General features: G+C 36.9%; 1 protein-coding gene across 3 annotated transcripts; it reads left to right on the plus strand.

Moving 5' to 3' along the window:
- The first annotated feature begins 22,266 nt into the window (after positions 1–22,266).
- Positions 22,267–114,485, plus strand: LOC106084608 (uncharacterized). 3 transcript variants are annotated; one of them, XR_001220840.2, is made up of 5 exons: positions 22,267–23,094; positions 58,643–58,690; positions 111,644–111,916; positions 113,073–113,935; positions 114,011–114,485. XR_001220840.2 is itself a non-coding variant. In XM_013248429.2 (4 exons), the coding sequence occupies exons 1-4, from the start codon at positions 22,822–22,824 to the stop codon at positions 113,721–113,723; spliced, it is 1,245 nt and encodes a 414-aa protein (XP_013103883.2). In that variant the 5' UTR covers positions 22,267–22,821; the 3' UTR covers positions 113,724–114,485. The 3 variants fall into 3 exon arrangements, 1 of the variants encoding a protein (XP_013103883.2); XR_001220841.2 differs by having other exon boundaries at positions 114,018–114,485; XM_013248429.2 differs by having other exon boundaries at positions 113,073–114,485.
- Positions 114,486–144,179: the final 29,694 nt, after the last annotated feature.

The raw sequence follows: 144,179 nt of genomic DNA on the forward strand, positions 1-144,179 counted from the left end.
CTCCCAATTTCTGAAGCCAAAAACTGTTGTTTTAGCAAATATTTTGGCTATTTTGAATACCCAATTTCGTTGAGTGTACATTAATTTGTTGTGGTACAGTTATAAAACCCCTTGTAACAGAAAATGTTTATAACACTTTACAGTTGCTATCACAAATGTTAAATAAGTTTCGCATATGGAAATGCTTTCAACATACGTGCAAATATGATAGCACTTATTTTATAAATTTAGTGAAATTTTTTTATACATTCGCCCCAGTTAGCAGGAGAAAAGAAAAACAAAAACTTCACATAGTTTTTGGGTTTTAGTCACAATTTTAGTAATAACTGCAGATGTCATCTGGAATACTGTATAATTTAATCGTAGATTATTATGCATAAATATATCTTTATAGCCAACTCCAGTCGCTTTAACTTATGAACATCCGGCGCTATTTATTGAAATAATTTGTTCGTTAGTTAATCGTTATCAAACGTCTTGTTTAACTTTAAATATATTTCTATTTATGTTTCTCAATTTCAGTTTCCAGATGATGTATTTTTTGTGAATGACAAAATATCGAATGAAGAATTGTGTTTATGCTATGTGGAGAAGCTTGTATACAGCAATATAAACGTGCGGCATTTGCATGGATGTTAGTAATAAATAATTGTTTTTTTTTTTTTTTTTTTCATTTTGCTTTGAGAAAAACAAGCTCTGACGGAAAAATTTCCTATCACCCTTCTGAATTAAGAATCTGTATAAAGAAGTTTAATTTAAGAAGAAAAAGCAAAAAAAAAGAATGCGTAATGAAGTTGAACTTTCCAATTGACTTTTCAGATCCACACTATTGATGACCACTTAAGATCGACAACACTGCCTTAAGCACTTCAATCGTTTTCATTAACAATTGATACCAATTTGTCTACCACACGGATTTTGCTTTCTTTAACACAAAATCGAAGCACAACACTCTTAAGGCGCATTAAATGACGGCCACTAATGATCGTTATGACCATTTGACTGGCTAATCGCGATTTCTGGTTCGCCAATAACCTTCAACAACGTACTTTATCAAAAGGATCATGATCCTTTACATACCCACCAACTGGAGTAAGCTGAAGCAAAATTTGAACGCATTTGCTCTCTTATGACAGAAATTTCATGAAAGAAATGTAAAGTGAGGAAAATTCCTCAAAAGTTGAAAATGCTTTATCTTAACACTTGTCCACTTCCCAATTACAACAAATACTAGTAAGACCAGGCTAAATTCGGACAAAGCCGACCTACCCTACACCACATTGGATGAATTTGAAATGCAGAATTCCGATCAAAACCCCTACATATTGTGGGAGACTACACTCAGAGAAATTTGGTAGTAAAAATAGCAAAAAAGTTTGCTGTTATCACAAAAAGTCTGCTGAAAATGGGGTAGCTGTAATTTTAACTTCAACATGTCAAAAACACTTGAAAAATTTGAATATTACATCTTTGAATATTACATCTTTACATCTTTTCTTTTAGTACTAAAGGTTTTCAGAATAAAATTTTTCCAAACATTCTACAATTTCATAAGTTTTTAATGATTTTAAGTCACAACCCAAAAAATATCTACAAAAATTTTATGACTTTAAACAAAAAATTAACTTATAAAATAGCCAAAAACCTACATAAATATATAACAAGTAAAAACGTGCTAAGTTCGGCCGGGCCGAATCTTGGGAACCCACCAACATGGATTCTGCTACCCACCCCAAACTTTTTCAAAACCGATAATTACAAAAATACATCTACTTCTGTGAAAATGGTAAAGATACCTTTTTTTTAAATTGTGGTCCCTATTGGGTGCAGGAACTGACCCATCGGCGGCAATATGTGGTCATAAATTCAGAGCTGAATTTTGCACTGATTGCCAACTCATTATTTATAGGCCCAAGCTTTCAAAGTGTGGTTGTTTTGGCTAATATCTTAGTTTTCTAGTGAAAGTGTCGCCGAATCAGCCGAAATTAAACAATTATAATTGTTAAACATTTCGAGAAATACATTTTGACAAATTTTTGCGATGTATTATCTACATTCTGCTTGAGTGATATCGCTAATTTCTGCATAGAACTTTTGATTTTGTTCTATCTATCGAAAGTAAGTTTTTGATGGAAAAGATGTCCGGCAAAAATTACGTCCAAATATTGTCGTATATGCCTATAATTTCCCTCATGTGTTTATAAATTTTCCTAATTTATTAGAGACAAAATAAGAAAAGATGGTTGAGCGTCAAATTTGTACGTTATTGCCATTGCAAACTTTTCTTTTTTTGCCCACTTGTTGATGTCAAATGACATAGCTGCAAACGTAGATGTAATATAAAACTTGCTTTAAAAGACAAAAGTCTGCCGACTAATATTATTTTAACACATTTCCTTACTTAAGGTGGGTATTACGTTCGTGTTTTACAGTGAAAATTAATATTTTTACGATTACTTTTTGCAGATAATAGATTTTGAAGCAAAAGGACTTCTGATTTGAATCATTATGGCAATAAAAGTGTTGTGTTATAAGTGATATTTTTGTAGTTTTTCAAAAAAAATTTTCGTAAAAAACCTGGGTATTTAACTGTGAATCACGAACTTAATACCCACCTTTTTTGTGAATATGCAATTTGACTCGTCGAATTACATTAAAGATTTTCGTACATAACACATATGGAAATCATTATTCACAAAATCTTTTCATTGTAAAAAGATTTTCTTGGTAGAAAATCAAAAATTCAAAAAGCAAATTGTAAAATATTTTAAATAATATTTCACTGTGCTCGAAGCAACGGTCAAAGCCAACGGCAATAACAAATTTCTACTAAACTTTTCGTCCCTTAATCACTAACCAAATCAATTGCCTTTAATGCTGTATCGGGCTCGAGGGACCTATATCTTTATCTGAACCGATATGGCCCATTTGCAATCCCCAATGACCTACGTCAATCAATCCCATGGCAGCCGGTTGTACGTACCGGATTGACCCAATGGAGTTCTTCATCGGTAAGGGCTGTCGCCTTAGTGTACAACACACTGCTACAACAATAACAACAACAACCTACATATTACTAAGTATCTGTGCAAAATTTCAAGCGGCTAGCTTTATGCGTTCGACCACTATCGTGCTTTCCACAAACGGACGGACGGATGGACGGACATCGCTAGATCGACGCAGAACGTCGAGACGATCAAGAACCGATTTCATCCAATATCGATACACTTAATAAAAGTCAAAGAGAAATGCATTGTACAACCTTTTGAGAAAGTCAATTAAGAAAAACGCTAACAAAAGCTAATATTGGGTATACCGATTCTTATAAAAATGTTACTGTAAGACAGAAGTGATAATCGGGAAATTCATATATATGGGAGCTATCCATAGGAAATGATCTGATGGAAAAACCCGTAGTCAAATCGACCACGTACTTATCAGCACACTCTTCATAGATGGATGTTAAAACTAGACGTGGAGCCGACTTCAATAGTGACCACATGCTCTCAGTGGCCACTCTACGTCTATGCTCAGCTGTCGTGAAAAGGACTCAAACAAAAAGCACAAAGTTCAACCTATTTCACCTAAACAAACCCTGAAACCTCCCGCGAATACAAGACAGCACTAACCGAGCAGCTACAAAATATCACCCAAACATGGGCCGACATAACAGTATCATAGCGTTTGGATGTTAAACAAAGCTTAAAGACACGAATTGCGTCATTTGTCTGATTTTTTGACAAATCGACATATAAATAGGAGAATTATTTGAAGGATAAGATCTCAAAATATATCCCAAACCACTTAATTCCGATTAATCGGCAACCTAATTAAGTCTTGTTCGAAAAATCGTTGAACCTGGACTTTCAAATAAACAATAAATCGAATAATCCATATAAATATACTAGCTGGACCGGACCCGCTCCGCTGCGCCTTCTTTTTTCTTTATGTGGAACAAAATTTTTGATTGGAATATTTATTTTCGACAGTTAAAGAGCTTTTACTGAAATATCATGCCACGAAAATAGTATATCGCTTGACAAACAGTTTACCAATATAAGTGCCTTTATCTGAATGCCATCTTTATTGGTCTACGAATTTAAGTTAGGATGTAAGGCGTACTCCATTCTCAAAATACTTTATTTCAGTCCAATATTCTCATGATGTCTGATTTTGAGTTTGGTTTTGAGGGGAGTTTACATGATGAGGCGCCCCCCAAAAACTTGGTCCCAATTTGAGCCACATATTGGCATGATCGAAAAATTGCCTAAAATACATGGTCCTACATTTGGATATCAAATTCGTATTCTACTCCCATCTACCTCTACCTTTATTTGAGCCCCATATTGCGATGGTCGGTAAAAAATTGCTTTTTGTGGGGTATTTTGGGAAAGGGGTAGACCCCCAGAAATTGGTCCCGAAAGTGGGTACCAATCCTTGCTCCAACCCCAATACCTTTCATTTAAGCGCCACATTAAGCCCCTTATTGAAAGGCCCTAAAAACTATGAATGACGAGCTCCACTGTCTTGAAGACGCTAATTGTCTTGGTGAGGAAATATGTCCTACTTAGGGGTTGTTATGGTGGTGGTACGTCCCCTAGACAGTTGGTCATGAATGTTGATGTCAGATTCATGATCTACTCCCAAATACCCTTCATTTGAGCTCCATTTTTCCATAGTCGACAAACATGACCGGTTTGGGGAGAGTTTTTCGTTGAACCTGGACTTTCAAATAAACAATAAATCGAATAATCCATATAAATATACTAGCTGGACCGGACCCGCTCCGCTGCGCCTTCTTTTTTCTTTATGTGGAACAAAATTTTTGATTGGAATATTTATTTTCGACAGTTAAAGAGCTTTTACTGAAATATCATGCCACGAAAATAGTATATCGCTTGACAAACAGTTTACCAATATAAGTGCCTTTATCTGAATGCCATCTTTATTGGTCTACGAATTTAAGTTAGGATGTAAGGCGTACTCCATTCTCAAAATACTTTATTTCAGTCCAATATTCTCATGATGTCTGATTTTGAGTTTGGTTTTGAGGGGAGTTTACATGATGAGGCGTCCCCCAAAAACTTGGTCCCAATTTGAGCCACATATTGGCATGATCGAAAAATTGCCTTAAATACATGGTCCTACATTTGGATATCAAATTCGTATTCTACTCCCATCTACCTCTACCTTTATTTGAGCCCCATATTGCGATGGTCGGTAAAAAATTGCTTTTTGTGGGGTATTTTGGGAAAGGGGTAGACCCCCAGAAATTGGTCCCGAAAGTGGGTACCAATCCTTGCTCCAACCCCAATACCTTTCATTTAAGCGCCACATTAAGCCCCTTATTGAAAGGCCCTAAAAACTATGAATGACGAGCTCCACTGTCTTGAAGGCGCTAATTGTCTTGGTGAGGAAATATGTCCTACTTAGGGGTTGTTATGGTGGTGGTACGTCCCCTAGACAGTTGGTCCCGAATGTTGATGTCAGATTCATGATCTACTCCCAAATACCCTTCATTTGAGCTCCATTTTTCCATAGTCGACAAACATGACCGGTTTGGGGAGAGTTTTGGGGGATGGGGCGGCCACTCTGTGACCTGGCTTTGGAAATATATATCAGATTCGTGTTCTACTCCCAAATACCTCTTATTTGAGCCTCATATTGGAATGGTCAGCAAATACTTCCTATTTAGGTGGTGTTATGGGGGTGGGGTGACCCCATATACACTTTTCCCAAACATTGATATCTGATTCGTGCTTCACTTCCAAAGACCTTTCATTTGAGTCCCATATTGCTATGGTCGTATATTTGTCTTCTTTAGGGTATGTTCTCGGGGATGGGCGGCTCTCCAAACACTTGGCCCCACAACTGGATATCAGATTCGTATTCTACACTCAAATACCTTTTATTTAAGCCCCATATTGCCATGGTCTGTAAATAAGTCCTGTTTGGGGGTGTTTTGGGAAAGGGGTGGACCCCCAGAAACTTTGTCCCACATTTGGATATCAGATTATTATTCTACTCGCAAATACCTTTCATTTGAGTCCCATATATCCATGGTCGGTAAATGTGTCCGATTTAGGGGTGTTTGGGGGGTTGGGGTGGTCCGCCAAAACTAAGTCCGATAATTGGATATCAGACACGTTTTTTAATCTTAATTACCTTTCATTTGTAAAGAGTGATTTGTTAAGAGCTTGATAACTTTTTTTTTTAAAAAACGCATAAAATTTGCAAAATCTCATCGGTTCTTTATTTGAAACGTTAGATTGGTCCATGACATTTACTTTTTGAAGATAATTTTATTTAAATGTTGACCGCGGCTGCGTCTTAGGTGGTCCATTCGGAAAGTCCAATTTTGGGCAACTTTTTCGAGCATTTCGGCCGGAATAGCCCGAATTTCTTCGGAAATGTTGTCTTCCAAAGCTGGAATAGTTGCTGGCTTATTTCTGTAGACTTTAGACTTGACGTAGCCCCACAAAAAATAGTCTAAAGGCGTCAAATCGCATGATCTTGGTGGCCAACTTACCGGTCCATTTCTTGAGATGAATTGTTCTCCGAAGTTTTCCCTCAAAATGGCCATAGAATCGCGAGCTGTGTGGCATCTAGCGCCATCTTGTTGAAACCACATGTCATCCAAGTTCAGTTCTTCCATTTTTGGCAACAAAAAGTTTGTTAGCATCGAACGATAGCGATCGCCATTCACCGTAAGGTTGCGTCCAACAGCATCTTTGAAAAAATACGGTCCAATGATTCCACCAGCGTACAAACCACACCAAACAGTGCATTTTTCGGGATGCATGGGCAGTTCTTGAACGGCTTCTGGTTGCTCTTCACTCCAAATGCGGCAATTTTGCTTATTTACGTAGCCATTCAACCAGAAATGAGCCTCATCGCTGAACAAAATTTGTCGATAAAAAAGCGGATTTTCTGCCAACTTTTCTAGGGCCCATTCACTGAAAATTCGACGTTGTGGCAGATCGTTCGGCTTCAGTTCTTGCACGAGCTGTATTTTATACGGTTTTACACCAAGATCTTTGCGTAAAATCTTCCATGTGGTCGAATAACACAAACCCAATTGCTGCGAACGGCGACGAATCGACATTTCACGGTCTTCAGCAACACTCTCAGAAACAGACGCAATATTCTCTTCTGTACGCACTGTACGCATTCGTGTGGTTGGTTTAATGTCCAATAAAGTAAACTGAGTGCGAAACTTGGTCACAATCGCATTAATTGTTTGCTCACTTGGTCGATTATGTAGACCATAAATCGGACGTAAAGCGCGAAACACATTTCGAACCGAACACTGATTTTGGTAATAAAATTCAATGATTTGCAAGCGTTGCTCGTTAGTAAGTCTATTCATGATGAAATGTCAAAGCATACTGAGCATCTTTCTCTTTGACACCATGTCTGAAATCCCACGTGATCTGTCAAATACTAATGCATGAAAATCCTAACCTCAAAAAAATCACCCTTTATATGAATTTCCACATGTTTTATATGATGGCTGTATTTTTTTGTGAGCTGTCTAAGAGATTGTCATTTTAAAATAGGGACCAAGTAACAATACTTTTAAGTATTTTATGTGTATATTATTTGTACGATTTTAAAAATCTTTCTTAGAAGCGACGATTTCTACCAGGATTTTTCTTTGCCAACAAGACTTTTTGTTTTTTTTTAACAATTGTTTGGCTAATATTTTTATATGAAAATTTATCACCAAAGTGGAGTATAAATACCGTGACCATCCCAATTTGGCAATAAGGGCGAATTCCACCCAGAAAACGGGATTTGGCGAGAAAACTACTCTATGTGGGACCCCTAAAAGCTTCCATATACTAAGTTTTAACTAATTTTAATTCAGCCCAAAAACTAATCATTTAATTTATAAATACTTAAAAAATTTATGAAATGAGATCAATTATTTTTATACCCTCCACCATAAGATGGGGGTATACTAATTTCGTCATTCTATTTGTAACTAATCGTAATATCCATCTGAGACCCCATAAAGTATATATATATTCTTGATCGTCGTGACATTTTATGTCGATCTAGCCATGTCCGTCCGTCCGTCCGTCTGTCTGTCGAAACCACGCTAACTTCCGAAGGAGCAAAGCTAGCCGCTTGAAATTTTGCACAAATACTTCTTATTAGTGTAGGTCGGTTGGTATTGTAAATGTCTTATATCGGTCCATGTTTTGATATAGCTGCCATATAAACCGATCTTAAGTCTTGACTTCTTGAGCTTCTAGAGGTCACAATTCCTATCCGATTTGGCTGAAATTTGCAAAACGTATTTTAGCAAAACGTACTTTCAACAACTGTGTCAAATAAGGTTCAAATCGGTTCATTACCTGATATAGCTGTCATATAAACCGATCTTGGATCTTGACTTCTTGAGCCTCTAGAGGTCGCAATTATTATTCGATTTGCCTGAAATTTTGTGTTTATTATGGTCTGAATCGGTCTATAGCCCGATACAGCTCCCATATAAATCGATCTCTCTATTTTACTTCTTGGTCCCCAAAGGGCGCGTATATATAATTTAATTGTGGTTCAAACCGGACCATATCTTGATATCGCTCTAATAGCAGAGCAAATCTTTTCTTATATCCTTTTTTTTGCCTAAGAAGAGATCTCGGGAAAAGAACTCGACAAATGCGATCCATGGTGGAGGGTATATAAGATTCGGCCCGGCCGAACTTAGCACGCTTTTAATTGTTATGTTTGCTTTTGATTTAAAAATTTGGAAAAATTGTGACATGAAAAGTTTGTGTTATATTATGTTCATATTTTAGTGAATGCGAAAAAGTCAAGTCATCATCAAGCACGCACGTCGCAGCTCACGCTCCAAAGTTCAACGAAATCGGATAATTAATAAGCCCTTCATGGATGAAAGAAAACTTCCGCCAGGTTCGGACTCCCATGAAATTATATTGTTAAAGACAACATTTTATAGGGTGATTTTTTTGAGGTTAGGATTTTCATGCATTAGTATTTGACAGATCACGTGGGATTTCAGACATGGTGTCAAAGAGAAAGATGCTCATCATGAATAGACTTACTAACGAGCAACGCTTGCAAATCATTGAATTTTATTACCAAAATCAGTGTTCGGTTCGAAATGTGTTCATTCACCGTAACGTTGCGTCCAACAGCATCTTTGAAAAAATACGGTCCAATGATTCCACCAGCGTACAAACCACACCAAACAGTGCATTTTTCGGGATGCATGGGCAGTTCTTGAACGGCTTCTGGTTGCTCTTCACTCCAAATGCGGCAATTTTGCTTATTTACGTAGCCATTCAACCAGAAATGAGCCTCATCGCTGAACGGTGAATGAACACATTTCGAACCGAACACTGATTTTGGTAATAAAATTCAATGATTTGCAAGCGTTGCTCGTTAGTAAGTCTATTCATGATGAAATGTCAAAGCATACTGAGCATCTTTCTCTTTGACACCATGTCTGAAATCCCACGTGATCTGTCAAATACTAATGCATGAAAATCCTAACCTCAAAAAAATCACCCTTTACTAATGCATGAAAATCCTAACCTCAAAAAAATTACCCTTTATATACATTTTCAGGTGTATATATTAAGTGCTAGGTTTTGGTGGTGGGGCGCAAATCGCACCACCCATCTCCGAGATCTAGCGTTTCTGAATATTAGGGTAAGAGGAAGGTCCGCCTCCACTTCAGATATCAAAAAATTTAGTACCCTATTTTCACCGTGGAATCATTATGCACCACCTGTGAAAATATCATTAAAATCGTTTCAGCCGTTTCTGAGTCTATAAGGACCTCACAAACAAACAAACCTACAAACAAACATAAATTGATTTTTATATCCTCCACCATAGGATGGGGGTATACAAATTTCATCATTTTGTTTGTAACACCTCGAAATATGCGTCTAAGATCCCAAGATGTATATTTATTCTTGATCGTCATGAAATTTTAAGTCAATTTAGCCATGTCCGTCCATCTGTCTGTCGAAAGCACGCTAACTTTCGAAGGAGTAAAGCTAGGCGCTTCAAAATTTTGCACAAATACCCTTTATTATGGTAGGTCGGTTGGGATTGTAAATGGGCCAGATCGGTTCATGTTTTAAAATTGCTCCCATATAAACCGATCTTGACTTCGTGAGCCTCTAGAGAGCTCAATTCTGGTCCGACTGAAATTTTGCACGTGGTCTTTTGGTATCACTTACAACAACTGTGCTAAGTATGGTTTAAATCGGTTCATAACATGATATAGCTGCCATATAAACCGGTCTTAGTCTTGACTTCTTGAACCTCTAGAGGGCACAATTTTTATCCGATTCGGCTGTAATTTTGCACGTGGTGTTTTGGCGTTACTTCCAACAACTGCGAAGTACGATTCAAATCGGTTCATAACCCGGTATAGCTGCCATTTAAACCGGTCTTGGTCTTGACTTGTTGAGCCGCTGGAGGGCGCAATTCTTATACGCTTTGTCTGAAACTTTGCATAAGGTGTTTTGTTATGACTTCCAATAACTGTATTAAGTAAGGCACATATCGGTACTTTACCTGATATAGCTGCATGGTTTATATGCAGCTATATCAGTTAATGTCTGGGATCTTGACTTCTTGAGCCTCTAGAGAGCGCAATTTTAATCCGATTTGGCAGAAATTTTGTACATCGGCTTCTCCCATGACCGATCAACATGCAGGTTTAATATGGTCTGAATCTATCTATAGCTTGATACAGCTCCCATATAAACCGATCACCCGATTTTGTTTCATGAGCCCCTACAAGGCGCAATTCTTATCCGAATGGACTGAAATATTACACAATAACTTCTGCAGTGATTAGCATTTAATTTATTTATGGTCTGAATCGGACTATAACTTAATACAGCTCCAATAGCAAAACAGTTCTTATTCCATATTCTTTGTTTGCCTAAAAAGAGATACCGAGCAAAGAACTCGACAGATGCGATCCATGGTGGAGGGCATAGAAGATTCGGCCCGGCCGAGCTTAGCTTAGTTAGCGTGCTTTTATCAGACAGACGGACGGACATGGCTAGATCGGCTTAAAATGACGCGACGATCGAGAATATATATACTTTATGGGGTCTTAGACGCATATTTCGAGGCGTTTCAAACAGAATGACGAAATTAGTATCCCCTATCCTATGGTGGAGGGTATAAAAATGCAATTAAAGTCAACCTTTCAATTGAAATGTTGTGGACTGTTGTTACTTTCCTTTGAACGGTGTAAAATAAAATTTCATACAAAAATAAATGGGATACACATTTTGTCTTTACGGTAAGAATTTGCTGTATACTTTGAAGCATTAATACTGAAAATTTGTCCCAAAGTAGCAAAACTCAAAGAATTTTTTAAGGGCAAATTTACATGTTTAAGATTTTTTTTCTTTTTATACTTTGGTGCAAGAGATGTGTATTAAAATAATTTGGATATGGGACACATATACGTTCAACGAAATTCACGATCACACAAAAGTGCCACAATTCAGATTAAACATTAAATATGCAAAACTATTGATCATAAATCTTTACAAGGAAAAAAATGGTTTATTTATGCGAAGCAAAACAAAGGCAAATCCAGGTTATGGATGGAGTTGCCATCACCACATTCGATAAATACAGCTTGAAATGGCATATAACTGTAGTTGATAACTGCTAAAATGGGAAACATAGTGGCAAAATCGTATTTAATGACTTCCTAATAAAATATAATAGCTTTCATTCTGAGAGGCACCTCATGTCTTAAGTTCTCTATGATCATATTTAACCCCCCTGGGGACCCTAACGCATTGAGGTCTCTAGGGACCTTGGAGCTTTTCCGTTTTAACCTGCGTTAAAATAAGATGAGGTCCCGTCAAAAAGATTTAGTGTTGTATTGCGATTTGATAGATACTCCAATGAGGCAAATGATAAGAGACCACCTATTTTTTTATAGCCATGTCCTGTTTAGGGAGAAGCTTTGCAATGGCTTAGTACGTCACAAATGTCGCAGTCAGGGAGCTTAAACTTGAGTCGGACAGCACTCCAATGTGCTGTCATATGTTTGCCCCTTTTGATTAATGGAATGGTATTGGACAAATTTGCGTATAATATAAATAAAAGTAGTCTTAATTGTGCTTTTTTGAAAGTAAAAACGGCATAAGCACTTAACATGGCTCAGATTGTCCCATATTTGGACGTGGCTGCCATACAGATGGATCTTCTGATTTTTCGTCTTCAGCCCATAAAGGACGCAATTATATATAGACCGATCTCTTGGTTAATGGTCTTGAGCCCATAAAGGACACATACATTACCCGGTTTCGATGAAATTTGAAACAGGTAGTTATGTTTGACTACTCGACATCCGTGCAGAATATATTTCAGATAAGGCCATATTTGTATATACATAGGTTCCATATTCAACCTTCTTGACCAATTTTCATTCAAATTCGACGATATCTGAATAATTTTATTTATCCATGATGGTGAGTGTCAAAAGATCGTCCCGGACGACGGTAATTCGTGTTTACTTGTTTGACGAACATTTTTAACTTTTTCAGGATATTTTGGGTTGCCCAAAAAGTAATTGCGGATTTTTTAAAAGAAAGTAAATGCATTTTTAATAAAACTTAGAATGAACTTTAATCAAATATACTTTTTTTGCACTTTTTTTCTAAAGCAAGCTAAAAGTAACAGCTGATAACTGACAGAAGAAAGAATGCAATTACAGAGTCATAAGCTGTGAAAAAATTTGTCAATGCCGACTATAGGAAAAATCCGCAATCACTTTTTGGGCCAATAGATTATGATATAATAATAGTTCATTTATTTTTCCTAATAATCACTTACTAACTGAAATAATATAATCATTTTTTGCCTATATTTCAAAAACGGTACATGATGGCTAGGTAAAAATGAGGATCTTCCTTACGATCACGTATATCAGTCTATTAGGTTGTATGTTTCATCCTTTATTAGTGAAAGAGGCCGCCAACACACAGTAATACGTGAAACAAGTAACAGCGTGCTAAGTTCGGCCGGGCCGAATCTTATATACCCTCCACCATTGATCGCATTTGTCGAGTTCTTTTCCCGGCATCTCTTCTTAGGCAAAAAAGGATATAACAAAAGATTTCCTCTGCTATCAGAGCAATATCAAGATATGGTCCGGTTTGGACCACAATTAAATTGTATGCTGGAGACCTGTGTAAAATGTCAGCCAATTCAAATAAGAAAAAAATAAAAATAAGAAGTAAAATAGAGAGATCGATTTATATGGGAGCTGTATCGGGCTAGAGACCGATTCAGACCATAATAAACACGTATGTTGATGGTAATGAGAGGATCCGTCGTACATAATTTCAGCCAAATCGGATAGGAATTGCGCCCTCTAGAAGCTCAAGAAGTCAAGTCCCCAGATCTGTTTATATAACAGCTATATCAGGTTATGAACCGATTTGAACCATACTGAGCACAGTTGTTGGATATCATAACAAAATACTCCGTGCAAAAAGTCATTCAAATCGGATAAGATTGCGCCCTCTAGAGGCTCAAGAAGTCAAAACCAAAGATCGGTTTATATGGCAGCTATATCAGGTTATGAACCGATTTGAACCATACTTGGTAGAGTTGTTGCATATCATAACAAAACACGTCGTGCAAAATTTCATTCCAATCGGATAAGAATTGCGCACTCTAGAGGCTCAAGAAGTCAAGACCCAAGATCGGTTTATATGGCAGCTATATCAGGTTATGAACCGATTTGAACCATACTTGGCACAGTTGTTGGATATCATAACGATATTTGTATGTTTAGCCGCTGTCCTTTTTATACCCTCCACCATAGGATGGGGGGTATACTAATTTCGTCATTCTGTTTGTAACTACTCGAAATATTCGTCTGAGACCCCATAAAGTATATATATTCTTGATCGTCGCGACATTTTATGTCGATCTAGCCATGTCCGTCCGTCTGTCTGTCGAAAGCACGTTAGCTTCCGAAGGAGTAGAGCTAGTCGCTTGAAATTTTGCACAAATACTTCTTATTAGTGTAGGTTGGTTGGTATTGTAAATGGGCCATAACGGTCCATGTTTTAATTTAGCTGCTATATAAACCGATCTTCGGTCTTGATTTCTTGGATCTCTAGAGTGCGCAATTCGTATCCGATTGGGATGAAATTTTGCACGACTTGTTTTGTTATGATATCCAATAACTGTGCTAAGTATGGTTCAAATCGATCCATAACCTGATATAGCTGTCACATACCCCGATCTTGGGTCTTGACTTCTTGAACCTCTAGAGTGCGCAATTCTTATCCGATTGGAATGAAATTTTGCACGTGGTATTTTGTTATGATGTCCAACAACTGTGCCAAGTATAGTTCAAATCGGTTCATAAACTGATACTGTTTCCATATAAATCGATCTCTCTATTTTACTTCTTGAGCCCCCAAAGGGTGCAATTCTTATTCGAATTGGCTGACATTTTACACAGGTCTCCAACATATAATTGTGGTCCAAACCGGACCATATCTTGATATCGCTCTAACAGCAGAGCAAATCTTTTCTTATATCCTTTTTTGCCTAAGAAGAGATGGCGGGAAAAGAACTTGACAAATGCGGTCCATGGTGGAGGGTATATAAGATTCGGCCCGGCCGAAATTAGCACGCTTTTACTTGTTTCTCTTTAAATTATAACAAAATTTGTGCTTTTTTAACCAAAAACTGCAAAATTGGAAAAAGTAAGGCAAGTTTCGAGATACGAATGTAGTCATATTGGGTTCGTACAGCTTATTAGTTACTTAACGATATCTTGGATCACCCTAGTAAAAGAGTCGGTTAAGTACTGGCGAACCGAAAGTGATACCACTTTCGGGAGTTGGACGGACGGACGTAATACACTTATTGGAATTTTGACGAAATATCATAGAATTTCAATGTGATCAAAATTCGGAGACTTTTGAGGCCACTCCAGGGCACACAATTTATTGCTTCTTTACCAAGATTGTATATATTAAGAAATATGTTTAAATGTCACATCCAGTTGGAAAGTATATCTGACTTGCCTGTAGTCAGAAGACTACATAAGGATACAATTCTGTATACGATTCAAGAGGCCCACTCCTTTGTACAGACATATTCCCCCGAAATGTTTGACAGTTTATATGGTGTACTTAGCGTTTGATGTGGCTTTTGCCGGTCTCATTACATGATATTATCCCCTATTTGGGCAATTAAAAAAATGATTAGTCATTAGACTAAAGAATATTTCGCGATTTCTCTTTTAGCCTGTTGAATATATCAACCTTTTCTGAAAAATTTATTTGGACAACATAGGCAGGCATTCTTATTATTCGTATACTTTTAAGAAATAAGATATGACAATCGAAATGCTCATTTTCCAAATTTCATCGAGATCTATTTTTTATATGCTTTTCATGGAACAAAAACGTATAATGGGTCTAATAACAGCTACTTTCACAAAAAAAAGGTTTCAATCACGAAATTAATTGATCCAAATACTTTTTTAATTGGAATTACTTCTATCATGAAAATGATAATTCCAAACAAAGTTTTTGAAAAAGGTGATATTAAAAAAATTTCAATTAAAAATATTGCAAAAAGAAATTATAAATTATTTTAATTGATCCAATTAAAAACATTATTGAATTTTTTTATTAATTTTTAATTAATTTTTTAATTGATCCAATTACATGATTGAAATTTCCCAAATATCCAGTTAATTTTTTAATTGAAAATATGCAAATATTGTATAAATTTTTTTGCGAAAAGCGCATGGCATAGGTAGATCCAACATGATGTTTGGGTTCATGATCACTCTTTGAAATGCAACGGAAAATATTGCTTCTCTAATTATAAAAGAAAGAGAAGCGAGGCGGGTTTATGTGCAGATACCGACATAGACTAACAGTAATTTATATATTTTTATTACAGTAACTTTGTGAATTACATGCACTGGGGAAGTAAACCCAAAAGAATGTTATAATTACATCGATGCTAAAGAAGCTGTTTTGCCATTAATATGCATATTTTGATCATCAATAAGATTCGAATTGCGTCTAGAAATTTGAAAAGGTAGTCGAAAGATTATTTGTGTATAGAAAGTATTTATCAACATTTAGAGCGGCTAGACTTTTTCCAAAACGAACAGAATAAGAACATATTGTAATTTCCTTCATATTTAGAACTAGCTCCCGTATATTTTCGTCCGATTTGAACACATATTAAATATATTAAGCACATTTCTCGATCGACCTCCAAAAACGTTAGTGCAGTGTTTTTCTTTTTGACTACAAACAGTCCAGTGCAGAGTTTAGTCCAACATTCGATATAGACCAAATCCATTTTCATTCATCCGAGTCAACCGTGTCTAGAAATTTATAAATCGGACCATATAATTTCTTTGCTAATTTCATCTCATACACTCAATCGTATGTCACAGCTTCAAGTTCTGATAATACAACAACATAAATTACATACGATGTGGTAACCCCACTGCCTAGTTAGGCGAGAAACAACAGCAGCACAAGCATTGTATTTGTAGATAAAACTGGAAAATATTAAATTGTTTTTCCTTTTATTGTTCTTCTCTAGATAATATGCAAATTTTGAAGATTGGAAACATTAAAATTCCTGCACACGTGTAAACTCGGTTACGACCATTTACATCTCAACCGGTTGGAGCCGCAGCATAGGTCATAAATTTATTTCTTCTCTTACTCTGCCAGATAAAGAAAGTCAAGTGGTAGATAATGAGCAAGTACTACATACAATAACAACATGTCATCCGTCCGTCCCATCCACAACAAGACCGCGACATTAGCGAATAAAGCACAAACACCACCAGCCAAATAGATCCGAACCACCAAAGCACCGGCTGCCCTTATGCCTAGTTTCGAACCTTGCAAGCAATGAATCCTCCTAAGCAAACGAAGAAGTCTTACAAGACCAACGACATGATTCCAGTCCCACAGCAGCTCAGAGACTCAGAGTTTTAGCTAACACGACACACCAGCTAGCATCGCATCCCACCAAAGGCACTGGCAAAAGCACACTCTCAACGAATTCAAAACGACTGAACAACGACAATATCCAACTAACTAAATGCCCTCTAGTCACGAATGGGTAAAAATTGAAAATACAAAAATAAATTTTAAATTAAATATTGGACCTTCAAAATTATTTCTTGTTATCATTACTAGAGATAGCTTATTCTTAAGGCTAATGTGTCGCTCTACCGATCCATCTATGAAACACACACAAAATCAACGAAAACCAAACAAAAATTCGTTCAAACCTTTAATAAGATGTAGTCATGCCACGATACTATGATGATACTATGCTATTGTATTTAGATCGGGTTTCATTCAACTATTATACACTTCATAGTTGTCAAAGTACTGATAGCAGTTTACATCAAATCATCCGGAATGTTTGAAAACTTCTGGTTTGTCATAGACGATTGTATAAATCGATATTTATTGAGATATTTCCTCAATTAAATTGACCACTTTAAAGGATGTAAGTGGCAACATCTTCGATTTTTAGTGTTCGATCATTAGTGTCTATTGGTAAACCACATTTCAATCAAATTAGGGAAAATTCGAAGATCCATTTATGTTGAGACTATATCCAGAGATGGCCTGTCGGAAACTCTGACGTATAAGACATACATACAGGGTGGCTGATGAATATTGCTACAATGATGAATATTGCTACATTTTTTTTTCGGTGTATGGAATACATTTTTCTTTTATTCATGTTAAATTAAATTATTAAATTAATTATTAAATTATTATTAATTAAATTAATTAATTAATTAATTAAATTAATTATTAAATTATTATTATTAAATAGAAAAAAAGTTATTACATTTTTTTTTGGTAGCGGCTTTCATCAGCCACCCTGTACTACATACATCGGAAACGTCGTAAGCCTAGGAAAAAATAGTTAGTAATAGTAGTAAAACCGCACAAAAATTTTAAACTTCCGTGAACTTATTGTTATAGAGACCCTGGTGCATAGGTTGGAAGATGCGTCTGTAACAAAGAAACGAGTGAGGTTGAGGTTCTGGCGAGATCATCAAAAGCATTTACAGCTGTCGTTCTCCCTTACTAATGGTGGTGGCATTTCTGAATATCTTAACGAGATTAAACTGCTACACAAGGGGGAGCGCTGGCTATAAAAAGATTTAAAGCGAAAACTTTTCATCAAGCAACAACAAATTCGCACAGACTTCTTTTGAACTTGAGACGAAGAAATCGATTCAGATATAGGGTTCATATAGTGATATTACCCAATATTCACTTTCAGGGCAGGTGTGGGGTAGTATATAGTCCGCACCGTCCGACTTTTGACATTTATTTATTTGTTTTGAAATGGGTTTTGTTGGTTATAAGTGTACTTCGCCTACCAAAGTTCATCCAAATCGAGCAAAACTTGAGACGAGTGTACAACTCAAACCTCTTTTAATTGGTAAATTTCATAGAATTTTATTCAGGTCTACATACATACACAGAAAAAATATAGACAAAAATTTGACTTTTAAAAATTTTTTTCAAACAAGGTGTTGATTGCTTTCATTATTTTAGACATAGAAATTCAATAGCAGCGTGGCTATACAAAAAAAAAAAAAAAGAAAATTAGAAGTGTGGTTTTTATCATGATACCCACCGCCGTAGGATAGTGGATATATTCATTTAGTCATTCCGTTCGCAACACATCAAAATATCAATTTCCGACCTTACAAATTATATATATTTCGGATCGTCGTAAAATTCTAAGACGATTTAACGATGTCCGTGTCCGTCCTTCTGTTGTAATCACTCTAGGGCCTTCAAAAATTGAGATATTGAGCTGAAATTTGGCACCGATACGTCTTTTTGATGGACGCTGGTTAAGTCCTTGAACGGGTCAAATCGGACCATATTTGGATAGAGCTGCTATATAGACCTATTTTCCGATAAAGGGTCTAATGCCCATAACAACTTTGCATCCGATTTTGCCTGAAATTTGAAACAGTGAATAGTTTAAGGCTTCCCGATAACTGACCCAAATATGGTTCAGATCGGACTATATTTATTGGGTTGCCCAAATAGATATAGCTACCATATGGACCGGACCATAAAAGCTTTATTTGTAACCCGATTTCGCTGAAATTTGCAACAGTGGGTTATTTTAAGCCTCCCGATATCTGACCTAAATATGTATTAGATCGGTCCATATTTAGATATAGCTGCCATATAGACCGATCTCCCGATAAAGGGTCTGAAGCCCATAAAAGCTTTATTTATTACCCGATTTCGCTGAAATTTGGTTAAAACCTCCCAACATCCGACCTAAATATGGCTCTAATCAGACTATATTTAGATATAGTTGCCATATAGACGGATCTGCCGATAAAGGGTCTAAAGTTCGGCCGGCCGAACTTAATGCCTTTTTACTTGTTTTTATTATATTTTTAAAGTAAAACTAATTTCGGGTGTTTACAAAAAGAATGAGTAAATTAAAAACGCAACAAATTTGCAAATGCATATTATTAATATCATATTATTTTAATATTTTATTATTCATATATAGATTATATTGACTTGGGCGCTGAGGATGGAAGATAACACATGTGGATGCAGATTTCGTGTTATTGCACGCAAAATGACAATCTTCTCATTTATTACGATTCATTTTAAATATGTACGTAAATAAATTATATTGTTTATAATACACTTTTCAGACGGTATCGCCGACAACGAAGAGAGGCTCAAAATGGAATCGAAAATTTTTCGAAATAAAAAGTTGTTATTAATGTGAAAAATATTAATTATTTATTTTTATTGAATCAGTACAAACGGAATTTAAAACAAATGGCAAATATGAATTAAATGGTTTATTGAAAGACCACTTTAAATGGATTTTTGAGCTTGTCATAAATCCAAATTGCAAAATTGTTAATCAATAATACATTTTTTTCTATAGGTCCATTTCAGCAAACTTTTAATTGAATGCACAAATTTCTTTATTGTACATAGTTTTTCATTTTTTTTCCAGTGTATGTATATATTGTTCGTCCATTTCAGCAAACTTTTAATTGAATGCACAAATTTCTTTATTGAACATAGTTTTTCATTTTTTTTTTTCCATTGTATGTATATATTGTCCGGTTTATGCCAGCGCGCAGCAAAATCTTTTATCTCGTTCAGACTGCCGTATATGTGACTGAAGGGTTTTCAATGCAGAAACAAAATCCTAGTTATTTAGAGTATACCGGACGCCCCCTAAAGAAGCGTCATTAACGGGTTCACCGAAGGGACCATTACCATAATATTGGTTATAAAAGATTTGGTCTATCGAAACCTTGTGCCTTATTAACTTGTTGTACCCATACATTTTCCGCACTCGTCTCAGATCTTTTTGTCCACATACAATCTAGGATAGGTACATTCTAACATCGTCATAATCTATATTACATTATCGAAATATTTATTTGAGACTTTAGCTAAATCGAATTTGGCTAAATCAACTTAGAAGGTCAAGACCATTAAGAATGTGTATACATTGTTAATCTTCTAAGTCGATTTAGCCATGTCAGTCTGTCTCGGCCTGCTTGTCGACATCACATTACTTTTCAATCAAGAACAGCTAGAAGCGAAAAATTTTGCTCAAATATTTGTTTCTAGATTAGATGGGTCACCATTGGAAAAGGACCAAATGGGTCCGAGGTCTGAGCATCTCGAGAGCAGAATTTTGGCTAAAACTTTGCATGTTGGGTTGTATAATGACTTCCAGCAACTGTGCCAACAATGTTAGAAATGAACTCCCTATTTGACTTCTGGAGCATTTAAAGTAATTTATAACCGACAACTTTGCCGAGAATAGTCTGAGTCGGTCAATGGCCTGCTAATCTTCCCATAATCACAGATCTTCCGATTAGACTCACTAGGCGCAATTCTTATCATTGTTTAAAAAGTAAATGCGCGCTAATTTCGGCCGCTCCGAAACTCGTACACCCTCCACAATGGATCGCACTAGTTTTTGAACGATTTTATCATAAACGGCTTTTGACATAGAAGTTGAAAGTCACATCAAAGGACTAGAGGATCAACAAATCTTATCTTTAGATGGGTACTTACATGCTAATCTCCGAGAAAGGTATTTTTTAGTCGCCGGTTCATCTAGTGTTAAGCAAGAGTCTTAACAAGATATTCCATAGAAAGTCTTGTTTGTTAGGTTGTAGTTGTAATGGCAAGCTCTGGAAATAGTTCGAGCAGTGCTCCATGATAAAATCTATTTGCTTGATATAAATAAGAATGCAATTGTCCCTCAGGCCATTCAACATTTACATATGACATATTAAGATTAGTCGATGTAGTGCAAAACACTTGGTTGGGCTCCATCAAACCATTGAAGGTTGCAGGGGTAGGTCGCAGTTGTTGCTTCGAAAGTTCGAACAAATAATTTCCCCTGCAACTTGAAGTGGTGCGCTGGGATTGTGCGCTTCTTGGTCGTTCCCTTTGCAGAGTGCTGCAAAATGTTTTGATTTGTGCAGATAGGCATCGAGGCAGCAGGCTGTCGGTCGGTCGGTATCTGCATCTGTATCTGCTTTGTTTTGCCCATCCTGCAAGTGGCCTATTTCGCAAAAGAGTCCAATAAACAACTTCACTTCACTTAACCTCAACGAAGGTTATTCTGCTCAACTGTTTACTTTTCAAATTCTCTCTGCTCATTGGCAATGGCGTGGAACATGGAGCTCGCACTCTCTCGGTTTCGTAATGTGAGAAAAGTCTCCACTTGGGTTGCTCATAATTCTCTTCCACCCAAATCCAATTAGAGCTGGTGCCGTGCTTTGCACAAACATCAGCCTTGGTAGTGTGATGGGCTGGGGGTTTGGGAGGTGGAGGAGTTGCTATTTCTTTGGTTCGTTATGTATTCCCCGCACAACACAGAAAAAGCCTGTCGTCCACGGAACCCGGAATAGTGTGCTGATGGGCAATTCTGTGTGGATGGGTGTAAGTGGGTGTGTGAGTGTGTATCTGTCTATACTCGTGTAGATGTGCAACTCATGGCTTGTGCAAGCTGACTGACTTTACGCGCTGTAAGAACGGATGGATGAATGGGTGTGTGGCGGTTAGCAAGAGAGAGAGATTTTCCTTTGGCCGCACTATGTCTTTATGTGCTCCATACGGCCGCTCATTTTGGTTGGTGTAGAAAATTTCTGCAAAACACAGTTTAGTGTAGACTCCCTGAGGTTTCGGTTGCTTTCAGCTGGTGCGGTGCGTGTGCGAACGTTTTCGAAAGCCCGTCGGTACTCACACATCAGTAGAGAATTGTAAAAATAAAGAAAAACAATATTAAAGTAAAGGCAATGCATACTAAATTGATCTAGAATTCAATTGAGCTGCAGTGGCATCCCAAAGTGGAACCAAAGGGCAAGAGCACGATCCCTACCTTTTACCCTCCATCACAATATGAACCGAAGTTGCAAAGCGAAAAGACCGCGCGTGAAGTTTTCCTAAGCAGTGCTCTGGTAAAGGTCATATGTGTGTACACAGCACATCGTATAAGTGAAGAAGAGATATGACATTGCCCTCCGCCTTTCTTCCTTCTGTGTTATATGATGTCTAAAATTCAAAGTCCTTTAAAGTCCCTCACGGAGTTGTAGTGCTGCACTTTAATATAACCAACTTTGATCACCGTCACTAGACCAATACCAAATCCATTACCCCACATCGGAACACAACAAATATTTTGGACTCCGAACTGTGTGTTCGGCTGACCCCATCTAAATTTGAAAGGATAATGAAGCAGTCCTCCAAACGCTTGACTATGACAACAATGGGTTCATCGTCCAGCATGTGTGCACAATTGCAACAAATGTTAACCCTTCTTCTAATGGTCATTGCATTGTGTGCATCCCGAATAGCCAGTAGTCCCACACAGCCACAGCAGCAGCAGCAGCAAAAACAGCTGCATCCCCAGCAACAGCAGCAACTACAAATGCAAGAAGAGCAGCAGAAGCATCAAACCACAACGATACGTGTCCAGCAATGCCGCGAGGGATGCTTAGAGAAGGTATTTATCCAAATTGAAATTGAAATGTTTCAGCCATTCCCATACGTTTTGCATACTTATGTGCTGGAAAAACTTGCATGTAACCCCCCCAACCTCCACCCATACACACACACACACACCCATGTGTATGGGAGTCAATTGGTGTGTATGTGTGTGCGTGCGTTAGTACACTTGGGTCCATATGGAATACTTACACTCGCATTTCCTTGCAGTAACATTCGAGTCATGTCCATAGGGTGGCTGCTGCTGCAGCATGCAAGGAAATAGATTAATTTTCTGAATATACAACCACCAAAGCTCACACTCGTACAAGCATATGTGTCCGTACACATACACACACTAACACACACATCCGCAATTACCAAAACAATGTATTAACATATGGAAGGATACCAGGCCACACTCATATTGAAATGAATCACAGCGTATTGAAACCTGCTGATTCGGGTCTAGCTGCCACAACAAAAACTTCTTTGGGTACTCTAGAGTGGCCCTAATGCTAAAAACTTGTGGCTCAGCACACAGTGTCTAACATCCTAACATCTTTAGGCCATAGGGCTTTTTGATTGCACCCACATATCGGCTTTGAAACGACATTTAGAATTTTTTTAAATTTCACAGCTTGCAAGAGATACTTTCAAACTGTCCAATTTGTGGTCGCTTGTTATCGTAAAGTTTGCTATTCTGTCCGTGGATGGGCATCAAGACGGCACCCCACTTCTTCACACAATGTGTGGTTTATGTTGGGGGATGTTTCCTCTCGTTCCTGTTTTGCCTCCCAACTTCGCTGTCTAATGAATTATTCAAAGTGGCAAATACTACAATGGTAAATAATCAACAACCCTTTTGCAACCCTATCGTCATCTGAACAAAAACCAACAACAACAACATACAAAGTCGCAAACTTTCAACTTTTGCCAAAGCTGATGTCGATGTAAATGCGGCAGATTTACACCGAACATTCAACATTTCATCATTTCGGCCAATCTAGACGTATTTGGCAACCCTCTCGAAAAAAGAGGAAGAACAACTACAAAGCGCCCAACATCATCTAAATAAAACTGCTGTCAATTTGCATCTTTAATTTTCTCAAAAGTTTCAAAACTTTTTCCGTTTTTCCAGGAAGTGACTGAACAGCTGTAATAAAACACTGTTGACAGCCTTCCAGAAATCGTCGTCAACAATGGCATTGCTCTTTTCGCCACTCTGAGCTAAGGATCAAGCAGCTCGCAAACAGCCCGAAGTGCAGTGCGGGCATCAAAAAAACTTTCAAGCAGGTCCTCATAAACAATGGCTAACGAACGGGTAAGAGTTGTGCCCAAACAGGGTGTCGCCTGCTAAACATCCACAGAATAGCTGGCAATTAAGAGCCTGTTTCAAATCTTAAATTAGAAGTAACCAATCAAACTATGCTATGAACATCTGACACTGCCAATCAATCAAGGTCGGTTACACCCAACAATAGTACTACTCTTGGAATCAAGTCGCAGTCCCTTTGTGCATAGAAATGCTTATATAGTAATGACCGGATCCCTTTTTTACACTCACTGCCATAGGATGGGGATATACTCATCTAGTTATTTGTAACACCTCGAAATATTGCTCTAGGACCCCATAAAGTGTATATATTCTTGATCGTCTCGAGATTCTAAAGGGTATAAAGCCTATAAAAGCTTTATTTATTAACCGATTGCGCTGAAAAAGTCGATTATTCGATGGACGTACATGCTCGTTTTGGGGGTGAAGTTTTTTGGGGTTAGGCGGGCCCCCTTACGTTTATACTCTACTCTAATATACCTTTCATTTGATACCTAATTGTTCTAAGCGGTAAACATGTTCGTTTGTGTGGATTTTGGGGTGGTTCTTCCCCCAGCCCATTTGACCCCAACGTTTATACCAATTTTGTGTTTCTGGGTTACCATAAGAGTGCATACAAAAATTCGCTTAAATCGATGCACTCATCTCCGAGATCTGAATCTAATTGAACCTTAATTTTGATACCATACGTAATCTACTCCAGAATATCTTTGTTTGTTTCTAATTTTGTTCTATATATTGTAAAAGAAGGCGCAGCGGAGCGGACCCGGTTCAGCTAGTTGTGTATAAAATGAAAATCAACCCATAGATGCCTTCGCAATTTTCAAAATACGAAGCCAATCTCGCCCGAAATTGCAACAAATAAAGATCTGACAGCCCGAACATTTTTCGAAATGCCGAGGTGACTAAATTTAAGAGCCTGCCAAGAGACGCCGGGACCACCAAGGGTCTTGAAATTTTGCACACTAGTTTTTGTCGATTTTCTCCCACTGTGCAACGTCTCATCATCTTCCCCACTTGCCCTATACATGCCATCACTTTCCGCACCTATTTTGCATAAGTTAGCTCGTAGTCCTGTGTATCCCGTTATGATACTGAAAGCTATACTATACCTGCGAATCGTGCCATTTTCAGAGAAGGCGTTGTTAATCTCCTTCTTACACTCCAAGACTATTCGTGACCTTACTGTGCTGGTTGCAATTGCCCTGATGGACAGTTTACTGTGCGTAATGATGTTAACGCTCGGCGTCCTGGCGTTAACACCACACAACCTCACGTATTCCGCGATATCCGCCTGCAGGACCGTATCGTCTCAGGTATCCCATCGAAAACCGCTTCCATTTCTTCCAGGTTTCCTATCATCGCTTCGATTACACCGCGATGGTATGACCTTCTCCTATTTTCTATCCATTTTCTAACCCCTTACGTCTCATAGCCGCAGTGGCTGTTCACTATTAATCTGTATCTCTTTGTGTCGGATATCTAGAATAGTCTCCTGTGCCCCAGTGGGCGTGGTCCTCATCGGCCCACCTGTGCCAAGACACCATGTCCTCTGAAACTGTTGTATTATCCTAACGTAAAACCTCTTGTGTTATCCTTGCGATATAAAATGCATCCCCACAAACAAAATTACATACCCACTCGGCCCGATACGCTGAGCTTGCATTAACACCACGCGAAAAATGTATTTCTAACTTACTACAATATGCAGTAAGTAAGTAACAATTTGTTTCCCTACTCCCAAATACCTTTAGCCGTGACTGGAAATGTTCCTATTTGGGGAGGTATTTTGGAGGTGGAAGCGGCCGCCTATCATACGCGCAAAAAATAATTCATTAAGCATAAACGAACATTTCGACGAGAAACCTTCTTTTTTATAAAATGTTGGAGCTTTGTTTACAGCTATAGTGCAAGATCTTCATGCAAGATTTTTGTGGCGAATACAAAACCTTTTTTCTCAAGTGTTTAAATAACAGGCAACATTTTCCCAAATTTCGAGAAGATCGTTCAAACCACATTATATATATATATATATATATATATATATATATATATATATATATATATATATATATATATATATATATATATATATATATATATATATATATATATATATATATATATATATATATATATATATATATATATTGCAGTTTCGATAGGCTTCCTCCACATTATATATATATATATATATAGTGCAAGATATTCATGCAAGATTTTTGTGGCGAATACAAAACCTTTTTTCTCAAGTGTTTAAATAACAGGCAACATTTTCCCAAATTTCGAGAAGATCCTTCAAAAATCGACCACATTATATATACATATATATATATATATATATATATAAAGGGTGATCACGTGACAGATCACGTGGGATTTCAGACATGGTGTCAAAGAGAAAGATGCTCAGTATGCTTTGACATTTCATCATGAATAGACTTACTAACGAGCAACGCTTGCAAATCATTGAATTTTATTACCAAAATCAGTGTTCGGTTCGAAATGTGTTCATTCACCGTAACGTTGTGTCCAACAGCATCTTTGAAAAAATACGGTCCAAAGATTCCACCAGCGTACAAACCACACCAAACAGTGCATTTTTCGGGATGCATGGATGCATATATATATATATATATATATATATATATATATATATATATATATATATATATATATATATATATATATATATATATATATATATATATATATATATATATGCATATATATATATATATATATATATATATATATATATATATATATATATATATATATATAGTGCAAGATATTCATGCAAGATTTTTGTGGCGAATACAAAACCTTTTTTCTCAAGTGTTTAAATAACAGGCAACATTTTCCCAAATTTCGAGAAGATCCTTCAAAAATCGACCACATTATATATATATATATATATATATATATATATATATATATATATATAGGGTGATCACGTGACAGATCACGTGGGATTTCAGACATGGTGTCAAAGAGAAAGATGCTCAGTATGCTTTGACATTTCATCATGAGTAGACTTACTAACGAGCAGCGCTTGCAAATCATTGAATTTTATTACCAAAATCAGTGTTCGGTTCGAAATGTGTTCATTCACCGTAACGTTGTGTCCAACAGCATCTTTGAAAAAATACGGTCCAATGATTCCACCAGCGTACAAACCACACCAAACAGTGCATTTTTCGGGATGCATGGGCAGTTCTTGAACGGCTTCTGGTTGCTCTTCACTCCAAATGCGGCAATTTTGCTTATTTACGTAGCCATTCAACCAGAAATGAGCCTCATCGCTGAACAAAATTTGTCAAAATTTGAACACATTTCGAACCGAACACTGATTTTGGTAATAAAATTCAATGATTTGCAAGCGTTGCTCGTTAGTAAGTCTATTCATGATGAAATGTCAAAGCATACTGAGCATCTTTCTCTTTGACACCATGTCTGAAATCCCACGTGATCTGTCAAATACTAATGCATGAAAATCCTAACCTCAAAAAAATCACCCTTTATATATATATATATATATATTGCAGTTTTGATAGGCTTCGTCTCTAGGTCAAAAAAGGTCTGTGACAAATTTATAAATATTGCCATCTGCACTTCGTACAAAAAATAACATGGAAAAACATATAGGCATAATTAAAATTAATCACAAAGTGTTTCAGAGTGGATCCGATTACTTATCAATGGGTCTATCTCCCTTCAAACAAATGCGCTAAGTTATTAAACCTTGTAACACAGTAGAGGTACCAATACAGAATGCAATCCAAAAATGAGACATTTGGGCGTACACCTCTGCATTCTTACTCCCTCTTACTCTTAGAGACATTAGAGGTAAAAAAAGTAAACAGTTCATCTTTTCGTATGAGAAAGCGTATTTTGCTGTAAACAAAACATTTCTAACCTTAAAGAATTTTTAGAGGTTTCCGGTAAAAATGCAATCCTTTACAACAGAAGAAGTACCTAAGAGTACTTCATACCTAACGTTCAACTGTGGAGCGAAAGGTTACACAGTTATTATAAAAATAACACTTCCCTAATAAAACGAGTTTGCTTGCCGGAAAAATATACCAAACGTTTTAATTTGTTGCGTGAATGAATCAGGGATCCGGAGCGGGTAGCTTTTTTCAGCTCCCGCTCCTTTAATTTTAAATTGATTATTTATTTTTAAATGTTCTTCTAATACACACCGTGCACTATAAAGTGATACTAGCATATTATTTTTATTTTTTTTTTCATTACGTTTACATGATCAAGCAATTTATATCGGCCTATATCCTTAGAAAGCCCCCATATAAACCGTTCTCCTGGAATGATTTCTTGAGCCTCTAAAGGGCGCAATTCTCATCCGATTTGGCTAAAATTTTACAAACGGGTTTCTTTTATGATCTCCAACATTTTTGTAATATACAGTCTCAATCATAACATAACCGATTTTAGCTCCATATATAAACCGATCTCCTGATTGTACTTCTTGAGCCCCTAGAGGGCGCTAATCTTATGCGATTTTAATCCGACGTGAAATTTTGGCTGAAATTTTGCATAATGATTTCTCCTATAACCTCCAACATCCATGCCAAGTATGGTCTATTGCTCCTATATAAATAGATCATCCGACTTTACTTCTTAAGCACATACAGGAAGCAATTCCTAAGCAAATGTTTAAAAACATTTAATTACGCATTATTGGGTACCTACCACCATGGATATATTTATTATAATATTTTTTATAAGCCTACTGAATATATATAAATGTCTGAAATTATCGGCCGATTTGGATCATATTCAGTTCAGGTACCGAGAAGTTTATATAAGACGCAGTTTAATGGATCAGGGAAATCAGGTACTAATGGGGATTTTATGGCGTTAGATCCCAGATCTCCGGTCTTTATTTATGTATCCTTGGTATTACTAGTTGTTTAAAATTTCAACGAAATCGCATGAAAAATGAGTTTTTTATGGGCTTAAGACCCTAAACCGGTAGATTGGTCTATATGTCAGCTATATCTAAATATGATCAGATTTTCCTCGTTCAAGAGCTTAACCTGCGTATAGACAAAATACGAATCTGTGCCAAACTTTAGCTCAATATTTCAATTTTTAAAGGCTGTAGCGCGTGATTATAATAGCCGGACACACAGACATCGATAAATCATCATAGAATTTCGTAATAGTAATTCGATTTGCTACAAACACAATCACTAAATGAATATACTTCCTTTCCTATGGTGGTGGGTATAAAAAACCATTTAGTTTGTTGCGTGATCCATCTTAGTTTCTGCCTCTAAAGAGAACTTGACAAATGCCATCAATGGTGGGTGATATACAAGATTCGGTTCTACGCCCTCAGCTCGTTCTTACTTGTTTTGCCTGTAAGACGAAACTTTTTAAAAGTGATATAAATCTATTCTCTTATATGTTTTCGATAACAATTTAACGAAAGTTAACTCTAAAGTTGTCTCATATTAATGTAATAATTTTATATGTTTGTTTTAATTCGCCAAAATAATAAGTTCCTAAACCAAAAAAAATGATTACATTACAGATTTTTATTTTGTTGGAGCGGAGTGGATTTTGAGAGTGGAAACTGCTCCGCTCCGGGTTTAATAAATTTCGCTCCCGCTCCGGCAAAAATTCGCCTGCTCCGCTCCGAATTCCTGATATGAATCTATTTTAATTACTTTATTCGTAATCTACTTCCGTATACCTTTTATTTTAAGGTGGCGCTCTTTCCAGACCATATAGAAAATATACTCCCGAATACCTTTCATTTAAAACCCATATTGTCCGGATCGGTCCACTTTTATTTTTGGGCACTGCTTTTGGGGAAGGGGAAGAACCGCCCCTTGCGAAATCAACAAATTATATAGCCTGTTTGCCCAGTGTTGTTCCAGTCCAACCTTTACAATCTGTGGTAAATTCAAGAAAACGGTTGATCCATTTTTAAGTCTATACGGAACACACAAATTTGCAAACCCACAAACAAACAAATTCTTTTTTATATAGGGTTTTTGAATAAGGACTTGACAATTTTTTTAAATAAAACGCAAACCATTTGAGATATACAAGCGAGGCGGCCAATACGAACGAGGCGGCCAATCGACTGGGCCATTTCTTGAGATAACACGCTCACCAAACTTAGTCGATAAATCGATTGTAACATGTGCTGTGTAGCTTGTAACACCGTCCTGTTGAAACCACATGTGGTCCAGTCCCATATCTTCCAATTCAGGCCAAAAATAATCAGTGAGCCTGATGCGGTAGCGTTGTATTCATTGGCATCGTCTATGAAGACAAATGGCACGCTATCGGCATGCAAACCGGGAAACACTTGCGGATTTTCACCTGATCTATAACGTATACTTTGCTTTACGAATCCATTAAGCCAAAAATGAGCTTTGTCACCGAAAACAATGTTGTTCTTAAAGTAGCGGTCACCGACTACGAATTCCGGAGTAAGTTTTTATGATTTGTAGACGGCGTTAATTCAGCAGAAAAAGTATTTTTACATTCAATGTACAGCCGGACTTCGATTATCAGGGACGCTCGGATAATCGATTTTCCCGTCTAATGAAGTAATATGTTTTTACGAGTTTTACACTCATTTTTAATAACATTTGTCTAGGTCTGAAATGCCAGAGCAGCCAGGGCTCTCCAAGAAGTCCAAACAATTTTGTGTAGCCATGTATGTCCGATTTAGCGTTTTTTCGGAGGTGAAGTTGTCCCCCAGACACTTAGCCCTGAAAAAATATCAGCATGGTGCTCTACTCTAACATACCATACCATTTCTTTAAACCCCATATTGCCATTTAAGGGGAGTTTGTGGGATGAGGCGTTACCCCATCACTTGATCCCAAAATTGGTTATCAAATTCGTTTTCCAATCTCAAAGTCCTTTCACTGAGCCACATATTGCCATGTTTGGTAAATTAAATTAAAATACATGGACCCACATTTAGATACCAGATTCGTATTCTACTCCCAAATACCATTATTTAAGCCCCATATTGCGATGGTCAGTAAATAATTGCTGTTTGTTTTGAGGAAGGGCCCTGAAAATTGGCCGCTGAAGTGAGTGTCAATTTCATATTCTACTCCCCAATACCTTCCATTTGAGCCCCACACTGAACTGGTCAATAAATATGTGTTCTGGAGAGGTCCCTCAAACACTTGCAAATGCAAATTTTGCCCGAGAACATTCCACTAAGGATCAGGGTCTAGCACTTAGCCCTGAAAATAAATCAAGTAAGTTTTTATGATTTGTAGACGGCGTTAATTCAGCAGAAAAAGTATTTTTACATTCAATGTACAGCCGGACTTCGATTATCAGGGACGCTCGGATAATCGATTTTCCCGTCTAATGAAGTAATATGTTTTTAAGAGTTTTACACTCATTTTTAATAACATTTGTCTAGGTCTGAAATGCCAGAGCAGCCAGGGCTCTCCAAGAAGTCCAAACAATTTTGTGTAGCCATGTATGTCCGATTTAGCGTTTTTTCGGAGGTGAAGTTGTCCCCCAGACACTTAGCCCTGAAAAAATATCAGCATGGTGCTCTACTCTAACATACCATACCATTTCTTTAAACCCCATATTGCCATTTAAGGGGAGTTTGTGGGATGAGGCGTTACCCCATCACTTGATCCCAAAATTGGTTATCAAATTCGTTTTCCAATCTCAAAGTCCTTTCATTGAGCCACATATTGCCATGTTTGGTAAATTAAATTAAAATACATGGACCCACATTTAGATACCAGATTCGTATTCTACTCCCAAATACCATTATTTAAGCCCCATATTGCGATGGTCAGTAAATAATTGCTGTTTGTTTTGAGGAAGGGCCCTGAAAATTGGCCGCTGAAGTGAGTGTCAATTTCATATTCTACTCCCCAATACCTTCCATTTGAGCCCCACACTGAACTGGTCAATAAATATGTGTTCTGGAGAGGTCCCTCAAACACTTGCAAATGCAAATTTTGCCCGAGAACATTCCACTAAGGATCAGGGTCTAGCACTTAGCCCTGAAAATAAATCAGCATCGTGCTCTACTCTCAAGTATCATTTTTTATTGGAACCCCATTTTGCCATTGGCCTCGAAATTGGATATCTAATTTCTTTTCTAATCTCGAATACCTTTCATTTAAACCTCTTTTTGCAAAAGTTAGCAAATATGTCCAGTTTTGGGTGTGTTTTCTATTAACTATCAATATCAAGCTCCACTCTCTTTAAGCCCCAAATTGTCATGGCGAGCAAATACGTCCTGTTTGGGGATTGTTATGGGGGTGGGATGTCCTCTAGACAGTTGATCCTGAATGTTGATTTGAGATTCGTGGTCTACTCCCAATTATCATTCATTTGAGCCCATATTTCCATTGACGGCAAACATGTTCGATTTGGGGGTGTTTTGAAGAATGGGGCGGCCACTCAGTGAATTGGCCCTAAAAATATCTATCAGATTCGTGTTTTACTCTACAATACGTCTTAATTGAGCCCCATATTGCAATTATCAGCAGATACGTCCTAGTTGGGTGTTGTTATGGGGGTGGGGTGGCCCCATAGACACATTTCCCGAATATTGATATCACATTCGTGCTTTACTCCCAAAGACCTTTTATTTGAGCCCCATATTGCTATGGTCGTAAATTTGTCCTCTTTGGGGGTATTTTTGGAAAGGGACGGCCCCCCAAACACTTGGTCGCACATTTGAATACCAAATTCGTATTCTACATTCAAATGCCTTTTATTTGAGACCCATATTGCCATAGTCCTATTTGGGGAAGGGATGGATCCCCGGAGACTTGGTCTCCCATTTAAATATCAGATTCGTATTCTACTCGCTCATTTGAGTCCCATATTACCAGGGTCGGTAAATATTGCGGATTTAGGGGTTTTTTGGGGGTTGGGGTGGTCTCCCAAATACTTGGTCCGACAATTGGATATCAGATCAGAAAAATAGGGTAAGGAAACTGTAATGAAACTGTAATAACTGCACCTCTGTAAGTCGCCAAATTACTATTATTACGAAGTTTTTCTTTTATTGTAACTATGTAACGATTCGCGTCAACATATCATTATATAACGTAACTACCTATGTACATTGTTAATCCCTTAGCAACTTCGCCTACAGCAAAAAGTACCTTCTTTTGATGTAAAACCCAAAACTCTTTATTCGTTTACCAGACCAATAATTATTCTCTTGTGTCTCTCCTACAAGAGAGAGCGAGAGGATGAGTATTTAAACGTATTGACCAGTGATGGATAACAAGTGATGAGCGGATGATGAAATCGAAAATTAACAATTTTTAAAGTTTCGCCAAAGGTACGTCCATTGAAATAAATACAAATGTGTTCTGGAAGAGTTTGAATTACCATCATAGATCTGCTCATAATTGGTACAAATTTGATTTAGAATTGTGTAACAACATTAAATTCAACTTGATAGCCTTTTCAATATGCACAATCTATTTGAAAATTAGAAAGAATATACATACTACTACTAAATTTCCCATCAACATTCCACTAAGGTACAGGGGATACTTCTCTCATAGCAATGAGTGCAGTCCGATTAAAGCATAAGCTCAATGATAAGGGCCCATCTTTTTTATGCCGAGTCCGAACGGCGAGCCGCATAGCGACACCATTTGGTAGAGGAGTTATAACATGAGAGGATACTTTAAAAATGTAGCCAGCATTAGCCACCGCTGAAAATTTCTCTGATATTGAACCCAGGCGGTCGGCGTCATAGGCTGACATGCTAACCTCAACGCCACGGTGGCCTACACATATACATATAGATAAGCACGACGTTAAATTAATTTATAAGTAAAGAAAAAATAGTTGAAACCCCGAATAATATTTTATATATCAATAATGAAAGGTTTTGTCATACCACATTATTGCAATATTACCCAACATCGGGCGAACAATATACTGGGTGCGCCAGAGACTTATTTGAAAAGTTAATAAAAAGTAAGTGCTTCAGTTATATATACATATATATATATATATTCTTGATCGTCATGTCATTTTAAGGCGATCTAGCCATGTCCGTCCGTCTCTCTGACGAAAGCGCGCTAACTTTCGAAGGACTAAAGCTAGCCGATTGAAATTTTGCACAAATACTTTTTATTAGTGTAGGTCGGTTGGTATTGTAAATGGGCCAAATCGGTCCATGTTTTGATATAGCTGCCATATAAACCGATCTTGGGTCTTGACTTCTTGAGCCTCTAGAAGGCGCAATTCTTATCCGATCTTATTGAAATTTTGCACGTAGTTTTTTGATATCACTTCCAACAACTGCTCAAAGTATGGTTTACATCGGTTCATGTTTTGATATAGCTGCCATATAAACCGATCTTGGGTCTTGACTTCTTCAGCCTCTAGAGTGCGCAATTCTCGTCCGATTTAACTGAAATTTTGCACGTAGTGTTTTGGTATCAATTTCAGCAAACGTGATAAGTATGATTCAAATGGGTTCATAATCTGGTATAGCTGTCATATAAACCGCTCTTGGATCTTGACTTCTTGAGCCAATAGAGCGCGCAATTCTCACCCGATTTGGCTGAAGTTCTAAATGAGGTGTTTTGTTATGACTTTCAATAACTGTGCTAAGTATGGCGTAAGTCGGTATAGAACCTGATATAGCTGCCATATAAACCGATCTGGGATCTTGACTTATTGAACCTCTAGAGGGCGCAATTCTCATCCGATTTGGCCGAAATTTTGTACAACGGCTTCTCTCATGACCTTCATCATACGTGTCTAATTTTGATCAATAATTTTGAATCGATCAATAGCTTGATGCAGCTCCCATATAAACCTATCTCCCGATTTTGCTTCTTGAGCCCCTACAAGGCGCAATTCTTATCCGCATGACCTGAAATATTACACAATGACTTCTACAATGTTCACCATCTTTTTATGGTCCGAATCGGAATATAACTTGATATAGCTCCAATAGCATAACGGTTCTTATTCAATATTCTATGTTTGTCTAAAAAGAGATACCGCATAGAACTCGACAAATGCGATCAATGGTGGTAGCACGCTCTTACTTGTTTTATTTGAGAATACAATATCTCAATTTTGTTTAAGCAGTCTTGGAATTGACTTCAATTCATTGTATTACCAATGATTTGTTGATTTTTGAAATTCGTGTCCACTCTTTGCAACATATCAATCGGTATGTTGGTAATGGCGTCGCGGATATTGATCTTGAGGTGTGCTATTGTCCATGTTTTGCTTGTTGACGCAGCCGGAAATGTGAAAGTGAGCCTCGCCAATGGAAAAACTACCGCATCCTTAGGCAGGTTGTCAATCAGCATTTCACATGCATTTTGACGGAGAACGGTTGATTCCCTTTTAGTTAATTCTTGCACAACAGCCAATTTATGAAGATGAAGTTTAAGTTCTTGATGGGAAATTCGTCGAACAGTGGTGTCAGAAATTCCCATAGCAGCTGCGTGTTTCCAAGCCGAACGCCGATACTAACTCACAACTGATTGCCTCACTCTTTGGATATTTTCCGGAGGTCTGATTGTCCTTAAAAGTCCATTTCTTGGTTTAGCGACACTTCCACACTCCCGAAATGAGTTAACCCACGACAGAATCAAATTACGGCCAGTATCGAGTCTGTGAGGTGGAATTTCAAAGCGAGCGTGGAGGGCCAGTTGCGTACCAATCAATTGTATCATTTTTATTTACGGCATTTTTTAAATTTCAAAGACTTCGATCTTCGCGGTGGCGATGGTATTGTCGAAAGGGAAAGTGTAGGCCTCATTCCAACAAAATAGAAAATTGATTATTGACGACAATTACTTATTGTGCTGGCTATAAAATATGGCCTCTCAGTGCAGCTCGTTTGGCAAGTTGAGGTATATTTTTCATTTCGGTCTTTTTCTCGCCATTGCATTGGCAAAAACAAAAATCGAAGTTTGCCTTGACAGATTTTGTTGTTTGTACTGCCACAGTTGAAATTGTTTGCGGCAATGCAGGTGTTTTTTAAAAGAAAAAATGGTCGCCCAATCGATATTAAGAAACAGACTTTGTTCACAATGGCTGAATCGTAGAATGCCGATTCTACTTTTTCTAAGAGCTTCTGTGCCTGAAAAATATTAATGACAGTATAATGTTTGCCTATATTGGAATGTGGCAAATAATTTAACCAACAATTAGGAGGCAAGCTATTTGAATCATCTTGCAAGGATTTTCATAAAGTTGAAGCTTTTGTCTATTTGTATGGCCTTTGATCTTCAACATTGAAATATGCGGCAGAACGAGAAACGTATTCCTATGTGATATATACAAGACCGAATAGCAGTCATGGATAATTTATGATCCTTCATCAAATATCTTCAATGAAGGCCTAGCGGATGCGATTTACTTTTCATAACTGTTAAACCGTCTTCAGCGTTGGCGTCTTCAGCTTTTCTCTCAACTACAGCCAATATCATCTTTCCAATGACAAGAAATACTTTGTTTTGTTCGTTTTTCGGCAGGCATGTTCATCTAAACTTTAATCCAGTCTGAGTTTCTTGGAAAGCCAACACAAATCCCTTCTATCAGCGTTTTATGAGTGCAAAATGTGTGTGTATGTGTTGCAACACTCGCCCCTACCCACAAAAGGAGACGAACAAAAAAGAGACTACAATAAAAAAGTATTCAAATTGGACACTAAATGTGTCCGAGGAACTCTCTTAATTGCGAGATTGATTGATTTACGATGAACAGGTCCTTCTTTTGATATGCGTATAAATTGCAGCCACTGTCAGTTTGTGTGAGGAGTGACTCAACACATAGTATCAAGTAGAAGATACACATCGAGAAATTTTTTTTAAATATTTCCTTAAAAATTAAACCTATACTGTAGTTTGATTGGAGACAATAAACTGGCAGGCAAGTTGGCCAATATCCTATAGAGATGCCTTGTACCTTGTAACCCTATAGGATTGATGATATTATGTATCACCTGGTTGGGCCAAAACAACATACGAAACAACAACTATATACCTTCAGAACAATCCTCTTCTTTTTATGTTATATAAAAGCGTTGCGCCTTGAAGCGCTATATCTTGGACATTTTTGCACCGATTAAGTCGACATTTTTTAGGTTGCTCAAAAGCTCGAAATACTGGCACAAAACTTTGTGATTGAATAATATATTACACAAATGAAATTTTCGGAAAGAAAACTTCTTTTGTGAACAACGTTGGACTTTATTTACAAGGAAATTCTCGCTAGAATTTGTGACAAATGTAAAGTATTTTTCTCTGACAATTCCTTTCATTCTTTATATATAAAACATGTTATTCGGGATTTCAACTAGCTTTTCATTCTTTGTAAAATAGTTTAACGTCACGACGAATGTATGTGAATATTCTTTAATTTGCATATTTAAAATGATGGCAAGTTCAATTTGTGCTATGTTTTGTTGTACCTAGCAGCCATTTGTCTGTTACTTCAATGATTTTTGTCATTGGACATAGAGAAAATGGTACACGAATATTAAACTTATACGAAACACGATTTGCAGTTAGGATGGCCTTACTATTTCAAAATGTTGTACTTTTTACATTTTCAATGGAATATATCCATAAGCTGAATTTAAAAGAAAAAAAATTTATTAGTAGCGTATGTTTCAAATTCCAATTAGCTTTTTATTTCCTTTATAGAAATTCAAATAAACCTATTTTAATGCTGAATTAAGTTTTGAATATGAAAATGCAATTTGCCTCCGAACATTCCATTAAAGAACTAAGGCAAACTTTTTTATGTGTATACCGGTTTTAATTTTTTATATATAAAACCGGGGACGCGGACAAATAAATATATTGAAACATTCAAACAAATTTTGCTATTTAATGCGATAAGTTTACCTTAATGTTTACCTAAAAATTCAGTGCACGTCGCTATTTTGGTGTAGTTGCTGTAGGTGAATACTTTAAAATTTTTGTACTTGAAAACCATCATTACTTTTTCTTTGAATTTTAAGTAGTCAGAAAAAAAAATCTCTTTGAAACTGCTCTTTTTTTTAATTTTTGAATTTTCTTCGAGAAAATTATACGTTTTATTATTTTAATATTTCGCACATTGATTGCGTTTTAGTTTGGAGCTAATATAGGACTTTAAAAATTAAAATAACGTAAAAATGAAAATAACGTTAGAAAAACATTCCCATACCATGACAATTCTTCCTCCATGTTTAACCGTTTGTTTTTTTGGTATATCTGATATGGAATTATTTCCCTGTTGGACGACGAACTTTCCTTTTTGCATCATTACCAAACAAATTGACTTCTACTTCGTCGACCCAAAGGATTTTCGCCACTTTTTTTCTTGGTCCGCACTATGTTTTATAAGCCAAAACAATGTTTATATATATATATATATATATATATATATATATATATATATATATATATATATATATATATATATATATATATATATATATATATATATATATATATATATATATATATATATATATATATATATTATTATTTTTTTTTTTTTTTGTCTTAAGGCATTTGTTACAAAGTTTTCGGACCGACCAAACGATTTGGCTATACATTCATAGGTTTTTCCTTCCTTTCGAAGCTGGTGAACTAAGCGCCTTTCTTCTTCACTGCTATTATGTCCACGTCCCATCTAACATTGTAATAAATTAAATTTAAATTTATTCCAAATTATGTGGATTTCACCTAAATGCTTACTTTTGAATAAAAATATTACAAAAAACTTGTGAATTGACTACTCTATTCAAGATGCCCCGATTTCGCTGACCACGTCAAAAGCAAATAAATAAAAAAAAATGCATTTGTTACTTCAGTAGTTTTGATTTACCTGTCAATCGTTTAAAACCTTAACCTAAATTATTTTTTTAACAAACAATCGTTTAAGTGCGAATTTCACTTAATGACCATCAATATTTGGAGAGACATCACTATTTTCACTAAGATATTTTTTGTCTACCAGCCACAAAAATAAAAGACCAAAAATAAGTTTTGCGACTGCTGTCAAACACACACATACATTCACAATATATATACTTATAAATCTGATAGCTTGGATTTTTGCCCGTTAACGATTAGTGCGAACTTCGTTTTGCTGCCAAAAAATTAGTGCCAAAATTGTTTAGGCAGCTAAGTCAAAACTACTGTATAACCGTTGTCACTAGTGGGATTCCTCTTTTTATACTGACCACCATAGGATGGAGGTATACTTGTATAATCTAATCATTTCGTTTGTGACGACTCGAAATATTCGTCCGAGACGCCATAAAGTATATATATTCTTGATCGTCCAGACGTTCTGAGTCGATCTAGCAATGTCCGTCCATCCGTCTGTCGAAATCACGATAGCGATCGAAAGCGAAAAGATTGACATTTTGCACAGATATTTAACATTCATTTAGGTTCAGTTTTAGATGTAGCTCTCATATGAACCGATCTCCGTATTTGACTCCGTGAGCCCCCGGAGGCCGCAATTTTTGTCCGCTGAAATTTTACATGAAGTGTTATATTACGACTTCCAAAAACTATTCTAAGTACGGTTCTAATCGGTGAATAACTTGACATAGCTCCCATATAAACGAATCTCCCGATTTGACTTTTTAAGCGCCTGGAAGCCATAATTTTTGGTCCGATTAGGCTGAAATTGAGCATGTTGTGTTCTGTGGCGACTTCCAACAACTGTGCCAAGTACGGTCCAATACATCGGTCTATAACCTGATGTAGCTCCCAATATAAACCCTTCCTCCGATTTGACTGCTTGAGTCCTTACAAGCCGCAATTTTTGTGCAATTTGGCTGAAATTTTGCATGCGGTGTTCTGTTCAAATACCAAATACGGGCCAAATCAGTCTATAACTTAATATAGCTCTCATATAAACCGTTAGAAGTTTGGTATGTGACAGAAGTTTGGTATGTAGCATAAAAATATGCCCTTCAACTAAATTTATTTTGTATAAATTTCTAGCAGAATCCACTTTTACTTCTTCATTTTAGAACAGCATTGCCAAATGTTAATGTTTATTTGTTGTTTGATGAGAGTTATTTTTTAAATTTCTGTTATATTACAAAAATATACTTACAGCTATTTCTTTGTTCATAAGTGTAGACCGAGACAATTTGGAAAACAAGTGTATGAGGAACCAACCCCGTTTTCCAAACAAAAAAAAAATAGACCCCCTCTCACACATCTCTTTTTAGGATTTCCTTTTTAAACGATTGTGTGAGGAGGTTAACTCGGAAAGTGACAATTCTTCAATTGTAGTTTGTACAAAAACAAACAAAAACACCGCACCAAAATCCGCCTTCATGAAGCAAATAAGAATTCTACTTCCCAAAAATTTTTTGATAATACAAAATACATTGCAAAAGTAATTTTTAGTTTGTTTACAGCACAACGAATTGAACAGAACATCAAACAATAAAGGCCTGGTTATCTTCTGGCCTGGTAATGCTTTCGTAAATGTAGTGTAAATGTAGAAAAAAGGTATCGAAAATGTAAAGAGACAATTATGCTTATTACAAAACGTAGCATCTGACATATCAAACATAACGATTTGTTTTAACAAATCAGGCATAACTCGAAGGCAGGTCAGAGAAGACGGCCCTCCACGCAGTGATGCGAGAAGTTGAGACGCCTCCCCATCTGAAGGAGTACGCGATGACTGCCTTCTCGAATATTGAGAAACGAGGAGATGGGTCGACACTCACCGCCCTAAGCCGCACGGGGAGACAATAGGAATACGACGAAGGTTCCCTTCTGGACACTATGGATGCGGTCGACAGACTGAGGAAGGTTTCAGGAGACAGGGACTGGATTAGGACTATACTACGACACACACATTTCAGGGAAAGCTATGTGCCACAACGATAGACGCAAAAGAAATTCTGGGAAGGGATTTATACTTTTCGAAATCAGTTGCTATTGCTGATGTTGTAGCCTTATTTGTATGCGGAGGTAGTGATTCTCGTCAAGCTCGTTACGGACCACAGGAACAATCGCTCCGGGATCGTTTCGTTCATTGGTTATTAGAAGATGCCAATAGATCGTTTTGTCGCATCGAGTATCACAGGCATTCAGTACTTAAGCAATAACCGCGACTGCAATTGCAGCTACTCCGTATACGAAGCATTTCATGAGGTCAAAGTGATTGGCGGAGTGTGTGGAATCCCTGAATAGACCCCAACTTCATGAAATAGGATGCATCTCTAAAAACAAACCGATTTGAAATCTATATGAAGTTATTTTCCATTTTTCCACACCCATGAACCATTTGGCCGATTTGATTTGGTAACGTGTTGACTTGATTGTTGTTTAATGATTGTTGATTGTTTTAAATTTTATTGCTTTTTCTCAGTGTATACAATTGTATATTTGTTCATATATGTTTCGTTCTTTGAATCTTCCACTTAGCCGGTAACCGAAATAGACGTTTCGTTGTTAAAACAATTCGACTGCCGCCATTCATTGGCATCTGGTAAAACCTGAGATAGCGCACCAGTGTGCGTGTGATCACACACACACACACATGGATACTTGTATACTTATTTGAAAATGAAAAATGAAATTGATGAACTGGATTGAGTTTTCTGTTTGTGGCGACACTCGAACATTTGCCAGGGAAAATAATTGATTTTGAGTGCAGTGACTAGGAAACTTTCATTTCCAATCAATACTAATGTCAGCATTCCTTTAAATTGTGTTGTCGAAAGTTCCTTTTTGTTGGCACTTTTGGTCGAGGCCACTGGGGTAATAACGCTGCCGTTACAAACCACCACCAATGGAACGATGCTCTGCTTTTTAACACCGTGTCGCCATTGGCTACGATCTAAAGTATTTTCTTTCTGAATCTGTTGCTGTCCTTAAATCAATACCCAGCGAATGCTGTTGATTGATTCCAGCGTTCAAGTTTCGTCTGGGACTCCTGCCAACTTCGATGAGGGTTGTCCTAGTCCCCGGAGAAAAGCTATCACCATTCCCCACCATGGTTTGTCTTTGAGAAATATGTAATACAATCTACCACAACACAAACAGCGATTCATTCGAATTAAGTTATGATTTCAAAGTTTTCCTTCCATTCAAGTCCTCGCACATGCATTTGTTGAAGAAATAAAATCCTACGACTATGATGGCTTTTGCCATCTTTACTTATCAGCATCAGAATGTCCTCTGGTTTATTATTGCAAATTTGAGCTTTCAACCCAGCGAACGAAAAAAATGAAATCTGAAAATAATACATGGAGGTGTTTTTATCCCATAAGGATATTGGATTTGAATATGAGCGCAAGTTCGTTAACTGAAACTTACCAAGACGACGCTAGAAAAGTTAATCGCCAAACTGAATGGGGAATAAGTCAATTAACTAGCTTCAAGTACAAAACGACACCCAGAAACAATTTGTTATGAAAAGCGCACAAGTATAAACAAGTAACAGAGGGCTAAGTTCGGCCAGACCGAATCTTACATGGATCGAATTTGTTTAGTTTTTTGCCCGATATCTCTTTATAGCCAATCAATGGATAATGGATAAAAATTGTTATGCTATTGGAGCTATATCACTTGATAGACCAATTTGAGCAATTTTGAGTTTGGGTGATGGAGACCATGGTGAAAGTCAATTACACCAAATACAATAGAATAAAAATTACGCCCTCTAGAGGCTCAAGAAGTATAATCGAGAATTGGTTTATATGTGAACTATATCAAAACATGGACCGATGTGGCCAATTAACAATGCCAATTGACCCACAGTAATAGGTATTACTTTGTGCCTCAAGCGCCTAGCTTTACTGCCTGTGGAGTTTGTTTTCTTTCTTGCTGCGCTACAAAAGGAAAATACTCTTCAGAGCATAGTTTCAGCCTGGAAGATATGCCTTTTCGACAGATTCTACCGATGCGTTTGGTGTTGTGCCAAGCGAAATCGCGATCTAGTAAACTAATGCCATTACAGCAGAAAACACATTATTTGCCTAACTTTAAAAAGAGGGTTTTTTGTTTTTCTAATTTTAATAGAAATAGAGAACCCTGTGGTCTGCAGCCGAATCGAATAAATTTTTACTGTAGAAATTGTGCACTCATAGAAATTTGTTTAGAAAAACAGTAGACATTGTTACTGCTACAGCAGAAAGTCTGCTGAAAATGGGACAGCACTAATTTGCAGCTAAAACAGCAAACATTTTCTGCTGTTTTCAAACGGTAACAAATTAAAAAAGTTCCAAAATATCATAACTAATTAAAAAATGTTTATATCCTATCATATGTCAGGAACCAAGGAATACCCCTCAGACACCAAGGAATAAATGTTTATATCAGCTTTTTACTTTACTTCTAAATACCTTTAATTTGATACCCATATTGCCCAAAGTGGTAAAATAGTCCTGTTAGATGGTGTTTTTGGCCTTGGGGGACCCCCCCAATATGGAAATTATGATAGTAGAGTTTGAATCTAGTGTTGATATAAGGGTTTAAGTATCTGGGTCACGCCCTGCCGTTCAGCCGTACATGAAGATCTCGACATTAAAGGACTCAAATAAATTATGTTTTGAGTCTTAGCGTCGGGGTGACCGACCCTCTCCTCCCAATAAAAACAACACCAAACCGTCATGTAGAACGACCGAGAATATATTAAATTTAAATAAAAGGACGTGTCAGAGAGCAATTGCCTATCCAAAAAAAGGAATTAAAAATAATAAATAAGGCCGATCAGAATAGAATAGGACAGCAATTAAAGGCCTTTGGTAGGAGAGTATACTTTTTACCCCCAAATTGGGATAGCCACAGGAGGACCTGCGGATCTTTAAAAATGTGGTTGGGGTAAGTAGGTTGGGCGGCTGCCTTACCACACACCATACACTGGACATGTTTGTGTATTATGGCAAAAAGAGGTTCAAATCTAATACCCGTTTTATGGCCAAGTGTTTCGAAGACGACTCATCTCATAAACTCCCCCTGAACCACACATATACGGACTATAGCAATATGTAGCTCAAATGTGGTTCTTGGGAGAAGAGTATGAATCTGATATCCACCAGGATTTGCCAACTCCAATCCACCACCAAAACCAAGAGAATGAATAGGTCGGACCCTCTCCTTACCCTATTTTCAAAAGCGAGAGATCTCGAAAACGGATGGGTGATTTACGCGAAATTTAGTACGTTTATAATAACTCAAAAACAGAGCCGGCCGCCCCATCACCAAAGCCCGCCAAATTTAAACCAATAATGGCAATATTAGGATCAAATAAAAGATATTTAACTAGAGCACACATTTGATACATGGGTCCCCCCTCATCCCCAAAAACACCCTCATACAGGACATATTTACCGTCTATAGCAATATAAAGCTCAAATGACAGAAGCAATATAAACAATATAAAGCTCAAATGACAGGGAGTAGAACACCAATATGATATTCACACTTTGGGGCGAAATATCTGAAATATCTTGCATCCCCAATCAGGAATTTTTCCTGACCGTGCCAGTATAGGGCTCAGATTAAATTAGAGAGTATGGATTAAATTAGAGAGTATGGACATTAGTTTTATTTGTTATGGAACCCTTTTGCTCCTTACATGTAAAGTTTTAAAGCTATTTGATAGGATGTAAAACATACATCAGAGTTAGCAACAGAGCCCTCTATGTTTACACTCTCACCAGCCCTATGAGAGACACGAAAAACTTACTTCCCTTGTTCTAACTCTACTTATCCAGTAATGCTTATAATTACAAACACTTTGCCAAAACTTGCCGTTTTACAGTGCGATCAGCCGTTGGCTGATGCAGTCAGTGCCTTTTTGTATAAGGCGGATCAGAAATCACCAGAAAACAACAGGGTTGAGGCCATGATGCCATGTTCTACTGACCTGTATATTATAGGATTAGAAATATGTCAGTTTCTTTCCCTATGAACTGACAAAAATATGTTGGTAATGGTCAAAAACATTTTTATACCCTCCACCATAGGATGGGGGCATGCTAATTCCGTCATTCTGTTTGTAACACCACGAAATATGCGTCTGAGACCCCATAAATTATATATTCATGATTGTTATGTCATTTCAAGTCGATCTAGCCATGTCCGTCCGTCTTTCTGACGAAAGCCCGCTAACTTTCGAAAGAGTAAAGCTAGCCGCTTGAAATTTTGCACAAATATTTTTCATTAGTGTAGGTCGGTTGGGATTGTAAATGGGCCACATCGGTCGATGTTTTGATATAGCTGCCATATAATCAGATCTGGGGTCTTGACTTCTTGAGCCTCTAGAGGGCGCAATACCCATCCGATTTCAATGAAATTTCGCACATGGTATTTTGGTACCACTTCCAACAACTGCGTTAAGTATGGTTTAAATCGGTCCATGTTTTGATATAGATGCCATATAAACCGATCTTGGGTGTTGACTTCTTGAGCGCATAGAGCGCGCAATTCTCATCCGATTTGGCTGAAATTTTGCATGTAGTGTTTTGGTGTCACTTCCAACAACTGTGTTAAGTATGATACAAATCGCTTAATAAAACCAGTAGCTGTCATATAAACCGATCTTCGATCTTGACTTCTTGAGCGCATAGAGCGCGCAATTCCCATCCGATTTGGCACAAATTTTGTACAACGGCTTCTCCCATGGCCTTCAACATACGTGTGCAATATGGTCTAAATCGAAAACTAATTGTGGTGATTTTCATTCGACAGTGCCAGTTATGAATAAGCCTAAAATTATCTTTTTGCAAACCCTTTTCGCTTTTCCCATTTTTCCGACCGAAAAGTAAATGTAAGCGCTTTTCTTGACGCTGGACGCACAAACCACTGTGACTCTCTGTTCTTGTACTACTGACTGTACACGCTCTAGCAAAGCAAAAAGAAAATCGACCACATTTCAAGATTATTTACGTTTCCTTTTTGCGTTTGGACATTGAGTGACTGAACAATGTCGAAATGGGTTTGGAGTCGGACATTTGTTTTTGTTTTTCTTTATGTGTTTTGTTCTATAGGAGATTTGCTATACATTGTTTTTGGGCCAGTTTAAGCCATCTTTTTCGTTTTCAGCCGTCAACGTCTCCAAAGCCGTGCCTCAATAACTGGGTGAGTTTCTTGTCTGCGGCTGACTAGGCCTCTCCACCGTAACGAGCCTTAAATTTGCTGCAGCACAACAAGATGACTATACCCGTAGTTCAAATCGTCAGGTGCTGTTTTGCTTTAGTCTGGATACAAATTTTAATGGCAAAATGAAACAATCGATTATAACCAATATGACTGTAAGACAATAAACAGTATGACTGATAGTCGTTTTGGCGACAATTGCAGGTATTTGGAGGTCACCGTGGCACATAGGCTAGCATATCCGCCTATTACGCCAATCGCGTGGGTTCAAATTCGTCATAAAGTTACTAAGCCACACGAATAAAAAAAATCGATATGGCCAGATATAATTGGATCCGAAATTTCGTTATATATAACTGGATCCAATTGTATAAAATTAGATCTAATTGGATACAATTACATTCAATTGCATCTCGATTTTGTCTCAGATCCAATTATATACAGTAATATAAAATTGGATTTTAAATTAAAAAAAATATTTTTTTGTCTTTTGCTGACGCTAATACTCATTATTTTTTGCCTACTCATGGAAAGTAGTTATGAATTAGAATTTGCTCTTACTAACCCAGGATCATTACCCCGTAAAGAGATGAAAGTAATGTATTGAGACTCCATGCATCATAGATGTGCAGAAGTCATATAAAATTGTTATTTAGATAGGCATAGAAATAATTTAAGTTTTTATACCCTCCACCATAGGATGGGGGTATACTAATTTCGAAATTTTGTTTGTAACTCCTCGAAATATTTGTCCAAGCCCCCATAAAGTATATATATTCTTGATCGTCATGACATTTAAAGTCGATCTAAACATGTCCGTCCGTCCGTCTGTCTGTCAAAAGCACGCTAACTTTGGAAGGAGTTAATCCAGCCGCTTGAAATTTTGGACAATTACTTCTTATTAGTGTAGGTCGGCTGGAATTCAAATGAGCAATATAGGTTTATGTTTTGATATAGCTAGCATATTTAGCTGAAATTTTGCACGAGGTGTTTTGTTATGATTGCCAACAACTGCGCTAGGTTTGGTTGAAATCGGTCCATAACACGATATAGCTGCCATACAATCCGATATGGGGTCTTAAAGTCTTTAGCCTCTAGAGGGCGCAATTCCTATCCGATTAAGCTGAAATTTTGCCTGAAGTGTTTCGTAACGACTTCCAATAACTGTATGGTTTAAATCAGTCCACAAGCTGACATAACAGCAATATAAACCGATCTTGAATCTTGACTTGCACTGCCACTACAGGGCTAGAGGGCGCAATTATTATACTTTTTTTTATGACTTCTAGCGACTATGCCACATATGGTTCAAATCGGTCCATAACCTGATAAAGCTGCCATATAAACCGATCTGGGATTTTGACTTCTTGAACCTCTAGACTGCGCAATTATTATCCGACTTGGTTTTCAATTTTTATCGGATTTTGGCCTTCAACATAGTGTCAAATATGGTCTGAATCGGTCTATAGCCTGATAAAGCTCCCCTATAAACCGATCTCCCTAATTTATTGCTTGAGCTCCTAAAGTGAGAAATTCTTATCCGAATTGGCTGAAATTTTACACAATGACTTCTACTAGGGTCTCCAACATTCAGTTGAATTATGCTGTAACAATTGCGCACCTTTTCGTGCTTTTTTACTATAAAAGTCATAAAACGATTTCCGATGAGTAATGTCTCTGGCGGCCACGAAAAAGCCTAGTGTGTTTTAGCGGTTTGAACGGCCCATATAGCGGGTGTGCACTTTTTTTTTTTTTTGATTGGAAACAATGATGGTCTATAAGGCCAAAATATTTTGTTCTCACCATGATTCAAGCTTACGTACAAAATATGGTATAAATGATCTGGCACGAACTCGCTGTCGAAATTTTTTTCATCTGACATAGGCGAATAATCTATTAATTGTCTTTTTTCATATTTGAATTATACTATATTTGAAAATTATGCCTGTTGCAAGGCGTACTTAAGAAGGTGGCCGAATCAGCACAAATGATGGAACTGCAAATTTAACAAAAAATTTTGAACTCGCCTTACAAACCCTTACTTTAATGTAAACTTAAAAATACAAATTTTATAAATTTGGTTTTTGTGATTGCTAATTTGGTTGTATAAGGTTGAATGGCACGCGTCTAGCAACTTCAATCGCTATACAATGCCTATAACCATAATGGCAGCCAATCGGACTGACGAAGTTTTATCTTATCTGCCATATCAAACCTCCACAGTAGTGAAGAACGACTAGTGGACTATGTTGCTGTAGAGAATCCAGACAGAAAAAAGGTCTTCACATTAATCCTGTGCCTTCTCCCCGCAATTGCAGGGCAGTGCCACAATTATTACTCTCATCTCCACAAATTCTGAGAAGTCTGAGAAGTCTGCCTCTTTATGTGGCCAATGCAATGCGAAAGTCCAGCCATTGCATAGGCAAGTTAAGACCGCTATTTTTAGTGAGAACGGCATTTCCGCCCTATCCAGGACAGTTCCCCTGAAAACACAGAGTTTCGTCCTTCTGATGAACAGTACCAGCTCAGTCTTTCTGGCGTTTATATGCACCCTGAAACATGTCTGTAATAGTATAAGGATAACGCCATCCTTGTAGGCTCTAACTTTCGTCGTAAATAACCTATCCTTCAACATCATATAAACTCAGTTCATTTGGAGAGGAGGAATTCTCTTGTCCACCCTAGATTCATGTATGATTCATTTATTCATGCAACTACTCTTGTCTGCCGTGGAAGGTATTGGCTTTGCCTCTACCCCATACCCATGATATAAAGCCGCCAGCACTGCTTATTCCTGATTCCTAACCCTTTGATTTTCTAATACTTTAGTGGACATTTTTTGACTTGCCTTTGGGGTGGGTCTGCATTTTACATATGTTATTGTATCTTGGGGAGCCCTTGGTAGATGATGGCAATTGCTTACATATTTAAATTTTTGTTCTTTTTTTATTAATTGACTGACACTCAAAATTAATTAAATATTTTGTTTAGATTGGTTGAAAGAAATTTGCCATAATATTGAAATGTTACGGCGAATCGAATTTTATTTGCCTTGTTTCCAAATGTTGACTTATCGAGTTTCCAAAAAAGATGCGTTATTGTAGCAATTCGCCGATACGGCCACCTTATAAATACGCCCTGGCTTGTTGTTTTTGACATGTGACATAACGAATCAGCTGGTAGAATTGTTGCAACAATCCAATGCCTCCAAGACACCAATGCTATTTCGACTCTTAAAGAATCTATACTACGAAGGGAAATTTTTAAAGTAGTAGTCAGTAAATAAAACCGCTTAATGAACTCACCGATTGAATGGATGACAGACAGCAGAACTCTCCAAACACCAAATAAAAAGCCGTAAGGAGCAGGAAGAACAACACCAACAATAACAGATGATGGTCAGTAAATATGAACAACTCAATAAAATTTGTGTATTTGTATTTGCCACTGCTCGTGGTGGGGATGACTGACCGTCGATGCAAGCAAATTTGCCTATCAAGGCTGATTGCCAGCCACCATTTCCTCCGGTTATATGTGGCACACAGGGCATTGAGCCACATAGTCCGTTTGCTTCGTGCACTTGGAAGTGTGCTTGTGCGCATATGTATCTCATCTCCTCACATGGCATGCTTTAATGGTATGTGGAAGCACTCGATGTCCCTAGCACGCAAAAAATGCATGTAATTGCAGTTCTGGCCACTTTTAATGGCACTTCGTGCAAAAACCTTTAAAGAAGAAGGTAAACAGTTCAACCGCTCTCCTACCATAGTGAGGCGTACCGCCCCACGCAGAACAAACGTTGAGCGGCGTAGAGGCTGCAAAAGCATTCGGTGTAACTCAAACTTCTTATGTCTAGGACGACCTGTCTGGACAGACTACAGCAGCACTCCGAAGATGAGGTTAAAAAAGGAGGTGTAGACACATGCCACCACCCAAATTATGTGGATGTCTTTCTTATGACACTGATGGGACTTGCGTTGATCATAAGACTGCCTCAGTTCAGTTATTGTTGGAACGATATTTGCAGTTAAGTTTTTCAACTGAATGGCTATGAACATCTATCAAATTATGTCCGAGTTTAACGTATTAAATAAGAAACGAATGACAATCAAACTAACAACCATGACAAGAGCCTTTGGGGTGTTTGCCCCAATTCGGTAGTGTACTAAAGTATTCCTTAAATTATTATAAAAATTGACGAATGTACATTTTGTTTAACCCGAATCTATGGTATTCTATTCTAAGTTGGAAACTTTGTTGTTCTATTGGTTTGACTGCATTTTCAGGAATAAAAAAACAACAACAATAAGGAACACGCCAAAAATAGTTCATTAACAATAAACAAACTTTTCGGCATGTAAACTTATGATAAAAAATTTTGATACTTTGTTGACAATAGAATTGCAAGAAATTGTATACAAAGCATGGATATTTCTTTATGGCGCAGAATATTGTTTGTGGTATTGTTAATACCACACTTGTTAATATGCCACTTTCCGAGTCTACATTCGCCCACGATCACGAACCTCGTAATACTGACTGGTACCAGAGTGAGTCGTTTTATGCAACACTCCCATAAAAAATCATCTTTTCGTGTAGCAAATCGTCTTTCCTGTTTTTTTTGGTTTAAAAGAAATTTTGAATTTTTGTGTAGAAGAGTCAAACGAAGAGCAATACTAGCAGATCCCAAAGGTTTTAAGGTATCAGCTGGACAACGCAGTTATAGTTGTTTTTGAATCGTATCGGCCAGGCCTAGGTGAATGATCAACAGATGTTTAGATATTAAAAATACTTCTAAATATCGGAGCACTATCACGGACTTTGACAGAGATTTTAAAGGGAACTCCTTGCTAAACGGGCAGACAAATAACTACGTCCACACATATGAGGACGTTAAAGAATTAAAGAATTTTGGACGATATTAAACCATATGATAAATAACTCTTTTTTTTTCCCAAGAAATGGAAAAATGCAAAGGTGGTTATTATACCGAAGAAGGACAAGGAATATTGTTGCCCTACAAATTTGGGACCTACGAAATGTGTATAAAAAACAACATGGAAAAAGTTTGTAGGGGAAAAAATATATTTTGCGTTACAAAGTTTGGATTTCGATCTAAACACTCAACAGTTAATGCGATGCATTTACTTGTATCGGATATAAATTGGAGTTGGAATAGGTTATCTTATACAAATGCTTGCTTTATTGAAATGGAGAAAGATTTTGATAGTGTCTGGATACCTGGTCTAATTTTTAAACGAAAGATTTAAAGATTTCCTTTACATCTATTAATACTAATTTACAATAAGATTAGTGAGAAAACACAATCAAAACCTATGGGGAAAAGGACTTTCAAAATGATTAATTGGCTCCTGCAAGGAACGGTGAATTCTCCTAATATATTTTTTTTTACGACATCATCAATTTTATGACAAGCTGAATAATTCAATTAGAGCAGTTATTAACTTTACAGATATATTTGTTTGGACATGGAGAGATGTAGTTTGCATGTTATGCTTCTGTCAGTCACTATTAAGACGCTTAAATTTAGATGGATAATTAAATATTCCAATACAATAGGGTAACATTAATATACATAAATACTTTATTTAATTTCGGAGCATTGTAGCTTTCCATGTTCGGCTGCGTTTTACAATGCAATTCTTCTTTTTATATTTTCACATCCTAAACCCATTCGCACTAAAAATTCAGCTTATTTCAAAATAAATGAATTTCTTGCGATCGTAAGCCACGTGAATAATATCACCGAAATACAAAATTAGTGGGAGTGAGTGTCAGTGAAACATTAAGCTTTTTGTAGAAACAGATACATACTATTTCTGCCATTAAATAACAATATTTATTTGTGTAATTAACAATTTGTCTTTTTGCCAACCACATGTCACGATTCAATGGAAAATAGAATTTCAATGTCAAAAATTAACAAGGCAATTAATCGCTTTGTTAAAAATACTTTTAATAATCAATAGCAAGTTTAAATTTAAGTTAATATTTTTTCGGTGTTACTATGCTAATAACACCGTTGAGAAAATTAATGACGGACTATAGAAGTTGTTCGACCTGGTCGAATAATATACCATAAATTGTAACATGAAAATAAAAACGAATATTGTGGGACGATATTATTTAGACCAATGGTAAATAAATGTAATCAAAATAAAGATAATTCTTCTACACCGAATAAGGCAATCTGTGTAGTATCTACAATATTTCAATATTTCTCTTCTCAAAGCATTTTCCTAATATAAATTTCTATTCCATTCTAGTGTTGCTAGAAGAGTACACGTTATTATGCATCAATCACTAATTAGACCGCTTATAAACTACGGTTGTGCAATTTGGTTTAATATCTCTCCGTCGTAGATGGAAAAAAAATTCGCATCTTCGATCGAAAATGTCTAAGGGCCTGCACATTGCTTTACAGATCTCATCAATGGAATTATGTTAAGTGTGCATATAACCAAGAACTTTTATATAAGGCCAATATTATAAGAAAAGACTGTTTTGTTATTCATCTAAATAGGAATAACATTGCAATATAGAACGCACAACAAGCCGATTACAGGCTTAGGCGTAGGTCTATAGTGGCATGGGGCGGATTAATATCCGTACTCTCTTTTCAACCTAAGCAAATATTGCTGCTATTAAAGTAAAGTGAGATTTTCAAGAGCTATAGGAAAGTTTTTCAAAATAAAAAAACATACAATTCAGAAAAAAGCACGAAGACTTTACTTGAATCGATAGTACGGTCCGTATAATTTAATGTTTGAAGATTGTTTCATGCCAATGTTGACCGTGACTGCGCTTCAAATTGTTCAATTGTTCGATTATTTGAAAATGTTCGATTATTTCATCGTTGAAAATCCGTGTTTTTTGCGATCACATTTTTTAAACATTTCAAAAATTTCGATGATAAAAAAACAAATTTTATTAAAATTTTACCGCAAATAATGAGGGAATGGCCTACTGAAAAAAAATCAGCTAGTTCTCTTTATACCCACCACCAGGATGGGGTTATACTGATCTAGTCATTCCGTTTGTAACACCTTGAAATATTCGTATACGGCCACATAAAGTATATATTCTTGATCGCCTTTACGTTCTAGCCATGTCCGCCCGTCCGTCTGTCAAAACCACGATAGCGGTCGAAAGCGTAAAGATAGCTGCTTGAAATTAGACAAGGGAATCGAGGGTCAAGCGTTATGGATTAAATTTTTACTTAAAAATAAATTTACCGAAATCTTTCTTTTAGAAAAATAATTTCAAGGGTGCCCGGGCCTGAGCAACATTTTGGCTTAAGAAAGTTCATTTCATATTTCATTGAAAGTTTGACGTTAGAAAAAGACTTTAAAATTTTATCCTTACATAGAAAAAATTTCATTTTTTGATTCTTCATTCGGTTTTTGTTTCTATTTGGGACAGAAAAGAATAAAAAAAAACTTTATGTCAGGCACAAAAAAAATATTTAGTGAAATAAAATAATTTCAAGGCAGGCAGGGCAAACTTTGTCTTTAGAAAATTCACTAAATGTATTCTTTAGAAAAATTTTTATTGAAGTATTGTGTTTAGGAAAAATAGTAATGAAATTTTTTCTTTAAGGAAATAATTTTGATGGTGGCCCGGCCTGGACGAAGAGTATGTTAGGCTGAAGTATTAAAGTTAGGAAAAATTGTGATGAAGTTTTGTTTTTAAAAATATGACGCTGAAATTTTATCTTTAGAAAAATTTTTATTAAAATTTGTTAAGAAAAAATTGTATTAAAATTTGTCACTTAAGTAAATAATTTTAAGTTGGTCCTACTCTGATCAAAATTCTGTCTGTAGAATATTATAAACAAAAAATTTTGTCATTTTAAAAGGTTTTATTAAAATTTTGTGCTTAGTATTAATTTAATTTAATTTTTTTTCTGAAGGCACAATCATTTTGGGCGCTACGTCCCTAGCTCCCATATAAACCGATCTCCCAATTTGACTCCTTGAGCCCTTACAAGCCGCAATTTTTGTCCGATTTGTCTGAAATTGTGCATGTAGTGTTCCGTTTTGACTTCCAATAACTGTGCCTAGTATAGTCTAAATCGGTGTATAACCTGATGTAGCTCCCATAAAAACCAATCTTCTTGAGCCCTTACAAGCCGCAATTTTTGTCCGATTTGGCTGAAATTTTGCATGCGGTGTTCTGTTACAACTTTCAACAACTGTGCTAAATTCGGTCCATATCAGTCTATAACCTGATCCTTGTTCGGTTCCTAGTGGCTTTAATTTTTGCTGGTTTGATAGAAGTTTGGTTGTAGAATAAAATTATGCCCTTCAACTAAATTTATTTTGCATAAATTAGCAGAATCCTTGATAGTGGGTTCCCAAGACTCGGCCCTGCCGAACTTAGCACCCTTTTACTTGTTTCGCTTTAAAATCTACTATCTATCAAAATTAATCGCCGAGAAATATCGAGAAAAACGAAAATAGTACCAGCCTTTACACGAAAATATTTGCTAAAACAGCAGCCCTTTTATTGCTGATACAGCAGTCAAGTCTGTTTTCCCATTTTCAGCAGACAAAACTGTTGTTTTAGCAAGCATTTTTTGATAGTTTGCTATTTATTGTGCAACGTAAAAAGTGCATAATAGGTTAGGTTAGGTTGAAAATAGGGTGAGGATATTAATCCGCCCCATGCCACTATGGACACAAACCTAAGCCAGGAGTGTGAATGATTTGTGTACTAAATACAAAATTTTCCTTAAACATTAAGGAACAGGGAATACTTCTCTATATCAATGGGTACAATGCGATTAAAGTTTGTAAGGTCAATGATATGCATGGTCAATGTGAACATGGTGTGGCTGAGTTTTAAAAATAAATTTGAACGCTAATGTAGATGGTGGAAAAATATAAATTCGGCATTTGCAATTACAAAATGATTTTGACATCATTATCAGAATTGGCATAAACCATTAAAATATGCTTGGCATTTGGGACCGCCTCCATTTCATCCAGAAGCAATGTGCCTATGTCAATTGCACTCACGCAAATACCGTCTTCCACAATAGCTCAGTTGATAGTTAATGGGCAACATGCATTGAAACTTGGAATTTAAATGAAGCAAATAACAATTTTGGTCAATAAAAGTGTACCACCAACCGGAAAAGAGTGCAGCAATAATCATCTCACGAGAAAGCACTTGCCGCCACCAACAACACTATGGCGGAGAGGAGGTCTAATGCGCTTCGATTCAGCAGTTGATGATGATGAGTGGACGTGATGAGTTGGACTATTGTCCGGCTGGACTATTGTTTAAATAATAAGCACTCCACGCCAATCGAGCCGGTCAGTCAAAGAACTTTGTCGTATTGTTTGTTTTTCTCCAGTCCCTGCAACGGCCCAGTGCCATTGTTGACCGTTTGAAGCGATCCACGGCCAAAAGATGATTTAATAATGATCTCGTTGTGGCACTACTCGGTTCGGCAGTGGTCATCATCATTATCCTCATTGTAGCGATCTGGACTATGGGGATTGAAAACGCTTTTGTTTTCGGTCTTCTAACAGAGAACGATGCGTTCTACACACTGTTCTCTGCCAATGGTTTCGACAGTGTTGCCCACCATTAAGGCGAGCAGAACATCAAATCGAGTTTGTAGAATGCGAATAACAACAAAAACCCGCAGATCTTTCGAAACGCTTTTATGTGGACAGTGGTTGCGGTTGCAGTTCGAGTGCAACAGTGTTTCCTTTTATTGGTTTTTGATTTGGATTTATTGCCCCAATGAAAGTAACCGTGGAAAATTATAATGATTACACGTAGCTGATGATGATGACGTTGATGTTCAAAGTGGGTCTTCGTCATTGGCAAAGTCATCTTGTGGTACAGATTGCAGCGTAGCTGCTCGTCGTCCGTCATACCTGCATATTTGTGTGCTGGCACAAAACAATAACTAACCGAACCCGAAAAGCCATTCTGGCCATTCTTCTCCTCCTTTAGACATGCATGGGAGCATACACCATGGAGCGAACGAACCACATACATACGTATATACATATTTACGTTCGTCCAACTCGAGTCAATTAAATAACTGACTGTCATATTCTAGAAGTGCCATAAATAAAGGCGGCCCGTTTGTTCTCCTCCAAAAATGCATTGAAGTTAATTACGGTTGATGGACTTTGGTTAAGTCATTATTTGCTAAGGCCCATTCGTATCTATTCAATAAGTAAATCTCAACGATCGTAATGAGAGCAAATGGCCTCGTCAACTGCTATGGACGTAACATAGAACAATTGAAAATATTAATTCATTGAAACTATGAACTTATGTACATAGTTCGAGTGAGCTTTAAATGTTTGTTAAGATTAACTTTCAAGACAGAGATGAGTCGAATTTCTCCTTCCAAGAAATTTTGTTCAAACTTTTTGCAGTTAGATAGTCTTATTCTAAACAAGAAATTCTAAACAAGAAATTTCGTTCACCGATAGTTACAGATGTCCACCGTAGCGCAGAGTTTAGCATGTCCGCCTATGACCCTGAACCATTGGGTTGGAATCCTGGCGAGAACATCACAAACAATTTTTAGTGGTGGTTATCCCCTTTAGTGTCGCACAGCGGCACGCCGTTCGGACTCGGCTATAAAAATTAGGCTCCTTATTATTGAGCTTAAAAACTGGAATCGATCAGCACTCATTGATACGTGTGAAGTAAAACTCAAAATCTTAAAGTCTGTACAATCAACAACATTAACAATATTCAAATTGCTGAATAACTTTGACTACATTTTTAAATGATTGAAAGCTTTTTTTATCAATGGAAATTAAATCTTTCAAGTTGATCAACGTTTACATTCCATAGGTCAGCATGCAGAAAATAACTAAACAATCATCCAGAAAAGGCATTTTGAAGATATTTTCTTTCGGGGTACGGAGGTTGCCATGTCCACCTGTGACGATGAACGTTTGAATCCTGGCGAGAACATTAGAAAAAAATTTGAGTGGTACGCGCAAAAAAAAAAAACGTTTGGAGGCGTTTGCGACAAACAAATCTGTTTTATTCCCTTTCTTATTTTGATGTTAAAGTCACTTCTGTTATGTTAAAACTGAAAATGAACTGACGATATATGTGAGATATTAACCCTAAAACTTGCGTTTACAGTAATAATCGGTTACAATCGCCAAATTATTGATCCCATTAATTTTTTGATTGAAACTGTTTCAATCACGAAAATGATAATATCATCACAGTTTTGGAAAAGGTGGCTGAAAATTTTCTCAATTAAAATAATTGCATATTCAATTAAAAAATTGATTGAAAATTATGAAATTTGAAATAAATTTTTTAATTAATCTATTTAAAAAATGTTTTAAATATGCAAATGTTACATTATAATTTTTGTGAAAAGCACACTGTATGAGGCGCACCCTTAATTTTGATGCAACATGGTTCACATATGTAAAACTCCTGAATCACGAATTTGACGTTCATGTTTGGCTCCATGATCACTCTTTAGAAACAAAACACATCTGGGGTTTTCTTTAAAAATGAAACGGAAAATATTGTTTTCCGAATTATAAAAGAAAGGATAGCGAGTCAGTTACTTTATGATTACATGGATTGGGTAAGTAAGCCCAACAGAAAAACATTTATCTATTGGGTTGCCCAAAAAGTAATTGCGGATTTTTCATATAGTCGGCGTTGACAAATTTTTTCACAGCTTATGACTCTGTAATTGCATTCTTTCTTCTGTCAGTTATCAGCTGTTACTTTTAGCTTGCTTTAGAAAAAAAGTGTAAAAAAAGTATATTTCATTAAATTTCATTCTAAGTTTTATTAAAAATGCATTTACTTTCTTTTAAAAAATCCGCAATTACTTTTTGGGCAACCCCAAAATATAATTAGATCGATGCTACAGTCGAAAGACTGTTTGTGGAGGAGTTTTATCTTTTATATATATATATTTTATATATAAAATTTTTTAAGATTCAATAAAAAAATGATTGAATCGTTTTTTTTTATTGAAAATGAAAATCAATTAAATAAATGATTAAATCAAATAATTTTTTAATTGTAAAACTTCCCAATTTCAATTAATTTTTAATGTTTATAATTTGTTTCAGTTTGCGGCGAAAAATCCTTTGTGCCAACAAACCTCGGAATGTTCCACGGTAAGTCGAACACTTTTGACCATTACTTCCCAAAAAAAATTTTAAAGAGATTGAAAAAAAAAACTTTTCAAAGACATTCAAGAAATAACAAGAAAGTGTAAAAACATGCAAAAGATAAGCAAATACAAATGTACACGCATAAAAATAATTCTTTTCACATAAAGGACAAGTTCGACAAGTAGACTTATTTTGTGAAAACATTGACTTCTACTTACGATGAAAATAGATACCTTTTTTGCGATAAAATCTTGCAAGAAGTTTTGATAAGTAAAACGTTTTTCAAACCTGATAATACCTTACATTCTTCATGCATAGAGCAGATTATTCGGGGGTTTCGACCAGTTTTTCTTTACTTTTAAATTACAATAACTTAACATCATGCTTATGTATATGTATTTTCTTTTTAATTTACACATAGATTGTGCATGTTGAAAAGTATGCCAAATACAACTTTATGTTGCAATATAATTCAAATTCCATTTTTCATCAATTATCAGCAGATCTAATGTGTGTGCGTTACATAAGTGTTTGCCATATTCTGTATTCATAAGACTCCTTATGTACGATAAATACGAATAGAGCGCGGTGTACTCAGCAAGTATTCTCATATGTATTGCCTTTTTTTGTAGACATATGCCTGCATGTATGTTCGATCAAATAAGAGCACGCTTTAATCGAAAGAGTGGCATATTTATTCCAAAATCCATTTTTCATATTAGGGGGCGATTATGGATGGCAAATCAACTATAGTCACACCAAACCGACCCATTAATTTTTCGTATGTATCACACGATGAGTACAACCGTTGCTGTCTTTGAAAATACATATAATAATATATTACGATCTGCTGTATTCAATATACTATAAAAAAAAAACTTATATTCCCTCCACCATGGATCGAGTTTGTCAAGTTTTTTGCACGGTATCTCGTTAAAGGCAAACAAATGTACAACAATTGCTATACTATTGAAGCTTTTCCAAGTTATTTATCTATTCGGGCCATGCTTGGCTTGGATGTTGGAGACCACAGTAAAAGTCAAAGTTTCAGCCAAATCGGGCCATGGAGTAAAATCGGGAGATCGGTTTATTTGGGAGCTATATCCGGTTATAACCCGATTCAGACCATATATTGAAAGTCACAGGAGAAGTTACTACGAAAAATTTCAGCCAAATCGGTAAAGAATTGTGCGCTCTAGAGACTCAAGAAGTATAATTTGGCGAACAATATATACGAGAGCTATACAATACATAGATGTGGCCTATTTAAAAATACAACACTAATAGGTAGAATTTGTGCAAAATTTCAAGCGCCTAGCTTTACTCGTTTGGAAGTTAGCTTGCTTTTGACAGGCAGACGGACGGACATCGATGCAGAATGTCAAGCCAATCAAGGATATATACGCTCCTATTCACGAAATTTTTTGAACCGTTAAAAAAGGTTTACTTGACCGTTCTATAAAAGAAGTATGTCAAACAAACCTATTTCAAATCCACATTAAGTCATATTAAGTGTCATATTTTATTTAAAGGTGATGAACGCTACAAGAAAAGAAGGAATATCGGCTAGGACACTATGAAATATTTTAAAAAACAAAACGCCATCCGCAATTTTCAGAACATTTGGGGTAAATAATTTTTATTGCGTAAACATTACCAAACAATGTATGTGCTTTAGCTATGTGTGTTGTTTCCTTGTACCTGGCAACTATTTGTCCGTTGCTCTAATAATTTTTGTCATTGGGCATATCAGAATTTTGTACTTAAAGTCTCGTACTGACTTCATTCGTGGCGAAAATGCCTATTACATTATTGCGAAATCCGACGGACTCTCTTCTTTGCCAGAACACGAACAAAAGTCAAACAACAACACACAACAACGACAACATCATTGAAACAGAGTTGTTCGGTACTCATTTCGCGAAATTTCAATTGACGCAGCGACATGTCGCTACTATTTTGCTTATAGAACTCAGTACCACTTCTACGGAATGTGTTCGCATTTTCTTCGTCACCATTTTTTCATAATACTTTTTGAAAGTTGTTCGGGCGAAAAGTCAAAGTCAGTACTAGGCTTAAGGTATAACTTTAAAATGTGTCACCTTTTAAGTTTACCATCCGCACTCACCTCAAAACAATGACTGCTCTTTACAGAGTCAAAAAAAGAAAAATGTTGTGAGCGAGACGAGCACAAAATTTGCCATGAGCCTGCTTGGGATTATTTTTTTGTGTACGTACACAGTAATGAGCAATAGTGTGATTATTTTTGCCCATCACTGGTATATATGCTTCATTACTCACACTAGAGAATAATAATTGTAAATTAATAATCGTTTTGAGATGAACCTTGAAGTCGAGTGCGACGCACTGCTGCCATCGGCACAGTCTTGGATTGACGGAACCCTAGTATTGCCATCTGGAAGATCATGTTACACGGATGGATCAAAGCTAGAAGACAGAGTGGGCCTGGGGGTTTACATTGAAAACCCACGGACTTGGATCTGTTTTAGACTGCCTGACTACAATACGGTCCTGCAGGCGGAGATCCGGGCGATCACGGAATGCGTGAAGTGGTGTGGTGCTAACGCGAGGACGTCGAGTGTGAACACCTTTACCGACAGTAAAATTGCCATAAGGGCAATAACAGCCAAGACGGTAAGGTCACGACCAGTCTTGCAGTGATTAACGGAGATTATCGAAGGAGATTAACGCCTTCTCTGAGGATAGGAAAAACCGCATCGTTTTGGTGCCGGGCCATAACGGAGTAGGGGAAATTAAAGGGCAGACGATTTGATGGTGAAGGCCAGAGGACTGCCGTCAATAAATTTGGTTAACCCGAACCCTAGTATTGCCACCTGGAAGATCATGTTACACGGATGGATCAAAGCTAGAAGACAGAGTGGGCCTGGGGGTTTACATTGAAAACCCACGGACTGGGATCTGCTTTAGACTGCCTGACTACAATACGGTCCTGCAGGCGGAGATCCGGGCGATCACGGAATGCGTGAAGTGGTGTGGTGCTAACGCGAGGACGTCGAGTGTGGACATCTTTACCGACAGTAAAATTGCCATAAGGTCAATAACAGCCAAGACGGTAAGGTCACGACCAGTCTTGCAGTGATTAACGGAGATTATCGAAGGAGATTAACGCCTTCTCTGAGGATAGGAAAAACCGCATCGTTTTGGTGCCGGGCCATAACGGAGTAGGGGAAATTAAAGGGCAGACGATTTGATGGTGAAGGCCAGAGGACTGCCGTCAATAAATTTGGTTAACCCGAACCCTAGTATTGCCATCTGGAAGATCATGTTACACGGATGGATCAAAGCTAGAAAACAGAGTGAGCCTGGGGGTTTACATTGAAAACCCACGGACTGGGATCTGCTTTAGACTGCCTGACTACAATACGGTCCTGCAGGCGGAGATCCGGGCGATCACGGAATGCGTGAAGTGGTGTGGTGCTAACGCGAGGACGTCGAGTGTGAACATCTTTACCGACAGTAAAATTGCCATAAGGGCAATAACAGCCAAGACCGTAAGGTCACGAACGGTCTTGCAGTGATTAACGGAGATTATCGAAGGAGATTAACGCCTTCTCTGAGGATGGGAAAAACCGCATCGTTTGGGTGCCGGGCCATAACGGAGTAGGGGAAATTAAAGGACAGACGATTTGATGATGAAGGCCAGAGGACTGCCGTCAATAAATTTGGTTAACCCGAATCCTGTCGGGTCGACGCAGTTCGAGGTAAGGGAGTGGGCAGGTAAGGGATTAATGCGCATGCAACATTGTGGAACAGCGAAACGGTCGGTAGGGCGGCGAAATTCCTATGGAGTGATCCACATCGTGACAAGACGAGGCTATTACTGAAAGGAAGCAAGAAGGAGGTCAGTATAGCTATTGGTATCATAACGGGACACATAGGACTACGAGCTCACTTATGTAAAATGGGTGCGGCTAGTGGTAGCACGTGTAGGGCATGCGGGAAAGATGATGACACGTTGAAGCATTACCTTTGTCATTTCCCGGTTTTCGCGTCCAACAGATAGCGGTACTAAGGTGGAGACACAATATCAGACATGAACCAACTTAGGGGAGTGGCATTGAAAACAATTAAGGATTTTGTAAGTAGCACGGAATTCCTAATTTAAAATTTTCTTTTTAGAGGTTATTTTATAGTTTTTAGAGCGCATAACAAGCCGATTACAGGCTTAGGTGTATGTTCATAGTGGAATAGGGCGGATTAATATCTACACCCTCTTTTCAACCTAACCTAATAATCGTTTGCGGCTATTGAAACATTTTTCCAATCGAGAGTTTTTGGGTTTACAAACGAAAGAAAGTTCCTTTTACCGTAGGCGAAGCTGCTAAGGAATTTATAATAAACAAAGCTAGATACGTTCAATATTGCTACTTTTATGGCTAACAGTTACAATAAAAGAAAATTTTCGTAATAAAGGTTCATATATTGTTTGTGTTAAAAATGTCCCATACGTTTTATTATACCCTCCACCATAGGATGCAAATGTGCGTCTAAGACCCTATAAAGGATATATATTCTTGATTGTCATGACGTTTTAAGTCGATCTTACCATGTCCGTCCGTCTGTCGGAAGCACGCAAACTTTCGAAGGAGTAAAGCTAGACGCTTTACATTTTGCACAACTATATGTTATACATGTAGGTCGGTTGGGCTTGTAAACGGTCCAAATTGGTTCATTTTTTGATATAGCTGTCATATAAACCGATATCGGCTCTCGACTTCTTGAGCATCTAGATTTGGCTGAACTTTTGCATATTTTCAACGACTGTGCTAAGTATGGTTCATAGCTGTCATATAAACCTGATATAGATGCCATTTAAAACGATCTGGGATCTTGACTTCTTAAGCCTCTAGAGAGCGCAATTCTGATCCGATGTTGCTGAATTTTTGTACTACGCCTGGCCTGCAACTTGACTACACATTTAAAATATATAGAAATGGTTAGTTTGGGTTTTAGAAAATTCGGCGGATTCTAATCCGCTCCATGACAATATTGACATTCGCCGTAATTAGCCGAAGAGATCTACATCAGCAATTCCGTACTGTTCACAAAATCCTTAATCGTTTCCATTCTTTGCCACAATACGAAAAGAAAATCTCTTTTCGCATTGTGCATATTTTATGCAAAATGTATTTTTGCATATACAAGCAAAAAACCAAGTAAGAGTGTCCTAAGTTCGGCGCGGCCGAATCTTATTTACCCTCCACATGGCGCGCATTTGACGAGTTCTTTGTCCGGTATCTCTTTTTAGGCTATGCTTTTAGAGCTATATCAAGTTTTGGACCGTTTCGAACCATAATTTAACTGTATGTTGGAGAACGTAGTAGAAGGCATTGTGTAAAATTTCAGCCACTTCGGATAAGAATTGCGACCTTTAGGGACCCAAGAAGTAAAATAGAGGGACCGGTTTAGATTATATTTGACACGTATATTGAAGGTCATGGGAGAAGCCGTTGTACAAAATCCAGCCAAATCCGATAAGAGGCTCGCAAAGTATAATCAATAAATCGGAGCTATATCGGGTTATGAACAGATTTAGACCATACCTGGCATAGTTGTTGGGAAACAAAACAAAACATTTTATACAATCGGATAATAATTGCGCCCTCTAGAGGCTCAAAAAGACAAGATTCCAGGACGGATTAAACGGGAGTTATATCAAGCCACCGGCTTCGAATCTTGGCGAGACCAACCAATTTTCAGCTGTGGGTTTCCCCTCCTAATGCTGACAACATTTCTGAGGTACTGTGCCCTGTAAAAAAATCTCTATGAACAGATGTCGCACTGCGGCACTCCGTTCGGACTCGGCTATAAAAATGTGGTCCCTTATCATTGAGCTTGAACTTGCATTGCTGCATATTGCATGCATTATAATCTGTTTTTATTGACCAATTTTGCTAATTATACCCTCCGCCATAGGATGACGGTATACTTACGTCGCCATTCCGTTTATAACACATCGAAATACTAGCCGAAGACCCAATAAAGTATGCATATATATTCTTGATCGCCAAGAAATGTAATGCCGATCTAGCCAGGTCCGTCCGTCTGTCTGTGGAAAGCATGCTAAATTTCGAAGACGTAAAGCTAGACGCTTAAAATTTGCACAAACAAATCCTCTTAGGGTAGGCCGGGATTGTAGATTGGCCCTATCGGTTCTTATTTCCATATAGCTGTCATATACACCCAGAAAACAGATTTGTTGCCTCAACCAATTTGTTTGTCAACCGCAACTTTGCTGTTGTGACAAATAACGTTGGTGTTGAATTTATTGTCTAGTTTATGTAATGCTACCAAAAACAAAAAATGGCTTTTTATAAAACATGAATTCGGACACTTTTATCTGCAAAATACAGAAAACATCATTGAGATATCTCTATACGTTTTTTTTTTTTAATTATTCACTTTGAGTGTTTATTAAAAAAAACTGTAAGTACATCTCCATTTCTCCACAATTTTTTTTTTTTTTTGTTTTCTCGTCTATGAACATTGGAGTTTCAGAATCTCAAACATTTTTCCAGGTGTAAGACCTTTTTATTTAAAGTTAGTTCAGGCGCACCGTGTGAACTTTTTATACTTTGGTTACCTGACGACAATGCTGCAAGTGTTGGTATATGGGTAGGATGAGCAGTGAACGAAGCAACATTGGCGATTAAGTTGAAAAGTTTATTTAAAATAGCAAGGCACTAAAAGAGCAAAGTGTTAGAAGTCATTGCTCATTTCGCTTTCAGTCTGTCTAAGTTGATGAAACACGCCCAACAGTTACATGCAAAAAGGAACCACACGTGTTTTGTTCGTTCTAAAACTGGGCCCATTGGCGCCATTTTAGAATTGAGCATGTTTTTTTTTAGTCTGTTGAAACTTTCAGGGGGACTCGCTATGATTAGGCAACATGTTGCGTTTGTGTTGTTACGATTTAATTATGAAAATAGGATTTGCATTTAAGCACAAAATTATAATTTGAAACTCTCCCTATTAGACGTTTATTGAGATATGCTCCCCTTGACACGATCCGATTGATACGATTCGATTGGCTTGCAACACTCATTAACTCCTTGTAGACTATCATACGAGTATTTGCTCCACACGCTCACACAAACATATTACTTTTGCCAAGAGCGTTTGCGTTTAATAACATGAGGAGTTATTTGTCTTGCCACATTGTCCTCCCCCACAATTGCAAACACCTGATGAATTCGTTTAGCCCCAAGAGTGTCGAGGACTCATGTGTGGAACATAAACAAGTGCGACATATGCGGAGATGCATACAAATGTGGGAGTGTGCACGAATACACGCACATTCATGCACGAGTATGTGCAAATACATTGCGCCCGAGTACAAAAGAGTGCAACATTGAAACATTCTCGCATTCGCACTGGAGTTACCATTGCACTTGGCACTGCACTTAAGAACAGCACATTTGTGCGGCGGGCTTTGTGAAGCCAACACCCCCTGGTAATGAGTCCGTCGCAACAAGTTACGCATAATGCAATGTTTGCCAGGTTAACGTTTAAACAAATTAAGGCTAACAATGGCTCAAGTGCGAAAAGAGGAAGAAAGAAGAAGAAAATTATGAAGGCACAGCGTCGTTGCCAGGATTCCCCCCTCCTCATCGTCACCTCGGGTGAAATTCTGTAAGATGTGCCCCATGAATGAAGCAATTAAACACCACATCTTTGAAATGGCTCTCCAGTGCATTGTTGAGGGCAATTTCTTACATTTGCCGGGCTGTCTTGCTTTGGGTTTTTGTCGACAAAAGGCGGTAGGACGGTGCAGCCGTGTGTTGTGATTGTCGTTTTTGCGTCAAATATGTGAAATATGTTTGCACAAAAAGTCATCGGCAATATTTTCATAATTTTCATAATATAAACATCAACCTGGCATTCGAGACGACAATGTCGCTGCTACTGATACTCCTCTGAACCCTTCACAGGACAGACGGACGGACGGACACTTTCTTGTCGTATTATTTTTCTTTGGAAGTGGAGTCCATATCAGAGCAACATTTGAACATAGCATCACACATATCAATGACCGGCTCGGCCCGGCTCAGCACCATTCGTGTCATCGATGCAAACGTACTATTTGTGTGCGTACCCTCCGTCTGGTTGTCAGTTCTCAAAGGACTGAGTCGAGGCGGAAGTCAAAAATCATTCACATCATTTTTGTTGTCATCGCAACATTTCGGAATGCATGCTGTACAATGTGAAACGAATACTTGAGCCAAAGGCACGCTGAGCTTCATTTCGCCCAAGAAGTCCGTTTAGATTTATAAGCCACAAAAACTTGCCCTCAAACACACATACGCTGACATCCCTTTTGGAGCCAGTGCACAGTGGACACTTTTGCTCAAGATGAGGTGGAGTAAAACCGAATTATTTCGCACGGAATTACCTAAATGGATTTTTTTTCTATGAAGTGCCATGTTTTGTTCTCCCATAGGTCTAAATATGTTATGAACGTTGACGTTGGGCAACTTTGTATAATCAAAGAGGATTGAAATAAAGGAGAAATTTTTTTGCTCCCAAAATTTTACAGCAAATGTCAAGCAATTATTTTATTTTTCCTCAAAGCAAGCTGCTCTCCCTGAAAAATTAAAAAAATCAAATTTATTGCAAAAAAAAAAATAAATAAAAGCAAGAAAGATACACATATTAAAAGCTACGAATGCCGAAACTTTATATAATTGCATTACGCTATAGTTTCCTTCTAGGGCAAGGAAATAATGCATATTTAGAAAATGCAAATGACGCAAACCGCATACCATTGATAGCAGAATTCTAATTCTCATTTTCTACCCAGCGGGAAAAGTTAAACAAAGGGATGTGAAAAGGTATTCGATGGACTCGATCGATAGCTTAGTGATTCCAGAATACGTTATTCTTAACACGAGAGATGTCCTGGGAAAAGAATAAATTCTTTTTGCATGTTCGAAGGAAGCATTATAGACTTCGTTTAATAGAATACATTATTTAACAATGTATTTTGAATGAATTTTATAACTAAATAGCTGGACAGGTCCCGCTCCGCTGCGCCTTCTTTCACTCCCTTATTTTACCTGAGCCCTATACTGGCACGGTCAGGAAAAAAGTCATGTTTAGGGGTATTGGTACTGCCTTTCAGATATTTCGCTCTAATGTAGATTTCATTTGAGCCTTATATTGCCATGGTCGGGGTGTTTTTGGGGGAGAGGTGGATTTCTATGTATCAGATTCGTGCTCTAGCCTCAAATACCTTTCATTTGAGCCAAATATTGTCATTATTGGTTTAAATTTCCATTTAGCGGGCTTTGAGAATGGGGCGGCCCTCTAGACATCCCACCCTAAATACAGTGGCACAGATATATCTACATAACTTTCCAAAAATTGCAGTTATGTAAACTGACTGAACCGTAGTAAGAATAAGACTTTACCCACACATTTTTAACTAATTGTAATACGAGGAACCATGGTAAAATGGATATATCAGATTCGTGGTCAACTCTCAAAGACCTTTCATTAATATCCATTTTGTGACGTAGGACGGACACTCATGCCCGATTTGGGGTTTCGAAACAGCTTTCATTTAATAGCCATATTGTCCCAATCGGTAAATATGTCCTGTTGAGAGGTTTTTGGGGGGTGGGTGGCGCCTCAGATACCAAGGAATGAAGTTTTATATCAGAGTTTTACTCTAATTTTAAATACCTTTCCTTTGATATACATATTGTCCCAATCGGTAAAAATGACCTGCTGGGGGATTTTGAGGGGTGGAACAGACACCATGGAATACATTTTATGTCTAATTTGTACTCTACTTTAAAATACCTTTTATTTGAGACCCATATTGCCCAAAGCGATAAAAGTGTCCTTTTGGATGGTGTTTTTTTGGGGGGGACTCCCCGACACTAACATTGAAATTTGTATGCTAAGCGCGTACTCTACTCTTAAATACCTTTCATTTGATACCCATATTATCCCAGTCGGTAAACATGTCTGTTCGGGCGGGTTTTGAGATGGGGCGTCACCCAGGTTAGTTGCCCCAAAATTTTATACTAGTTTCGTGTTTTTGGGGTACCATGAGGTGGCGTACAATTATCCATAGATCGGGGCACGCATCTCCGAGATCTGTGGTTTTTGAAAAGGGTTGTAAGGGGGAGGGTACACCCATATTTTCAAAACAAAAAAAAAAAAGAGAACAACAGATATGTTTGGATTACCTTTTCTAGTTTTCGTACCGGGAAAGTCTAAGTTAATTGAAGTATGTATACTGTGCATCATTTAACTTCCGAGGAACTAATGTAACACAGTATTTTACTTTCCGCAATCGATTGTCTGAATATGAAGCAATTCAGTCTATTGGATACTCCATGTTTAAAATAATAATATATAATAAAAAAATCGTCTTACGTGCGGCGTTGCTAGCCTTTGGGAGGCGTTAAAGATTATGCTACAAATATGCGAATCATTACTTCAGTTTATACAAGGCTCGTTTAGTAAGATTTTTAACCCTTTTCATCCTCAACCCTACCGAATTAATATAGCAAGAATAAAATTATTTTCTCTTCGCAACTAGTTAACAAGAGTGCTAAGAAGTACAAAATTGAATATTTCGAGAAGGTATGTTAGTTGGCTTGTCTGTGGCAAAATTTCCTCCTGAGAGGATATTGGTAGTCAATGGAGTCATTGCAACGAAAAATTACTACGAATGATTTGTAAGAAAAAAAAAATAATTGGCTTGAAATTTTATTTGTGTAAAATTCTTTTGGTGTAGATCGTTAGCGAGTGAAAATCCCAATATCGGCTCATATTGGGATATAGCTCCTGTATATACCGATCAGCCCATATGACTTCTTGAGCCCAAAGATCACTACAACTAATCATATTAATTTCAAGAAAAATCGGACGAAAGCGTTACACAAAATCAAAATTAATCTGAAAAAAACACGTGTTGTGCTCTCCACCATTGATATCTAAAAATTAAAAACAGTACCGTTAATACATTCAAACAAAACATTTTAACAAACGTCAAAAGCGTATAAGCAGTGAACTGTTAAAGTCACGTGCTCTGTAGAGGACCTCGGTAGTGAAAGGGTTAAGAGAGTGCTTAATTGTTCATGACTATTAATTTTGTCCATTTCAAAGTAATCACCCCAGATATAACGTTTTATTTATGTTACCGTTTTTTCCAATCTTGCAATTAATTTTTTGTGGTCTTGTTCAACCATACAAAAATCAAAGTGCCCACATTCCTTCATAAAAGCATTCGCACACACAGATGTTATCAGATCAAACATAAATGTTCAACAAACAACAACAGTTTTTTGAATAAAACGTCCACACCCGTTCACATTCTGACAACGTCTAGTGCACAGTTTTTTGAAAGTTGCAAAAAGTGTTTGTGTGCTGCTGAGTATCGAGCCTGTGTCCCATCTACCTATGTACAAACATTTTAACTTAAAGTTGATATTCATACACATTTTGTAGGGATAATGTTCTCAACGGTCGGTGTATGAAACAACAACGCGTGTTCAAAAATTCAACCAATCTTGTTAACAATTTTTCCAACAACGTCTGTGTATGATAATGACAGCATTGGTGCATGATTTTGGAACGTTTTTTCTATCAGCGTTCATCTTCTTGTTCGATGCAGCTTTTATTTCCTCAATCTTAACACAGCATCGTCCATTCATAGTTCTCAAAAAGCCACTGAGGGTCAAGTCTGGGAAATACTGCGATACCATAAATGTATTGTTTTTGGCCAATAATTCGCGCCCAAGTAACGATGCTTGAACAGGAACACTATCTTGGTGCAAAAGACAATTTTGGTTCTTCCAAAAATGTGGGCAAAAAAGGGCATACTAATAAATTTTGGAGCGAAAAACACATTGCTTTCATTTAGAGGGATAATACCTCAGGAACTTGTATGCCAAATTTCTCCAGTTTTCAATCCGCTTTCGTGTAACATCAGCAAATGGATTAATGCCTATATCCACTTTTTTATATAAGTTACTGCAGCCGGTGCTGAACTGCCCTTCTTCTTCTGCTGGTTCCGATCATCTGCTAGCAGCCGATCTGCAATCCGAATAAACTGGTGTGAGCGTTAAACTAACTTTTCACTCGATATTTGCACTGCTCTTATACTTTGAATAGCAAAGCATGGCCAGACCAAATATAGAGTAGGAACAATGATACAATTGGGTGGCTGTGCGGTTTGCCATTAAATTATGTGAAGTATAGGTCTCGATTTCATAGGAAGCACAAATTTCAATAGAAACTCAGTTTTATCGCAAGCTGTTATCATATTGAGATACATATTTAGATATTTTTTGTGTTTACTTAAATTTTTACTGCGAAACAGGAGTTTAGTGCCCACCTCTACAGGAACTTGTATGCCATATATACTGAGGAATATTAATGCAAATAGGGCAATCTTTGCTTAGTTGTGCCAAAAAGGTTGGTTGTTTCACATCTCCAGATTTCTCCAGTATTCATTCTGTTTTCTAACAATATTAGCAACTCGAATAATCCATATGTCCGCCTTCATTGAGTTCATAGGAAGCACTGGTTTCGCCCGTTTTCAAGAGCAACTCTATCGTGTACCGGTAACTTATGAATGTTTGGCGTATTGATATCTACAAGGCATCCTATTAAATCGGTGTTAAAGTCAGCTACATTGAAAGAGATATGGTTCGCAGTTGATCCTTTGCAATTGATTTCGATCAGTCTTAGCCACATTTACCTGTCACTTTTATTTGTTTGCAAATTTTTAAAAATTTTACATTGCTGCAGGGTATTTTTATATAAAATTTTTCCCAGATGTTACACGGTGCACTCAATCAACCATAAAAACTGTCATCATGTAGTAAATAAAAACATGGATATTCGGGTCGAAACTGCAAAAAATGTCTGTCAAATATTTAAAATTTCCAACAAGTATACAAGAGTCTACAAGTTTCGATATTGCAGGCAAGTTGAAGATCAGCAAATGAAGGACCGTGGCCAAGCACTTTTTTAGGATTGCAACTTTTAGCAATTAAATTTTTTGTTAATGAATACCAACTGCAATAACAGTTTCATACTTACCAAACATTAAGACAAGTGAAAGCAATTACACGACTGCCATGCCGAATTTGTTGACTTTAACAGCTTTCTTAGTGGTTGTGGCGGCATATTTTCATTTAGGATGAACTTTGAGCGAACTTTCGCCACTACACAATATACCAAGCATTTTTTCTTAACGGAAGGGTTTCAATAGCTGTAATCGGCCCTGTGCCCAATTCAAACAATTTCTTCCCGTATTACAATTTGCTAAAATATTGTATGTCTCTCTAATATAGCGGAAAACAAAATAAAATTCAGTTCAACAAGTTTGACTTGCTATAAATAAAAGCCGGAGAGTTGTTTACAAAAATGCAAAGCCACCATCTTAATCAGATCTGCACCTCATATAGACTCGAAAGTGTTAAACAGGAGAGCGATGATATGGTATAACTAGTAAAGGGTGATTTTTTTGAGGTTAGGATTTTCATGCATTAGTATTTGACAGATCACGTGGGATTTCAGACATGGTGTCAAAGAGAAAGATGCTCAGTATGCTTTGACATTTCATCATGAATAGACTTACTAACGAGCAACGCTTGCAAATCATTGAATTTTATTACCAAAATCAGTGTTCGGTTCGAAATGTGTTCATTCACCGTTCAGCGATGAGGCTCATTTCTGGTTGAATGGCTACGTAAATAAGCAAAATTGCCGCATTTGGAGTGAAGAGCAACCAGAAGCCGTTCAAGAACTGCCCATGCATCCCGAAAAATGCACTGTTTGGTGTGGTTTGTACGCTGGTGGAATCATTGGACCGTATTTTTTCAAAGATGCTGTTGGACGCAACGTTACGGTGAATGAACACATTTCGAACCGAACACTGATTTTGGTAATAAAATTCAATGATTTGCAAGCGTTGCTCGTTAGTAAGTCTATTCATGATGAAATGTCAAAGCATACTGAGCATCTTTCTCTTTGACACCATGTCTGAAATCCCACGTGATCTGTCAAATACTAATGCATGAAAATCCTAACCTCAAAAAAATCACCCTTTATATTGCTTACTAGTTCTAAAATAATAGCCGTTAATTTCAAATTTCGTCAAAACGTTTGTTAGATTTTCGAATTTTTATGGCCATCACCGAAGGTTGGGGGTATATTCTTTTATTTATTCCGTTTACAGTCGCATATATTATCCGATTTTGCTGAAATTTGAGCCAGCGAGTTGTGTTAGACCACTCGACATCATTCTCTAATTTGATCGGTCCAGATTTGTATTTAGCTGCTATATAGACCAATCTCTCAATTTGGGGTCTTGGGCCCATATAAAATGCATTTTTTGCCCGATTTCGCTGAAATGTAGGACAGTGAGTTGTATTAGGCCCCCCGATATCTTCTTTGAAGACAATCCAGATCGATCTAGATTAAGATATAGCTGCCATCTCTCGATTGGACCCATAAAAGGCGCATGTATTATCCGATTTCGCTCAAATGTGACTTTGCTGTTAGGCTTTTCGACATCCGTGTCCTTTATTGTTCGGATCGGTCTATATTTAGATATAGCTGCCAAAAAGACTAATAATGAACCAAAATTGAAGTGACTCCTATTTATTAAACCACCAATCGCCCATGCAAAATTTGGTACAAATCGGACCATATTTCGAATTATAACGGAAGGTGGTTTATATATATACCCGAGGTGGTAAGTATCGAAAGTTCGGCCCAGCCGAACTTAATGCCTTTTTACTTGTTTTCTATATACATATGCTGGTAATATCAGCCATTTCGGAAGTGTTTCAAGGATTAGAAAAAACGGAAAAAAATTGGAAAAATATCGGAGGTGGATTACTTTGCAGGGGACAATGCAGTTATTGATGAATAAATAAATATTTTTTGAAAAAATTTAAAATAAAGGTTATTTCTAAACAAAATAAAAAAAAAATGGTTTTCAAAAAAGGAATGACTTGATGCTAACGTTGGAGGAGTGAAATCAGCATTTTATGATTTTGCAAAAGCATTTAACTTTGCGGATCATAGCATTCGGCTTGCAAAACTGCCACATTATGGTGTGCGGAGAAAGGAATTAAAACTGCTGCAGGCCTATGTTGTTAATAGGGAACAATTCGTAAAGACTAATAAAGACACTTGGGGCTCTTATTATTTGGAATAAACCTTAATGATTTTTCTGATGTAAATCTTCATATATCTTTCTATACCATATAATTTATGGAATATAATCCATGCAATAAACTTTCACTTAACTCCACAAGAACAAAAAGCATTCGATCCCGACCTCGCAGTGCACTAAGTTAAACATCTTTTAATGTTACAATAAACATATTTTTAAGAGTTAATCGTTTAAGAATTTGGGAATGCATTTGCAGAATAATAGTCATATAGATGAGTTGAGAAAGAAAGTTGCACCGGCCATTATATTGTTTGACATCACGCTTCGAGTGCTCTTTCAAGTAAACCAAATATGAAAATTTTACAAACACTAAAAAAAAAGTTATACCACATTATTTTCTATAGCGTGCGTCGCGGATTGACCTATCACCAAAAATTTTTTATTCTAATTTCTTTTCAATAACTGCAACTTTAAAAACAAATTTAAAATCATTTACGTAACTATTGGGGGATTAGGTGGGGCTGAAGGGCTTCATTAAAGCTCCAAATTGCCATTTGACTTGTTGAGAGGTCGTAATACTTGTTCGATTTGGTAAACGAGTTACATTTATTTTTTATAAATATAGATGCCATAATAGCATATTTTCTAATTTTTCTTTTGAGCCAATAAATTATTAATTTTTTATAAATTTTTGTGGTATTCACATCTTAACATCATTTCATAAAATTTTTTAGTTTTACTAAGCAAAATTCGCTTAAAATTAAGAAAACTAACTTCTTGAGCTTCTAGAGGGCGCAATTCAATCCAATTTGGTTGAAATTTTGTATAGCCCCTTTTGGTATGACTTCCATAAGTATGGTCTTAATAGGTTGATAACCTGATATAGCTGCCATATACACCGATCTCCCAATGTGACACTGTGTGCCATAGAAGGGTGCAATATTTTTTAGATTTGACTGAAATTTTCTCTGTGTTCAAACAGTCATGACAAGTACGGTCCATATCGGTCAAAAGCTTGACGTTGCTCATATATATATTGTCAAAGAACTTGACAAATGCGATCCACGGTGAAGGGTTTATAAGATTTGGCCCGGCCGGACTTAGCACGCTTTTACTTTCTTTTAATTTGCAATGGTTATACTCTACTTAAGACCTTTATGACAATGTCGCAAAGAATATTCTAGCCTTATATGGAGGCCACCGTAGCGCATTGGTTAGCATGTCCGCCTGGCTTCGAATCCTGGCGAGACTATCAGAAAATCATTTCATCGGTGGTTTTCCCTCCTAATGCTGGCAACATTTGTGAGGTACTATGACCTGTAAAACTTCTCTCCAAAGAGGTGTCGCGCTGAGGCACGCCGTTCGGACTCGACTATAAAAAGGAGGCCCCTTGTCATTGGGCTTAAACTTGAATCGGACTGCACTCAATGGTATGTGAGAAGCTTACCCCTGTTTCATAGGCAAAATAAGCATTTAGCAATATGGAATACATATATAAACTTCAACTTCTGACCAAACAGCAATATATACGAGATATAATTCCCATTTGAAAGTAAAGATACACTGATTGGAAATATCAAAGCAAGGCTTTGAGCACAATGAATGCTTTGAATTTAACCATATCCCCAACCATATAAAGAATCATAGGGAGTTTCTGATATAAAGAGAAATTAAAGTAATGTAAATCTAATAGAAATTAATGAAAATGCCATAAATTTAATTATTACTAAATTTTTAATTGGAAAACTATAAAATCACTCCACCTTATAAATTATATAATAATTAGCCTCAATAAAGCTTCTAAGGGCAACTATTACCATCTCTTCGTTGACTAAAAAGCCGCTTTCGACAGCCCTCTACGTTGCAAGGTATTGCAAGCCATGTCTGAGTTTGGTATGGTGTTATTTACTATTCTATGCAAAACGAGGTCTTAGACAGGGAGATAGCTTAAAGTGTGAATAGATACGTCACACTAACCACAAAAAAACTCATACCGACGGCATCGATATCATGGGTCGGTAACCAGAAGTAGTAACTGCAGCCTTTGGAAGAATCAAAAGAGGATCAGTGAAAGCGGGCCTGATAGTAAATGGATATAAGACAAAATGGATGGTATCAACTCCCATAACGCCTTATACACCCGAGTAAAAAAAGAGAATGGATAAAATTGGGACCCAGACTTTGAGCTGGAACAGGGGCAAACTTCTCAAATGTCAATGGGTGATGTGCGATTCAATTTTAAGCCCAACGATAAGAGGCCTCCTTTTTATAGCCAAATCCGAATGGTGTGTCGCTGTGCGCTTCTTTGGGGAATGTCAATGGGCAAATTTGCGACTTTGAATAACTGAAACAAATAACACCAGTTTTGAAATAAAGCGAAAAATAATACTGGCAAATAGATGCTACATTAGATTAAGTAAGCAGTTTAGACACAAGGCCACCTCCTCGACAGACGAAAATTAAACTATACAAGGAACTGATACTACCCGTGTTGTTATATGGTTCCTAGGCACTTGTGAAAGTAGCCAAAGCAGGGCTTCGATAGTGTGAGAAAAAATTCCAAGCAAGCCCATGAGGTTTCGCATAATTGCAGTTGTGTGCTCCTCATTGGTAGAGACATACTCACACACATATTTTTATATCCTCCACCATAGGATGGGGGTATACTAATTTCGTCATTCTGTTTGTAACTACTCGAAATATTCGTCTGAGACCCCATAAAGTATATATATTCTTGATTGACGTGACATTTTATTTCGGTCTAGCCATGTCCGTCCGTCCGTCTGTCTGTCTGTCAAAAGCACGCTAACTTCCGTAGGAGTAAAGCTAGCTGCTTGAAATTTTGCACAAATACTTTTTATTAGTGTAGGTCGGTTGGTATTGTAAATGGTCCATATCGGTCCATGTTTTGATATAGCTGCCATATAAACCGATCTTGGGTCTTGACTTCTTGAGCCTCTAGAGTGCGCAATTCTTATCCGATTGGAATGAATTTTGCACAACGTGTTTTGTTATGATATCCAACAACAGTGCCAAGTATGGTTCAAATCGTTTCATAACCTGATATAGCTGCCATATAAACCGATCTGGGATCTTGACTTCTTGAGCCTGTAGAGGTCGCAATTATTATCCGATTTGCCTGAAATTTTGTAGGACGGATTATTTTATGACCATCAACATACGTGTTTGTTATGGTCTGAAAAGGTCTATAGCCCGATACAGCTCCCATATAAATCGATATCTCAATTTTACTTCGTGGGTCCCCAAAGGGCGCAATTCTTAATCGAATTGGCTGACATTTTACACAGGTCTACAACATATAATTTAATTGTGGTCCCAACCGGACCATATCTTGATATCGCTCTAATAGCAGAGCAAATCTTTTCTTATATCCTGTTTTGCCGGGAAAAGAACTCGACAAATGCGACCCATGGCGGAGGGTATATAAGATTCGGCCCGGCCGAACTTAGCACGCTTTTACTTGTTTCTTTTTAGACTGAAAAAAGATCAATCGGAACTTTGAGCAGTTTGGTCGAGTCTGGATAGTTCTTGTTTTAGTCCAACTAAAAGTGTAGATAATAAACTCGGAAAGCGAAACTTATTTCGCATTAAATACAAAAATAGCTGGTATGTATTATCCAATGACAAAAATCATTAGAGCAATACACAAATGGCTGCCAGGTATAAATAATATAACAAAAATTTCTAGGGCACATGTGTACACTCTTCGGTTATATTTACTAGATAAAGAAATATATATCCCAAAGACGGTATTTAAATGTGGAAAACAAGAACTCCCATAAGAATTTTTTGTTTTATTTAAAGTATAACGAATACAAAAGATCATAATACAAAATCATAATGGAGTGATGCGAAAATGGAAGGCTTTTAATATAATTGTGTATCATTACATGGAAATAAATCCAAATTCTGACATAATTTGAATAACAAAACTGAAATCTGCTTTTAATTGGTGAAATATTGAGTTTGAATAATGTGACAACAATTAATTGAACTTGGCATCACTTTCAATAATCACAAACTTTAAACTGAACTCGGCATCATTTTCAACAATCACAATCTTTGTTAAAATTAATAAGAGTGTGCAAATACATAAGCATCACGTTAAATTAATTAATAAATAAAGAAAAACTAGTTGAAACCCCAAATAATATTTTAGATATCAAGAATGAAGATTCTGTCAGTGTACACAAAATATATTTCTCACAAATTCTTGCAAGAATTTATAGCAAAAAAAAGTAAAGTGTGACTTTTTTAAGAGCTACAGGAAAGTTAAAAAAAAAAAACATAAAATTCAGAAAAATTCGTGAAATCGTTATTTGAATCGATAGTACGGTCCAAATAATTTAATGTTTGAAGATTATTTCATGCAAGTGTTGACCGTCACTGTGCCTCAAATTGTCCATCCGCTTTGTCCAATTTTGGCATACTCTTTCCAGAATATCGGCCGGTATCTCATGAATAAATGCGTCAATGCGTCAATTGAAGCGGGCTTGTCTGTATAGACATGAGGTTTAACACAGCCTCACAAAACTTTGTCAAAAAGCTTTAAGTCGCACGATCTAAGCGGCCAATTGATCGGTCTCGAACGTGAAATAAAGTGTTCACCGAACTCGCCTCTCCATAACTCCATTGTTCCGCGTGCTGTGTGGCTTGTGGCACCGTCCTGTTGAAACCACATGCCATACAAGTCAAGCTCTTGCATTTTGGGCAAAAAAAAAGTTTAATATAATCTCACGGTAGCGCTCACTATTCACAGTTACATTACGATTGGCATCATCTTCGAAGAAGTACGTTCCAATAATGCCACCAGCCCACACTCATAAAACAAAGTTTGCTGAAATTAAAAATACACTGTCTGCTGAATATATGTAGTTCATTTTGCTGCAATTGTAGCAGTAGTTCTACTATTACAGCATCAGTACTGCAATTTTAGTGTAGCAGGCTTACTGCTTACTGCCACACGAGCAGTAGGCTGCTCAGTTGAAATAGCAGTATGAAATATTTCCTTTGGTTACTGAAACAGCTGTAATGTCTGCTTTCCCACTTTTTAGCACACAAAAACTGGAATTTTAGCGAACATGTTTGCTTTTTTGAATAAAAAGTTTGGTTGAGTGCATAAACCGCACCAAACTGAGACTTTTTCTGGATGCATTGGTAGCTCTTGCAATGCTTCTGGCTGATCTTCATTCCAATATCGACAATTCTGCTTGTTTACGTACCCATTGAGCCAAAAATGATCTTTGTAGCTCATTAAAAAAAGCGCGCGATGAAATGTCTTAACGGAGCACGCATTTTGATAACAAAATTCAATAATCTGCAAGCGTTGTTCATTGCGATGTTTGACAGAAAAACAAAACACGAAACGTGCGTGAGCTGTTTAAACTAGTGCTGCCAAAAAGATAATAGCTAAAAAATCACTTTTTACTTTTGTCGTGAACAAAATTCAACGTTTTTTACAAAAGAAGTTTACTTAGCGAATATTTCTTTTATGTGAAAGGAATTATTTTTTTGCGCGCTCAGTTCTACTGCTACTACTGCTGTAATAGCAGAACTACTGCTACAATAGCAGCAAAATTAGTACTAATATTCAGCAGACAGTAATTGAAAGTTCATCAAACTTTTTTCTATGGGTGTGTGGCTATGTGGCACGTTCAGACCACGTTCAGGCAACTAAAAGGAGGTCCCTTACCATTGAGGTAAAACTTTAATCGGACTACACTATTTGATATGAGAGGAGTATCCCCTGTTCCTTAATGGAAAATTCATGAAAAATTTAGTAATATAATAGAGACTCAAGAAGTCTAGTTTCAAGATCGGTTTATATGTACCAAAATATGGACCGATTTTGCCAATAGATTGTCCAAATCGACCTGCCCTACTAAGAAGTATTTATTCAAAATTTCTAGCACATGGCTTGACACCTTCGAAAGTTAGCGTGATTTCGACAGACGGACGGACGAAGCTAAATCGACTTAGAATGTCTCAGGTCTCAAATCAATATTTCGTTGTGTTACAAACGAAATGACGAAATGAGTATACCGCCATCCTGAGGTGCGTGAAATAATAAGAATATTAATTAAGATATGGTGCTTAACCACCCCCAGAGGCCTTTCTATGCTTATGGTCTGCCATTAATTTTACTAAGACGATTTCATCCATTATAATACCGCCGCAATCACAGTCGTTATAAAGCGTGGTTAAATTTAAAGGACCGATGTTGATTTTAAATAACTTTTACGCGCTGCTCAATTGTTTGTCTTTCCATTGATTAAATTGAATAAGTCTGGAATTGAGAAATGTCAAATCAAATGCAGAATTATGCTTGACAACTAATATGAATATGACAAGTAAAGTTGGGATGGAGTTCTTGAGGAAACCAGACCAGCCTCTTTGCTTAGAAGTTCTTCATGCGACAGATCGATATAACAGATTTTTCTAAATATTAATCGATTAGGATCACTCCATTAACTATCAGCCTAATATCGTTATTTTTAAAGGCTGAGGCACAATTTCAAGTACAGGTCCACATAATGGACCAAGAAATTTTATAAAATTATGTGTGAAAGCAAGTAAGTACGCGGCCCGTTGCGAATGTTGGCGGTGGAATATGGTGAAGCCATTTTCAAAAAAACAAAACAAAGTTTATCGGTAGTTAAATTGCAAATTTTAAGAAACAGGGGAAAACTTCACACCCATCAATGAGTGCTTTGCGACTCAAGTTTTAAGCTCAATGATAAGGGACCTCCTTTTTATAGCCGAGTCCGAACGCCGTGCCCTAGTGCGATACTTCTATGGGGAGAAGTTTTTATATGGCTCCATACCAAATGGTACAGTACCTCAAAAACGTCGCCAGAATTAGGAGGGGAAAACCACCGCTGATAATTTTCTTCTGATGTTCCCGCCAGGATTCGAACCCCGGTTTTCAGCGTGGTGGACATGGTGGACAAGAGGTTAGCAGTGTCCTCAGTTTATCGGTAGTGTAAATAAGATATTCATAAGTGAATAAATGATTAATCCTTCAGAAGGCAGCGTGGCTTTAACATTCATGTTGATTGAAAATATAAATATTTTTCAGAGGTCATAGACCAATATTTTGAGGTGTTATCAATGGTATTAAGAAGTTGGTATGCTTGGAGGCCACCGTAGCGCAGGGGTTAGCATGTCCGCCTATGACGCTAGGTTCGAATCCTGGAGAGAGCTTCAAACCAAATTTTCAGCGGTGGTTATCCCCTCCTAATATTGGCGACATTTGTGAGGTACTGTACCATTTGGAATGGCAGCCATGAACATGTTTGGATGTAAAGGAGTTAGAATATGTTTTGCTTTTGTGTTATTGGAAAATATTGGAAGGGGAAAATAGTGTCAGATTCTATGAACAGTGATGGAGCGGAATGCGTAAAGCGTCTACTTTATAAACAGAGGGACCTGGGTCCAACTCTCTACTGCGGCAAAAGGTAAAGTTTTAATTAATATATAATTGCAATGTTCATATAAAATTTGTCTACTTCTCAATGTGCTGCGTAAAAAATATGTTTCAGCCAATCTCCAATTGGAGTGCGGGAACAGCGATTTTTTCAGCACCTTTCATTTCAGTTTTAATGCTTGTAAGTTCACATTTTACTTGTGTGAAGTTTAAAGTGAACTAGTACTGTGTATTAACCATTTTGCACCTGTTGAGAAATTGTTGAACTCATAACGGCCAAAGGTAACGACCATGTAATTCTTTTGCGTTATATGAAGTTTAATTCTGGTCAAATTTAGTTCATTGCACTGTTCATTGTCAGCGAAATAATTTTAGACATCATATGCTGTAAAATCCTTCAACTTATGAGAAATTTCGCTGGTTTACACAGAGAACGACTACGTTGCTACAAGAAAATTCCATTTGCAGAGCGTATCTTTCTATGCCTATGGTATGAAAGATATGCTAGGGTAAGGGTATTTTCAAATTAAAACTCCTACTCATTGGAAGATGTGTACATTATTTCCACTTTGTTTTCTGGGACACATTGTTCCTTTGCAATATCATTTCCAATGCCTGTAATGTTTATTTAATGGCCAATGCACACGGCTAGGCTGGGGTGCAAATTTACGTCCGCAAGTCGTAAGAATAAAGAAATGGACTAATTACAATATTCAAGCGTCAGAACAACCATACGAATTCGAATGCCTATCTCTGCATAAGCAGCGGTGAATAGCAGTCAGATGAACAACGACTGCCACGTGTGTGTAGCTGGACAGCTGCTCTGCCGAAGAGAAAAAGCGTGGGGCACACAACTCGGTTTACATGAAATTAATGAACGTCTCAGGATTTTCATTCTCCTTGCAGCAGTGGTGTGATGGTGTGAAATTTGAACGCTTTGAAGGAGAAATCAAGGAGAACTGAACTCCTTCAGAGGTTTCTGAGGAAGCTACGTGAGCCATGTCTAAGGATGCCAGAGTGGTAGCAGTGCGAAGATCTTACTCTCTGTCCTTCCTTGTGTTCGTCTGCTGAATATATGACCTGTTATACATTTTTCAGGCAAAGTAATAAATTTTGATTAGTTTTCCTTTTGTTTCTGCGGCAGCGCATAACATTTGTCTACTCTGTGGATTTGGCCACGTTTATTACCAGATTAAAGCTGTTAAAGTCCTTTGGAAAATTCAAATGAACGACAATGTTGCTGCAGAAGCCGACTGACATGGTTGGGCGTACATGCTGAGAAGAAGTTGTTGTCACCCTGTGGCCTAATAGCAATCACTTTATTGCCTTAATGGCGGCAACTTAAACACCCACCAACGCCATTCACAACCATGTTCGGACACACTCGAAGAAATTTGCAACCTCGTTAACCTTGACACCGACAATCCGATCTCAAATGTGAGTTTATGTGAGGTAGTTCGTAACCATATTCTGGGAAAAATTATTTTGTGACTATCTTCTTCCAAATTGAGCGCCCCGTTGGCCGAGTTGGTAGCGTGCTTTGATTACCAGTGTGGAGGCGTGAGTTCGATTCCCGCCATAAGCCTTGGTCTTTCGCTACTATGGTATCAAAATGGACTTAAAATTGTCTGTAAAAGGACTGTCACTCTTACCTAACCCAACATTCCAAATTGCAGATAACCGAATATTATGCTTTGAAACTTACATGGCAACAAGTGTACCCAAACTATAATTGGCTGCTGCGGGGGAATTGCCGAAAAGTTATCAAGTCGGATTTTCTGATCATTTCCTAAACGAAACTTTCGACAAGTAAAGTTCTTTCGTAAAAAAAATTGTTTACGACAAAATTGCATCATATTGGACGAAAAATTTGGTCAAAATTGACGACAAATAAAAATTAATACCATTTTTGACATTATTTTTCTCTGTTACTATACGAAAAAAAAGTTTGGGACACTTTTACGACGAACAAAATACTTTTATTACGAAGTTTTTCTTTAATTGTAACTGCGTAACGTTAACTTCTTAATGGCAAAAGTGCTTCAATAGCCACAAGTGTTTATTTGTTTACTGCTACCCCTACTGGAGAAATTGTGAGTATTTGAATGTAAAGACCAGAGATGGGCAAAAATATTCACACTATTGCACATTACTGTCTGTGTACATCAGAGGTGCACAAAATGAAAATGAGATTATATGCGTGTGTTACCCTGTCATTTTTTTTAATTCTTTCAATGATTGAAATTTACATTATTTGACCAATGAAGCTTTTCAAAAGTAAACATGATATGGAGACATTTAAATAACTTTTTCTTTTCTGTCTGGCGTTAAATCAGAAGAAAACATTGAATATGGATTGAAAGGAGAAAAATAATGCGTCCACCCATGCGTGTGTGGATTCGTTGCAGTCTCAACAGCGACTAGTGCATTGAGTACCAACGCTAGCGTAACGAAAATTTATGTTTTGTGCACCCCCGTCGTACACAAGAAAATAATCCCAAGCAAGCCTATGGGCAATTGTGTGCTCGTCACTGGTATAGACACTTTCTCACACACAACATTTTTCCTTTTTATATGACCGAGCAAAGAGCAGTCAGCATTGGCTGGCTGTCAATAAAAATGTGAAATAAGTCAAAAAAAAAAAAAAAAAACTGATAGAGTTTGAATTACCAACAAATATCTCTTAATAATCGGGAAAAATTGACTCTGAATTATGTTCCAACATTGAACCGAATTTGGTATCCTTTTTAATATCCACAATATATTTTAATAAACATAAGCCTGACGTAAAATGTATTTAAAAATTGGCATATGTTTATGCGTTTTCTGTCCCTAACAAGGCAATATTTCGAGTGTATTCCCCAATGCCATGGAAAGGAATCTCAACGTTGCTCGTTTTCAGGCTCATGTAGGGGTTTTACTACTACCTGTTATTTGTCCTTTATGCAAAGTGCTTGGCTAATAATGCGACTGCAAAATAAACTAAAACGAAATGGTAACTGACTAACTCTGTTGGATCCCATGCACTGTTTAGACGTCACCGCCTCTCATAATCATAATGAAGTGAATAGCTGGCATTTGCTCCAATGATGTGATTAAAGCAACATCACTTCATATTGACAAAATAAAAGTTAAAACGAAGTTAATTCGCTTCAGAGAGCAAGTATCGTAATGCACATCTTAAATACCTATCCTGAGAATGCCATGGGCTTGGCTTGGACTCCATCATTGGACAAACAATGGAAACTAATTTCCATTTTCATTCAGTTTTAAACTTGTGAAAAGATACTTTCTTCAAACATTTTCGATGAAGTAAAACATGATTAGTTGTAGTATTTGCCATTGAAAGTCAAAATGGAAATTTTTAAGACATTTATTTAAATTCATATGACAAACATCATACAACCTTCAATTAATAGATAGCTCCGTCAAATTAACTGATGATGAATTTCGGATGAAAGATGGTATGCAAGGTATGACATTCAAACACCACACCAAAGGCGCTCCCATTTGATTTATTCAAAATACTCCAAATAATCCACACAAGCTTTTTAGTAAGTAATAGTTGTCATTTCTAATTTGTTTGCCTGTTGGGGCGAGAGATAAGCTTGATGAGTTTGGTCTTTTTATGCAAAGGAAAAATTAAAGCCATAGGGGATATCCCACACCAACCATTTTTTACACGTTTCGGGTCATCATCAGAAATCTTATGGTGCGTGGGGCTTCAAAGGTCGCACATTAACGTCTTAACGTTCAAAGCCATTAATCCAGCTTCCAAACGATGCACAACACCCTGTGTATACTCTGAAGCAATTGTAGGTATGTGGACAAGAAATATATCGCTACAACATAAACATGCATTGGAAAAACGAAACTGGTAGTGAGACAACGTGTAGAACTTGGTTAGTGTGGTATCCATTTCATAGATGTACTTGTGAAGTATCTACGAGATAAATAAAATAAAAACTTCTCTCCAAAGAGGTGTCACACTGTGGCACGCCGTTCGAACTCGGCTATAAAAAGGAACCCCCTTATCATTGAGCTTAAACTTGAATCGGACTGCACTCTTTAATATGTGGGAAAATTGCCCCTGTTCCTTTGTGGAATGTTCATGTGCAAAATTTGTAATTTTTACGAGATAAATACAACCTACTAATGTATGATCTTCATGTTCTTACTTAGGTGACGAAACGTTTCGAGACAATATTCTTTGCAAGCTTTTATCTGAAAATGTAAACTGATCTCCCGATTTAACTTCTTCAAAACTAAGAAGTCTAATATGATATCGATTAACATCTCTTCTTAGTTTTGTGTACATAACTCGATATTTTTTTTTTTTTTTTTTTTTGATATGGCCCCATATAGCCAAATTCCCCGAATTAAAAGTTGGAAATGTTTGTTATGTTCCCAAACATCCTGATTTCCGCCAAAGATCAAGCTTAATGCCGTTAGGGTTTCAGTACTGGAAAGACCAGTACCAGAATGATTTCGCATATAGACATTTTAGATCTCCTTAAAAACTTGGATCACAGTTAGTAAAGTAAATCAAATCACTACAATCCTTCACTTCGTATTTTATTTTCCATCACGCACTATTGTAAGATATTTAGCATGACGTCTTCTTGAGGCTGAAATATTTTTTCACTTGATTGTGTGAGTCTACACTAATGGCTGGGTGGCGTAAATGATACCATGCAACACTTTACCTTCTCCCATTCGTATCAATGTGAACATCGACTTTACACGCGTGCTTCGACAAAATCTGCGATATGGATATGCATGTCACACGCAAACCCGATCCAGTTGTTCGCCATATTGCTCTCCCTTTGCTGCTGGATGTTAACTGTTGCTGTTGATTGATCGACCCAACGTTTGGGTGTAATTGATTTGTGATTTACTTCCATCTCTAAAAACTACACAAATATGGATATACCATATGAGGCACATTAATCTAATACAAAAAAAAAAAAATTACATAAAGTAGTTTTCCATGTGAATTTCAGTGACGTTCGGCCTATACCTTAAGCACTGAGTTACATCCACTTATACAATATATATTTGGTTGCTGAAATTAAAGCTCATTTTCTTGAACAAACCTATTTGAAATATTCATCTTTGGGTTGCCTCAAATGTTTTTGATAACGTCAAAGCTTCTTTCTATTTTCGAGCATGATATGAGGCAAATCCTTGCTCAGTTGATTATGCGTCCGATTCACCGTTAAGTTCCACTCAAATGGTTCGCAACAGGAGGCTCGCAAGGAACAGACAAATCTGGTGTGTGTACATCAAGTTTGTGTTCCCATTGCCTGTGCGTTCGTCCAATATGTAAGACTGTAACACCTAAGAGTGCTCTGTAGTAACGACACCAATAACACACAACCTATACTATGCTGCTAACAAAAGTAAATGCCTACTCTTGTTACACCCAGCAAAAAGAATTTGTCTCCGACATTGTATAATTAAACAATTAAAAATGTGCTAAATTCGGCCGGGCCGATTCTTAAAAACCCACCATCATGGATTCTACAAAAAACTTCCACAAATGAACTCCGTTGAAGACATTTGTGTATTTTACGTATTAAATTTCTGAAATTTTGACACAAATTGAAGTACTAAGTAGAAGACCAATCGGGATTTCAGTTTAGATGGGAGCTACATATATCTGGGAAAAGACCTATTAGGACCGTACTTGGCACAGTCATTGGAAGTCATAGCAAAACACACTGTGCAAAATTTCAGCCAAATCGGAAAATAATTGCGGCTCCCAGGGACTCAAGATGTCGAATCGTGAGATCGGTTTATATGGGGGCTATATCAGGTTATTGACAGATTTGAACCGTACTTGGCACAATTGTTGGAAGTCATAACAAAGCACTCCGTTGCAAAATTTCAGCCTGCTGGCTAGTGCTAAAGAAGCACTACAAAAAGTTCGCCTAATTTAACAATAGGGTGATGACTTTTTTACAACCTCATAATATATTTGATGAGTTATTATTTAAGATAAGATAAACTCTTATATAAGGCAATTCGATTTAAAAAATTTCCGAAATATTTCATATCGAAGCTGTTTGTGCTCTACCTTTTTCAATATTTAAATGGAATACACTTTATTTTCGTTATTAATAGGGAAACGTTCATTCGTTCGTGCACCAGGAAATAATATTGTTTGGTGCAAAAATTGTTTGCATGAGCTTAGGGGACATACGAATTAAAAAAACGTAAACCCAAATGCAAAGTTCGGGCTAGGCGTTTTGAGAACTATAGGCCGTCCTCAAACGGCAGATGTGTTATTAGATACTTTGTCTCTATTCCACAGTGCGCTTTTAAAAATTTTGCTAATATTATTGCTTCTCATAAAGATTTAGCCCCCCAGACAGATGGGCTGGCTACGCTAACGAATTCCACTACTGTTAGTATTATGTACATAAAAGTATTCCAACAGAGCAATACATTTTGTTATTGGTATTCCTTCAATAGAACACTTCCCGTTTAGACTTAGCCATGTCAGCGTTTGCCTGTATGTCCGTTTTTATATAATCAAGGTACCGACCAAATTGTTCAATAATTAGGCTGGTAGCAAGGCCAACTATGGCAGCTAAATGAATCAAGTGTTCTTCCAGTGTGATTTTTTTGAGGTTAGGATTTTCATGCATTAGTATTTGACAGATCACGTGGGATTTCAGACATGGTGTCAAAGAGAAAGATGCTCAGTATGCTTTGATATTTCATCATGAATAGACTTACTAACGAGCAACGCTTGCAAATCATTGAATTTTATTACCAAAATCAGTGTTCGGTTCGAAATGTGTTCATTCACCGTTCAGCGATGAGGCTCATTTCTGGTTGAATGGCTACGTAAATAAGCAAAATTGCCGCATTTGGAGTGAAGAGCAACCAGAAGCCGTTCAAGAACTGCCCATGCATCCCGAAAAATGCACTGTTTGGTGTGGTTTGTACGCTGGTGGAATCATTGGACCGTATTTTTTCAAAGATGCTGTTGGACGCAACGTTACGGTGAATGAACACATTTCGAACCGAACACTGATTTTGGTAATAAAATTCAATGATTTGCAAGCGTTGCTCGTTAGTAAGTCTATTCATGATGAAATGTCAAAGCATACTGAGCATCTTTCTCTTTGACACCATGTCTGAAATCCCACGTGATCTGTCAAATACTAATGCATGAAAATCCTAACCTCAAAAAAATCACCCTTTATATGAATTTCCACATGTTTTATATGATGGCTGTATTTTTTTGTGAGCTGTCTAAGAGATTGTCATTTTAAAATAGGCACCAAGTAACAATACTTTTAAGTATTTTATGTGTATATTATTTGTACGATTTTAAAAATCTTTCTTAGAAGCGACGATTTCTACCAGGATTTTTCTTTGCCAACAAGACTTTTTGTTTTTTTTTAACAATTGTTTGGCTAATATTTTTATATGAAAATTTATCACCAAAGTGGAGTATAAATACCGTGACCATCCCAATTTGGCAATAAGGGCGAATTCCACCCAGAAAACGGGATTTGGCGAGAAAACTACTCTATGTGGGACCCCTAAAAGCTTCCATATACTAAGTTTTAACTAATTTTAATTCAGCCCAAAAACTAATCATTTAATTTATAAATACTTAAAAAATTTATGAAATGAGATCAATTATTTTTATACCCTCCACCATAAGATGGGGGTATACTAATTTCGTCATTCTATTTGTAACTAATCGTAATATCCATCTGAGACCCCATAAAGTATATATATATTCTTGATCGTCGTGACATTTTATGTCGATCTAGCCATGTCCGTCCGTCCGTCCGTCTGTCTGTCGAAACCACGCTAACTTCCGAAGGAGCAAAGCTAGCCGCTTGAAATTTTGCACAAATACTTCTTATTAGTGTAGGTCGGTTGGTATTGTAAATGTCTTATATCGGTCCATGTTTTGATATAGCTGCCATATAAACCGATCTTAAGTCTTGACTTCTTGAGCTTCTAGAGGTCACAATTCCTATCCGATTTGGCTGAAATTTGCAAAACGTATTTTAGCAAAACGTACTTTCAACAACTGTGTCAAATAAGGTTCAAATCGGTTCATTACCTGATATAGCTGTCATATAAACCGATCTTGGATCTTGACTTCTTGAGCCTCTAGAGGTCGCAATTATTATTCGATTTGCCTGAAATTTTGTGTTTATTATGGTCTGAATCGGTCTATAGCCCGATACAGCTCCCATATAAATCGATCTCTCTATTTTACTTCTTGGTCCCCAAAGGGCGCGTATATATAATTTAATTGTGGTTCAAACCGGACCATATCTTGATATCGCTCTAATAGCAGAGCAAATCTTTTCTTATATCCTTTTTTTTGCCTAAGAAGAGATCTCGGGAAAAGAACTCGACAAATGCGATCCATGGTGGAGGGTATATAAGATTCGGCCCGGCCGAACTTAGCACGCTTTTAATTGTTATGTTTGCTTTTGATTTAAAAATTTGGAAAAATTGTGACATGAAAAGTTTGTGTTATATTATGTTCATATTTTAGTGAATGCGAAAAAGTCAAGTCATCATCAAGCACGCACGTCGCAGCTCACGCTCCAAAGTTCAACGAAATCGGATAATTAATAAGCCCTTCATGGATGAAAGAAAACTTCCGCCAGGTTCGGACTCCCATGAAATTATATTGTTAAAGACAACATTTTATAGGGTGATTTTTTTGAGGTTAGGATTTTCATGCATTAGTATTTGACAGATCACGTGGGATTTCAGACATGGTGTCAAAGAGAAAGATGCTCAGTATGCTTTGACATTTCATCATGAATAGACTTACTAACGAGCAACGCTTGCAAATCATTGAATTTTATTACCAAAATCAGTGTTCGGTTCGAAATGTGTTCATTCACCGTAACGTTGCGTCCAACAGCATCTTTGAAAAAATACGGTCCAATGATTCCACCAGCGTACAAACCACACCAAACAGTGCATTTTTCGGGATGCATGGGCAGTTCTTGAACGGCTTCTGGTTGCTCTTCACTCCAAATGCGGCAATTTTGCTTATTTACGTAGCCATTCAACCAGAAATGAGCCTCATCGCTGAACGGTGAATGAACACATTTCGAACCGAACACTGATTTTGGTAATAAAATTCAATGATTTGCAAGCGTTGCTCGTTAGTAAGTCTATTCATGATGAAATGTCAAAGCATACTGAGCATCTTTCTCTTTGACACCATGTCTGAAATCCCACGTGATCTGTCAAATACTAATGCATGAAAATCCTAACCTCAAAAAAATCACCCTTTATTATTTTTACATTATTTTTTCTAAAAACAAAATTTTTATAAAATATCCAAAGAAAAGTCAAAAGACTTAATTTCAGTGAAAAATTCCTTGAAGACAAACTTTTGTCCTCGAAATTATTTTTTAAAGCCAAAAATTTCAATAATATGTTTGTGCTTAATGCATTTTGCCTTAACTCCTTTAAAACTGATTGCTCTCATCTGGAGATAATTCCGAAAAAAGAAAATTTTTCTATGTAATGATCAAATTCATTCATTATTATTTTGTAAATACAAAATTTTAATGGAATTTTTTCTAGTTATATTTTTTGCAGGCAAAACTTCAACAAGTTTTTTTCAATATGTCGATAAAATTTTGGAAAACAGTACAAACTTTATGACCACGTGTCACTGCCACACAGTGGCCCCAACAGAGCGCCTACGAAATTTTTAAAGAACTTGTCATATGTAAAAGTTTCTAACGATTTAAAAAATGTTACCCATAGAAATGTTAGATCTTTAGTGTAGTAGATATGACTGTTAAAATTTGACATATTTTAGATTTTCAAAAAATTAAAAGTATAAGTAATGTGGTGCGATTTCAAGTGTAATATCTGGAAAACTTAATAAGGAATTAAATAAACTAAACTAAATTCCTAAACTAAACTAAATAAGGAACTAAATAAGGAAAAAAAATATCACAAATTAAAAAAAAATACTCCGCTTAGTTACCATTTGTTCCACAAATATTGAATTTGAAGAGCCATAACTATGCACCCACAAGTCGTAGCATCCTTCTCCAACATTCATTTCATTTCAAACTGGCTGAACACTTATCTATCATTTGCCGTTCAAATCATTTTAGATATGATATTTGCAAAGAATAAATTCGAATCGTGCGCCATTAATAATTATAATATCTAGATTTTGGCTGATATAGACCATATTCGATACGAATCTCGATATGTTACAAACAGAATGACAAAATGAATACACCTCCATCCTTCGGTGCTGGGTATAAAACTAGAACATACAAAATTTATGAAAGACAAATCTCACTCAGTTCGGTCAGGCCGGTCATTGCATTCTGATCCCAGATACTTCTAAGCTATCAAGTATATCAACATTTCAATATTTTGGAAGGTTTTGAGGGTAAGGACACAGACCTGCTGAAAAACATGTCGAAAAACATACATACCTACGATACAAAGCATTATTAATAGCATTATGCTTAAAGATCAAAGCGTATTTTTGCCGCCAGATTGCTGTTTCATTTTAGGTAATCACGAATCAAAATGGTTTAACATTTGTGAAAATTTTGTGGTGCACAAAGTTTTGCTGGGATTTACGTACTCGCCGTATCCATGCTGCCGGCAGATGAGATTCTCTTTTACAAAGACAGACGTTGTTATACACACAAAACGACGAATTTGCTACGTTATATGTATATGTATGTGTGTGTGTCTATATGTTTATTGTTCACATTGTTCATAGCAATATATAAAGACAAATAAACAAACACAAGCATACCGGCATACTCGTAACATCAAATAGGCACGGACAACATAATCTTACACACATAGGCTGTTCGTACAAGGACTCGACAATAAAAGCTTTTCACTTCGCGTTTATCTAAAAACTCGACAGCAGCGAAAACCAATACAACGATTGTAAACACAATAACCATCCTTCAGCCAACCGTTTCTCTCCTCGTCCCGCAATCAAGCGGTCGACACCGACCAAATGATTTCGCCACTAAGGGAAGAGCGAGTGGTGGTTAGACAATGTGAAAGGACTAGGATCTAAGAAAAGTGTTGGTATGTGTGTATCTCCGTACTCCTGGCTGGAAGGCTGCCACGTTGGCTGAAGGTAAATTAACTTTTGTGTAGTCTTCAGGGAATACAGGGAGTACAGCCAGTGCGCCACTTCTAAAGGGAAAGTTTGTAAGTCGATAACGAACGGTAGGTTGTAAAATGTCGGATGCTAGGGCACAGAGCTCTCACATCCTTGCTAGTGTGGAAATGAAATGGTAAACAAAAAATGGAATTATGGTTTAATCAGATGCGAGTTTGAGGCAAATGTATTTCGGTTGCACCAAACCATTATACATCCATATTCACACACACCGAATGTTGTGTAACATATACTAGAACATTTGCCTTTCCATATGCAAATACACACATACAGTCATATACATACATATATATTTACACATGATACATGCCAACATTTCGAGTTTAGTTGTAGTTCGTTAATCGACCCACTCAAGATTTAAGAAGGAATTTAGATCTTGACGGCGTAAATTATGAAAAACAAGTAAAAGCGTGCTAAGTTCGTCCGTGCCGAATCTTGCATACACTCCACCATGGATCGCATTTGTCAAGTTCTTTGAATGACTTTTTCAAATATATATATAAGCTATATTAAGTTATTGACCGATATGGACAGTACTTTTCATGGCTGTTACAAGTCATAGAAAAACACAACCTCCAAAATTTCAGGCAAATCAAGCAATAATTGCGCCCTCCAGAGTTTTAGAAAGTCAAAATGGGAGACAGGTTTATATGTCAGCAATATCAGCTTATGAATCGATTTAGACCATAATTGGTACAGTTTTTGGAAGTCATACTAAAATGACATATGCAAAATTTCAACCAGAATCTCAAGAAGTGTAATCAGGAGATCGGTTTATATGGTGGCTTTATCAGGTCATGCATTGATTTAGACTATATTTCGCATAGTTGTTGAAAGTCATACCAAAACAACAACATAAGCTCAAAAAGTTAACAACCGAGATCGGTTTATATGGCAGCTATATCAAAACATGGACCGATCTGGCACATTTACAATCCCAACTGGCCTACACTAATAAGAAATATTTGTGCAAAATTTCAAACTGACTTCCGAAGGAGTAAAGCTAGGCGCTTGACATTTTGCACAAATACTTTTAGTCCATGTTTTGATATAGCTGCCATGTAAACCGATTGAGTCTTGAGATCTGGAGCTTCCAGATGGCGCAATTCTTATCTGATTTGGCTGAAATTTTGCACATATCCATTTGGAATGATTTGAAATAACTGTGGTCTAAATCAACCAATAACCTAATATAGCCACCCAATTTGAGTTTCTGAACCTCTGGAGCACACAATTATTACTCGATTTGCCTGAAACTTTGAGGTCGTATTTGGTGCTTGATTTGATTTATTTCGCCCGATTTTCACTTATTCGCATGGCGCACTTATCAACCGATTTCAAAACATCACTATGTCGACTGAATTTGGTCAAAATCAATTTAGATTGAACTAAAGCTTCCAAATACATGTAATATTTGCCAGTTCACAAAGATATATTAAATGACTACAACTATGACTATCGGTGAAGATTCTGATTTATGTTGTTCATTTGTTGTTGCTTTATTATCAGAGCTATAAGGGGTAAAAATTGTGCTATTTTATACACAAAGGAACATGGGCAAACTTCTCACATATGAATGAGTGCAGTCCGATTCCTCCTTTTTTATAGCCGAGTCCGAACCGCCTACCGCAGTGTGGCACCTCTTTGGAGAGTAGTTTTTAAATGAAAAAAAAAAATTTTTTTTGACTCGCCAGGATTCGAATACGGGCTTTCAGCATCATAGTCGGACATTCTAACCTCTGCGCTACGGCGCCCTCCTATTTTATACACATTGTTGTTATATTTACACTTAAATACATATTTTCAGTTTCATGAATCATGATTTTTTAAGGTTGTTTGATTGAATTAAGTTTGAGGCAAAAATATTATAAATGATAAAAGGGTGCATTTTGGATGTTGAAATCAGTTATCATTGAGCGTAATAGAATGTTCATGGGCAAATGTGCTGTTACAAATATATATATATATATCTTTTCCAGTTTCGACATAGGACTAACGACTTATCTGGTGTGACCTAAATGGAGGTGGATAAACTTAATATAATTCATTCTCTTAACCCCATGTTCCTTCAGATGTTCTCTTGTATAAGAGGTACTGGAGTATATCCTGCGGTACCAGTCAGACTATTAACCAGATTTTCAATAGGTCTGATTATAATGATGTGTTATATGTCTCGAAGTATCACTTATACCGTGGTTTGGGATACATCTTAATAGTAGCTATAGAGCGTTATTTTTTTGCATCTTTATCTGCAAATTTCTTCCCTTACAATTGTCATATGTAAGTGTACCAGCCGATTTTCAATTTTACAGCCGCATGTCGAGTTAAATGTTGATGTGAAGTTGTCCTATTTCCTAAAACTTCCACTGCACAAGTAAAACTCAATCAAATTGGCTCCATATGTACATACAGCTGGTACTAATTTGCATTTATAAACCGATCTTTGCAAAATTAAACTCAAAAGGTCTCTCAGTACACAACACAGTTGTACATACAGATCGAAAAAAACTTAAACTGTAGTGTAGGATCTAAAATGGTCGATATAGTCGGATGTTAGTTATAACTAAATATGCACCCATCTGCCTTAAGACATTAAATCGGTAGTTCTGTCTATATGGGAGCTATATCGAAATATGGTCCCATCTCGACCATCTCCGGTTAGGACAACGGGAGGCTTATTCCAACTCATTGTTCTAGGTTTCAGCGAAATCGAGTAATGAATGTAGATTTTGTGGATACAAGACCTTCAAACGGCAGATCGATCTACATGACAGTCTTATCAAAATATGCTCCGAACTCGACCATATTCGGTTCGAACATTGGGGTGCCTAGTCCACCTCACTGTTCTAAATTTCTGCGAAATCAAGAAATAAATACAGCTTTAAATATATCTAAATATGGTCTGACGTGGATCACACTCGCATTTTGAAATCTGGTGACCTAGTGCAACTCAATGATCCAAATAAATGAGCCAGTTATGAACGTAAGACCCCAAATAGGCAGATCGGTCTATATGGCAACTATATTAAAATATGATCCAATCTGGACCATTCTCGGTTTGAATGTCGACGGGCTTAAATGTGCTTGCTTTGGGCTGAAGACCCTAAATCTGGAGATTGGTCTATAAGGCAGCTATATTTAAATATTGCCTTAACTAAATGCGACTTTTATGGGCTTAAGACCCAAATCGGCAAATCGGTTTGGCCCATCAAAAACTCAACCTAAATGAAAAAATGAATATAACCCCTGTCCTATGGTGGTGGGTAAAACAATCGCTTGTGAAAACAAAGCATATACTGCTGAAATTGCAAAATTTTGCGGAATACAGTGAGTGTTGGGTTAAAATGTTTTGGATTGGATTCGTTTCTTAAATTTCTCTACGTCCTTTGCATTCGAGATGTTGTGCTCGTGTACTATTCGAAGCCCGAATCACGTGCATAGATAGAAATGGAAACAAAAGGCACCCTGCAAACAATGAATGTCATTAAGTGGGAATTCATAAATATTCAATACGACATCATGACGGTGGTAACTTGAGTTTGAGAGCACCAAGTACCAAGGATGGTGGCGAGCCGCTTCAAACAGACTTTGGTTCTTCCTGGTTGATTCAAGTCAAAATGTTCCAAGCAGATTCTCGCATTGCGACTAGGATAGAGGCTTACAAAACCAAAATGTGCAAACATACGATGAGCAAAGAAACATTTCTAATTAAAATGAAATTCTCATTCTCCCATCAGCCATCAGATTTTGCTCCAGAGCCGCTTGGCACTCCGACTAAAAGATGAACGGATGCAGTGCTCTCGAGTGAAGCCTTTGCTTGCCTCATTCGGAGTACAATCGAAAAAGTCAGGCCAAAGTATATGAAACCACATCCATGCTGCACCCTCCGCCTCGCCGCAACTATGCCAAAGGACACAAGAAAAAGGCAAAATTAAATTACAACAATTCCCAAAGCCAAATTATAACTTTTCCCCATTTTTTACATGGCGTTTTTTCCTTTCTCTTATTTCAATGTGAAAGCCAGCGATGCTTTCCCTTTTAACTCCAGCATCCCGACATGCCGGCATCAGGGCGTATGTCCGTATGGCGACAGATGTAAGGAAAGATAAGTTTGTTTTGCGAATTCCTTGCAGTGTTCTTTGGATGCTTTATTCATGCCTTCCTTCCTTGGTTTTTCTATGCCTTGATGTAGCTGTTGTTGCTGCAGTGTGTTGTACACTGAGGCGGCAGCGCTGCCGATGAAAGACTCCATCGGGTCAGTCCAGTACGTACAACTGGCTGCCATGTGCCTTGATAAATCGTTGGTTGTGGGTGCCAAATACAAAAAGCCAAGCAAGGACGAATTGAGAAACCTCTCCCTGTGCGGAGGACTGGGTGGGGTGTTAGTCCGCCGGCCTTTGTTCCACTGCAAAAAGAAAAAGGAAATATCTATTCGTCTGAACAATGTGTTGTTATTCTTCATAGCTCCTTTTTCTTTTCGCCGAGTCTCCCGAAAATATTGTAACCGGAAATAGCAAAGACAATGTAATATTAACTTAAGGCGGAAGATTTAGCCCGCTTAAATTGTGGCATTTGAAGCGTTAGACAAAGCGCCACATCGGTGCTAAGAGACATAACGGAGAGACATTGCTAATGGAAATTGCAAAGATTAGTATTGAATAGTGCGAATGCAACAAGTGTCATTAAAGCGACTGAGGTCAATTTTTAACAACTTTTTTTATTCTTCTTCATACCTCAAGGTTCCAACGAAACAATAAGGTTGGCAGTAAGGGAAAATACCCATCGCCGTTTTTATCAATAAAGGAACAACAGACTACAGTAACATTTTCTTTATGATTCCTTAGATTTGGTCCTACATTCCGTAAGATTTGATTCTATATACCTTGTGAATGAGGCTGACTTCCAAAATGTTAACTGCGTGGTATTCGAACAATACTGAATAAACTATGTATATATTATCTTCCGTATGCTTTATATCGTGCATATAAACAAAGTCCATAGTGGCTTTGTTTGAGTACCTTGCGTGTTTACGAAATTTAAACACCGCCGTAGCATTGTATACAAACTCAACATTGATACATTTTGGAAGTCAGCCTGACTAACCGATGAACGCCCAGCTCAAACGGCCGATTCCGAAAAAGTCCCATAAGGTAACAAATATTGTCGAAACTTCCTACAGAACAAAAAATCCATAAAGACGCAAAGTGGCGCGTGAGTTCTTTCGTTTTAAAAATTATATCTTCTGAACCGGATAAGATAATCTAATAAATGAATATGATACATAACTGCTCACCCTATGAAATGAATTTTTGAAAAGGGTGCAACGCCTTGTAAGTGTTTAGTTATGAGTTATCAAAGTCAGCATTTGTGGAAAAATCAGTTTTAAGGTTACTAAGCGGAATACACATTATTTTTCATCAATTATAGAGTTTTTGTTCCTTTTTATATGGTATATATCTTCACATAATTAGGCAAAAAAAAATTTACATTTACATGTAGACCGATTCAGGGTTTTGGAGACATTATCTTCGCATTTTTTCTTTGATTTCGTTGAAATTCGGAAGAATAAGTTGTATTTAAGAAGCTTTTGCAAGTATCGAAAGAGGTAAGACAAAATGGATGATATCAACACCCGAAACGTCTTATACATCCGAGCAGATAAAGGAAAATGTTGAGAACTACAACTTTGAGATCGTCAACTCAACTTTTTTATCAGCAACTTTATCTGCCTCTGCACCGCAGTTCGGTTACGGCGATGCCGAGCTATACACAACAAGTGACACCAGTTTTGAAACAAAACCAAGCAGCAAGACCAAAACTCCGATGGAGCAACCAGATGTCAGAGATTGGAGAACAAGCGTGGAATATCGAGGCACTTGGACATCTATTCTACGTTCGGCTAGGGAAATACATTTTTTATAATGCAATATTTCACCGGACATCTTTTCCGTCAAAAACGGATTTTCGATCGACTTTAATTAAGTTCGAAGATGAAACTAGCAACATCATTTAAGCAGAATGTAGGCAGAATCACTATAGAAAGATATTCGCAAAAGCAACCAAATTTTGAAGGCTTTGAAAGATTAGGATCGGCCTATAAATAGTGTGGATAACAACTGCGCCCTCTAGAAGCGCAAGAAATCTAACCTGGAGATCGATATATATCGCGGCTATATCAGATTATGAGCTGATTTAGACCATACTTGGCACAGTTGTTGGAAATCATACCAAACCAATATGTCCAATATGTTTCAACCAAATCGGATAAGAATTGCGTTCTCCAGAAGCTCAAGAAGTCTAATCGGGAGATCGGTTTATATGGCGGCTATTTCAGGTTATGAACTGATTTAGACCACACTTGGCAACATTAACAAAATGTGCACCGGATTAGTTTACGATAATCTTAGAAAACAAAGCAGGTAGAGTTTAGCTTGTCTTATAAATGTATGTGTGTGTGACTCATAAGCCTCTGAATCGATTTCTTTGAAATTACCACATATCTAAGGTTTGTCTGGAACGAATAATAGGCTATATATACTTTTTAATATCTGAAGGGGGTGCACCTTACCCCTCCGTCCCAAAATGGCGTGCTTATTTCCGTTTAAGTTAACATGGGGCAGTCCCACCCCCTAAAACTCTCCTACCGGTTATACAGTCAGCTACTGTGGAACTCTTATTGGAAGCAAGTGAAGAGGGAACGCTTTAACCGAACATTTAATGTTATTGACCAGGAACTGCCGATTGACCATAAAAAATTGTATACCTTAACTTTTATGCAATATTGCCTCAATAAAAACGATTGAAGGATAGATTTGAAAATTAGCATATATGAATAACTAGCTGACCCGTGCCCGCTCCGCTGCCCCTTCTTTTACTTTATATGTAACAAAATTTTCCTTGGAAAATTTATTTTCGACAATTAAAGAGATTTTAGTGAAATACTATGCTACGAAAATAATGTATCGCTTGACTAACAGTTTAACAATATAAGTGGCTTTATCTGAATCCCGTATGATCTTTATTAGTCTACGAATTTAAGTTTGGATGTAAGGTGTACTCTATTCTTAAAATACTTTATTTCAGCCCGATATTGGCCCTGAAAAAATAGCAGCATCGTGCTCTTCTTTCAAATACCATTTATTTAAATCCCATATTGCCATTGGTTTAGGAGAGTTTACACGATGAGGCGTCCCCCAAACACATGGCCTCAAAATAGGTTATCAAATTCGTTTTCTAATCTCAAATACCATTCATTTGAGCCACATTGCCATATTGGCATGGTCGAAAAATGTTTACCCTTTGAGGGGTGTTTTGGGGAAGGCGTGATGCACAGCATCAACCATTTACAACAATTATTTTTTAAGGTCTTATTAGACGATATGTACATATTTGTCATAGTACATATCACTTTTTGTATCCATTGGGCTTTTCTTACGCATGTCATATACGAATAGAGCACGCTCTAGTCCGCATGAATTTGCCATAAGCCATAAGTTTTAGGCATGTTAAATTTGCCCTGTCATGTGACACATACATGTCGTCTGATAGCGCCTGTAATAAATATATTTGACATGGGTTCGCATGATTACTTCTCGGTTATTATGCCCAAATAATCTATACGTGATACGCCACCTAGATCATTAATGTTCTAAATCATGGGTCTTACGAACTTTTAGTAACTCTCTTTTCACCGAACCACAACCATTAACATATCACGCATTTTCGGCACACAAGATAAGAAGCCCATGGCTTGTGTTGGAATAAATTCTCAAAGTTGTTATACTGCTCAAAATTTGTTAAACACACAGTCACCACATATATAGCAAGAACTAGGTGCACCAATCAAGCAACATCTTCTTAACGAATTCATATCAAGAGAAACAACATTTTAATGTTTTCAATGGGGCAAAAAAACACGAAAAGAATAGCTGTTGGAAAAAATCTTTTAGCGGATTTGGAAATAACGCGCCAATTTGAGATAGAATCAACAAAAAGTCAGGGAAACTCATATCACTTTGACCGATGTAATATTTGAAAATTATTTTTGCAATTTTCTATTCTCCAAATTCAGTTTTTCGTATGTACTTGAAGCGGAATTAATGCCTATGCTAATGGCGGGCCCTTTTCAAATTGCATGAACTTCCCCTGCTGCCTTTATTGTGGGCAAACGTAAACACTGCACTCAATGCTGTTGGGGTTTACTTCCGGTTTTATAACATTTTTATTTATTATGCAAGTGTTGTTGTCGCTCCTGTTGTTTATTGCTAATAATTTTAGCATGAAATGGTTTTCTGTGTCATATCCCACGGCATACTCACACATCTGTGTTGTATGGCAGTTATGATCCTTGTGGGCTGAGGGGAAGACCTTGGTGTGTGCAGGGCGAATGCCTATACCATGAACGGCAACGAAATAAAGGCAAGTTGGGAAGAACCGTTGGCTGTTGAACAGGCTCACATAGTGACACATGCACGCTCATAAACGCTCTCAAATTCCAGATTTATAACGATTTTTAGCTTACAGAGTACAATGACATCAAAATGCACTTAGCAGTTGCATGATTCCATAGGTCGTTGCCCCTTGCTGTGAGTGCGATAAACGTATTGAGAGGCAGAGCTGTTGTTCCCTAGCATGCTCATTGTAGTGTCTTGCGACTGGTATATGCAGTTGGCATTGTGGTTTGGTACATAGGTCGAAACCCCAATTATGTTCCTCATTCGCACAACGTGACTTGACTTGCATTCTTTTTTCGTTGTTCTTTGACGACCTATTTATTTTATTAGGTTAAAAGGTCACAGTAATACTTCGATTGACTAAGGAAGCATAGCTGGAATAACTATACGTTTTTCCAAAGAAGTTCGGAGAGTAAATCCCTTGTGGTGTGTTTGCCTTGCATATACATTAGTAAAAATAGTTTCAAAAAACAACAACTTTTGTCGAAAAAAAGGACGACAAAATTTGTGAATTTTCCTGCAACAATCTATTTTGAATCTCAACGACCAAAAGTACAAATTTGTTGTTGAAAGGCACTCTTTGCAAGTCAACGTATAACAACAACAATTGTATGAATTTTACCGCCGCCACCGTGGAGTTTTTAAACTCATGGTCTCATATGTAGTAGTTTTCCACGCATGGCTAGAGGATGCGACATCATTTTCGTTATGATGAAATAATGTAATAAGTTCTATTAGTTGCTCAATTAAAAAGATTTCAAATATTTCACAAATTTGGAAGTTGGTTTTTTTTTAGAGTAGTTTTTTCTGTGTGCGAACCAAGAACATTATGAAGACTTTGCTATTTTGATTCCAACTGTCCCACACTTAAATGATTCAACATGGTTTCTAATAAATTGATTGTGACATTCTCTGTGTGGCGCCGTCCTGTTGGAACCATATATCCTTCAAGTCCATACCATCTAATTGGGATCAAAAATATTCAGTTATCATTTAACAGTAGCGATTCCCATTCAGAGTAACGTGTCTCTCTTAATCATCACGGAAGAAGTACGGTCCAATGACGCCACTGGCCCATAAACTGTATTTAACTGATAATAAAACTATGTTGATATACTTAGCACTTTAATTTCGTTTTTCATAGTCTACAAAATAATATGGATATGGCGGACTTCTGTGCAAATATGAAAATATGGGCTCAATCCTTTGCAACTTATTTACAGATGTATGTGTAATACATATGAAATACATTTTAGCAAAGTGTATATTCGAAATATATCAAAAAAAAAGATTTAATAAGAGAATACAAAGAAATGAATTATTTCATGCGTATTATATATAGGTGAACTGATGAACTGGTTTCATTTTATATTTCGGAATTGGACAACCCTTGTGTTGCAATCTGCCAACTTAATGCTCTATCGTAAAGCTTGACATTTTTGGGGTTATAATATGTAATCAGAACGTTTAGACATACGAGCGCTATTTATGTTGTTTACAGTAACTTAAGAGCTTCATCTCGCCAAAAAAAAATTAATTAAATTGTGAACATTTTCGTGCCATTAGTTTTTACAAATTTCGACGTGGATTAACTCAACAACTGTGCATTGATGAACTTAATTAAATTTTTGGCGATAAAGCTTCATCCACGACCAGTGTTTATCGATTGTATGGTGAATTCATTCAAGAAATGCTCCAAAAATACGAAACAACTGCATTATTGAGCACTCAAAACATCGATTTGATGAACCATCCGGCGTATAGTCCTGACTTGGCACCGAATGACTTATTTTTATTCCAGAGGTTATCGTTTGAATACATGTTTTGGAGACACCTCAATCAGAGTGGATGAAGCGCTTCGACAATTGGTTCAAACGTATGCAAAAGTGTAAAGATCTTAATGTGGAATATTTTGAAAAACAATAAAGCTATTTTCGATGATTAATATTTGTTTTTTTGTTCTCTAATCCCGAAATATAAAAGGCAACCTTCGTACTAATGCTGGCTACCTTTGTGAGATATCCTGTCATGTTAAAACTTCTCTACCAAGTGGTGTCGCTCTGGTGCACGCCGTTCGGACTCGGAATAAAAACAGAACTTATACTTTAATACGACTGCGCTCATTGATATGAGAAAAGTTTTCCCTGTTCTTTAATGGAATATTCATGGGAATATTAATCCTTGAAAGCCTTGGTGATGGATGTCCACCGTTCAGTTCAACGGGGGTGTACTAATTTCGTCATTCCGTTTCTATTGATCTGAGACCCAACAAAGTACATACACTCTTGATCGTCTTGACATTCTAAGTCGATTTAGCTTCATCCATCTTTCCGCCTGTGTGTCTGTCGAAAGCACGCTAACTTTCGAAGGAATAAAGCTAGGCACTTCAAATTTTGCACGAAAACTTCCTATTAGTGTAGGTCCGTGGGGATTGTTAATGTGCTATATCTGTCAATGTTTTGATATAGCTGTCATTATAAACGATCTTCCGGTTTGACAAGAATTGCGACCTCTAGAGGCACAATTCTTGTCCGGTATATCTGACATTTCGCACGATGTGTTTTATTATGGCTTCCAAGAACTGTGTAATGTGTATGGTCTAAATCGTTTCATAACCTGATACAGCTCCCATATAAACCGATCTCCCGATTTTACTTCTTATCCGAATTGGCTAATAACCCGATGTAATTGCATTGCAATTCATTTCCGTTATCCTTTGTCCCATAAAGAGATTCCGGGCAGAGAAATTGACAGATGCAATTCATGGAGGAGGGTATATAAAATTCGGCCCGGCCGAACTTAGCACGCTTTTAATTGTTTTTCTTAACAACAAAAATTCGAACGCAATTGAGAAAATAAAAATTATAATTTTAACAACAAACAAGTAAAAAGGCGTTAAGTTCGGCCGGGCCAGTAAAAAATGCCCCATAGCAGCTATATAGACATATCAAACGATTTAGACCAAATGCTTATAAGTACAAGTCATTGTTCAACCGAGAGATCGGTCTATATGGCAGCTATATCCAAATCTGGTTCCATCTGAGCCAAATTGAAGACCAACATCGAAGAGCCCAACACACCTCACTGTCCCAAATTTCGGCGACATCGGACAATAAATGCGCTTTTTATGGGCCCAAAACCTTAAATCGAGAGATCGGTCTATATGGCAGCTATATCCAAATCTGAACCGATCAGTGCCAAATTGAAGAAAGATGTCGAAGGGCCTAAGGCAACTCACTGACCCAAATTTCAGCAAAATCAGATAATAAATGCGGCTTTAATGGGCCTAAGACCCTAAATCTGAGGATCGGTCTATATGGCAGCTGTATCCAAATCTGGACCGATCTGGGCCAAAATGGCGAAAGATATCGAAGGGCTCAACACAACTCACTGTCCTAAATTTCAGCAAAATCGAATAATAAATGTGGCTTTTATGGGCCTAAGACCTTAAATCGGAGGATCGGTCTATATGGCAGCTATTTCCAAATTTGGACGAAGGATGTCGAAGGGTCTAACACAATTCACTGTCCCAAATTTCAGCAAAATCGGATAATAAATGGGGCTTTAATGGGCCTAAGACCCTAAATCTGAGGATCGGTCTATATGGCAGCTATATCCAAATTTGGACCGATCTGGGCCAAATTGACGAAGGATGTCGAAGGGCCTAACGCAACTCACTATCCCAAATTTCAGCAAAATCGGATAATAAATGAGGCTATTATGGGCCTAAGATCCTAAATCGGCGGATCGGTCTACATGGGGGCTATATCAAGATATAGTCCGATATAGCCCATCTTCGAACTTAACCTGCTTATGGACAAAAAAAAGAGTCTGTGCAAAATTTCAGCTCAATATCTCTATTTTTAAAGACTGTAGCGTGATTTCAACAGACAGACGGACAGAGGGACGGACATGTCTAGATCGTCTTAGATTTTTAAGCTGATCAAGAATATATACTTTACAGGGTCGGAAATGGATATTTCGATGTGTTGCAAACGGAATGACAAAATGAATATACCCCCATCCTTCGGTGGTGGGTATAAAAAATCCTTTGAACTAATTGTATGTTTGGTGAACGTGAAAAGTTGCGTATGATAAACGTCATTTTGATATCAATATCGCTTATACGCATAGTTGAACCATGAGTTTCTATTGTATGATATGCCAAAAAAAACTCAGAAACAAAAAAAGCAAGCACTCTCCGGTGACAAAGTAAAGAACACATACATAGTATTCCATTGATTGGACACATGCATTCAGAAATATGCATGTTTTAATTACTTCATAACAAACGCTATCTTGTTTACATGTCTCCATTTAGGTCATTATGATTTTTTCGAATGATCATTACGAATACATTTTGTTATTTCCTCTTGGAAATAGTTCAAATCCTTATGCTTCCCCTTTAATACCCTTAATTATTGCGCTCCTTGGCTATTCAGATAATTATCCAACAATACTTGCAAATTATAGAGCACCTTTGTCTGTGTGGGTTTGGGCGTTTCCGCTTCGTCCAAAATATTCAACGTGCTATAATTTTAAAATCACTGTGGGAGCGTTGTTGTTGGTGTTACTGCTGCTGTCTAATGTTAAAGTGTTGTTCCTTTTTTGATCCCCATTCCGTTTCGGATACTAAGTGTTGGTGTTAAGCTTAGTCTCGTGCTAAGTAGTAATTTAGCTTGGACGAAAAACTAACGTTAAATGTTTATTGAAAAGGGCCCAGTTAATAGGATGCTTGTGCATAATGGGTACTTTGGCACCTGGTTGTAATTATGTGATTACGAGCAGAGAGTAACTTATACATATGAGAACGCATGTGGCGGTTGCTCAATTAGTGTGCCAATTTAGTATTTAAAGGCACTGGCTGGGATGTGGGAATATGTTTTCACGAGTTTGGAGCAATCTGTTCTTACTTTTATTCTTGACCGGGCCCAAGGTGTTTAGTGTACGAGTTTTAGTTCAATTTATATATAAACAAACTATGCCCCTCTTATAAGGGCAAATAAATATATAGCAATTAACTCTTAATCTCAAAAGTTTTCAACGACATTCAGTACATTGAGGAAGAGATACCAAATTTCTATGACAAATTTCATTGTATACGCATGTTACAGCCCAATAAATGCAATACGGGTGGCTTATATATGTACATGATAGCTACTTATCTATTTAAAATCCGTCGTTTTAGCCTTGTCCGTCTGTCTGTTTGTTCTCTGATTTTTCGTACAAAATATATATCGCAATTTAATCGGATTGGTCGGAAAGTCGGAAATATGTTAATTTTAACATGTTGAGGATAAAAAATTCAAATGTGCAATTTTGGTAGAAGAACTATTTTTCAGAATATTTCTTCTTTCTCGTGTGCATGGTGTACCGCAGCATTCAAACGATATAAAGAAAAGCATATGCGTTGCTTTGACTTTGATGTAGCTTAATCTTTGTATATACCCTTCTGGACCATGATGGTGGAAGGTGTAAATGTCCCTTAGGTACCAAATTTTAATCGCAATGATTCAAAATTAATGCTAAATTCCCTTAAAAGCTCAAATCGGGGAGTTGCTTTATATGTAGACTTTTTGTGGTTATGGAACTACAATATATGGGCCTTGTTTTTTGTGTGTGCTTTGAAGGGGATTACTTGGCGGTATTAAATAAGGACACAATGAAATAAAGCCCCAAACAGAAAATGGAATAAGACCCTAAACTTTTATATGTGAAACAAAAACAACAATAATTGGGGCGTTTTTTCGTTTTTGAAATAAAACCTTAAATTCGGAAATGAAACTCAGTCCCAAACTTAGTTTTAGGGGCTTTATTTCAGAATTTGAAATAAAAAAGAAAAATCAGCAAAAGGGTGATATTAATGTGGTATATAATTATAGTGGTTTACCACTCATCGACACTATGAACTCTTTACAAGCCTAATTCTCAACAGCATCAACAGTTGTTAGACTACAATGATGTACTTAATAAATATCAGCTTGGTGTCCGCATTATAGTTCACCTTAATTGCACTCCGATCTTGTACAAGTGTCGGCAGTGATCTCTCTTGGAGTTAAGGCGGCCAAAACATAGAAATGGAGAATGATTATAAATACCTTGGAGTAATTTTGACTTACAATCTCTCTTTTTTAAAAACAAATTGATAGCAAACTTACTTTGGCGAATAATGCAATAAACTTTACTTGGCTGGGCTACATTCACCACCCGAAAATAAATTTTACGAATAAATTAAAGATCTTTCATATAGCATCCATAATATTTTATGCTGCACAGGTCTGGGCATTTCTTAAGTTCGAGGAGGTCGAATTATTGTGGAGAAACTTTCTGAAAAATATGTTGTATCTGCCCAAAACCACACCTAATCACATTCTTCATCTATAGACTGGCCTAGCACGACTTTATCTAGAAACCTTAAACCTTCACTTTGATTATATTAGAAAAGCTACCTTTCAATAGACTTCCACGACTTTTGGCAGAAGCGGCGTCGTTGGTTAATGAAATTGGAAGTTCTTTAAATTTCGATATGTGGAGATGCTATTATTGACATTTTAACAATGTTGTACTAGATTCTTTAAAGGATTTACGTCGTTGGTTAATGAAATTGGAAGTTCTTCAGATTTCGATATGTGGAGATGCAATTTTTGACATTTTAACAATGTTGTACTAGATTCTTTAAAGGATTTACACCTCGCAAAATGTGTAGATAGTGCCAGAAACTCTCATTTCCTTGACATGTACCCTACATTGCAATATGAAATTACTCCATACTTTATCGACAATCTCTCGGCACACTACTTTTCTTGAACAACCGTAATTTTTGTGGAAATATTGATAATAGATGCACCATTGGTAACTATAATGACATGGAAAATACTCATCATTTACCTGGCAGTTGCCCCATTACCGCAATTACAGTGTTACTTATTTTGGATAAACTCTTCTCACATTTCAAGAAGTTCAAGATGGCTCAGATTACTTGAGCCTATATAAATTTCAACTGAGTTGTTTAAAATGTAGAGGAATTTTCAAAAACACAGGTGAATTCCACTAAGCTATAAAACTAAAATAAAAGATATTCACTACTACATGCCCTTATTTTAATTATAAAGGGAAAGTTCATGTTTTAATCTCATTTATTTACTTAACACAACGATATATTTTATGTCTTATTATGATTTAATTAAATTTGTATGAAATCATTATAATTGTATTACAAAATAGTTTTCAATAAATCATATTATTCATCAATTGAGCACATAAAGAAGACGAAAAATGCTCCTCAGAATTGTACGCGTGGTTTTGTGAAAAATTTTCAACATTCTCCATTTCATTATTGTAATTAAAATTTGCTATTAAATAATACATAGTTACTATCGCATTTTGTCCGACAGCTTTCTCTCCGTTTCTATAACAAACAGAAAAACCAAAAATCCTTATTTTTAAATTTAGGCTAAAAATGTGTTGCTGTAGCAGCATTGACTGGTGTCCCAACTCATCGGTAGGATCTGTCCAACTGGTCAGATCCTACATATAGATTATAACATGTTTATAAGAGCAGATTATGAAGTTTTATAAGAGCAAATGATAAAAATAAAATAAAACCAAACATTTACACGTGAAAAGAGTTTAAAGAGAGGAGAAAAATAGAGTTAGAACCGCATGCGCGATATATATAACTAAAATGGAATAAAGTTCAAATAAATGTTCTTAATTAGAATATTCTTATCCCATTTATCTGTATTTTGGAATAGTGAGTTGTGGCTGACTGAGGTACAAACCGGCCCATATCTGAAATAACATTTCAGTTCTACACGGGTGATATTAATACTTTTTAATTTTTTTAATTAATCATCACCTATTAATGCTCTCCAATCCTATAAAGTATATATATTCTTCATCGCCGTAAAAATCTAAAACCGTCTAGCCATGTCCATTGGGTCGTTTGTTTGTTCAAATCACGTTACAGTCTTTAAAATAGAGATATGGAGCTGAAAATTTGCACAGATTCCTTAAAAGTTCGTAGATGGGCTATATCGAAAATCCTGATATGCCTCTAAATGGACCGATCTGCCTATTTAAGGTCTTAGGTTTTTTTTGGCCTTAGGTTTTAAGGTCTTAGGTTTTTTCTTGGCTCATGACAAGCGAATTTATTGTCCGATTTCGCTGAAATTTGGTATAGCGAGTTGTGTTATGATCCCCGATAGCTATGTTCAATACGGCCCAGATCGGTGCTATATATACCGATCACCCGATTCAAGGTTCTAGGTCCATAAAAGATGAACTTAATAAGCGATTTTGCTGAAAGTAAGCGCAATGAGTTGCATTAGGCCCCTCGACATTTGTTTCGAGTATGGTGAGGATCGGACTGTATTTGGATATAGCTGATCTATATACCGATCTCCCGTTTTAAATTCTTACACAGTATCTTCGGCATTCGTGTTTAATATGGGTCAGATCGATCTTTTTCGGATATATCTGTCATTATCGTATTGTGAGAAAGGTGATTAATAAAGGGTGATTTTTTTGAGGTTAGGATTTTCATGCATTAGTATTTGACAGATCACGTGGGATTTCAGACATGGTGTCAAAGAGAAAGATGCTCAGTATGCTTTGACATTTCATCATGAATAGACTTACTAACGAGCAACGCTTGCAAATCATTGAATTTTATTACCAAAATCAGTGTTCGGTTCGAAATGTGTTCATTCACCGTTCAGCGATGAGGCTCATTTCTGGTTGAATGGCTACGTAAATAAGCAAAATTACCGCATTTGGAGTGAAGAGCAACCAGAAGCCATTCAAGAACTGCCCATGCATCCCGAAAAATGCACTGTTTGGTGTGGTTTGTACGCTGGTGGAATCATTGGACCGTATTTTTTCAAAGATGCTGTTGGACGCAACGTTACGGTGAATGAACACATTTCGAACCGAACACTGATTTTGGTAATAAAATTCAATGATTTGCAAGCGTTGCTCGTTAGTAAGTCTATTCATGATGAAATGTCAAAGCATACTGAGCATCTTTCTCTTTGACACCATGTCTGAAATCCCACGTGATCTGTCAAATACTAATGCATGAAAATCCTAACCTCAAAAAAATCACCCTTTATATAAATCAGAGGTGGTGAGTATCAAAAATTCGGCCCTGCCGAACTTCATGCCTTTTTAATGGTATAATGAAGTTTAAACTCCTGTATTCCCCTTGCTTCTTCTGACGCCTTTTTTAAAACACAATGTGGATACGACTCCTCATATAGACCAAAATCTCTAATTTTTGTTGTTCTTAAGTCCTAGGTGCTAAGCGAATTCTGTGATAGGTTTCGAACAATAATCTTCCAATTTAGTTTTAGAAGAGTAAGGTTTATAGTTGATCCTCTCCTCTACTTGCTGACAGCTAATAATAAACTATCTACAACTTTACCTTTCTGCAAACATCGCCACATTTGCAAGAAACGTGATTGTGTTTCATCGATACACAATCGGTTTATAAAATCAAAGTTCTATGGAAAACGTTTAATAACACCAAATGTTTGTCTTCCAGAAAGTTTCTTTGAAATACAGTGACGATTTCATAAAATGTCTTTTATATAAATCAAGAGGTGGTGAGTATCAAAAGTTCGGCCCTGCCGAACTTCATGCCTTTTTAATGGTATAATGAAGTTTAAACTCCTGTATTCCCCTTGCTTCTTCTGACGCCTTTTTTAAAACACAATGTGGATACGACTCCTCATATAGACCAAAATCTCTAATTTTTGTTGTTCTAAAGTCCTAGGTGCTAAGCGAATTCTGTGATAGGTTTCGAACAATAATCTTCCAATTTAGTTTTAGAAGAGTAAGGTCTATAGTTGATCCTCTCCTCTACTTGCCGACAGCTAATAATAAACTATCTACAACTTTACCTTTCTGCAAACATCGCCACATTTGCAAGAAACGTGATTGTGTTTCATCGATACACAATCGGTTTATAAAATCAAAGTTCTATGGAAAACGTTTAATAACACCAAATGTTTGTCTTCTAGAAAGTTTCTTTGAAATACAGTGACGATTTCATAAAATGTCTTTTTCAATCTCAATATCATCGGAACGCCCACAATTACTATCCGACTTGGCTGTAATTTTGAAGGTGGTATTTTTTTCTGTAGCTCCTACATATTTAAAAATTGTGGAGGGTGTATAAAATTCGGCCTGCCGAATTTGAAGGTAGACGGAACAAACTCTTACACATTGAATCTAACAAAACCGATTTAATTAATTTCCTTGAAACGATCAACCTCTATAAATAGACTTAAATATTTCACATAATTAATTTTTATAATTCACAAACTATTGAGTTGACCAAATTGCTGATTTTTTAAAAGAAAGTAAATGCATTTTTAATAAATTTAGAATGAACTTTAATCAAATATAATTTTTTTACACTTTTTTTCTAAAGCAAGCTAAAAGTAACAGCTGCTAACTGACAGAAGAAAGAATGTAATTACAGAGTCACAAGCTGTGAAAAAATTTGTCAACGCCGACTATATGAAAAATCCGCAATTACTTTTTGGGCAACCCAATATAGATGTACATTATAACAACTGTCTACAATTTTGAGCAAGCTTAGGACCATTATAATTAGCTTATTAATACAATATAACAATAAAAAAAAATATTTTTTTTTTTCGTTTTCTATTTTCAGTGCTGGGATGAGTGCAGTAGAATATCCCCATCTAAAATCAGCAAATCAATAAGAGAGACATGGTCTCTCCACACAGTGTCTATGATCCAACAGGATTCTTTGGTTTTAGTGGATGTCGCGTGGGACCAGATGAGTGTTCCCTACCAATGTCTAGTTACCTGGGAGGTGTCTGGAGGTGGTTTAATGGGCAATCTACTTACAGAGTCCTTCAGTGTGCAGTTGTCTTTATGGCCGGACACAAAGTACCGGGTCCAAGTAACTTGCAAAAACAAGGTAAATAACATATAACAAGCAAACGCGTGCTAAGTTCGGCCGGGCCGAATCTTATATACCCTACATCATGGATAGCATTTGTCGAGTTCTTTTCCCGGTATCTCTTTTTAGGCAAACAAACGATAAAAGAAAAAAATTGCTATGCTATTGGAGCTTTATCAAGTTATGGCCCGATTAGGACCATAATCGAATTGAATATTGGAGACCATAGCAGAAGTTATTGTGTAAAATTTCAGTCAATTCGAATAAGAATTGCGCCCTTTTGGGACTCAAGAAGTAAAATTGGGAGATCGGTTTATATGGGAGCGGTATCAGGCTTTTGACCAATTCTTACCATATTTGACACGTAGGTTGAAATCGGATACAAATTGCGCTCTCAAGTGCCTCAAGTAGTCAAGATTCAAGTTCGGTTTATATGGCAGCTATATCAGGTTATGGACCGATTTAAACCATACTCAGCACAGTTGTTGAAAGTCATTATCTAACACCTCAATCAAATCGGATGAGAACTGCGCCTTCTGAAGGCTCAAGAGTCAAGATCCCTGATCGGTTTATATAGCAGCCATATCAAAACATGGTCCGATACGGCCTGTTTACAATCCCAACCAACCTACACATATAAGAAGTATTTGTGCAAAATTTCAAGCGGCTAGCTTTAATAGTTCGAAAGTTAGCGTGCTTTCGACAAACAGATGGACGGACGGACATAGCTAGATCGGCTTTAAATGGCATGCCAATCAAGAATATATATAGTTTACGGGGTCTTAGATGAATATTTCGAGGAGTTACAAACGGAACTCCCTAGTCCTGTGGTGGAGGGTATAATAAAATACCAGAGACTATTCTTAAAAAGCTCTAACAGTCTCATAAGAAATTGAAATTTACTTGAAATTTCAGAATATAAACCAATTTCAATACCTTTGTACCTTAAATCAAAAACAAAAAATTGTATGTTCGTGCAAAATTCGACCGGGCCGTAATTACATGTTGTGTTCTCCTATCTGTATAGATTCTCCGTTTATAATAAAATTGTCAATCTCGTGGCAACCGATTGTACGTACCGGATTGACCCGATGGAATCGTTAATGACCAAGAGCTGGCTCCTCAGTGTACAACAACAACATAATAATATTGTATTCATGATTTCTATTTGCAGTTATCCGGTCTAATGTCACGGTCATTACCACTGGCTATCGACACATCAAATGCTATTCGAGCTGTTGAATCAGATGCTGATGCAAAGATCATTCAAAAGCCAAGTCTTTTGGGTTCTCTCATTACCAAACTACCGCTTTCACCGGTAATGTCTGCAACAACAACTATGGAAACAGTCCACTTGTTATCCGCCCATGATTCGTCCAATGGTCTCAATACAATCGATTCCAATGTGGTGCCATACGATTATGCTCTACATTCCGGCGAAAGAAAAGACCACGAAACTAGTTTTATTCTCAATTGGAATATTATCCGGAAAAACGGCGATATCTCTTCGGTGGAACCTATGCAGCAATCGGAACAAGAACTATGGACGATGCTCGCGAACGCCCAAAGACCTTTGCTGTTCGGCATGACGGGTGGCTTGGTTCTCATAATATTCTTGCTCTTAATTTGCACATGCCCATTGCAGAGTCCACGCATTTCTAATGACAAAGCCATGCTGATTGCAGAAGACTTGAATGTGGACCGGCTAACAGTGCCACCAGTGCAATTGTTCTCATCAAAATTCTCAGGAGTCACACCCACACCATCATCCGAGAGTACATGCAAATCGCCCGCCACTTGCTCGAGGCACACGCCACGAGTGTAAGCTAGGCCTAGATCATGCTCAACTGTAGCCCCAAACCACAAACCCTCTTCCCCGCCCCTAAGAAGCACTGTCAAGTGAACCAAACGCAAAGTATTCAAATATGCAACTTGCCTAAGGAATTTTTTATGGACGTATTGAAATAAAAGACAACTACTTTTTACTTATGTAAAAGGACTCAAATCGGATGAATGATGCGCGTGTGTTTGTGTAGCGTAAGTGTGTAAGATGAACGAATGCTTTTGAGCCTTCTGGCATCATTTCGCGATATCCTATAAATGTTTAATTAGATCTTAGTCCGCAGCTCAAATGGCAATAGTTATAGCTTGTTTTGTACAACAACAACAAAAAGGAACAAACAATACAACAAATAGAAAAACCAATGATCGATCGCTCGAACTGCATTAACTGCTACATTCTCAGCCAAGCAATAAAAAATCCCGAATTTTATCAAACGAATCACTAGGTCTTGCCCACAGGCAGCAGACGTGGGTATTGCAAGAATGCCAAAGCAATGCGAACGGCAGGCAAAGTCGATGCGCACCACAACCGCCTCAATAGAGAACTCCAATGTTACACAATCATATCTTTCAGCTCTATTTGATTAATGATGCTCTCACTGTACAGATGCAGATCGTCCACTACTCAAAGACCTTTTTTGTAAGCAAACATAATCAAAATTACCAAAAACAACATAATTATATAAATAATAGAAATAAAAATCACAAACATCAAAAACTTTAGGCAATTTTTTATGAAATTAAATGGATTTTTAATTAAAACATTGGCTTCAAATCGTATTGTAAACAAATTTATACATAACAAATAACTTACTAACACACATTTTGGCATCGTAAAAAACTAGACTTAAATTTACTTATTATCGTAATTAATAAATCAAAATTCTAAATTAATACGTTATAGTACGCACACACTCTGTTCCTTCCGACAACGATTTTTTTTTTCATTACTCATTTTTCTCTGCCAAAGAAAATTAATTAGTAATAATCTGAAGAATGGTAAGCGGACGTGGTCAGACCACAACTTTAAAAAAGCTATAAAATGTTAGTGGATTTTTTTTATATTTATCTATTTTTTTTTTTCAAAAAATTTTTTGATATTAAATCTTTTTTTAATTTTAGCTGTTTAAAATGAAAGTTAAGGACAAGCAAACGAAATTTTGGAGAATTCGGAACAGAACTCTGCCAAATGAGGCAAAAATGTAAGCTTCTAAGGGCCGTAAATGGCTAAACGGAATATGGAATCAATCTACCGATTTAGAAAATACTTGTCATGGATGTAAGAAGTCTTAACAATACTCCATGCAAAATCTCACCCAAATCGGGTAACAATTGTGGCTTCCAGGGACTTAAGATACCAAACCTTGAGATGAGTTTATATGGGTGCTATATCACGTTAATGACCGATTTGGTCAAAATTTCAGCCAAATCTGATAACAACGGCGACTTCTAAAGGGAGGTTTTTTAGGGGCCGTAAATGGCTAATCGGAATATGGAACCTATATTAGCTTATGGACCGATTTGGAAAATTTTTGTCATGGATGATAGAAGTCTTAACAATATTTCATGCAAAATCTCACCCAAATCGGGTAACAATTGTGGCTTTCAGGGACTTAAGATACCAAACCTTGAGATGAGTTTATATGGGTGCTATATCACGTTAATGACCGATTTGGTCAAAATTTCAACCAAATCTGGTTTGAACAGCTCACGCACGTTTCGTGATTTGTTTCACTGTCAAACATCTTCAGTTTGGTCTATAATTTAACTATGAATCGTCTTACAAACGAACAACGCCTGCAAATTATTGAATTTTATTTTCAAAATGCGTTCTCTGCTAAGAAAGTTCATCGCGCGCCCCTGTGTGTTCAGCGACGATGCTCATTTTTGGCTCAATATGTACGCAAATAAATAGAATTGTAGATTTTGGAGAGAAGATAACCCAAAAGCATTGCAAGAGCTACCAATGCATCCAGAAAAAGTCACAGTTTGGTGCGGTTTATGGACTGGTGGCATCATTGGACCGTACTTCTTGAAATATGATGCGAATCGTAACGTAACTGTCTATGGTGAGGGCTATCGTGAGATAATATATAATTTTTTTTTTTTTTTTTTTTTTTTTGCTCAAAATGCAAGAGCTTGACTTGCATGACATGTGGTTTCAACAAGGCGGTGCCACATGCCACACAGCACGCGTAACAATGGACTTATTGAGAGGCGAGTTCGGTGAACATTTTATATCAAGTTCGGGGCCAGTCAATTGGGCGCCTAGATCGAGCGATTAAACGCCTTTATTTAATTTTTTGTGGGGCTATGTTAAAGCTCATGTCTATACTGACAAGCCCGTTTTGTTAGACCTTTAGACTTTATTCGTTAGACCGCTATCGTGATTTCCACCTATGGTGGTGGGTATAAAAACATATGGAAATGAAAATAAAATATTAATTTCAACGAATAAGTTTTATATTGCCTTGAAGCGCTGTTATTAGGGCCTTACTAGTTTTCCCACTGGGAATAGTACTAGCGTATTTGGATTTCAAAATTTTTTCATTTCACTTCATCTGCCTAAGAACTGCTTTAAGTCTTCACTACTTCTTCTATCTGCACAAAAGAGGTCACTAATAATTTCCTTGAAATGATTGCTAGGTGCTTTCTTTAAATTTAAGTCACTTAACTCTAACGAATACAACCTTCAGTCACGAATTTCTTCGACTACTGACTGATTCGCATTTTACTTTCCAGACGAATCTCAATTTAATTGTTTTGGTAACTTGGCATATTTACGTTAAAAATTTATCCCGGCACGGCATAGGAGTAAGCACCACACAGGCAGGGACATTGAGGTCCGATCTGTTTGGTGTTCATTAGTGTCATGAGAATCTTAGCTGCTAGCTACCGGGAGCATCCACAGGTTGCGGATTGTGTAATGATCCATACGGAGTAGCTGCAACGGCAGTGGCGGACAATCAGTGGTATTGGGCAGAGAGTTTCAGTGAGAGGTCGAGCGGCATCGAGTCGTGCACAAATACTGAGTACCTATGATGCTCGATATGACAAGGCAAGTTATTGGAGCCTTTCAATAACCAATGGCCACCCTGTTGCCGCTGCGATCGGTCCTTTAGACTGGAACGAGCTTGCTCAGCTACAGGAGCTTGACGAGGATCGCCACCTCCACATGCAATGTGTCTACAACAACAACTTTTAAAATGTAAAAATTTTGAGGCATTTCCATTGGCAAGGCTTTTTTTTGCCTTTAACTTAAGTACAATGTTTTACTTTTCCCCAAAATGGGTTCACTTTCAATTCAACTATACTCTGACCTTAAAAAAATTTTTTGCCTTTAAATATACCACGCAAAGCTAAGAATACACTCTACTTCTATTCAGAATAAACATGTTTACTATGAAAGAAAGGAAAATTTTTCAAAAAATTGTGCTTCTTTAAACAATTTCAATATCTTTGGCTCCAATTCTTAAAATTAGAAAAAATTATTCCATGTGCCCAGCCGAAAGTGGCACAGATGTATATTTAAAAGCGAACTGTGCTAAACGCCAGACATGCTTGATTTAGCTAATGATTATCACTCGCTAACATCCCGCTTTAAGCAGTGACAAAAAGAAAACCAGTAAAGAAAGGCCAAAGAGGAGCGCAGCCGACTGATTTTGATGAAATTTGACACATTTATGGTATCCTATCTATCTAAATCTGATCCGATTTTGATGAAATTTTGCACATGTATTAGGACGTCAAACGAAATCACATCGGATGAAATTTATATATGGGAGCTATATCTAAATCTGAACCGATTTTGATGAAATCGTGAAATAGAATGTCTAATGCAAAATTTTGTAAAGATCGGACCATAATTATGGCTTCTGCAGCCTTAATACGACAGCAGCCGGCTAAAAGATATTTACGGGAGCTATATCTAAATTTGACCCGATTTTGATGAAATGAGGATTCGACCAAAAGTGTGTATGTTAAAATCTTAAAAGGTCAAATCGATTGAAATATATATATTGGTGCTATATCTAAATCTGAACCGATTTTGATAAAATTTTGAGACGTCAAAAACGCACTTCGGACTAAACTTGTGGCAGCTTTAAAAGAGCATATCGGATGAAAGATATATATAGGAGCTATATCTAAATCTGGACCCATTTTTTAACTAGCCTTCGTCCTTGGACCAAGGATGTGATTTGTGCAAAATTTCATGATTTGGCACAGTTGCCGGAAGTCATAACAGAACACTACATGCTAAATTTTAGCCAAATCGGACAAAAATTGCTTTTTTCAGGGGCTCAACAGGTCAAGTCGGGAGATCGATTTATATGGGAGCTTGGCAGATGCAGGACTCCTTCGTGTTATCTGCCATGTAGAACCGGCTGCCTTGGTATTGCAATAAACTTGTCAAGTTGTGGGACGTATGGGTTCTTGAAATCTCCTTCCCTTTATATTGTGGGGGAATAAATAGTCTTTAATTTAATTTTCTTAAGCACCATATTTGAAAATTTTTTAATATTCGATTAAAAACTGGCTTAATCGGATTTTGTGCCAGGTATTACGCACTGCGCTGCATAGCTATTCCGCATTTGATAGTCGGGATTGCATTACATTAGTAGCATTACGTGCAACGCTTAAAGATCAGACTTTTTGCGAATAAGTTATTTTCTAACAGTAGTTTGCTAATAGTGGGACGAATTAAAGGAGGTTTTGTTCCTCTTGCATCTTTTTTGAAGACCGAGTAAGGTTGCTATATCAGAAAATCGACAGTCATCAATAATTGATGTTTTACGTTTGAGTACGAATGTTTCTGGTTTTTTTTTTTTATAACGAGGCATTTTCAATCATTGTATCGAAGCATTCTATTATTTCTTTAATTTATTTATATATTTTTCATAGTATTTTCATTAGTTTTCGTAGTTTTGGGTGAGTTCTCGCCCTTCTTTGGAACAGTGTGTATTAAAAACAATTGCAACAGACTTATTGCCACTTTTCCATACTCAGTTTTCCTTTGTTTTTTGTAATTTTATAACACATAATAAATACTACTCTTTTTTGAACAAAACAATTCAAAGGCCAAACAAAAATAGAACATTCTTTATGAAGTTTTATTTGTAATTTCTTACCGTTAAAATATCACTTAATTTTTGATGTTTATATACCACAAAATTTTACTTGTGAAAATATGATATGGTAGCACTCGTATTATTTTGAACACAGCTGTATAGACTTTTTTTGGTCTCAGATTTATAACAATCTATTTTTGATGTTTATATACCACAAAATTTTACTTGTGAAAATATGATATGGTAGCACTCGTATTATTTTGAACACAGCTGTATAGACTTTTTTTGGTCTCAGATTTATAACAATCTACCGAAAAAAAGTTAACGGTCGTGGCGGTCAATTAAAATAGCCAAGACATAATATATCACACTGTTCTCAATAGATCCTTATTTTGGTGGCCATCATCCAAACAATGGTGGATATCACCATTCATGGTAACTTCTTGGCCAACTTCCTTTTTTTTTAAGATATGGCTTGCAAATCACACCAAGGGTCACACTTGGACTTTTCAATAGTCTCCCAAATACGAAAGTGGCCCACTGAAAAGAAAATTTATTTGTTCATTATTTTAGAAGATTTCCTATTTGAAAATATGAGAGCGTTAACTTTGCTAAGACAACAGTCGCAGACTTTAGCGTCGGTAAAATAGTGCACTGTTAATTTTCAATATAAACAGCGAACATGAGAAGCAGTCATGTCTGTGTTCCCATCTTTATCAGACAAAAACAAATTTCGTTGAGAGCAAGATTTTAAATTTAATATATGCATACTATGCGAGTAGTTTTTGTAATAATCAAATGTTTTGTAATAATCTAACAATTCAAAGGCCAAACAAAAATAGAACATTCTTTATTACGTTTTATTTGTAATTTCTTACCGTTCAAATATCACTTAATTTTGATGTTTATATACCACAAAATTTTACTTGTGAAAATATGATATGGTAGCACTCGTATTATTTTGAACACAGCTGTATAGACTTTTTTTGGTCTCAGATTTATAACAATCTACCGAAAAAAAGTTAACGGTCGTGGCGGTCAATTAAAATAGCCAAGACATAATATATCACACTGTTCTCAATAGATCCTTATTTTGGTGGCCATCATCCAAACAATGGTGGATACCACCATTCATGGTAACTTCTTGGCCAACTTCCTTTTATTTAAGATATGGCTTGCAAATCACACCAAGGGTCACACTTGGACTTTTCAATAGTCTCCCAAATACGAAAGTGGCCCACTGAAAAGAAAATGTATTTGTTCATTATTTTAGAAGATTTCCTATTTGAAAATATGAGAGCGTTAACTTTGCTAAGACAACAGTCGCAGACTTTAGCGTCGGTAAAATAGTGCACTGTTAATTTTCAATCTAAACAGCGAACATGAGAAGCAGTCATGTCTGTGTTCCCATCTTTATCGGACAAAAACAAATTTCGTTGAGAGCAAGATTTTAAATTTAATATATGCATACTATACGAGTAGTTTTTGTAATAATCTAATGTTTCATCGTATGAACTGTACAATATTTGGTGCAGGTCATATTTTTGACCAGACTACTCGAATTTTTCAGACGTGGAATATTTAAACGGGAGTAAATTTGTTGAAAGATATATATTTACACATGTTCGCTTGATACAATCTGTTGGCCGTTATGCAGAAATTAATGTGAACGGTGAAGGAATCTTTTGCTTCACTTGTTAACTAAATAGATTACAATTGGCTGACAAACATTTAACAATGCAAGCCCTGCCAACTTGTCATACAATCAGGCTGCATGCCACTTTCAAAAATTCGCTTTTTTGTAGAGGAGTTTTGTTTTTTGTCATTTTGTTTGTTTTTTCTTTCTTCTTTTTTGTTAACAATCTCGTTTCGTCGAAGCAGAGTGTGTGGATTAGTTAAACGTACAAAAGCTTATGTTTGTAGACACATCTGTGTACGGATCTGTTCGTTTGAACAAGGGCCAGCCATCCTGAAGGTGGCTCGGTTTCATCTCGGCGAACATGTATCGGAAACAACCAAATCATTTTAAGAGCACGACGATATTCCTCAAAAGTAAAAAGAGACTTACATGATACAAAACCACAATCAATTGCGTGGGATTAAACGACAGGCAATTGTTTTATTGTTTCGGAGGCATTTTTAGGTTCATACAAATGTTGTCGGAGAATGGGATTATGTAGAGGGAGTGTTCGTGTGTGTGTGTGTGTTAAAACCACTTATGAGCGGTCGAAATACCTTGGTCGCCATGTGATGAAAACACGAAATGGCACAAAACAAAGAGCAAACATTGGCCAACAGGCTCCATGTGCTCGAACCATTGACCACTTCTGAGAGGACACAAAGAGATTGGTGCCACATGCCGATTACAACAAACACATATACACACACACACTCTCACCCATAGTCGTATCCTGGCAAAGAGCAATAATGTGCTCGTTCAGAAGTGTACCAGTCCCATGAATAAAAAATGGACTTAGAAAAGCGCAAACCAAGCTCATACTTGTCCCAATGATACCTTTATTTGCGGCTAAAATGGTACCCCTTCTCTCCGTGTTGCATTATTGCTTGGAACATACAGATAGATTGGCATACTCACTATAGGATAATGAAAATTAAGTATGTAGTTATATTTTGCGTGTACAAAGATTCAAAGCTGGGCGAATGCTGGAAGTCGAGCATCACTCGGCCCACTTTGAATCATCCAATCAATTTGTAATGGAAAAGCAATGCATCCCAAGACAAACTTCGATAGTATACATAAGCTTAGAATAAAAATTATCAACTAAATATTTGTACATTTTGGATAATTTTACGAGGTGCCAAGGCACTCTTGCAAAATTGAGTACGGAATAACGATATAGAATATTTTTTTAGTAACTACCTACCAACCTACCTAAATAAGTATTAGCAATTGTAAATAGTCGGCTAAAACAAAAACAAAACAATACTCGTTGATACGACAAAGCGCTTTTTTATAAATAAACTCAATACACAAATATATTTAGAATACTCCAGCCCGGTACTACAAATCACTACGAAGTTAATTGTCAGCTGTCAAAAACAAAACAATTAGAAAATCCTACACTGATGTCTATTGGCTGCAACCCAGTTCGTTCACAAAAATCAAATTTTGTTCCCGCGATAGACATTTGGCACATCTCATGTGCTGATGTTATCCCAATTTCAGAAAATATGTGCAAGAACCTCAAAAGGGTTATCTGGGATCGAACACACACAGCCTTCAATGCTCCAGATTTAATTTTAAAAGTCGCATGTGTCATAGGCATCTATGTAGGGTGTTAAAGCGTAAACTATAAATCGTATAACTAACTAAATCGTATAACTAAACCCACATACATACTACATACATATATCGATAATCGGCTTAATGACTCAATACATATTCGCTTTCAATTCAGCTTACGATCTTTCCTTTTTTTACCACTCCTAATTGATAAGTGTTTCCATGTAGGCTAGTAAGAAAGTATCTGCGCATTACCTTATTGGCAATTACAAGCGACAACGCACCCACAAGTATTTTGTACATTAAATAGTTTCTCCACATAGCATAGAAAATAAGGCAAAACAAAAGAAAACAAGACCTACAAATCTAACTTCTACTACTAAATGTAACTGAAGATGCGAGTACTTGCATGCAGACGTGGTACCTAAGTTTGTCTGTCTTACGAATGTTGTGGACATTGAAATCTGACTCGTGTTACCAAACTTTATTACTTTATGCTGGCTTTTCAATCAAATTATTTATGTAACATTACAACATCTTACTGTATCTAAAGGTGCAACTTCTGCCACAAATTGAACTCTGATTGTAATTACTATAAGTAGCATAAGTACGTACAACTAAGATAAACTATTCTAATTTAAAAACAAGTCTTGAGAGAATAAAACCACAGATTCATACGAAACAAAGTTAAGCAAAAGGTGTTTTAATTGCAGCGGTATTACACCAAATCGCAGAGGTGTCCATAAGAGGGTTAATGCAACAAATGTTGCCAATATCGAACATTACGTACTAACCGATCTTATCACAGCTTCATGTAAGGCTATAATACAACGCATCGACAAATACATATGTCAGCGAATGGTGAAAGTTTACCCCAAGAGATTTCCAATTCTAATGTAAATGAATAACACTCAAATGAAAGAATTGCCAGACATACAGGCGGAATGGACATAGCGCCACGTGTTTATTGAGTCCCCGTGCGCCGACTGGAATGGAAGCTAAGTCCATAGGATAGGGGGTAAACTATATATATATATATATATATATATATATATATATATATATATATACGTTTGTGAAACCTCGAAATATTTATCTGCGACCCATAAAGTATATATGTTCTTGATCGTCTCGTCATACTGGGTCGATCTAGCCTTGTCCGTCCGTCCGTCTGTTGAAATCACGATGCGTAACGCTAGCAGCTTGAAATTTTGCGCAGAAACTTCCTATTGATGAGGTCCTTGGGTATTGCAAATGGGTTATATCGCTTTAGACTTGGATAAATCCTCATATAAACCTATCTCCCGAGTTGATATCTTGAGCCACTGGTAGCCGCAATTTTTGTCAGACTTGGCTAAAGTTTGCACGTAGTGTTTTCTGTTACGACTTCCACCAACTGTGTCAAGTCTTCAGTCTTCGATTTCACGCCTGAAGCCCTTGGAAGCCACAACTTTCCTCCAATTTGGCTAAAATATTTCACGCACAGATAAAAATAATTTTGAAAAACAGCAACTTTTGTCGAAAAAAAGCCACAATTTGATCGTTTTCCCGTTCCCGGAAGTCGTACGCGTACTTTATTTGCCAGCAGAAGAGAGCGGGAGAGTGCGTGAGAGCAATCAAAATTTTGTGAGTTTGGTAATTGCAAACATCTACTCCGAACAGCAAAAGAGACTAAAGGCTGTACTAACTCTTTTGCAAATATTTACTGGAAAGTAAGCGAACAGACCTAATATTATTCACAAGCAAAACAAAAAAGCGTTAAATCAACCACACCTCATGTGCCTTGCTGCTGCACTGCTTCGGTTGTTGGTGATTTTATTTTCTTTTTTAGGCTCGCGTTGCTGCTTTTTCTCATTCGTTTACTACTTGCTCTCGCTGTTTTGTACCCTACACCACCACTGTGGTACAGGGTATTAAAACTTTGTGCATTTGTTTGCAACGCTAAGAAAGAGAAGAGCTAGACCCATCGATAAGTATACCGATCGACTTAGAATCACTCCCTGAATCGATTTAGCTATGTCCGTCTATCTGTCAGTTCATGTTTTCTTGTACAGGTCGCATTTTTTGTCCGATTTTCATAAAATTTTGCACACGTCACTTTTTTGAAAAAAATCCCTTCAGATTTAGATATATCTCCGATATATATCTTTCATCCGATGTGTCCTTTTAAAGCTGTAAAAGCCACAATCTTAATCTGATCTATACCAGCTTTAGCAAAAAGTATTTTTTTCGCCGTCCCAATGCGTGTGCAAAATTTCATCAAAATCGGTTCAGATTTATATATTGCTCCTACATTTATCTTTCATCCGATGTGGTTTTTTCAGTCTGTAGCATCCACACTTTTAGTCCGATCTTTACAAATTTAGCATGAGATGTAACGTGTGACCTCTTAATACGTGTGTAAAATTTCATCAAAATCGGATCAGATTTAGATATATATCTTTCATCCGATGTGTCCTTTTAAAGCTGTAAAAGCCACAATCTTAATCTGATCTATACCAGCTTTAGCAAAAAGTATTTTTTTCGCCGTCCCAATGCGTGTGCAAAATTTCATCAAAATCGGTTCAGATTTATATATTGCTCCTACATTTATCTTTCATCCGATGTAGTTTTTTCAGTCTGTAGCATCCACACTTTTAGTCCGATCTTTACAAATTTAGCATGAGATGTAACGTGTGACCTCTTAATACGTGTGTAAAATTTCATCAAAATCGGATCAGATTTAGATACAATTCCTATATATATCTTTGATCCGATATGACCTACTAAGGCTGTAGAAGCCACAATTTTGGTCCGATCTTTACCAATTTTTTTCTTTTTTGATATTCAATACATACCCAGAATTTAATCAAAAGCGGATGATATTTAGATATAGCTGTAATATATATATCTTTCATCCGATATGTCCTGTTAAAGCCGTAAAAGCCACAATCTTGGTCCGATATGACCTTTTAAAGCTGTAAAAGCCACAGTCTTCGCCCTTTCTTTACCGAATTTGGCATGAAAAAAATTTTTACGCCCCAATATGTGTGCAATATTAAGATATTCTTCCCATATATATCTTTTACACGATATGGTCCGATCTTTACCAAATTTTGCACGAGGTGTTTTGTTTGACGTCCCAATATGCAATTTCATTAAAATCGGTGCAGATTTATATGTAGGTTGGGTTGGGTCCTTTACAAAGTCACTGAGACATTTTAAGTCCATTGTGATACCACAGAACAAACAGACCAAGACCTGTGGTGGCGGTCGACCCCATGACCCCCGCTCTAGCACTACAGGCACGCCCCCAACTCGACTACCGGAGTGCCTATATTTATATGTATCTCCCATATATATATTTTTTTTAACAGATATTTGTCTTTATACTTTCGGCTGCCAGAATTTGAGTTATGTTGTAAAAACATCTTGCTGCTTTATATTGGGTAGCCCAAAAAGTAATTGCGGATTTTTCATATAGTCGACGTTGACAAATTTTTTCACAGCTTGTGACTCTGTAATTGCATTCTTTCTTCTGTCAGTTATCAGCTGTTACTTTTAGCTTGCTTTAGAAAAAAAGTGTAAAAAAAGTATATTTGATTAAAGTTCATTCTAAGTTTTATTAAAAATGCATTTACTTTCTTTTTGGGCAACCCAATACAAAAGTATACAACAGTATACAAAATTAAAGACTGAGAAGATTTAGGATAAGGTTCTACATATTCAAAGTAAAAGATAGATTCGGTGGTGTTGGGTGTTTTATAGTCGGCTTCGTCCGACTTTAGCCTTTACTCACAGGTGTTCTCTCACTCTCTGTACTATCATAACCCTAACCCTTATTATTGCCGCTGCAAATTATTACTCATGAACTCAAGCCATGATCTTCTAGCCAATCACATCATTTTCTCTATGATGAAATAACGCAATTACTATTACTACGAAGTAATAAGTTTCTCAACAATATTAAATTTAAAAAAAAAAATTAAATCACTTACAAAATTTTTCTTGTATACAACATACATATTTTTAGATCCGAAATTTCTAAAGTAAATTTAAATGAAAATAACAAAAACAAATGTTTTGAACGGCAGGGGGATTCGAACCTGGGTGTGCAAATCATAGAGTACACGTATTTTAACAACTTATTAAATTCAATTATTTTCTCTGTCAAACATACTGCGACAATTAATGTATTTAATACAATGCTAAAACTGTTGCACAAACAAATTTAATAGTTGGCTCTTTCATAGAGCAATTTTTTCTATGCGTTATCTTCTGTTATGACTTCCAACGACTGTGCTAAATACGGTCTTTAACCTGATACAGTCCCATATAAACCGATCTCTCGATTATCGTTGTTCGGTTCTTAGAAGCTTTAATTTTGTCTAGTTTGGCAGAAATTTAGTACGTGGAATACAATTATGTACCTCATACTTTTTGGTTTTTTCGGCTCGAGGTCAAGAACACAATTGTTAAAAAAACTGATGTTATTGTTTTTGAAAATTGTTTTTTTTTTTTAATTGAAAAATCTAATATTTCTTAAACCACCGGTGTTCTTCCTCAGGAAATTTCACTGAAATTTTTATACATTTATACATTAATATACAAAACGAAAAAAAAAGAAAACAATTACAAACGTAGATAAATGTTAAAAATGTTTTGTATATTAATATTATTAAAGGAAGGCAACCGGTAGTTTTTGAAATATTGGATTTTACAATAATAAAACAAGTTTCAAAAACAATAACATCAGTTTCTTAGCAAGTCATGTTCGGCTCGAGGTCATGAAAACAACCTCGAGCCGAACAAACCAAAAAAGTATTAAAAAAAAGGTCAACCATCTCAACACAGCATTAGGTACTTCAACGAAATTTATTTTGCGAAATGTTTATCAGAATCTATGGTGGCGGATTCCCAAGATTCCGCCCGGCCGAACTTAACACGCCCTTATTTAGAATATGCAATGAGTCTGAAGCATTAGCGACAACTAATGTTTAAATTTTTATATTGCAGATTTTAACACACTTTCTGGCCCTGTGCATTACTTTTTATTTGTTATGGTTGACTATTATGGCTTTTCATTGATTTCATATATTTTTTACAGAAGAAAAATAAGATATTACTTTTAAAGGAAAAAAATAAGAGGAGAAAGCTTTATGTAAATCAAATACTTTGAAGCGAACAAACATACCCAAGAGTATTGCCAAAAAATCCACGTATAGAATACGGGCGGGCTGAATCTTGTTGTTAATGACCGATTTGGGCCATACTTGACACGCATGTTGAAGGTCATGGGAGAAGCCATTGTGCAAAATTTTAGCCAAATAGGCTTAGAATGATTAATATGGTCTCAGATCAATCCAGGATATATGTACTTTATGGGTTTGCAGATCAAAATTTGATACGTTACAAATGGAATGACGAAATTAGTATACCCCCCAACCAAGGGTGGAGGGTGTAAAAATTGGCAGATTTTATTTATTTCGTAACGTCATCTTATCAACTGATAAGTCGAATACTGAAATCGGTTTGAAATATTTTTCATAAAGTCAATCGATAAATTTATTCAAATTTTCGTAGAACGTTTCTTCATTAAACAATATTGTAGGGTATCTGCAGTCTTTATACCGATTATTTTAAGGCATTTGTTATGCAAAATCTGCGCTTTCTTCAGGTGAGACTTCGCAACTTTGTAACACACTGAGTCTAACCAGCCATGTCCGTCCGTCCGTCTGTCGGAATCACGATAGCGGTCGAATGCGTAAAGCTAGCCGCTTGAAATTTTGCTAGCCTCAATTTCCATCAGATTAGGCTGAAATTTGGAACAAAGACTTGTGAAGTATGATCCGAATCGCTCTATAAGCAGATATAGCCCCCATATAAACTGATCCCCGGATTTGACTTCTTGGGCCCTAAGAAGCCTTTATTTTCATCCTTTGAAGCCTCATATTTTCATCCGATTTGGCTAAAATTTGGAACAGTGACTTCCAACATCCATGTCATGTATGATCCGAATCGGTCTTTAAACAGATATAGCCCCCATATAAAACGATCCTTCGATTTGACTTCTTGAGCCCTTAGAAGCCTCAATTTTCATCCGATTTGGCTGAAATTTGGAACAAAAACTTGAGTTATGACTTTAAACATCCATGCCAAGTATGATCCGAATCGGTCTATAAACATATAAACCGATCCCCGGATTTGACTTTTTCTGCCCTTGAAACCTAAATTGTCACCTGATTTGGTTGAAATTTGGCCAAACCCCTACCTTATGACTTACAACATCAGTGCCAAGTTTTATCTAAATCGGTCAATATGGTGATAAGCCCTTAAGTACCGATAACCCAATATGACTTCTTTAGAAGTCAGTGGGTACTCAAGATTCGGCCCGGCCGAACTTAGCACGCTTTTACTTGTTTTAATATTAGAGATATTTGTTGGCATGATCAACTGTAAACTCTTTAAGTATGGGAGTACTCAGTGGGTACTCAAGATTCGGCCCGGCCGAACTTAGCACGCTTTTACTTGTTTTAATATTAGAGATATTTGTTGGCATGATCAACTGTAAACTCTTTAAGTATGGGAGATCAAAATGCTCCAATAGTTTTGCGGGTTGGTGGTGGGAAAATGATTGATTGAGATTTGACCGGATTAGTATTTTTTCTCATTTCGTAAAGTACTTGTTCCAAGACTGCAACACCTCATCCATTTTCTTAAGTAGAGCAAATGTTAGCTTACATACTTCCTTAAGTGGCCATTACAGAACACTTGTTCACTAGTCCCTCGTAGATCCTCGATCTTCTGCGCTCCTCTTCTAGCACCCGGGAGTTCGCTGCATAGGCTACCCCAAAGACTACAGTGTAGATTCGGAAAATGCACCGCAGTCAGCCAAAAGGATGCGGTCACCTGAAGGGCATCCCATGCCTAAAAGAACTAGGGCGAACAATATTAAGATGGGTCCAAGAATCTTTGCTAATGTCGCTAGGGACAGTTTGGTGATGGCAATTGTTGACAAGGGAGAAGAACAGGGCTGCATACCTAGGAATAATTGGAGTGGGATAGTCAATTGACTGTCATCAGTATGTACGATGGTAAGACGTACGATGGCCTTGCGGAATTTACTGGGTCACCTTCAGTTTGTGACGATGCTAGCTGGTATAGGAACCGATACAGACTAATTTCATTGCGGGATCAACGCTCAATTGAAATGTATCGTTGCGCCTGAAAAAATATTGGTGAGATCTGGCCAAGCGCAGCACTAGATTAAGTCAAGAAGGAAGATATTCCTTCTCGACCAATGGCGCATGCTTGGATACCAAGGATACACTCAGATCCTGAATCGATACTTTCTAAGGGAATGTAATCCCAATCTTTCAACCACCGACTGGAAGATTGGTAGATTGGATGAGGCTAATGGTGACCGGACCGGCTGACCGCAGACGTTGACAAGTCTGAAGGGGTTGTATCTTACGAATTCAACAAGTTAAAACCGATGGTCTATAGAAGCGGTGGGTTTGGGGAATCAGGTGACGACTCAGCAGTTTTTGATGAACATTTGCCTGAGGAACTATCGACCACATCGCTGAAGTCTGGGAGTTTGCAGGAAACTGAAAATCCCCCTGACACTATCGAGACAGTAGGGGAAGGCATCGAAACGGGACCCGACAAGCCCTGTGTTGGTTGGTCATCCGGTTGAACTGGGCTCAAGGTGTGCGCAAGCGGGGAAGAACGGAACTCAAAAAATACTTCGACAGCAGCAGAAGTCTGGGAGATTGAAGCGAAGAAGTCTGGGAGATAGTGAAGAATCTAAGGAGAAATTGTCCACACCGCAGAACAACAGAACAGTGACAATGGTCCGGTTTCTACAGATAAATCTCACTAAAGGTCCTCCTGATGGCTGGTGGATTTGACGTGGTTCTTATCCAGGCACCATGGGTGTGTGGAGGAATGGTTCTTGGACCAAGAATACGGTCCAGAACAGTGATGGAAGTTCTAAATCCTGACTATGGTCCAGTTTCTACAGATAAATCTCCACCATTGTAAGGCCGCTTCGGCGGCACTAAAGGTCCTCCTGATGGCTGGGGGATTTTTCTACAGATAAATCTCACTAAAGGTCCTCCTGATGGCTGGTGGACTTGACGTGGTTCTTATCCAGGCACCATGGGTGTGTGGAGGAATGATTCTTGGACCAAGAATACGGTCCAGAACAGTGATGGAAGTTCTGAATCCTGACTATGGTCCAGTTTCTACAGATAAATCTCCACCATTGTAAGGCCGCTTCGGCGGCACTAAAGGTCCTCCTGATGGCTGGGGGATTTGACGTGGTTCTCATCCAGGAACCATGGGTGTGTGGAGGAATGGTTCTTGGACCAAGAATACGGGGTTAAAACTACGCAAGGGTACGGGGAATAGGAGACACAGAGCCTGTAATCTTGCAAAGAGGAGTCAAAACTTTTTTCTTCTTCCGTCGCTAAGCACTAAGGATTCAGAAGTAGCCCGCCTTGAAATAAATAAGTCTCATTACTGGCTGGCTTCAATGTATATGGCACACGATTCAGAGATGCCGCCTTCAAGTTGCTGGTTAAAGCCGCTTCTGCAGGTAGCAAAAGCCTCATTGTAGGAAGTGATGCTAATGCACATCACCAGATATGGGGAAGATCGGATGTCAATGAAAGGGGTGAGCTGCTTACCGAATATATTATAAGATGCAATCTGGCGATTTGTAATAAAGGGGATAAACCGACCTTTATTACCAGGAACAGGCAGGAGGTACTAGATATTAACTTTGTATAAGAAGATATAACGCAAGAATATGCGACTGGAGAGTGTTGGATGACCACAGCTTCTCTGATAATCGTTATATTGGTTTCAGCCTTGGGTAAATACTGCAGAAGTGATCCCTCGGCTAAACAGAAGAAAGGCGGTTTGGAATAAATTTCGGCACATCTTCCGCACGTCTATCCCTTCTAGACAAGAAAAGGGGCAACTGCGGAGGATATACACATAATTGTCAAGCGGATCACGAAGGCCCTGAATGACTCGCTTGTGTCAGCATGTCCTAGTGCCAAGCCAAGGGGCAAACATCGATCGTCATGGTGGACCCCAGAGCTGGTTGGTCTAAGGAAGGACTGAAGAAAACTCTTCAACAGGGCGAAAGCCACAAGAGCACCACACGATTGGGACATCTATACGGCTGAGCTTAGAAAATATAAGGGCGAGTTGAGAAAAACTTAGAGCAAATCCGGGGTGGAGTTCTGTAGATGGAGATAGGGGTCCGAAATTTGGCACGTAGGTACAACTAAGAAATGTATATGATGGGTGACTAAATGTTCAATTAACAATTTGTACATTGTGGTACCATTTCGTACTTTCTGTTGGATGGAGATGGAGCTAGAGGTCTGAAATTTGGCATGTAGAACAGAAAGAAATATGTAATGAAAGACTAAATGGTGCATTCGTACATTTTGGTACCATAAAGTGCAAAATAGTACGAAATAGGTTATCTTCGCCTACAGCGAAGATACAAGACGATTTTTGCCACTTCCGATACAATTTTCCAAAATTGTTTTTTACCAAACCTTATTTTTCGGTACGCTCTTTAATTTGAGCCCAAGAACATTATTCTATCCCGTCCCGTTCGCGCTGAGTATATGTGCATGTATCACCAAATCCAGCCTAATCCCATGCGTATGAACCAAGACTAACGTTCGTGCAAAATTTCATGACTGTAGCTTTAGCCGTTTGGGCTGGGCGATGATCACTCCGTCAGTCAGCAATCAGTCAGTCACGCAACTCTCTTATGTACAATAAATGACCTTATAGTCCTGGCAAAAGTTGGTCATATCGAGCTAAAGTGAATGGGTTTCGAAATATTGATTACTTCCAAACATTCTTGTCATTTGAATCTATAAAACATATTTTCACTCAAAAAAAAAATAACATGTAAAAGCGTTCTTAGTTCCGGGCGGAATCTCATATACCCTTCACCATGGATCGCACTTGTCAAGTTTTTTGCACAATTTATTTTAATAGGTAGATAAGCACTAAATGAATTAAAAATGCTTTCCGTAGTTGCTCAAGAAGTCCTATTGCGAAAAAGGCTATATGAGAACTATGTCGATTCTAACTCTACTTGGCATGAACGTCGGAGGTCATGGTTGAAATCAATGTGCAAAATTTGAAACAAATCGAGTAATTACAGCACTTTCTACGTGCTCAAAAGTACATTTGGAAGATGGGTTTACATGGAAGCTATATCATATTATGGACCGATTCGGACCATACTTGTCACGATTTTCAAACAAATTGGGTTAGAACTGCGCATACTCAGGCCATACATATTCAGGCCATACATAGCACAAATATTGAAGGTCCTCATAGAAGTCATTATGCGAAATTTCATCTAAATTGGTTAAGAATTACGCACTCTAGGAGTTCCAGAAGTACACTCGGGAGACCGGTTAATATAGAAGCTATATTAGGCTATAAACCGATTCAGACCATACTCACCACGAATGTTGGATGTCATAATAAAAATTGGGTAAGAATTATGGCCTCTAGCGGTAAACAAGTCATATCGATAGATCGGTTGAAATGGGGGCTATATCCAAATCTTAACTGATATGGCACATTTGCAGTCCCAAACGATCGCATGCTATCAAACAACTAGCTTCTCCCATTAGACCGCATTCTTGATTTCCACAGACGGACGCACATATATATACGCGTGTATGTATGTACGTATACTTTATAGAGATCTTGATCAATATTTAGATGTGTTACAAATGAAATGACCAGATTAGTATTACCCATCCCATGGTGAAGGGTATAAATGGGGTTGTTTGAATGGGTGAATAATGCTTTGGCATCAAGTAGACATTAAGCCGATTCTGTTTTAGAATAGAATCGCATTTTCTGTATATGGATGATAGGAGTTTATTTTCAAAAACAAAATTATCATCAATATACCTAAGTGTAAAACGTTTAACGATGCAAAATAGCTTAGACTTTTCTATTCTTGCAAGAATTCTTGCCATGTTTGAAGCATCCTCCATGTCGTGCAAAGAAGGCCAAAAGCAACAATATCCATTACTAGAAATTTTTCGTTGATAGGTTCCGTTTTTGTTCCATTTTGCCTTTTCACAAACTAAGAATACGTTGTCTTCGAAGAAAACCTAACAATGTTCGGCAGTATTGTGCCTCATGACATGGCAAGCCGTCTAGGCAACTGTTTTATTTGGGGGCGTAGGCCTGATGGCAATGCCTTTCAAATGGCTGGGGAAGGTTTGGGCGAAGGGAACATTAGGCGTAAGTAGCATTTTTTGGCATTGCTACCTTCTTAGTTTGGTTACTCGCTTTATTACTCAATGATGCCTCACGGATGATTGTTCAAGCGAAGAAGAATGTTCTCTTTCGCCTTCTCATTCCACTGAAGACGCTAATATACTACTTACCTTTCGCATTGAATATTTATATGGGCCAACTCAATAAAATTTATATGCTGACATATGTATGTATACAAAGTTTATGAACGTACACAAACAGCATGGAACGAACATTAGGCCGACACGAAGGACTGGTTGCTCCAGGCGAGGTAAATGGTTTACAACCCCAAAAAAGAAATAAAAAAGGGGATAATGTTGAAATGCTACATATTAGGGGATACAGCCAAGTGTATATAAATTTGAATGTGCCGCATATATCAGTCGTAGTAATTTGAAGTTATTGAAAAAAAAAATTTCTTTAAATGAACTTCCTTACTATACATTACCTCCAATGGATGGATATTTTCCTTAAAAAATGAACCGGCCTAATGTTTCTCTGCCGAGTAAACAGCTAGAGCAGACTCAACGCTGCCGTATGTTCGTGTGTCCTGAAGGCTGAATGTTCGCATGAGTGATGAATCTTCCAAGTTGGATCCTATGACACGCTTCATGGATAATTTTCTTATGCGATACAAGCAATCTACCTTATGAAGATGACACAGCAACACAACAACTGAATGAATGCTCCTGAATCGAATTGAATCACTCACCTTGAACCACAGCGTTCGCTAGGAAAAACTGAAGAAGACGTAGAAATAACCAAAACACAGCCATCATCACAGGTGGCAGACAGCTTATTCATATTGACTCTTTGCCTCACTCTCCTCACTTCTACCCCCACTGGGTCTGGTTGTGGCTCTTGGTGTTGATGTTGTTTTTGTTCGTCTATTGGAAATATGGCAAATTTGACACATTTGTTAAAATGACACTCTTGAGATGTCACCTGCTGGAAGATGTGTACCCAAACACTTTGTAGCATGGAATGACACACACCCCCACCCGCTGCTTGTGTGGCACAATAAGTATTGTTTTCACATCTTTGGAAGGCGTGCCCACAACAATTGTTAAGAATTGCCGGTGACAGGTTTTGGCACCGTCTCTAATTGTCAAAAAATCATCTTCCACCTTCATTTCCAACATGCGTGCTAAGGTACCACTCGGTGATAATAGTCTTCAAATATTTCCTTCAAATCTTCCCAGTTTTGTTGTAGCAGACCTCAGCAATGTCTACATCCGGTGTCATTGTCTAATTATTATGGTTGAGTGAGTGTGTGGGTGTGTGTCCCAAGAAAGGAAAATGAGGCGAATCAATCAACTTGCAGCCACAGCCACCACCGTCTCTGAAGAAAAATCTCTGACACTTGTCTTCTCGTCATTTCCCAGACTTGTTCTTTTGTGGCCCTGCTCTTCTCAATGCTTATTAAGTTAATTGAGGTTTCTGTGGTTTTCCCACTTCATTTTTTATCGACTCCTTGTCTATGATTAATAGCAAACGAAGAACATGGTAAGGACCAAAGGAGGTTCACTAGGTCAACCCTTTTCATACAAATTGTCGCCCTCCCCATACCGCCAAATACCAGACATTTACAATCATTTTGTGCATTAAGTAAGGTTTTTTTAAACCCAATTATATCACGCCACACAAATGCCAATGTATTCTAACCAGGGATTGGGAGCGGAGCACCTTTTTGTTGTTTGGGAGTTTATGCTAGATAATTTCTTTAGCTAAATATACGACATGAATATGCGAACAGTTGAATGATCGTAAAAAGAAAGAAAAAAAATTCGTAAAAATTAGTTCCCAAATGTCCATACTATGGCTGTTTAAGGCCGGTTCTATATTCGGTTATAACATTGAAACTCCATGTAAAAAATAAGCGAAAACTAGAAAAAGGGTGCTAAGTTTGGTTGGGCCGACTCTTATATACCCTCTACCAAAGATCGCATTTGTCGAGTTCTTTTCCCGATATCTCTTTTTAGGCAAACAAAAGATGAAAGAAAAGAATTGCTATAATATTGGAGTTATATCAAGTTATGGTCCGATTCGGACCATAATTGATATGTTGAAGCGAAACGTTACACGATTACATAAAAAGAAAAACTTTGTAATAAAAGTATTTTGTTTGTCGTAAAAAGGTTTTATTTTTGAAACGTTTTCAACGTGTACATGTACCATTGTATGACCTGATTCAGACACAAATGTTGTCAAAACATAACTTCACTCGTAAAATTTAATATGAATCGTGCTCAAGTATTAAATATGAAAGTCCGGTTTTGAGAACTATATCGAGGCATGAACCGTTTCAGACTATGCTTGGCCCATAGTACGTGACTTTCTACACTGCACCAGTCCACCAAAGAGTGCAGATCGCTCTGCAAGCACAGTGACCGATCTGGAGAATCGAAATTACAAAACAGCTTCACATCATATGCGAACATTAAGACTGTATAACTGATGATCCTTGAAAACTGTATAACTGATGGAAGATCATTCAAGTTAAGAACGAACAGTATTGGACCTAAATGGCTGCCCTGTGGAACACCAGAAGAAGCAGCTATATCCTTGGAAGGAATATTTTTAAAATAAACATGAAATAATCTTTAAACATTAAATTATATGGACCGCACTACCGATTAAAATAAAAATGTCATGCATTGTTCTGAATTCGATGGGTTGAATTTGGAAAAATTTTCCTATAACTCTTAAAAAAACACCTTTTATATATACATTTTATATATTTTTTGTACAGGCATAAATAAAAAAAATGTGATGCCCACACATTTTTAAGTATTTCCTACAAAATACTTAACACAACACTTAATGTCGTTTGTGTTTTTTCTTCTCAATCGGAAAAATATGTATTTTTCGTCAATGTATGTTTTGCAATTTCGGATATTTGTTGTAATCGAGGTTAATAAAATGAAATACTAATTCCAAATAATTGATTCACGGATAAGCGAAACTAAACTGTGATTATAAATCTCTGATTAAATATCATTTGAATTAACTTAGCTCCTAGATAGCAGGCATATTTTAAACCAAGCATATGTTGTATTTGTTACTGTTGAAAGTTCCAAATTGGTTAGAAACGATTTCAAAAACCTTTTTTCTATCACTTGTATTTGCACTAGAAAATACTCTTTGATGTGGTGTATTTTCAACTAAAATTTTTTTGTTTGTATACCCTCCACCATAGGATGGGGGTATACTAATTTCGTCAATTTGTTTGTAACTCCTCGAAACATTCGAGTAAGACCCCATATATATTCTTGATAGTCGTGACATTTTAAGTCGATCTAGCCATGTCCGTCCGTCCATCCGTCTGCCTGTCGAAAGCATGCTAACTTTCGAAGGAGTAAAGCTAGCCGCTTGAAATTTTGCAGAAACACTTCTAATAAGTGTAGGTCAGCTAAGATTGTAAATGGGCCATATCGGTCCGTATTTAAATATAGCTGCCATATAAACCGATCTGGGGACTTCTTGAGCCTCTAGAGGGCGCAGTTCCTATTCGATTTGGCTGAAATTTTGTACAACGGCTTCTCCCATACGTGATGTTGGAGGTCTGAATCGGGACCAAATATGGTCTGAATCGGTCTATAGCCTGATTCGACTCCCCTATAAACCGATCTCCATATTTTACTTCTAGAGCCCCTAAAAGGGGCTATTGTTATTCGATTTGGCTGATTCAATTCAATTAGCATAGCAATTATTTTCTTTTATCCTTTGTTTGTCTAACAATTAAAAAGGCGTTAAATTCGGCCGGGCCCAACTTTTGATACCACCACCTCGGGTATATATGTAAACCACCTTTCATCAAAATACGGTGAAAATTGCATTCCTTATGTCCCATAGCAGTTATATCGAAACATGTTCCGATTTGGACCAAATTCTTATAAGTACAAGTCATTGTTCAATTGTGTATAACAAAATATGGTCCTTTTAGTAGCTATATCTAAAAATAAACCGATCTGAACCATATACAACACGGATGTCGAAAAGCCTAACATAAGTCACTGTGTTAAATTTCAGTGAAATCGGATTATAAATTCACCTTTTACATGGCAGCTATATCAAAGTATGGACCGATTTGGGCTAAGTTGCAGAAAAATGTCGAAGAGTTTAATACAACGCACTGTCCCAAATTTCGGCAAAATCGGACAATAAATGCGCCTTTTATGGGCCCAAAACCTTAAATCGAGAGATCGGTCCGTATGGCTGCTATATTCAAATCTGGACCGATCTGGGCCAAATTAAAGAAGGAAGTCGAAGAGCCTAACACAACTCACTGTCCCCAATTTCAGCGACATCGGACAATAAATGCGCCTTTTATGATCCCAAAACTAAAAACCGAGAGACCGGTCTATATGGCAGATATATCCAAATCTGTACCGATCTAGTACCAAATTAACGAAGAATGACGAAGGGCCTATAGCAAATCAATATCCCAAATTTCAGCAAAATCGGATAATAAATGTGGCTTTTATGGGCCTAAGACCCTAAATCGGAGGATCGGTCTATATGGCAGCTATATCCAAATCTGGTCCGATTGACGATGGATGTCGAAAGGCCTAACACAAATCTCTATCCCAAATTTCATCAAAATCGGATAATAAATGTGGCTTATTTGGGCCTTAGACCCTAAGTCGGCGAATCGGTCTATATGGGGGTATATGGGGGCTATATGAAGATATAGTCCGATATAGCCCAACTTCCAACTTAACCCTAAGACCCTAAATTATCGAATCGGTCTATATTGGGGCTATATGAAGATATAGTCCGATATAGCCCATCTTCCATCTTAACCTGCTTATGGACAAAAAAGAATCTGTGCAAAGTTTAGCTCAATATCTCTGTTTTCTCTGTAGCGTGATTTTAACAGACAGATGGGTGGACATATCTAGATCTAGATATCTAGATCAGGAATATATATACTTTATAGGGTCGGAAATTAATATTTCAATGTGTTGCAAACGGAATTTTTCTTAAAAACAAAATCTCAATTAAAATTTTTCTAAAGACTTTATTTTAATGATTTTTTCGAAATTCTATATTACAGTGAAAAATTTTCCAAAGTCAAACTATCTCGAAATTATTTTATAAAGCCAATAAAATAAAATTTCAATAAAAAATTTTGTGCCTGCTCAATGCATTTTGCGACACTACATTTTGCTTTAACATTTCTGAACAAAATGAAATATTTTCTATATGAAGATAAAACTTGAAAGGCAATATTTCAATCAAATATTGGGTTGCCCAAAAAGTAATTGCGGATTTTTCATATAGTCGGCGTTGACAAATTTTTTCACAGCTTGTGACTCTGTAATTGCATTCTTTCTTCTGTCAGTTATCAGCTGTTACTTTTAGCTTGCTTTAGAAAAAAAGTGTAAAAAAAGTATATTTGATTAAAGTACATTCTAAGTTTTATTAAAAATGCATTTACTTTCTTTTAAAAAATCCGCAATTACTTTTTGGGCAACCCAATATTATCTAAAGGCAAAATGTTGCTCAGGCCAGGGCATCATCAAAACTATTTTATCTAAAAGAAACATCTTTTCAAACGAAAACATTTGTAAAAATTTTTTAATAGATAATTTTAACCTATTCCGCTAAATCCCCGATTCCCTTGTCAATTTGGATGAAATTTCATATATTCATAATTAAGGGTATTTAATTTGACGTAGTATTTTTTTTTTTTAATTTTCAAGAAAAATATCTTTAAAAAAAAATTTTCAATTTTTTAAAAAAGTAAAAGATCTTCATCTTATATCCTCAGCCATAATGTATTTACAAAAAAAATATTTTTTTAATATTTTAAAACCATTTAGAGAAGAAAGGTGGATTCTATTATATTGACATAAAATAGCACCAGCTGGTTAATCGCCATAAATTTATTGTTTTATTGGAGAAACCACAAAGTGCAACAAAACACTAAAATGGATTCCGGAAATCTCACTCCTAAAATATTTTGTTGAATACTTTTGGATATAAAAAATTGCCGACTTTCGACAAGCACATTTCCCCCAAAACATGACCTTATATAACGGCAAAATTTTTTTATACCCTACATCACTACTGTGGTACAGGGTATTATAACTTAGTGAATTAGTTTGTAACACCCAAAAGGATAGACCCATTGATAAGTTTACCGATCGATCCAGAATCACTTTCTGATTCGATTTAGCTATGTCCGTCAGTCTGTGCAACAAAACACTAGTGCAACAAAACACTAAAATGGATTCCGGAAATCTCACTCCTAAAATATTTTGTTGAATACTTTTGGATATAAAAAATTGTCGACTTTCGACAAGCACAGTTCCCCCAAAACATGACCTTATATAACAGCAAAATTTTTTTATACCCTACATCACTACTGTGGTACAGGGTATTATAACTTAGTGAATTAGTTTGTAACACCCAAAAGGATAGACCCATTGATAAGTTTACCGATCGATCCAGAATCACTTTCTGATTCGATTTAGCTATGTCCGTCAGTCTGTCTGCCTCTCCGTCTGTCCATGTTAATTTGTGTACAAACTACAGGACGCAATTTTCACCCGATCGTCTTTAAATGTGATACAGGCATGTTTTCGACCTAAAGACGAAGCCTATTGAAATTGGAAAAACTCGGATCAGATTTGGATATAACTCCCACATATATGTTCGTCCGACTTGCAATAATAATACAATAAAAAGGTAATTTGTTAACCGATTCTCTCGAAATTTGGTAGGAAGGATTTTCTTATGACTATTGACATTATTGGCGAATTTGATAAAAATCGGTTCAGATTTAGATCGCCCAATTTTCACTCCTAGAACCATTGCAATTGTATTTATAAACCAATTTTCCCAAAACTTTGTACAACGTCTTGCTCGACAACTTCCACATTATCTGAAAAGTTTGCTCGAAATCGGTTCAGAATTAGATATAGCTCCTATATATATGTTTGTCATATTTTGGGTAATTTCCAATAATGTTGTCATAATAATGTTCCAATAATGGTGTCAACCGTAGTTATTACAGTTTGAACATATTTGCTCGCCGAGGTCGATCAAACTTGGTTCAGAATTGGTTATAGCTCCCACACTGTACTTATAGGGTAGGTGTAGGGTATTATACAGCCGGCACCGCCCGGCTTTTGCCCTTCCTTACTGGTTTTTAACTAGCATTAGTCGTCCATTAGTATACCTCTTTCCTACCTCAAGCTGAAATTTTTCTAAGAAAGCTGAATTTTTGGTTATTTTTCTACCCAGTCCTATTTAATGGGATATGACATTTTATTTAAAGAGCATCACCCAGATTAATTTACATTTTATTGGGTTGCCTAATTGCGGATTTTTTAAAAGAAAGTAAATGCATTTTTAATAAAATGCCATTTTGTTCGATAACCTTTTGCCATCTTCCTGGCAAATTTAGTATTCCACGCTCATAGAACTTCTGGCCTTTATCTGCAAAAAACTGAACCAAGTGCGATTTTATAGCCTCATCATTGCCGAAAGTTTTACCATTTAAGGAGTTCTGCAAAGATCGAAATAAATGGTAGTCTGATGGTGCAAGGTCAGGGCTTTATGGTGGATGCATCAAAAGTTCCCAGCCAAGCTCAAAGATGTGTGCGGTCTAGCATTGTCCTGGTGGAATATGACACCTTTACGATTGACCAATTCTGGTCGCTTCTCCTTGATGGCTGTATTCAATTTGTCCAATTGTTGACAGTAAACATCTGAATTAATCGTTTGGTTCCTTGGAAGCAGCTCAAAATATACCACACCCTTCCAATCCCACCAAACAGACAGCATAACCTTCTTTTGGTGGATATCAGCCTTTGAAGTGGTTTGAGCTGGTTCACCATGCTTGGACCATGATCGTTTTCGACTAACGTTGTTGTAAACAATCCATTTTTCATCTTCAGTTATGATTCGTTTTAAAAACGGATCGAATTCATTGCGTTTAAGGTGCATATCACAAGCGTTGATTCGGTTTGTTAAATGAATTTCTTTCAATACATGTGGTACCCATATTAAAATTGACGCCAAACAAACAAATGTAAACAAAATTTCGCGCACTTTTTTTCTAACTGACAGAAAAAAGAATGCAATTACAGAGTCACAAGCCGTTAAAAAAATTTGTCAACGCCGACTATATTACTACTATATTACCGACAATTACTTTTTGGGCAACCCAATAAAATAGTTTTTTTTTCAAATTTCGTTTTTTTTTCTTGGAAGTTTATAATTCACAATATAGTATTTAAGGCAATTGGTACGGAGATCATACTGAGTTAGGATTCAATAGAAAGCAACGTTGACTCTAGTAAAAATTTATTAGTTTGAGCCTTTGACCGTAGAGTTGGAAACAGTGAAATAAATTTTAATAAAGTTTTAAAATTTACTTTGTGAGTTATTGATTTTCTTTCGAAAAATATTTTGGCCATGAAAAGATTACAATGCAAAAGGGAACTTAATATCCACCTTAAGTTAGGAAATGTGTTTTAATAATATCAGTCGACAGTATTTTATCTATGAGGGCAAGTTTTATATAACACGTACTGTTGTCGCTAGGTCAAATTGGACAACAAAGAAAGAAAAAAGTTAACAACTGCAATAACGTGGAAATCTCTTCGCCTTTCTGTTTTCTAGTTCTACCATCTTTTCTTATTTTATCTCCAACAAATTAGGAAAACTTTAGAACTAATAAAGACACAATACAAATTATAGCCATATACGGCAATAGTTGGATACAATAAAAGAAAATTCAGGTCTGACTTTAACCAAATGTAACCGCAGATGAGCCAGTTAACTTAAAAAAAAAAGTTTTATGTATCTTTACCAATTTCGCAGTAATAGAATAATTTTGGCAATTTTTTCATTAAATGAAAAAATTTCATTAAAATCGGTCCTGATAAAGATGGAGCTTCCATATATATTTTTCATCCGATATAGACTTTTAAGGCAGTAGATACAAAAATATTGGTCAGATCTCTACAATATTGGGCGTGAGATGATGTAGAAATTGCTCCCATATCGCATATATCTATCATCCGATATGGATGATAGACTTTTAAGTCCGTAGAAATTCACAACTACTCCTACCGTAGGAAAATCTTACAAGGTTCTATTCAGTATTTCAATAAGTATGCAAAATTAAAGTCTGACTAGATTTGGAGATAAGTTCTATACATTAAAAGTAGTACGGAGAATTGGTGGTGTATGCTATAATATAGTCGACTCCGCTCGACTTTTGCTTTACCTTACTGATTTCATATAAAGATATGGGAAAGGAAAATGTTAAAACAAAAAAAAAATTGGGTCTAATAAAAATTTCGTCGGGTTAAAAACATTCCCCTATTTAGGAAGTTTTCTAATTTCATCATAAGTTTTTCCTACACACCGCTTTAGAAATTCATTCTCGGAAAATTGTTCCATTAAAAAGACATTTCTAAGAGAATATTTAAGCAAATTAAATGATAAATCATATGTTTTTATTTTATGCATTAAAACTAAAAAAATAACAATAAAGAGATTTTCTTGAAAGAAAGTAAAAAAATTCAAAAATTTTGTAAATTTTTTGTCCAAGTCCAATTCTTAACTTGTTTTACATATTTTTCTACATAAAGTCAAATGTGACATGCAACATTTTTTGTGTTTATCATCCGCACACAACCGCCTTCCTACCAACACTGCCTATGGCTTGACTGACCACCACTTAAGGAAAAAACAATCCAAAAGAGAGATTTGAGCTTGCGCCCTTATACGCCCACGCGCTTTCACTTTCTAGCAAATGAAAGATACACAAGAGATGAATAAGTCAAATGAATTATCCTTTCGTGTAACACAGCGTCTTTTGGTCTTAAATGAAGTTTTCAATTTTCGCTTCAAATACCCATCCTTTAATTAAAGGTTCTTAAAGGTGTTATCGAAGTGACTTTTACATTAAAAGGTGGCAGATTTACGACTTACTTTCAACAGTAAAGAGAAATGTTATACAGTTATAATAAAAATCATACTTCAACAATAAAAGTGCCTTGTTTGTCGCCAAAATATCCCAAACGTTTCATTTTTTTGCGTGTAGGAGGGCAAAACCACCGCTGATAATATTTTTATACAATAATACATTAATTATAAAAAAATGCAAAGTGATATGCGAGTGCTCAGGCTCTCACTCTATCTGTCTTGTTAAACGAGTTATATTTTCGTGTAGCAGAGAATATTTTGCTGTAAACGGAATATACTTCGCACCACTATTTCTTATTAATGTAAATCGGTTGGGATTGTAAGTGAACCGAATCAGCCCACGTTTATACATATATAGCTTTCAGATAAACCGATCTACAGATTTGACATATTGAGCTCCAAGGAGAAGCTGTGGAGAGATTCGGTCCCAATATATTACTTGTTTAATATTACGGCTATAAATTTGAAAATAGTATTCAATTTTGAGGCCACCTTAATGTTACCTTGTTGCATGCTGGAGTGATTTTGCATTCGTTACAAAACCATGAACACCTTCAATGCATGCAGCATTGTACTCCTCCTAGTCCAGTTCCAGCACAGAAAATAATTATAAAACAACACCGGGCGAAATGAAAATGTACAAAATCAGAAATTCATTAAATGGCAATAATTTTCAAGCCGCAATAATTTAAATTTGCTCTGGCAGTCGGCCGGCCACATACTCGATGTCTGGCACCTGGGTACGTGTGCCCACCAACGACTTGGCCAGACTTATGTACACATGTATGTATGTACCGGTAACATTCGAGACGACTCCTCTGCATGGCAGGAGGAGCAGACGATAGACATCGAATGAATATCCAGTCAAAAA

This window comes from Stomoxys calcitrans, chromosome 4 (assembly GCF_963082655.1).
Source record: "Stomoxys calcitrans chromosome 4, idStoCalc2.1, whole genome shotgun sequence".
Classification (NCBI taxonomy): Eukaryota; Metazoa; Arthropoda; class Insecta; order Diptera; family Muscidae; genus Stomoxys; species Stomoxys calcitrans.

What these genes read in the sequence shown, in the direction of transcription:
- LOC106084608 (XM_013248429.2), top strand. Translation starts at nt 22,822, where the DNA reads ATGAAGCAGTCCTCCAAACGCTTGACTATGACAACAATGGGTTCATCG. An exon ending in GCGAGGGATGCTTAGAGAAG is followed by an intron (nt 23,095 to 58,642) that starts GTATTTATCCAA and finishes AATTTGTTTCAG; the next exon opens with TTTGCGGCGAAAAATCCTTT. An exon ending in AAACCTCGGAATGTTCCACG is followed by an intron (nt 58,691 to 111,643) that starts GTAAGTCGAACA and finishes TTCTATTTTCAG; the next exon opens with TGCTGGGATGAGTGCAGTAG.